Here is a 144,179-nt window from a genome sequence, read left to right as displayed (position 1 = left end):
TGTTTCAGGGTCAGACTGATTTTCCACATGGAAGTTGAAGTTCCCCAAGACCATAAAATCTTTTTTCAGTACACATGTTTCCAGTACTTGAGTGGTTTTATGTGCAAACAGTGCTTTAGTTCCCAGTGGGTGATAGATCATCAGGCCATTAAGTGATTGGATTTTTGAAACCTCAATATTAAAGATTACCGGCTCTGTGCCTTTCATGCTAACTGGGGTGAAGACTGCTTGCAAATGTTCTCTGTAAAATATTGCACATCCCCCACCCCTTTTAACAGATCTATCAAGAAGAAATACAGTGTAGCCAACAGGTGTAGGGCCAATGATTTCAGGGCCCGAGAGGTCATCTGTCCATGTTTCGGTAACAAATAACAGATCTAAATGCTGATTAGAGATCAGGTCTGAAACCTCCATGTGGTGTTTCACTAATAATGTAGTATTGATAAGAGCTCAAAGCAGCGCTGAGACATCGGGTTGAGGATTTGCAAATAGTGCCCTCCACCAGTGAACTCACCTTTTGGAACATTTTACTACAAGTAGCACAGACAGTAGATATTGATTCTGACAGGTCTAAATGACTCGATGGAGGACATATAGCTGACTCATTTGCAGTGTGGAGATTTAGTAAAACTCTGCGTGTATATTTCAGGGAGATCTGGGCAGAAACAGCCAGGGGGGCCAGCACTGGGCGCGGTCCAGGAGTGGACGACCGCAGATGGGCTTGCCTTTGGCTTACCGGCACCATTATGTGGTTTTATCCCGGAAGGAAGTAGTGTGGGAAAACAACTATACCACCTCCCAAAATGATGTCTCTAACAGGAAGGATGGAAAGAGTAAAAACTGTTATCTATCCCTGCACTCAAACAGCATGCGAGTGCTGTGGTGAACTACGGAGGAGTAAAGGCAGGCTGCTTTCTCCAGCAGTCAGCAGTACTGGTAGGCGAAAGATCCCTACATTTACTATTGAATCCCACTTAGGACCCTAAAAACAGCAGCAATAAGTTAAAATATGTTAAAAAAGATCATAAAAAGAAATGCACCTAGTACACAGCTTCTATCCGCGCGCACAGGGATCATTACCCACAATATGGTGCCTAGCCAGGGCAGTCTGGTATGCAGACCTAGAATCCCCTCTAACCGATGAAATGTGGGTGTGTTGGTGCGGTCAAATGGGCAAACGCTAAATGGACAGCAGGCTAAGTCTAATGCATTTCAGTTATATTCACAGACTATATCTATCTCTGTAAGCTCTACACAAATGGGGACATAGACTCAATTTGAAATGCCAGCATTGTTGGGCTGAAGCAGCTGGTTTCCTGCATTTTCCTAAGGGAATGTTGTCAAATCGAGCTCTTCTGGGTAAATGTGACAGAATCAATACAAAAGGATACTTTCCAGTACAAATGTTGTGCGCAGTTGCACTACTGGAATTGGTGCAAAAAAGTCATAACACCTTAGGGCTGGATTATGAGTTTGACTGTTTGGGAGCAGACCTCCATGCCGGCAGCCCACTACCGCACTGCCAAACCCGTGGTTGCACCGCCTGCCAGGTTTTGAGTTTCCTCGTATCTGGTGGGCTGTTTTTGGCAGTCCCACAGTGGTGCCTCTGAAAATGGCCACAACAATGGGAGTTCCTACATGGGATAGACTGTAAAGTCCATGTAATGCAGGATCTGGGGTTCATGTACACACGGGGGGCACATGTTGTGTCCCCCGGCATGCATCCCCATGAGCATGAGTAATAGGGGGTCCTTGTGTGCCCCCATTGTTTTCTGACCGCCAGGGTTCGATGGATAGTGAAACTCGTTATATGAATGGCAGTGCAGCAGAAGCACCACTAGCATATTACTGCCCCTGACTGCAAAGCCACTGCCAGGGAACAGTGGTTCTCTGGTGGCTGCAGAGGTGCAATGGTGGGCTTACCTCCAAAGCTGTAATTGGGAAGTTGGACCGCTGGTGCGCAGCTGGCGGGACCATCACCGCCGCACCCCCGCAAGTCTGGCGGTCCTCGGACTGCCAGACTCACAATTTGGCCCTAACTGTATGTTCACAGCCTAGGCACTTCTACAAGTGAAACAACTAGTGCCCCAACATTCGTGCTGCAGACGAGCACCGACTCCCAGACTGTAGAAAAAAGGCCTTACATACTGTAGTGAGTAAGTGAAATTCTACAACAAACTACCCCCTGTAGCCTCTAGGCCACAGGACTGCTCTAAAACTACCTATTGCTATCCGCAGTAATAATCTTGGCAAATTATTGTAATGATCCGAATAGTAAAATGACGTGGTAAGATAATTAGGGAGCAGGGACATCGATTAAGATCACTCTACTGTTGTACCATTCTTTTATGTTTGTGTCTAAACTGAAAACCCTCAATAAAAAAAATGCTATTAATAGAGGCTCAAAGTGCCAGCACGATAATGATGCTGCGGGTACATTCACTTGTGGTCTGTATATGTATCCTGGCAGAATCAGAATTATAAATTATTTGTAAATGGTCCGTGCTGTTAGAAAGGACTGTTCATATAGGATACTATTAGAGGCATATCACCAATCATAACAGTTTGTTGTTTGACCCAGCCCACTGTATGCAACCTCACATCTCCCCCTGTGTTACCATGTAGCACCTTGAAGTTGTGCAGTTGTCTGTGAGTTTTATAGAGCATTTGGTAAAGTCCATCTGGGCACTACACACGCATGCAGGGCACTTTTCTAATGATATGGTGTGCTGCTTTCTGTTTATTTGTAACTCTGCAACACTACAGTTTTATTTATAATTCTATGTCATGGGTATGCAGACCAGACATAATTTTTTATATGAGAGCAAGTACAATATGTCATTTTAATAAAGTGGAATTCCAGCTGTGTGATTATAGACCTTATGTGCTGCTTGAAGAAAGATTGCCTTGATCTGTGACCTCCCATATGGAGTTACAAAATGATATCTGGCTCATGTGAAAGGCACTGCCAGTCACCAATTTCATGAAACCAATCACTTTATATTGTATGGCACACATTAGATTAATTCAAATGTTTGTGGGTTTTGAGTTTCTCAACTTGGTGATTACATTATGATCTCTCATATGTGTTGTTAGATGAAATTACATTTCTTCAATCACTCTGTCTTGGGACAGATTGAGATCAGATGAAGGCATGCATTTCAAAGTGCAGCTTTCCTGCATATCATATCTTCCTGTATGATGATTACAGCCACAGTTATGACTCTGATGTGGTAGATAGAATGTGGCCTTATGTGCCCATGTGATTTTTCCAGATGTGATTCTCTTTGTTTTTTTTTATTTTGCTTTATATGATACTCATAATGAGGTGTCAATTGTGATTCACTTTATTGGGTACTGTATTACACCTTTGTTGGTGAGAGTGCACAGAACCTGATATGATTTAGGATGAAATGATATAGAAAACATTTTGCATTTGTAATTTGTTTGATGCTTCTTTTGACGTTTGTGTAGGCAGGCTATGCCTTCATGTTTTTTTTTACTTGGGATACATCTCTTGTTAAATGATTAGTTTAAATACTGTTGGGTGTGCTATGAAGAATCCCGATTAGTTTAAATACTGGTGGGTGTGCTATGAAGAATCTCATGTATGTGCAGTGATCGTGAAAGTTTTTGGTTTACATATGCACATTTAGTAGCTTCTGGTTTTTTTTAATTGCAGGTTGGTGTTATTTCTAGACAACCATTTTCAGTCTTTTGATAATTTTCTCTTTCACTTCAATCTGAGCACATGATTTGGAGATTGAAAGGAGGATTTGCTATTGTCTTCCTTCAATGATTTTATTAGGAGGCCTCCTGAGTTATGCTTAGGTATTCTCAGAAACTGTGGGGCTCATTTATGAGCCCCTGCGTCACTTTTGTGCCACAGGTGCGTCACTTGTTGTGACGCACCAGTGGCGTAAAACATGAGCCATGTTGCGCCATATTTACGAAGTGATGCATCTAGGTAGATGCGTCACTTCATAAACCCCTGCGCTACATTATACCTGCGCCAGGTATAATGTATGCAGGGTGGGCGTACCCCCGCAAGAAAGGGTCGTAGTAGTGGCGCAGCGAAATCTATGAGATTGCGCTGCGCCACTTCTAGGACGCCAATGCGTCAAAACCTTACGCCTGCCTCATGGCAGGCGTAAGGGTGATGCAGGCCCTTTCACATGGGGCTTGCCCCATGTTAAAGGAACATTGCTGGAGTTGCGTCAGGCTTCCGACACAACTCCATCAATGCACCACTTTTTGCGCCGACAGATACGTCAGTTATACTGACGTATCTGTCCTTCCTTGCGACATGATGCTTCTTATTATAAATATGACACATCATTGGTGTCGCAAGGAGGCCGCACTGAGAAGTGACGCATCCCTGCTTTCACGCAGCGATGCGTCACTTCTCATAAATGAGGCCCTGTATTCTTACTTCTGCCGAAGGACCGCCAAACAATTGAACATGTCAATATTGGTAAATGGCTTTAAAAGTACGTTCATTTACATTTCCCCCCTAAAATCCTTGCATTTAAAGTTGCTCGGTAAGTACAAAAATATGTTGTTAGTCCTGTTATATTTGAATAAGGTATTTTGTTTCTAATCCGACACATCATATTACAATTCATCAAATCACACCAGTGGCGAAATCAACCTGACCACAAAAAAATGCATATTTCGGTAACGTTTTGCAAATTAAAATGAATATACTGAGGAAATCAACCTTGCCAGTCTGAATACTGACTCTAGCGGGTTCATAATGCAAGCTAATGAGGAAAGGTATCTGGAAATAATTCATGCTATAGTGCAGTAAAGATTCAACCTCGTTAGTGTGCAATCACACTCTAAACAACTGCTAAAAACGGCAAGCAAGCCTTCCTGCGTCCTGTGTGTGGCTAGTGTCCAGTCCAATGTTGCCACAATCCCGCAATACTTCAAAATGCGCATCTTGAGAATAAAGTTATCTCCAGATTTTTGTTGTGTGCCTCTGCCTTTTGCTTCTGCCACTAATCCCCAGATTTCGGCAGTGTAGAACTTCTTCTGAGAAAACTACTAAACGATTGAAGTAGAAAATGTGCAGTGAGCTCAAGAGCAAACAATAGCAAACAATAAAAGCTGACTCTCCACTTCTTAGAAAGTAAGAGGAACCCATGATTGGGTTTCAGTCAGCCCTTCATAGCACGTGGGCCCAGGAGCCACCGTATCTCCTGCACTGATACCTGTTTCGCCCATGAACTAAGTTAAATATCTCATCAGTCCGAAAATAGGCTTTGTGGGGAAGCTGATTTACATCTTTGAATAACACCTGAGATCTTGCCTTTGGAGCTGTTTTTTGAAACTCTGTTGATTGCTAATGGAGTCTCAAACACTGAAATCTCCTGTTCAGGTTTAAAAGATAGTTTTATTTAGTAATTAAGTAAATACAAATAAACTAAAAGTACAGACATATACGTTTAGAATTATAATATAATATATGAGATTTACAAAAATCTACTGAAACTTTCTTTTTTCTACAAGGATAATTATAACGTAAGTAGAAAATAGGAAAGTTAGAAAATGAAGAGTAGAGAAAGAGAGGAGCAAACAAACTGTCATACACTATTGAGATTACAATACCAACTGTTTAATAATAATGTGAAAACTAAAGAGTGAAGACAACATGAATAGTCAACAATTAATAAGATGTTATTGAAGAAGTCACAGAGGTTTAGCTACTTCTTCAGTTCGAGGGTTATGTAAACATGTAGTACGTGAAGAGAAATCTAGAAAAGGTGTTACATGTAACCAGTGAAGGTCTCTTTACATAGCTAGAGTAATCTGATGGACATAGGCTCTGTCAAGCCTATGATCACATTAAACTCCATACCACCAGGCCTGAAAAGATATGGTAGTAGAGTCTTTCCATGCCCTGGCATTCTGCAATGAGTAAGTCAATTATGTAAATATTATCAAAATGAGAAGATCATACAACTGAAATACTACCTAGAAAAATACTAGTAAAAGTAAGTGTATCTTGTGTGTGAAATATATAATGTATCTATTGTCAAACTTGTAACTGACATTTTTTAACATAAGGACATTCAAATAGCAGATGTTTAAGTTCAGCTAAAGTATTAGGGCATGACCAACATGAGGAGGGGAGAGTCATCACTGCAGGATGGCCGTGCCGCCTGCTCACCACACCATAAATGACCGTGAAAAGACAGCCAAACTCATAATCATGCCGAATATATTATTAAATAGAAAAAATACTATCTAAAACAATATCTATAGAGCTAGTGAAATCATAACTTAAAACAATAGTGAATTTGGAAGTATCCATTGCCCCTTCTCTGCAGTTGGCAAATAATTTTGGGAAGAAAGAAGGATCCTCATAATCAGTAGTCCTAATATTATAAGTCACTTTAAACAAATGTGGTGGAATAGACCAAATTAAGAGAATGAAGAGCTAGTCTCAATTCCAGAAACTGTTTCCTTCTCTCTGCTGTGGCCTTAGCATATTCTTGCGCAAAAAATAAAATGGAACCAGACCATGAAATGCGGCCCTTAGCTCTAACTACTTTGATGACTTTAAGAAGGCCCAAATATTACAAAAAGTAAAGCATTACTCTTCTAGGTTTCTGTGAGGTTGAGGCTGACAGATGAGAGTGTCCTAATTTGTGAGATCATTGAATGTTTAGTAGAGGGGAGGTTGGTAAGTACAAAACCTTAGGAAGAAAGGTCTGGAAAAAAGCTATAGGATCAGAACCTTCCATTTCCTCAGCCAGAGCATAAAGGCGTAGATTATTCCTCTTATTATGATTTACCATATCTTCGGCATGTTTCTTTAAAGATACAGTTTCAGATTGCAGTGAGTGAACTGTTTGTGCAGTTTCTTGAAGTATATCAAGCCTATGCTCAATCTGAGTGACCCTATCATTCATAAGTGACCACTTTTCATCCAAATCTTGTAATTTCCTATGGGTATCCTCCATGTATGGTTTAAGTGCTTTAATTTCTTCCAATAAGGGTTCCATTGACACTACAGAAGTAGACTTAATTTGAGAGGGAGGGTCTTTTTTTACTTGTTTGTTGAGGTAGTAGCTGTTGTAGGAAATTTAGAAGGTATTTTTGGGGCTCCAGGCAGACTAGGTTTTCGCCATGGAGGAACAAGAGCTCTGACAAGTTTCTCCAGCATCTTCCATTTACTCCAAAACAGAAAAAAGGGTTGGATAAAACCACTTGGGTAAATGACTTGTTTATAGTGGATTTAGTCAGACTGCACTGAAGATTCCTTGTCCTGTGCATATGGCAGTGAGACAATGAGACCGTCTTAGATGCATTGATCAGAAAAAAATGGCAGGCTCACACAAAATTAAAATTATGTAAAAAAAAGTCTCTGCTCCATAATGATCTATCAAAGTAGCACTCTAACAGGCAGGAAAAATATGAAACATAGAGCAATGAAAATAACAACAGTACATTTGCGGAAAAAAGAAGCAAGACAATATATAGAACTGACTTATCAACACCTCTGCAGCCTACTTGTAAAAAATACCCTTTTAGAGTATTTTCGAAATATAAATAGCCAAGGGGCAAGAGGAAGATGAATAGAGCTACTGGCAAGGCCTCTTATGAAACAAGCATGAAAGTAGCCAGTTAGCGGTAGCACCCGCAATGTGAAGAGAGTCACTCTGTCATAGACACACAAAATGGCGAGCGCGACTCACCACTCAGTGCGCCTGCCGCATATTGGAAATCAAGCAAAAAGTAGGCAAGAAACAATCTGCTGGCCAAACCTCTCGCAGCTACAGGTGTTCCCATGACAGAGTATGTTGAACCACTATGGAAGGGGTTAGTATAACGGAAATATGGTTTATTTCCTTGCCACATCGTCACAGAGCCTTTAAGAAGGTGGCCATCCCAGTTGGTGCCAAGCCATTCCCCCACAAAAAATCTTCTGTTAAATTTTGATTTGATTTGCAAATGGCAGTTCCTATTAAAATAAGGATTACTAGTATTGAAAACATGTGTAAAGGGGTGGTTGTCCATGCCACTTGTTCAAATGCATGTGCCCATGAGATGGGGCCTATTTATCTGCCAAAGGCTGTCATCTGTGTACAGGCTGCACTGTGGAAGATGGTATAAAGATTATGGGCCAGGTATACAAACAATTGAGGTAGTAAAAGTCGTCACAAATTGTGCACTAGCGTTTGCTGAATCTATTGTGTTTTTGCAAACCGACTGTACTAATAGGTCGGTTTGCAATAACCCAATTCGTAGTTGGTCGCAATTCAACCTAACTCACGAGTAATAATGAGGTAAGTCACAAATTGCGAATCACTGTGAATCGCTGTCATTACAAGGATTTTGGCCTGTTGATGTGTGTAGACCACCTTGTCGGTAATTGCCTTTAAATAAAGCAATAATTTTTTTTAATGCAGCCTATTTTCCTTAAAATAAATGAAAAGCTAACTAACATTTTCAAGACTAGGCAGTCCATGGGACCCCTTTCTAGCTTTAAAAATGTTTTTTTAAACTGAAAGAGGTCCGCTTTTTGGGTCGTTGACATAATTTTGATCACAAAAATATTGTAATACAAATATATTGTGGCAAAAATATTGATTACAAAAATATTGATCCCCATACTTACGAAGGTAAGTATGTAAAAATGTAAAAATAAATTTCACACTAACATCATTAAAAAACATACAAAAATGTTTTATATATATATATATACATCTCTCTCTTTCTCTCTCTAAATATATATATATATATAGAGAGAGAGAGAGTTTAAAATAGTAAATCTTTAATATTTAGTATATACCATTAATGTAATGTATATTAAATAAATGGAAGTACTATTTAATATTATATGTTAATATATACTTATATAAATATACAAACATACATATATATATGTTTGTGTGTATGTTTATATATATATATAATATATATAAATATATAATATAACACTATTATTAAAAAATATATATTTTAGTCCCATGCAGTCCAGAAGGAGCGTGTTTGTGTTTGAGATATATATATATATATAAATGCATAAAATGAACAAATCAAATGCTAAATATTAAATAAAATACCAAATTGAAAACATATTTAAAAAAGAGACATTTACTAAAACTATTGTGCCGCCAAGAAATGGATTTTGGTTCTGGTGCCCCAGCAATATCAAAATTATTTTGTTTGGGGACTCCGGTTGTGGTAAAAGGAGCAGATAGCAGCGCCCACTGGAGGGTTAAAATTATGTGGTCTACAGTGCACTACATGACCCAGCATGCCTAAAATCAGCTTAACGAGGCGCCCACCTGGGGAAAGACAATGTCCTTTTAAAAGGCAAGCTTCGTGTTGGTGTACTGTTTTGACCTCAAGTTGCTGGCTCCCCTCTGACGAAGGTCAAGATGTGACCGAAATGCATCAGGAAATGCCACCCTTTAAATGAAATAAAATCCTTTATTACCGGATCGTTCCTTTCTCAGGTAGAGAGGTCTGTTTGATATATATATATATATATATATATATATATATATATATATATATATATATATATATATATATATATCCGGTACTAGTCCAACGATCCGTGTGCTAGGAAAGGACGAGGCGAACCCAAAATTCAGTGCTTTCAAAGTTTTATTTCGTGCCCTGCACCGCCGCCATTACGCGTTTCAGCCCTCTAGGGGCCTTGGTCACATGATACATCACATGGTTCTTACTACACCATTTAAAGTGACAAGTGCGCGGGAAGGACAGGCAAACACTTCCGTGTCTAAATCATAGAAACTGAAGACATTTCAGCACAATGCTGCGTAACGCGCTTTCAGATTTTCAAATACAAATTGTAACTTCCAATTTGATACAACGCTGTGTGCAAAGTAACGCTATGTGCAAAATAACGCAAGTTTTTGGTCTAAATACCAGACACTCATAACTAATAAATACATAAATAAATATACTTATTACAAGTCTTACAAGGTTAAATAGGGTTAAAACAAGGTTGTATAAACACTCACATTTTATAAAAGTCCTAAGACACGTTATAAAGTGGGTTAAAACCATCTGTAGGTGAACCTTTGAAAATGAGTAACAGAGATTGAAAGGGGAACATTTTGGGTACAATACCCTACTCCCATATTGATATTATTGAATCATAACAATATCAAAATCAGATATATCCAATTTCATGTTATACTGATCGTACTGGTACCCAGTTAACACCTTGTTCAAATAGTTAGAAACTTTCTAAACAATTAACCAAAACTGCCCCTGTGGGCTCTTGCACTTAGCGAGTACTAAAAGCACCTAAAGTTTGCCATCCGCCCGATGTCACCCTTGAATCGTGTCAATAACCTATTGTGCAAAATTGTGCTTAAATAGAATAAAATATATATAAAAAGAATTAAGTGGTTTCATAGGTTAAAAAAGAGCTAGCAGCTTAAATGTTTGAGGATAGCAGAATTGAATATCAAATAATTAAAAAAATCATAAGTGAGTAAAAAAATCCTCACTAGAATTCAATCCATTTGGAATCTTGCTATCTAACTCAAGTATGAATCTGGTTTCCAGTTTTCTTAACAGAGAATCACGGTTCCCACCTCTTCTTAGGGGAGGAACTGAGTCAATTAGGAAGTATCGTAGCTCACTAGATCTGTACTTCATCAAAGTGGCGTGCTACTGGATGTGTGGGATCACCATGATTAATAGCTCGGATGTGCCGTAAAATTATTTTGTGTACCTGCAGTCTTGTACTACCCAAGTAGCGTAGTCCACATGGGCACTCAAGCACATAAATGACAAACTCTGTTTTACAGGTGAGTTTCTTATCAATTTTCGTGATCCTGTCATTCAATGGAGTAGTATATTCTGTTTTGTTCACTCCATGTTTGCATGCTTTGCAACTAGCACATTTGAAAAAACCTTTGCTAGTCGCTAACCACGTCGTGTTTTCAGTCAGCTCCGGGCTACTCTTAACTAGGGAATCACTCATGGAGCGTGCCATTCTGAAGGTCAAATTAGGTGACCGAGAAAGTGTGTCGCCCAGGACCAAATCACTTTTAACCAACGCCCAATTTTTAGTAATAATCCTCCTTATAGTGTGTTGTTGTTGGCTGTAAGTTAGGATTAATCTGGGTGGTTGTGAGGTCCCGGATTCAGTGGTAGGAATGATAGACGATTTAATGGCCAATGCCTGTGTTCTACCCTGATTGTTGGCTTTGGACATGGCTGTGTCTATCATTCTAGTGGTATATCCCCGTCTGAGAAATCTAGCTCGGCATTCAGACTGTGCCCTCAAGCAGTCTGAATCAATGGTGCACACTCTTCTGATACGCAACATCTCCCCAAAGGGAATACTGTGGATCAGGTGAGCAGGGTGGTGACTTGAAGCATGTAAGAGAGAATTACCAGCAGTCGCCTTCCTATGGAGTCTAGAATGCAAATGGTTGTCAAGGATAAAAAGTTCAACATCCAAGAAACAAATGCTGTCACAACTGATTTGACCTGAAAATTTCAGATTCAAGTTATTCTAATTGATGTCATCATCATAGGTTTCACACAGGTTATAGTTAGGTGGACATTTCCCTCGTAAAAAAACAATGAAATTCCCCCGTTATAGTTATTTCAGATAACTATAACTCGCGCGCCCGCAATCCACTGCTCATGACGTCACATATTACATCACTCATGACATGGTCAGTGGCATCACTCATGACATCACTGATGACATCATCCTTGTGATAGAGTGGCGGTCGCGCGAGTTATAGTTATCTGAACTAACTATAACGGGGGAATTTCATTGGTTTTTTATGAGGGAAATGTCCACCTAACTATAACCTGTGTGAAACCTATGGTTTTTTAAGTGAATTTGCAAGGTTTTTTAAATGCTAATTCCTAACTATAACGTGTGTGAAACCTATGGTTTTTTAAGTGAATTTGTATGGTTTTTTAAATGCTAAGCTATTCATTTTTTTTAAATTTTTTTTTAAGGTTTTTTTCCGTGCGCGGTCGCCAGTAGGTAGATATAGTTAGGACCTATTTTCCATAGGAAATCCGCAACATTCTATTTGGAATAACTTTGGCGCCGATTGACGAAGCTCCGGTCCGCTCATATCCTGAAAATTTCACAGTGATTCGTCAAGAGGGGGCTGAGAAAAAAGGGGGGTCCCAAAATGTGTTTTTCCCATGCATTTTCCCATAGGACCTTTAGCCACAGCTACAGCCCGAACTGCTGAACGGAATTACACCAAATTAGGCAAAGAGGTAGTCCTCAGTTCAGACTCGTGCCTTTTGCTTAAATGGTGTAAATCCGTTCAGTAGTTCCTGAGAAAATTACAGTTAAAAGTACATATATATCTATGGCCTCGGAGGATCCGCGCACCCTCCCGATCACAAGCTGAATTTTAATTGTCTGCCAACACTCTGAATCAGGACGTGTTGGCAGCCATCTTGTGACAAGAAACCCCCCAAAAAAGGCGCAAAACGCGAAAAGGGGGCAGGATAGAAACACCCTGACCCCCTAGGCCTGCTCAGGGGGTCCCACAAGGACCCCCAAGGCCTAAAATTATTATTATTTTTTCTTTAAAATGGGTGGGGGCTCTCAGGCCCCCCCAGCCCTGGGGACCACCACACCCGGGGCTTGTTTAAAATGGGAGGGGGCTCCCAGGCCCCCCCAGCCTCCAGGGCCGGCTCCTGCAGTGTCCCGGGGTGCCCACCCCCGGGACACTGCTGTTTGCAATGGCAGGGCGGGAGCCTCGCGCCTCCCACCCTGCCATCGCAAACTGCTTTGCTTCATTGAAGTGAGAGCAGGGAAACCTGCTCTCGCTTCAATGAAGGAAAGCAGATTCCTTTTCCACATGGAAAGCAGCATGTTAGCTGCTCCCCATGTGGAAAAGCAATGCCGGCTCCCGCAGGAGGCGGGGAGCCGGTTGAGACCATGGGGGGATTGGGACCCCCCCGGTCCCCAACGAGGTGGCCAGGCCCCCGGGAGATGGGGTCCCCGGGGCCATAAGTGGCCCGGGAGGGGGGCCACGCGGCCCCCCTCCCCATTAATGAAAACATAAAAAAATTTAAAAAATCAATGGCCGGCCCCGGGGGGACCCCATCCCCCGCCGGCTTTAAGTGGCCAGAGGAGGGGGGCTAAGCAGCCCCCCTCCATAAAAAGATTTAAAATGTTGGCCATGCTCCGGGGGATGGGGTCCCCGGGGCCAGTACATTAGAAAAAGAAGGGGGGCTACACAGCGCGTTTGCAGAGGGGGAACTCATTCCCTTTGAATACTGGGGGTCCCTGGGGGCCAACTAGCCCACCAGGAACCTCCAGTATGCGCCAGGGGGCTGCGTTGCAGAGAGGTGTAATGAGGCCATGCCCCTTTTTACACCTCTCTGCAACGCAGCTCTGTGGTGCTTATTGGAGGTACCTGGTAGCCTAGTTGGTGACCTCAGGATTCAAGGGGACTTAATCCCCCAACTGAAAAAAATGCGCCACGGGGCGCGTTTGCACAGTGGTGAAGGTAGGGGGCGGTCCTGGGGTGATATGTGTGCAAACACGCCCTGTGGAGTGTTTTAAGTTGTGGAATTCATTCCTCTTCAATCCAGAGGTCCCCTAGGGGTCAACTAGCCCACCAGGTACCTACACTAAGCGCCACGGAGCTGTGTTGCAGAGTGTTGTAAAAAGGGGAGTGGCCTCTGAACACCTCACTGCAACGCAGCTCCCTGGTGCATACTGGAGTTACCGTGTGGGCTAGTTGGCTGCCAGGGGACCTCAGGATTCCAGGGGACTTAAACCCCCAACTTAAAACATGCCACGGGGTGCGTTTGCACAGTGGTGAAGGTAGGGGGCGGGGCCTGATGTGATATGTGTGCAAACAAGACCTGTGGCGCGTTTTAAGTTGGGGAATTAATTCCTCTTCAATCCAGAGGTCCCCTAGGGGCCAACTAGCCCACCAGGTAACTCCAGTAAGCGCCACGGAGCTGCGTTGCAGAATGTTGTAAAAAGGGGCATGGCCTCTGAACACCTCTCTGCAATGCAGCCCCCTGGCCCATACTGGAGGTACCTGGTGGGCTAGTTGGCCCCCAGAGGACCACAGGATTGAAGAGGAATTAATTCCCCAACTTAAAACGCCCACAGGACGTGTTTCCACATGTCACCTCAGGCCCCGCCCCCTTCCTTCACCATTGTACAAATATTCCTCTAAAACCAGCACTGACCCTGAAAAGTAATTCTAAGCGTACTTACTGTGTGGTTTTCTGCAGAAAATTTTCAAACTGTCCATTTTTGAAACGTGCAAATATTCCTCAACAATCAGCCGAACTACGAATTCCGATTTACTTACCTGTTATCAGGGTAGAGAACCCAGTGATGTATCTTTTAGCCCAGCACTGACCCTGAAAAGTAATTCTAAACGTACTTACCAGTAACTTGTATTTCCTTCCATAGGAATCCATTGTGTGGTTTTCAGCAGAAAAGTTTCGAAGTGTCTATTTTCACAAACTAAAAATATTCCTAAAAAATCATCTGTATGACTTAAACACATTCTTTCAACTGTTTATAGGAGATTCCCCAGTGCTGGATCCAGGATCCACCACTTAGTAAGAAAAAGTAACGATAACACTACTTACCTGCTAAGTGAATTTTCTGCCATAGGATAACATTGGTGATTCTATGTGAAAATGTTTTTAAAATACAATAATATTCCTTAAAAATCACCACTGTAACCAAAACGCTTTTACTCAACTGTTTATAGGAAATGTCCAAGGACTGAATCTAGGATCAAGTCCTGTGGTTAGACAAGTAATCCATAAAGTAACTAATTGCATTTGACTAGAAATTCACATTGAGCTCAATGTTGCATTGTGTTTGAAATTGTGTTGCCCATTGCAACAACTGTAACTACTTTACTTAAAATGTCTATTGCCTATTTGCAAAGTATTTAAACTAAAGTAATTCATTCTGAGAAAGTATATTTTGTATTGTAATGTATAATGTAATTAAAAAATATATATCTTGCAATAAATAGTTTAAAAAAATGTAGAAAATCAGAATTAAAAAATCAGTATAACAATTAATACATTAAAACTTATCATTTACAAAAGCTTTGAAATTCACTGAAAAAACCATAGGTTTCAGGCCTGATATAGTTAGGAATTAGCATTTAAATAACCTTTGAAATTCACTGAAAAAACCATAGGTTACAGGCCTGATATAGTTAGGAATTAGCATTTAAAAAACTTTAGAAATTCACTGAAAAAACAATTGGTTTTAGGGGTGTTATAGTTAGCTGGACATTTCACTCGAACAAAACCATTGAAATTCCTCTGATATAGTTAGTTGTACTAACTACATCTCGCGCGCCCGCATTCCACTGCTGATGATGTCACATATTACATCATTCATGACATGGTCAGTGACATCACTGATGACCTCTCAAATGACATCACTGATGACATCACTGATGACATCATCCACATGACAATCAGATACACCTTATCAAACACTAGGATAACCTTTCATCACTCCCTGTAAAATACAGAGTGCCAGATTTAAAATCATTGACACACCAATACAAGTTTTTAAAACACCCACTCAGTGATTCCTAGATCTATACACACATCTAATCACTTACCTATAGATTCACTCATACATGCTGTCAATGATCAATAGAACTTTATCAAATATACTTATACACCTATATCAACATTACACACCAGCACACATCCTAATCACTTATGAAGTCATCCTACTCACTTATGCAAACAATGGATCATACTTACTTTTACTTAGCTATACACTTATAAAAACACCACTTCATCTATTCATATAGATAATAACTCATACTTAGTGTGTTATAAAAACACTATTACAAGTATACAGTTATCCATACAGTCACTCATACAATCACTGAGTCTTATGTATACTTATTTATATACAACAGGTGACACATGCACTGGCTTTTACTTTTATAGTTTGTTGGACATGTACCATTGAGACATATATTGGCTCATCACCACACCCATAAAGATATTCACTCACCCAAACAACTGTTATAACATGTAGTTTTAATTTCACATACCTACTGAATCAACTACTCACACATCTTTGGGCTGTCACACACCCCCGCCGAACCACACACACATTCACTCTCCCATACAAATACTCAGTTAACTAATCTATAACTAATACACGTAGCTAGTAACCAACTGGTGCAGCAGTTTACACAACAGCTGACAAAGTGATACAGATATTGACACAGATTAGTCACTATCCAATATATTTAGTGAGACACTAAAAATTAGTCAAGTAAACAGTCAATCACACTGCTACTAAATCCTCCATCCAGATATTTCTATTTATATATCCACTCATTCTTCAATGCAAATTACTATATATATGTAATACATATTTAAATAGCGAACCAAACCACATTCACTGGATGATGTCATCAGTGATGTCATTTAAGATGTCATCAGTGATGTAACTGACCATGTCATGAATGATGTAATATGTGACATCATTAGCAGTGGATTGCGGGTGTGCGAGATGTAGTTAGTACAACTAACTATATCGGAGGAATTTCAATGGTTTTGTTCGATTAGAATGTCCAGCTAACTATAACACCCCTAAAACCTAATTTTTTTCAGTGAATATATATATATATATATATATATATATATATATATATATATATATATATATATATATATATTCACTGAAAAAACCATAGGTTTCAGGCACGTTATAGTTAGGAATTAGCATTTAAAAAACCTTAGAAATTCACTGAAAAAAACATAGGTTTCAGGGGCGTTATAGTTAGCTTGACTTTTCACTCGTACAAAACCATTGAAATTCCCCCGTTATAATTAGTTCAGCTAACTATAACTCGCGCACATTCAAAAATAGAAACTAAAATTTTCAAAACAATGGACATACCAATATCAGTTACAACAACCTATTCAGTAATTCTAAGATCCACATACACATCCACTCATTCACCAACAGTCCTATACAATCACTCATACATGTACTCACTCATCATATGTACTCATACACCTATACATCCTGTTACACAACGCCACTCATCCATAGAGTTACTCACACACATAGTCACTCATGCTAATAAAGAATCAAACATCCATTTACTTGCATATATAGTTATACACACACCACCACGCTTACTTCTACAGAAACGTACACATACTTAGTCTTTTAAACAATCACTTATAGAAATACATACTTATTCATACAGGAACTCTTTCAATCTCTCACTCTCACATATACTCACTTATATACACCAATAGTCACATATACTAGTTTAAAACATATGAAGTTACTCATAAAGACACTATTGAGATAGTCATTCACTCACTAACACAGACTCATCCACCCATACAGTCCTGCACACATGCTGTCTTCAACACATACAAACAGTGAGTCATTCATTCATGCACTTATGCACTACGTAATACCCCCCACCGAACCATACAGACACTCAGACACTCATACTGATACTCAAAAAACCAACTAATAACCTATATAGACACTCATGTAGCTACTCACCAACCCATGCAGCCACTTATACACAAAGTGAGAGACTGATACAGATATTTACATATTTAAACATTACTCACTAAGCCATGTATTCACTAAGATACACTTAATCAGTCAGTTATACAATCAATTTTTCAAAAACAAATCATCCATTTAGACACTTATATACCCATTTATTCTTCCATCGACCTTGAGATATACATATATAAAACATATGTCATTTTCAGAAAAACACACATTCACTGGATGATGTCATCAGTGATGTCATCAGTGATGTCATTTGAGATGTCATCAGTGATGTCATGAGTGATGTCACTGACCATGTCAGGAGTGATGTAATATGTGACGTCATCAGCAGTGCATTGCGGGCGCGCGAGTTACAGTTAGCTGAACTAATTATAACAGGGGAATTTCAATGGTTTTGTACGAGTGAAAAGTCCAGCTAACTATAACGCCCCTGAAACCTATGTTTTTTTCAGTGAATTTCAAAGGTTTTTTAAATGCTAATTTCTAACTATGGCTACAGAGATAGGACATGTGAAGAAAGAAGAAAAAACGCACAGAAAGAAAAAAAAGAAATGCAGAAAGAAGCAACAGAAGTCCTCAAAGACGAAGAAAAGTGCAGGAAGAAGGATAACGTGCAAAAAGAACAAACAGAAGAACAGAAAGAAGCCTTGTTGCAAAATCATCCTGTACCCTCAACTTTTTCAGACGGATACTGGTGGTAACTGAGTCTGACTAACCAGTCCTAGAGCCAGTGCTATGTTAAAAGATACTCAGAATATAGTGAAAACACCTACATACACTAGGGAACACTATGCGTTGGGGTCCCCCTGTGATCAGCAAGACCTCCTCTGTAAGCCCCTAGTATATAATAGGGCAGGTGATTAAAACTACCTCTTAAAACGTGCCACAGGGCGTGTTTGCACACGTCACCTCACTTCTCCACTGTGTAAACACACCCTGTGGCCGTTTTAAGTTGGGAGATTAAGTCCCCTTGAATCCTGTGGGTCCCTAGGGTCCAACTAGACCACTAGGTACCTCCAGTAAGCGCCACAGTGCTGCGTTGCAGAGAGATGTAAAAAGGGGCATGGCCTAGACCACCTCTCTGTAACGCAGCGCAGTGGCGCTTACTGGAAGCACCTGGTGGGCTAGATGGCCCCCAGGGTCCCTCAGGATTGAAGGGGGATTATTTCCCCAACTTAAAACGCGCCACAGGGCTTGTTTGCACACGTTAACTCAGGCCCCGTCCCTTCCCTTCAACACTGAGTAAACACGCCCTGTGGCCGTTTTTAGTTGGGAGATTAAGTTCATTTGAATCCTGAGTGTCCCTAGGGTCCAACTAGCCCACTAGGTACCTCCAGTAAGCGCAACAGAACTGCATTGCAGAGAGGTGTAAAAAGAGGCACGGCCTGGACCACCTCTCTGCAACGCAGCTCAGTGGCGCTTACTGGAAGCACCTGGTGGGCTAGTTAGCCCCCAGGGGCCCTCAGAATTGAAAGGGAATTATTTCCCCAACTTAAAACGTGCCACAGGGCGTGTTTGCACATGTCACCTCAGGCCTTGTCCCCTCCCTTCACCACTGTGTAAACACGCCCTGTTGCCGTTCTAAGTTGAGAGATTAAGTCCCCTTGAATCCTAAGGGTCCCTAGGGTCAAACTAACCCACTAGGTACCTCCAATAAGCGCCACAGAGCTGCGTTGCATAGAGGTGTAAAAAGGGGCGTGGCCTCAGAACACCTGTCTGCAACGCAGCTCCCTGGCGCATACTGGAGATACCTGTTGGGCTCGTTGGTCCTCAGGAACCCTCAGTATTGAAGGGGAATTAATTCCGCAACTTACAACTGGCCAGGGGGTGCGTTTGCAGAGTGCTGCTAGGAGGGGGCGTGGCCTCCGGCGTGATGCCAGTCTTTTATTTATTTTATTTTCTTAAGAAGGAGGGCTGTGTGGCCCCCCTTCTTTTTCTAATTTATTGGCCCTGGGGACCCCATCCCCCAGGGCCTGCACCCTAATTTTTTTGTTTAAAAAAAAAAAAAAGTGGCCCTCCCAAGGCCTTAATCGGCCCCGGCGACCCCAACCCCCGGGTCATGGCCTTTTTATTTTTTTTATTCTTTAGGAGGGGGCTGTGTTGCCCCCCTCCTCAGGCCAATTATGGCCCCGGGGACCCCATCCCCCGTGGCCGGCCTTTGTTTTTTAATATTTTAAAAATATATATATTTATAGAAACACTTAGGACATGCTGGACAAACCGTATGTACCTATCACCATGACGATTTGCGTGATAATCATTAAAAGGCAACTATGCATAGAATGAATTCACATGGAATGTTTTTACACCGCTAGTGAAGCTCTGACGTGTCTGACGCCCTACCGTGCCTAATCCCGGCGCCCCCGCCGGTGGGTACTCTCCAAGTAGACACCCTTGTCGTTTATATATACAAACATGGGTAGCTATTGATGGGCACATTTAATATACACGCACACCAAGCCATTCAAAGGGGATTCAACAAAAATTCGACCAAACTATGCAAGAAACCCCCCTCATGGTTAATAAAACACACATCCACCGCCGGATGTGCAAAACTTTTAATTTTACTCTCTGGAAAGGAGACGACCTCACTTGAGAGTCACAGCATGCTCCTGGCTGAGCCCAATGCTGTGTTACACCCACCAGTGCCCGCCGAGTGCCTCACACCTCTGTGTTGTATTCCACCAGCTAGTGCGTATGCTATGACACTCTCTAGCCCATGTCCACTGTAACACCACCCCGTGAATATGTCGTGCCACACTTGCCTTCGCACGGGTTATATTGCCCCATCTAACGTGTCTTCCTCGATGCCTATGTTATAACGCACAGCGCTATGCCATACATATTACAATCTGGGATCCATATCTTTGTCACAGTGCATATGCAACGTTACACTCCCAAGCACATATTTTATATTACAACTTTAGAGACTAGTTAGGTTACACAACACTGCCCTGTGAATATTACACTCCAAGGCGCATGTCGCATAGCACGAGCTAGTGCCTGTGCTATCTCGCGCTCTCCAATTAATCTGTCACTGCGCACAATGTATTGCATATTATATTTCACGCCCGGTTCATCTTATATCACACTTTTTGGTGCATAGTTTATACCATATACTATATCTGGTTTTCATTTTCAATCGTGCTCTCAGGACTATGTTCTATATAACACTGCGTCCACCTACCCTTTTCACGGACATTACATTTTGCGATGGGGGGTGGAGGGTCAGGGGGTGTTTCTCCCAAGTGATCCCGGAGTCACAGTCACAAACGTCCTCTTCTTCCTGAATAAAAGTGAGATTATGCTGCATACTTGTTCATATTTTAATTCGTTCGCACAGACATACATTTTAAAAACAATAAAGTTCCTAATACCCACCTTCCCTGAATAGTTAGCTTGCTGCCTCATCCACCTCCTCCCTATCCTCTGTTGTCTGAATCCATGGACTAGCCTCCTCCCTCCTGCCATGCATGGTCTGATGTGCTGCCACTGCCCTCCATTTAGCATGATGTACCAGTCCACTCCTCCTGCCCTCCATTGTCCAATTCTATGGCCCATCATTTACCTCCTGCTTAGCCTCTGTGCTTAGCTTGCTGCCCCTATTCTCCTTTCCCCTGCCCTCCGATGTCTTTGTGCATGCCCCTGCTCCATCCTTTTTGCCCACCATGTTCCATGGACCTGCCACTCCTATCTACTCTGAGTGTTCTGTTGAGCTGCCACTTCCCTCCCACCTGCCTAGCATTGTCAGATGACTGTAACCTGTCCCTGCCACCTCCACCCTGCCTGTCCAAATGCCATGCCCCTATCCCCTTCCTCCTGTCCTCCATGGTCCATTTTACTGCCACACCCTTCTGCCCTCCCTGGTCTGTTGTGCTGCAACTGCTCCTCCTGCCTGCCCGTGCGGTCTGTTGTGAGGCCCCTTCCCCTGAACTCTCTTGTCTGTGTCCAGGTCCTGACCCTCCCTTCTATCCTCCATGGTCCTTTGTGCATGCCCCTGCACCCTCCTTCTTGACCATCATAGCCATTGTGCTGCCACTAACCCTCCAGCTTGCCATGAATGGTCTTCTGTGCTACCATGGCCCCTCCCACCTTCCCTGTGTGGTCAGCTAGCTGCCCCTGACCCCCTCCCACCTTCCCTCCATGGTCTGTGTGTATGACATCATAGTCTCATTGTTGCTCTCCATGATGTGTCTTGTTTCTAGTGCCCATCCTGCCTGACCTCCATGGTCATCTTGCTGCTCCTGCCCTGCCCCCTTGCCACCAGTCCTCTGTTTCCATGTGCCGACCCCTATTCCCTACCTCCTGGCTTGCCTGTTCCATTGTAATGCCCCTGGTTCGTCCCTCCCGCCCTTTATGGTCTGTTATGCTGCAGCTTTCTCTCCTGTCTGTCCATTATGGTCAGCTAGCTACCATTGCCTCTTTCCCCTCTGTTCTCTGTTGTCCATGTGCATGGTCCTGTCCCCTCCCTATTGCTATCAATGGATTGTTTTGCTGCACTCCCTGATGCCTGCCCTGTAGGGTCAGTTTGGTGCACCTCTCCATGTCCCTCCTGTCCTCTGTTATCCGAGTCCATGTCCCTACCCCAATTCCTCCTGCCTACCATGATCCAATGTACCATACTTGCAAACATTTTGAACTTGGTAAGAGGGAGATTTTGAAAAAAAACTGGGGTATTGATTTTCCCCTTTGAGTTACATTAAAAAAGAGGAGATTGTAGACAGATCAAGTAAAGCCCATTTGAGCTTTAAAAACATTGGACGTTTCCTGGCTGAAACGGGTCTGTTGGCATGTATGGTTGTACTACCACTGCCTCTTCCTTCTGCCCACAATGGTCTATTATATAGCCTCTCTTGCCAGTCCTGTATTGTTGGTTTGTTGCCCCTGCCCCCCTTTCCACTGCCCTCCATAGTCTGTTGTGCTGCCACTGCCCTTCCTGCCTGCCCAGTGTGGTCAAATTGTTGCCTCTGCACTCTCCTACCTGCCTTCAAATTTCAGAGTCCGTGCCCCTGGCCTCTGCCTCTCAACAGTATCCCAATGAACAACTAGATTGCTAACATTCTATATTTATCTTGATGTAATCAAAACTGTAATACCTAGAGTATTTCCTTTAGAAATTACATATATGAGAGGGTCTTATTTGCATCAAAATTATGGTTAGTGCTCTAAAAAACTAAAATGAGGACATATTTTCTGAGTTTTCAAATAGCGACAAAGAACTTTTAAATTTTTTGTAATCTTTATTTTTTTTTATCCAGTTGACCACTTGATAAAATGTTGCACCTAGGGGAGAGGATGTGGTGTTACTTCCAGAGCTGCAGACTTTGCAACTGGGGAACCAGGTTGGAGTTTCTGCTTCAGCTCAACATTCTGTGATTCTGGTCAAATCACTTAATCTCCCCATGTCTACAACCAAAATGAATTTGATCTTGTGTGATGTAACCAATGCTCATGTAAAGCACTCCAATACCTGACAAGTCTGCACTATATAAAACTGCAAATACACAGAAAATAAGTGTTTTGCACACATCTGTCATTGGGCTACATGTGGGCTACATCTGGATGATATTTGTGCTGCATTTGGGCTCTTTTGTCTCTGGTGGCCATCTTGGGAGATTTATTTGTTATGAAGTTTCCTAATTTTCTCATTTACTGCAGTCTCCTCAGTAGGAAATGCTTTCAGTTTTTTACTTTGATTCCATCAAGAAGGTATTCAGATATGTCACACATTTGCCATAAATTCTGAATGTTAGCACTCCAGTTGCTCATTAGATCACTGTAGTAAAGCTACTGCTCACCACGGAAGTCTGCTGCTGGTATTAAAAGTGTATGTTTCAGTCTGCACGTCAGAATATTTTTATGAAATAGAAGAGAATTTGAGAAGTCAAAATGTGCCCTAATTTTTCTTTCTGCAGAACTATTCATAATTTCTATGGGAAAATGAACCCCCTCATTTTGTTCCATTGTAAATTAAATGTTTTAAGTGTTACCACTTTATTCCAATCAAGATGGCTTCAGGTGTGCCATACTTTTGTCATAAGTAAGACTGTTAGCGCCCTAGTTGTTCGTTAGAACACTCTGGGACATTCTGTCATTGGGCTATACTTGGGCTACATCTGGGTGATATTTGGGCTACATTTGGGCTCTTTTGTCTCTGGTGGCCATTTTGGGAGACTTATTTGTTATGATGTTTCCTAATTTCCTCAGTAGGAAAAACTTTCAGTTTTTTACTTTGATTCCATCAAGAAGGCATTCAGATGTGTCACACATTTGCCATAAATTCAGAATGTTAGCACTCTAGTTGCTTATTAGATCTAGATCACTGTAGTAAAGCTACTGCTCACCAGGGAAGTCTGCTGCTGGTATTGAAAGTGCATGTTTCAGTCTGCATGTCAGAATTTCTTTATGAAATAGAAGAGGGTTTGAGAAGTCACTCAAAATGTGCCCTAATTTTTCTTTCTGCAGCACTAATCATACTTTCTATGGCAAAATGAACCCCCAAATTAAATGTTTTAAGAGTTACCACTTTATTACAACCAAGATGGCTTCGGGTGTGCCATACTTTTGTCATAAGTAGGACTGTTAGCGCTCTAGTTGTTCTTTAGAACACTCTGGCAAGCTGCAGTAGAACACAAAGGAATCAACTGACAGTCTCTGCCATTGTTGGATGTACATGTTTTACTGAGAATGTCAGACTTCATTCTCCCATTACTGAGAAAGATAATGTGAATTTACAGAAAATATGCTCTCAGTTTAGCTTATAGATCACCTTCCAAACCTCTGTGGGAAAAGCATGAGAAAATAGTTTGGTGGTCTCGTCTCCCCTTGGCAGCACGGCTTTGTGCCTGGGCGGGGCACTACGGACCATACTCGTCGAGCTATTGCTCTATTTGATGCTCATGCTGCTAGGGGGGGGGGATGGCCATGATTCTCCTTGACGCAGAAAAAGCTTTTGATCGTGTAGTCTGGGACTATCTCTGGGGTATCCTTGCTAGAAGGGGATTCGGCCCAAAAGTCATTAAAGCCCTTAGAGCCATGTATAAAGATCCGGTTGCCAGGGTGTCGGTAATGGGAGAGAGCTCCGAGAAGATTAAGATTAAGAGAGGTACGCGGCAGGGCTGTCCTTGCTCCCCGATACTCTTCTCGCTATATATAGATCCCCTGATCCATAGAATTATGGTTGGCCCAAGAATCAGCCCAGTGATCGTCAACGGGTATAGTAATAAATTGCTGGCCTATGCTGATGATTTGGCAATTCTCACGACCCACCCACAACAGGCGATGTCCGCACTTGTTGAGTTGGCAAAAGATTTCGGCAGTAGGTCTGGGTATCTGTTAAACGAGGGGAAGACTCAGATCATCTGCACTAAGAATATCACCAAGTCAGACAACAGATACGTCGATTCAGCAGTCTACCTAGGGGTAAGGATTAATGCTGCAGTGGACAAGATCAACACTGAAAATTACTGTCCCCTTATTGACTCGATTGAAGTAGAGCTAAAAAGACTCGACGTTCTACATCTCTCTTTGGTTGGTAGGGTAAACGTCCTCAAAATGTCAATCTTTCCAAGGGTCCTTTATTTGTTCCGTGCCATCCCCCTCTTGTTGGAGGAAAAACTTCTAAAAAATCTGGAAGTAATTTTTAACAGGCTCATTTGGCAATTTGGGAAAATTAGGCGCTCTATGATGCTTATGTCACTCCCGCATGAAAGAGGGGGTATGGCCCTTCCAAATCTACGATTATACCATTTCTCATCCCTTTTGGCTCAAATGTCAATACTGTTGCAACAAGATGTAAGATCAACAGTGGCCCAGGGAGACAGTCGGGACCCCCCAACCATTTTTGAGCTTCTACTGGGGAAGAAGGCCGTAGGGTTACTTTTGAGGGAAGTGGACCGCAGATATTACAAGAAGGCTAGGTTTAAGATTATGGGAGGGGTTTGGGGGACGTGGACAGCTATTCAAAAGTTGTTGGAGATTCCCAAGTTTAATGCGTATTTGCTTTTATGGAATTCTAACCTGTTTCCATATTTCGGCATGGACATGAATTGCTTATTTTGGAAAGAACAAGGAATCAGGACTATAGGGGATGTTCTGGAGGGAGAGGCGGTTATTGCGTTCGCAGCAATTCAGCTTAAATATGGGATCCCGCCTACTCACTGGCTCTTGTATTGCCAGCTAGCTCAATCACTGAGGGCGATTAGACCAAGAATTACGGCACCAAATCGCTTCCCCCTGTTGGACTACTTAGGGAACGGGGGAAACAAAATTAAATACATCTACAATCACCTCATGGTTGGTATTCAGGATGATCTGGAGAAAACAGAACATGCATTGACAGTTAAATTAGATGATCCGGATGTGGATCTTGATCTAGCTCTTATATTAAATAAGAAATTATTGCGTTCATCTAACTTACGGGCCCAGCATTATAAAACATTGTTTAATTTGTATTTTACTCCGGCGAAGTTGTATGCGTGGGGAATGATGGAGAATGATAAATGCCCTAGGTGCCAGACCGGCCCTGCAGATTTAATACATATGTTTTATCATTGCGACAAGTTATCCACGATACTTAGGGAAATCTCAAATTTTCTGGCGGGGGTGTTAAAATGTAGAATTGTTCTATCTCCTACTCAGGTGTTAGTAGGTGTAGACAGGAAAGTTGATCTTTGCAGTAATGCGGAAGCCTTGGTCTTTATTTCGGCCGCTGTGCTGCGTATTCTCATTTCTGCAGGATGGAAAGATCCTTCCCCCCCCTCTTTCCAATTGTGGATGGCAAGGTTGCTCGGGATACATAACATTGAGTCATGTTTATATGAACTAAAAAGCAAAAAAGTAAGGGAAATGGGTAGGAATATATGGGCACCACTTGCTAGCTGGAGAAGCTCCAATGCATAGTCCCTGCAGCTGTTATTTTCTGATTATGTACTATGTAATCTCATTGCTATGTTTATATCAACGCTGGTTTTTGCATTGTTTGTTTGTATTATGGTTTAATTCATTTTGTGTTTTACTCATGATTTTACAGGACGGATAAGATTATGTATGTGTATAAACCTATATACGACACCAGTAAACCCTCAATAAAAAAATAATAATTAAAAAAAAGAGAAAAAAAAAAAAAAGAGAAAATAGTTTTCTCTCAAACATGATTCATGATATCACAGCAGAAGGCTTTTTCACATGGTAAAATCACCTTAGAACACACCACAATTCCTAAAATGAGTATGGTACCATCAACAAATGATTTATAATGTAACTAAAGTCTTAAAACCTTCTATTAACTGCAAGGCTTTTTAATGAGGTGCTATCATGTATATTGGTCCCAAGATGGCTGCCAACACTTCTTGGATGAAGTGCTGACAGCCAATCAGATCTCATGATGAGATTTGTGGTTAGGCTCCGCCCAGATATATATATGATTTTGCTTTTGATTTTCTCAGGAACTACTGAACGGATTTACACCATATATGCAAAAGGCACATGCCTGACCTGAGGACTACCTCTTTGCCAAATTTCAAGTAATTCTGTTCAGCTGTTCGGGCTGTACCTTCGACTAAAGGTCCTATGGGAAAATGCATGGGGAAAACAAGTTTTGGGACCCCCCTTTTTTCTCAGCCCCTGCTGGACGAATCACCCCGAGACTTTCAGGGTAGGAGCTGAGCGGATAAGATAGATAAGATAAGTCAACCGGCGCCGAAGTTATTCAAAATAGAATTTTCAGATTTCCTATGGGAACTCGGTCCGAACTATAACTATCTACTGGCGACGGCCAGTAGATAATATATATATATATATATATAGTATTTTTTATAGTTTTAGTAAATTTCTCTCTATTATAAATATTTATTTAATTTGGTAATGTAAATGGTAAATTTTACAATTGCTACGCCAGTCTTAATTAATAATATATTATTCAATAATTATTCTTTATTTATAATGAATTAACCTCCCAACCTACACCCCACTTCAACAATATAAATTACTATTAGCAATTAAATTAAAAGCATATAAATCACTTACAATGACAAACTATATTTCAAAATATTGTACATTATATAAACAGAAATAACACTCAAAATGTATACATGAATTAATACATAAAGATGATTACAATTTTATAGTTTTACAAAAATATTATTGAAAACAATATTAAAAGTAATGATATTATTGAAAATATTACTCACTGAAAAATCGATATTCTTAACAACAATATTTCTGTATCACAAAATATTTCTGCAACTTGATATTTCTAATCTGATATTTTGTCCATATACCCCCTTCCTTTTTGTGAATGCCTTACCACTACCTATTAGGAGCTGGTAAAACATGAATGTCTTGCAAACAAATATAATTCATAAGACATTAATACATGACATTTCAATTTGGGATTTGGAAGAGATGCCCTAAGCACACCCCTTCCAAATACTGAATTCTCACATACCTAAATGTGTTTTTGCAATTTCATATGACCCAAATCTGCAAATCGGACTCTTTTTTATCACAAAAAGCCTTTGCTCTTCAGGCCCTACATTGTATATGGTTCATTAAGGTCTTATGATTTGATTAGGAATCCTATCATAAATGTATTCACTATGCTTGAATGAAATGCAAAATTAGCAGTGTTTATACCATTTTTACATTTTTAGTAAAGTGTGCCTAAAATGTGATTTTTGATTGGCCAAAAGATAGAAAGCCATTAACTTGTCTTTTCCTACAAAGGTCTGCATCACAAAGAAGTAAACACAGTAAGATTTACAGTATGTGCTTTTGTTTATGCATTTTTGGAAATTGGGCATGCTTCTCAGAGCCAGCCTTAATAGAATTCATACTTTTAGCTACACTGCTGGGTCAAATCTATTACTCTGCTGTCCAGCTACTAGTTTGAAGCTCCCCATGGAAACATGGACCCATCCCATAGTTTAGCTTTCTCCTGACAGAGGTGATATATCCTAATTCTAATCCTAATGCTAATTCTAATAGGAAGAGGAACGTTACAGAAACGTATGTCGATCAGAAACGGACCAGGCGAGCATGTCATGTCATGTTAGCATGCAAATGACACATTTTCTTCATATATTGGTAAAATAGACCACTTCATTTATTGTTTGACTTTTTGGTCAGCTATTTTATGGTTAAAGAAATGAATGCTGACAAACATTTGTACTGAAACCATAAAAACACCCAGTAAGGTAAACAACATAAAATGCTGAAATCAGAGTGAACTTTCACTGTGTAGATGTTACAGTCAAAGTGTGAAATCCCGCATTCTAAGGTAATGTATAGAATGCCTGAAAATGCCTGAAAATCGAACGTCAAAGTATGAAATGATTGATATTTTATACATTGCCTAGGCATTGTATACTTTGCCGGATTGTCTGCCGGCAAAGTATATAATACGCCTAATCCCGCCAGTTTATTCCCGCCTGGCAATGTGTGAAATCTGGCATTCTATAGAATGGCTAGGTAATGTATAGAATGCCTGAAAATCGAACGTCAAAGTATGAAATTATTGATATTTTATACATTGCCTAGGCATATATAAAGTATATAATAGACCTAATCCCAGAGACAGCACAAGTTATCAGCAAGCGAGGGGCAGAGACAGCATAAGTTATCAGCAAGCGAGGGGCAGAGACAGCACAAGTTGCCAGCAAGCGAGAAGCAGAGACAGCACAAGTTGCCAGCAAGCGAGGGGCAGAGACAGCACAAGCAACCAGACAAAGAGCAGGTGGCAGCCGTGCGATGGTGTGCGGAGCTGCCTGCCTGCAAGCAGGGTCAGAGGTCGTGTATAGCATCCGGCTTAGGTTCCACAGACGCTCTGCCGTCATCCTTTCCCGTGGTTCTTGTATCACCATGTCGGAAGGGAGTGTAGTGCCAAGACAGGAATCACGCCATGCTGACATGCAACGACTGTTCTGCGATGAATTATAAGTAAGAGCCAATGCTGCTAAAAACTGTGTTTTCCTAACCGAAACCAGTTACCAAAAGTTAGTGGACGATGTGGAAAAGGCTAAGACGACCATTAAGAAGGAACCACAGGACTATTGGCTGGTGAAACACTTTGACGTAATGATGGTCGAGAATATGACTAAGTTGATCTATCCTGTTAAAGAAGGTACGAGTGCTATTCAGTTTTACGCCGCAGACTCCGAGTTATTTGACGAACTTCATAAGGCCCATTTGGCAATTGGTCATGGAGAACGGGACAGGATGTTGAAAGAACTTTCACCCAAGTATAAGAATATTACCCGTCATGATATTGAGCTGTACATTCACCTTTGTGAGCCTTGCCAGAAGAAGCAAAAAGGTGTTAAAAAAGGTGTTGTGGTCAAGCGAATGGTTTTTTCTGAATTCAACTCCCGTTGTCAGGTCGATCTCATCAATTTTCAGTCCCATCCTGACAGAGAGTACAAGTTTATAATGGTGTACCAAGATCATCTCACTAAGTTTGTAGTTCTCAGGGCTCTGAAATCAAAGAGAGCGGAAGAAGTAGCCTACGAGCTTGTCGACATATTTACGTTGCTTGGTGCTCCAACGATTCTACAGTCCGATAACGGCAGGGAATTTGCAAACAATGTGGTAAGCAGCCTAAAGGAGTATTGGCCCACCTTGAAGATCGTCCATGGTAAGCCGCACCACTCACAAAGTCAGGGGAGCGTCGAAAGAGCTAATCAGGACATTGAAAATATGCTGTGTGCTTTGATGCAAGATGAAAAAACTAGCTGCTGGAGTGAGGGATTGTGGTTCGTCCAACTTATGAAGAACAGAGCTTTTCATTCTGGGATTAAGAGGTCACCATATGAAGCTCTGTTCGGCTGCAAAGCTAGAGTAGGTCTCTCAACGTCGTCCCTGCCTGACGACGTTTTAGAAGACGTAGAGACTGAGGAAGAGCTCGAAAAAATAATAGAGAGCGTACAAACAACACAACATCAGGAAGAAAGACAAGATGAATCAATGCAAGAGGCACAACTTACTGCAGAAGACATAGCTGCGAATGCAATCCATGATGGAGGAAACCAAAACAGTGATGAAGCCATGGTTATCGAAGAGCCTTCCATTTCCGTGGTTACCGAAAATCCTTCTTCTTCCGCTATCCGTTGCGTCTGCTTAAAAGAAACCAGCGGTGCTCATACATGTTGAAAGTGTGGCCGAAACGTTCATGATATCTGTGGACATTCTCCTAAAGACGATGACGGCGACGAAGTAGAAGGTTATGGGGTTAGCATTTTGTGCAATGTTTGCTTCAATTTTGAGAAAGCTATCCAAAGTAAAATGGAATCAAAATCGAACCTTGAGATTCAGGCCAAAAAAATTAAAAGGGATTCTGAAAAAAAAATTCCTCCTGTGCCTTTGGATGCAACTGTGCGAGTTCCGATTCCCGACGTCGACAAAGGGCGGGGTGACTCACGCAATCTCTTGGCAGTTGTTATGAACGTGACGGAAGATGGCTTTTACCGACTTGTAACTGCACAAGGAATCTTGAAGCAACTCTACGCCAGATCACAATTCACCGTATGTCCAAAGAACTTCATGAGAATTGCGGACGTTCCTGACCACGAAATACCTCTCCGATCTGCAGCTACTTCTCAGTCCACAGGAAGCAGCCAAGGATTCGTCATATGTATGTGCAAGACGAAATGCCAAAATATGAGGTGCCTTTTTGTGAAAAAGAAAATTAAGTGCAATTCAAAATGTCACTCTAGCCTTCCCTGCTGCAACAAGTAGGTCATGCCAGTTCTGCTTTGTGTTTCACCGGTAACAATATTCTGTTTGCATTCTTCTTTAAGTTGTGAAATGTATGTACAAGATCAAAGTGCCAAAATAGAAGGTGTTTTTGTGCTGCAACAAGTTGGTCATGCCAGTTCTGCTTTGTGTTTTACCGGTAAGAATATTCTGTTCGCATTCTGTAGATCATGCCAGTTCTGCTTTGTGTTTCACCGGTAACAATATTCTGTTTTCATTCTTCTTTAAGTCGTGAAATGTATGTACAAGATCAAAGTGCCAAAATATAAGGTGTTTTTGTGCTGCAACAAGTAGATCATGCCAGTTCTGCTTTGTGTTTTACTGGTAAAAATATTCTGTTCGCATTCTTCTTTAAGTCGTGAAATGTATGTACAAGATCAAAGTGCAAAAATATAAGGTGTTTTTGTGTGAAGAATAAAAGTGAGCACAATTCCACGTGTTACTCCGGCCTTTCTAAGAGTAACAAGTACTTCAATCTCAGTTCTGCTTTCATTGTTTTCCGGTAAGAATATCCTGTGCTTTATTTCGTAGTTTTGTTCTTTCAGCTTCAAATGTGTATTAATTAATAAAGGCTTCTCATCTTGTGCCCTTTTAAAACTTTGCGTAAATGGTACTGGTCATTCTGTATAATGCCTAGGAATATCATCTTGTGCCCTTTTAACACTTTGCGTAAATGGTTCTGGTCATTCTGTATAATGCCTAGGAATTGTATAGAATGCCTAGGAAAAGTATGTAACATTTTCACCAAAAACTTATATTTCATAGTTTGCCGAAAACCATCAGGCATTCTATACATTACCTAGGCATTCTATACAATACCGGGATTTCACACTTTGACTGTAACATAGATATGAGTATTAACTGTACTCTCACTGATAGGCATGTTATAAAATGCAGTGCATTATCCCCACATCCAATCATATCAATCGGCCTAGAAGACCCATAAATATATTGAAATCCTTTGCTTACCTGAGTAATTAAACAACTTTTGAAATTATGTAAATGCTGCAGGCGGATAGAAGGTCTGCTGGGTGTTTGGCGGGCTTGGGGCTTTTAAAGAAAAGACTGGGAAAGACGGGGAAATCCTTTTCACATCGAAGTTTTTAACTGACTCGCTGCTTTAAATAACGTGTACTTGCTTATTTGCACATTTGTTTTGGGCTTGGGGAACTGAAAGATTGAGAATCTCGTTTTTAAATTTTAGCTCTGTTGAAACGCTGCTTTTTAATTTGTATTATTGCTTACTTGCACATTCACCGCGTTTCCGTTCCGTCACGGCTGTAGTGCCACTTGTACGGAGAAACGCTGCAGGCCACACTCCCCACACACTAATTCCACCCCCACTTCCGGCTGGCTGTCGGGCTGGTGGCGGGAGACGGAAAGCACTTAAACAAGATGCTCCCCCGTGCGCGCAGCGGGCGTGCCAAAGGTAGGCCCGTCTGCGCCCGTCCGTGGCCGACCGGGGCCAGGGGCCAGACCCGCTGCCAGTTCTGACCCCAGAATTCAATATAATTCCCAACAGCTATATGCACTTTGCCCGTTGATAGGTGTAGATTGTAGGCATAGTATTAAGGTGGGAAATAATAGCGCGGCATGTTGTCACTGCTCTTTTTCTGTCAGCAATCAGCTGAAGCCCAGGGACTCTGGCCAGGTATTGAGCCTCTCGCTGATTAACAGTAGATCATTGAGGATGCACAGAGTAGATATCCACGACCACCTGTTAGATAGTCAGGTGGACGTGCTATTCCTCACAGCTCCGGAAATTCTTGAAGCCCTCCCCAACGGCTATGGTATAACCAAGGTGGACAGACCCACCGGTAAGGGAGGGGGGATTGTGATAATTCATAAACGCTCCATACAGTGCACCCTTGAGCCTATGGATATCTTGGAAAGTGAAGCTGGTTTCTTCTCCATTATGGCACCCAATAATTATATCATAAAGGGGCTCTTGGTTTATAGACCCCCAGGATCATCCACACGGTTCGACCCTAGTTTGATAGAGTGTCTTATCCAACCAGCACTTAGGTATGAGAAATTACTGCTACTAGGGGATATGAATCTCCACTTTGATGATGCTTCCAATGTGGCGGCTCAAGAGATCTGCCAAGAATTGGCAGCATTACAGATGATATTAAAATCTGAGCTCCCCACTCATCAGTTGGGCCACCTATTAGACCCCATTTTTGCGAGTTGGGGGGCACTAGAAATAGAGCCACTGCTGCCGGTTTTATGGTCAGACCATTTCCTGATTCCTTTCAAAATTAGGATGCCTGTAACAAAGGTACAGGAAAAGGTGGAAAGTAAGGAGAAACGTAGGAGGTGGGCGGGCTTCTCTTCAGAAAATTTCAACATGGCTCTTCTACAGGGTGGGCCTCCGGGCGGTTTGGATATTGAGTCAGCCTGTGATGCCTTAGATAGACGCATCACGGAGGTTCTCGACAGTAATGTACCCTGGTCCACCAAGGTATCAGGGAGACAAAAAAAATCTGCCCCCTGGTTTGGGGTGGAACTTAGAATGGCTAAGGCATCTTGTAAGCGCCTCGAAAGATGGTGGAGAAGAGACTTCTCGGCTATCGGTAGGAGTGAATATAAAGCCTGTCTTAAGGAATATCATGCCCTAATTAGAAAGACACGGGCATCATATTATAGGGGGGGACAGAGACAGCGGAGAACTCGGTCAAGGAGTTGTTCAATGTCTTTAATGAGATATCCTCCTTGTCTACTATTGCTGCACCTATGATAGGCTCAGTGGAGTCCAGCAATCAAGTGGCAGACTTCTTCTGAGAGAAGGTAGAAAAGATTTACTCCACCTTCCTGGTTTCGGCTCGGGATGGGCGCATGGATGCTGTTGTATCCACTAATATAATGGGGACAGAATGCCTTGATACTTTTACTGTTCCATCCCATTTCACCTTAAATAGGATAGCCGCCAACATTAAGTCTGGTTCTCCCAGAGACCCTGCATCGCCCAAGGTGCTGAGAGGGAGTATTGAGACTCTCGAGCCCTATATAAGACATCTTTTAGAGCTCTCCTTTACCTCAGGCATCGTCCCCAAAAAATGAAAGGAGGCTGTTATTCTTCCTTTGAAGAAGAAACCCAATGTCAGCATGGATCAGTTGGACAATCTCCGTACTATCTCGCTACTACCCTACTTTACGAAAATCGCTGAGAAGGTAGCCAATATCCAATTGACGGCTCATATCAGTAAGCATAATCTTCTCCACCCGACCCAATCAGGCTTTCGAGCCTCTTATTCGACTGAATCAGCCATGCTTCTGTCTACTGGGACCATCCGGAAATATGTGGATGAGGGACAAACGGTGGCTTTAATTCTTTTAGACTTGAGTGCTGCATTCGACACTGTGGCCCATCACACGTTGTTACAGTATCTCAGAAAGGGAGGGGTGGTTGGCAAAGCCTGGGAATGGATGGAATCTTTTCTGCAAGACCGCAGCTTCCAGGTAGCACAGGGACCCCACAGATAGAAACATATCAAGTTGAAATAGGGGGTCCCACAGGGGTCTACCCTCAGTCCGACCCGATTCAATCTCTATGTCACACCGGTGGCAGAGATTACGGAAACATTTGGGGTCAAGGTCGTGTTTTATGCTGATGACACGCAACTGGTTGTGTCTCTTACTCAACCAGATGAGATGGCAGCCAGTCATTTTACAACATGTCTGCAGGAGCTGGCATCCTGGAGGTCTAGTAATTGCCTCAAATTGAATGGAAACAAAACGGAGGTGCTGGTCATAGGCAAGGCACCATCAGTGTGGACGTCGGCATGGTGGCCTCAGACACTGGGCCCCACACCTACGCCTAGCGCACAGGTTAGGAATTTAGGGGTGTGGCTTGATAATAAGCTCTCGTTTGAACACCAAACAAGATGAGTGGCAGGCACCTGCTTTGGAGTCCTGCGGGGACTCAGGAAGACGCTGGACCTGCTACCTACCACAGCCAGGAAAACCATGGTCCATGCCTTGGTGACATCAAGGCTGAACTATGGAAATGTCCTCTACTTGGGAGCTAATTCTAAGTGCATTCAGAGACTACAACGCATCCAAAATGCGGCAGCTCGCCTGGTTTTGATGCTGCCCAAGAGAGCCCTTTCCAAGAGGGCTTTGGCCACCCTGCATTGGCTTCTGATTAAGGAGGGAATTCTTTTCAAAGCGCTCTGTGTGAGCCATCGGATTTTACAGAGGAAGGGGCCCACCTGCCTCCTATGCCCAAACCCGTCAATTAAGGTCTAGCGGGAAGGGGCAGGTCAGCATACCTACCATCAGGAGAGCTAGGATGGGCTGGCGCTCCTTTCGCTTTGTGGTGGCACAACAATGGAACAAACTCCAGTGGGGGCTCAGGACGGAGGCCTCAGAGATGACTTTCCGTAAGGAGCTGAAAACCTATCTTTTCCCCTCAGAATAGTGTAGCAGAGAGCTCACACGGGTAGGGTTAGTATTTCCACAAGGGTGTCTTAGGCCTTTTCCACAGCGCGGGGACACACTAGCCTAGTGTAACCATGCACTTTATAAATTTGCTTAAAATAAATAAATAACCAGCAAAAAATGAAAATGATGGATGCAAATGCTGTCAAAGTCAAAGGCTGTTTACTAAATACATTCATTGGGCTTTGTCACTTTCTGGCATCGCTGGCACTGTGCAAATCCTATGCCTAAAACCTTTCCTAGCAAAACAGACATTTGAGGTAGCAGATTCAGATGGTTGCTGGTGTTGTAGGGCAACCATCATTTACAGTGCAGTTGTAACCACGCAGTGTCTTTACCACACAGCCTTACCACACATATTCCTTTATCAAGCATGCCTTTACCATGCATTTTAAGTATACTTAAGGCAAACAGATGTGTGTGAGGTGTGTATATATATTTTCACTGAAAAAATCCAAAGATTACAGGGGGTTTATAGTTAGGAAATAGAATAAAAATAGAATTTAAAAAATCCTTAGAAATTCACTGGAAAAATCTAAAAAATCTAAAGTTTCAGGCACATCATAGTTAGGAGATAGAATTTTAAATAAACTAAGAAATTCACACACAAAATCAAAGGTTACAGGGACATTATAGTTAGTACATATAATTAAAGAATCCTTAGCGATATATTAAAAAAGACAATGGTTAGGGACGTTACAGTTAGGCTCAGATTTAACTTGTACAAAATCAGTGAAATTCATCAATTATAGTTATCTGAGCAAACTATACCTTATGCCCCTACAATGCACTGCTTTTGACCTCACATATTATAGCACTCAGGACATGGTCAATGACACCTCTGATGACATCACTGATGATATCTCAAATGACATCACTGATGATGTCATCCAGTGTGTGTGAGTATTTTTTTAAATGTTTCTGAGTGTTAAAAAATATATACCAAGGTACCACCAAAGGTAAATTAGTATGCTTCATGTACTACTGAGTGATACTATTTCAAACATATATTGTGTGACTGTATCCATGTGTGAGTAGTAGTGTGAGTGGCTGTATGGGTATATGAGTGGGTGTGTGAGTGCCTGTATTGGTGAATAAGTTGGTATGTGAGTAGCTGTATGGTTGAAGAAGTAGGTGTGTGTGTAGCTGTATGGATGAATTATTGGGTGTGTGAGTAACTGTATGGGTGAGGGAGTGGCTGTCAGTGGCTGTACTTATGAGTGAGTGAGTGTCTGACTGGCTGTGTAGGTAGCTCTATGAGTGGGTGTCTGAGTGGCAGAATCAGTGACTTAGTGGCTGTATGGGTAGGTAACTGGGTGTGTAAGTGGCTATATGAGTGAGTGAGTGGGTGTATGACTGGCTACATGGGTGAGTGTTTGGCTTTTTGAAATGGGTGTTTGGGAAGAACAACGTCACCAAATTTCAAAATTGAAATTCCAAATCATAGAAGAGTTACCTAAAACTTTCGACGGAGACAATTCGAAATACCTCCTACAGAGAGCAACCTATTGGATTAAGAAATTACAGACCATGACACCATTGGGTCTCAACGACAAATTTGAGATGGCTTGTTTTCTTTAAAAAAAACCCCTGTTCTAACTTACTTGTACGCGAATCTAAATAAATCCACTGGGCCCCACACGCTGATTAAAAATAACATCTTACATGTACATCCCTAGAGGCACTCTTTTGAGTTCATTTCGATATCTTAGATCAGATTAAATATTCTATAGCAGTGAATTCTTATGCATCGTTTTATTGTTATAACATGCATGTTTGAATAGAACAGTACATCCTGATAATCCTGCAGATATTGTATGTACCAACAAGACTGTGTTTAGACATTGTAATGTCTTTTGCTACTTTTCACTAATTCCACTTTAACACGCATGATTGCACATCTCTTTAGCTAACTCTTCAACAAACAAGTGACACGTATTGTCACACGAATTTCAAAGCACGACTACCAGACCTGCTAGTCTTTCATTTTCTGCGTTACTTTTGTTTCATTTATTTATTATTTTCTTATAATATTCTACGTCGGTAGTTGTTGTACCATTATTCTTCACTGTTATAAACATTTATTCGTCATCTTGGAGTCTTGGTTATCCCTCAGGTTTATTATATAGTCATTAGGCAACGAGTACCTACGATTAGTCCCGTTTCTACGTTCACAACGCAATCATCCGGGTATCCCGGTACACGTATGCTCAATCTTGATACTCGTACTGAGTCCTTTTTCAGTTTCTCTGCCCATATTTCTGACTTTCTGCTTACGTCAGTCATATGAAATAGCGTTAACTTGAACCGCATACGCTTCATTTCTGGGAGATCACCTACAAGCCAAGACTGCACCCGTTACGGGTAAGCGTAAACCAACGTTATCATTCTCATTTCTGCTTTCATATCCTTATTGCATGATAGTTGTACTAGCGCGATTTTGTTTTTTTAATTCCACAGAAACTATACACTTCGTTCCCCATACAACCCTTCTTTGATCCACGATCAACATACTTCAACTTTAGGCTGTGAGCACAGTATTTCAGTTTCATTACGTTCGTCAGCCTCTTTTTCACATGCAGCTATAATCCCGGTTCCTATGTATTTTTACAGACGTGCATTCCAGCGAGCTTCTCTCGGACAGTCTCTATGTGCATTACGCACATTTAGCAGGTACTTCATTTTGACCCCAATTACGTGGCCCGTTTTGTTACAGTGTTCTCACATCTCCATGGATTAGAATTTGGTTGTCCTTTGATTTTCACAGAGGACATCATGCTTTGGAACTGTTCTCCATAAGTGTGTTAAATAAATAATTTTTTTCGAAAACGTCACATGGTGAAGGGTGCACGAAGCATGTACATTTCACACAAGTGTTTTTCCAGCATTAACAAATACCATAGGTGCATTCATGTGAAAACAGTCTCCTTCTCTCTTTTTCTTGAAGAAAACCCCTGACGAAGGGACTCTAAGTCCCGAAATGCATTGGGTACAAGTACCGTAACTACTATACGGCACTTTAAGATTTTTGCAATGTGAATGAGTTACTATCATTGTACAATTAAGTTTTTGTATTGAAAATTTCTTTTACAAGATACATATGTTTGAACCTGTGTATAATATCATGTGCTAAAATTATAATAAATTGAACTGTATGTTTGAACTACCATAAGCAGTGCTGGTTGCAGTCCAAGTCACCTTCACGGGACAAGGCCACTTTTTGGTTAAGTGAGTTGCGACATAAGTGGTTGTACTGAAGAGTGATGTTTGCATGAGTGTCTGCATGGGTGAGTGTATGGCTGTGTTCAGACATTGTATGCATGAGTGAATAGCTGTGAAAGTGGTTGCACGGTTGAATAACTGGGGGTGAGTAGCTGTACAGGTGAGTATGTGGCTGTTTGAGTTGTTATATGGGTGAGTGAGTGGTTGTGTGAGCAGCTGTATGGGTGAGTGAGTGGCTGTATGAGTGTCTGCATAGGGGACTGAGTGGGTATGGGAGTGGCTCTATGGTTGAGTGAGTGGGTGTGTGAGTGGTTGTATGGGTCCATGAATCTGTATGTGAGGGGTTCTGTGGGTGTGTGAGCAGGCATAGGAGAAGTTGTTTGGGGTCGTGAGTGGGTATGTGAGTTCTCTGGATAATGTCATCAGTGATGTCATTTGAGATATCATCAATGATTTCATCAGTGATTGTCACTGACCATGTCATTAGTGATGTAATATGTGAGGTCATAAGCAGTCCAGAGTGGGGGCATCAGTTACATATGCTCAAGCAACTATAACTCCTGATTTTCACTGGTTTTGCATGAGTGAAATCTGAGCCTAACTGTAGCATCCTGGTAACTTGTGTTTTTTTCAAATGAGTTGCTAAGGTAATCCAATAGAGGGGTCTCATCAGAGAGGCCAGTCACACTCTACTATTCTACTATGCACACTTATTATCCAAAAAAGAGGTCTCAGCAAAGAGGCTAGTCCCTCCCCACACACGCTACTACACATGAGTCATCTGAGAGTGGGGTCTGAAAGGAGAGTTTAGTCCCTCTCTGCACCCTACCAAGCACACCCATCATTTGAGAGTGAGGTGTGAAAGGTAAGACCAGTTTCCCCTCACTCACTACTACGCACACCCGTCACTTGAAAGATAGGTCTCAAAGTAAAGACCAGTCCATCCACACACCCATTATGTAGATACATCATCTGAAAGAGAGGTTTTATAGGAGAGGCTGTTGCTCCCCATACACCCTACTATGCACACTCTTCATCTGAGAGTGTTGTGTAGATTCCACTTTCCAGTAGGAAATGCACATTTGTTGGGCAACATAAACTTTGGGTTGGTGTCAGACTGATTCTGAGCACCCCCACAGGATATGTTGTCCTAGAGGCCAGCTAGCGCACAGTGCCACCATATGAACCCCTAAACCTAGACAGGTAGCAAAACATTTTGGCAACCACAGAACAAGACAATGCTAATCCCTATTAGGAATCATGGTAACCCTTTTGCTCAGTCACTTGTGCTCTCTTTCTCTCAGAAGAATATGCAAGGAGTACACAGAGGGTCATTTTTCAATATTTATTGAACAATCATGATTTTTGTATAGAATATCTATGCTGTAATGCTCAACAGGCAGATAAGAGTAATCAGCAGTATAAAGACAGAGAACAGAATGAACAGTTCCACCATCTTGCTACCTAATGTATATAAGTGAGCACTAGGCATTCCCCACCCTAAGTATCTAGAGTGTGTGTCGGTTCTGCCAAGAATCCCCTATTGGATGATCCATCCACATTATATGAAGCGAAACAATGTAGGCCCCTGTCTTGGTTACAAGTTGGACATAGGGATCAGAAAGCACCAGGGCTGACATTCCAGCGTGTCGTCACTCTACAATTAAACAAGTGCTCCTCTGCATAAACCTGAAAAAACGTGTTTATTTATGGCAGAAAGCATCCTTGCTCCAAACCGACACTTTAGTCAGGCCAACATTGTTTATGATCTACAGATAGCTGCTTCGCCGATTTGATGGACAATCACATTTGTACAGTATGTTCAGACCTTGTAAGGGATGTTCAAGGTGTCGTGATAGTGTTCTTACGAAGTCAAATTTATAAGCAATGTAGTTTCAGATATACTAATCCTACATTGTCACACGTGCAAATGTGTGTTAAAAGTCATCATGTGAAAGAGAAGGCACCTTAGGAAAATGTGTGCATGCAAATTGGCAGCATTTCTCATTGGGCATAACTGAGACACATGACAAGAGAGATCTAAAAGGGGAGCCAGTCACTCCCCAATAACACTACTACATACCTATAATCTGGGAGAGAGGTCTTGAAGGAAAGACCAGTCCATCCGCAAACCCTACTACAAACACCCATGAGCTGAGAGGGAGGTCTTGAAAGGAGAAGCCAGTCCCTCCTCACTCAACTACTAGGTACACCAGTCATTTAAGAGAGAGGTCTCAAAGGAGAAGTCTATCACTTCCTAAACACTGCACTATGCACACCCGTTATCTGAGAGAGAGGTCTCAAAAGAGAGGGCTGTTCCTCCCGACTCATTAATATGCATACTGGTAATCTGAGAGAGAGGTCTTAAAGGAGAGTCCAGTCTAACCACACACTCCACTATGCACACCCATCATCTGAGAGAAAGGTGTGAAAGGAAAGGCCAGTCCATCCACACACCCTACTTTGCACAACCCTCATGTGAGAGAGGGGTCTAGAAAGGGGCTGGCAGTCCCTCCCCATTCACTACTATGCACATCCATCTTTTGAGAGGGAGCTCTTAAAGAAGAGGGCTGTCACTTCCCATACACAGTACTACGCACATCTGAGAGAGGGGTCTCAAAGTAGAGGCTGGTCATTCCACAAAAACTACCATGGACACCTGTCATGTGAGAAAGAGTTATCAAAGGAAAGGACAGTTACTTCCGATACACCCTACTATGCACACTAATCATCTGAGAGAGCAGTTCTAAAGGAGAGGGCAGTCCATCAACACGCCCTACTATACACACCCTTAATTTGAGAGTTATTTGAGAGAGAGGTGTGAAGGGAGTGGCCAGTCCATCCACACACCCTACTACGCACACTCATCCTCTGAGAAAGAGGTCTCAAACGAGAGGCCAGTTGCTCTCCATACACCATACTACTCACACCCCTCATGTTATTTAGAGGTCTCAAAGAAGAGGGCAGTACATCCAGATACTCTACTATGCGCATCTGTCATCTGAGCAAAAAGTCTCAAAAGGAGAGGGCATTTCCTCCTCAAATCCTAGTATGCACTCTCATTATGAAAGAGAGGGTTGTTATTGGGGAGGTTAGTCCTTTCCATTTACTATTACTACCCGACAATACTGTTATGATCTCGTGAGAGCCCAACAAGAGTAGAACGCAAGCTTCAGGAACTGAAGATTGTTGCATGATGCTTGTTCGATCACACACCACTCTCACAAGACCCAGAGAGAAATTTACTGGCCTGCCACAAGGTGTTATTTGATCCTGCAAGAGTCTTGCGAGATCATATGGAGATAAGTAGAAAAAAGGACCACTGTCAACCAATAGTTAAAATTCCTATTACATGATTGAAGAAATTATGTGATTTGATTCCCTGCAGAACCAGAGATAGCTGAGATTATCCTTGGTGCTTTAGAGGAGAGGGAAGCCTCTTTGAGTTGTACTCAGTAGATGTGAGTCAATTTGAAATTGAAAGGGATTGACATCTTTATCTACATTTAAGAAACAGCTCTATCTTCAGGTATTTAATAATATATTTTATGAACTTTGTTGGTAGATACAATCAGTCTACTGAGTGAAAAGCTGTTTGTAGAGGTGTAGATTTCTAAATATAGCTTTTGATAAGTAGACATTAGAATGTAGCGAGATATAAGCAAAAACTGCACTTTCTGTTAAGAAATCAACTGTTCAATCTGTATGTGGTTGTAAGTAATGCAGGAATGGTTTCTCAAATTATAAAAGAAAGAATCAGCAATCTGTTGATACTGGCCCTAGTGTTTTATGAACAATACTGTACACAAATAATATCCCTATGAGATGTTAGAGTGAAGATATTGATTTTAAATATGTGATTGTGGGTGAAAGATGGAGAAAAGTAAAGAGAATAGAGTTATTAATCACTGTTATCAATTATTGACCAGTATGTAAGTTTTAATTTTCTTTTCTTTTTTGGCTTTTTGTAGGAGGAAAATGGAATACACAGATTGTAAAAAAGAAAAGTACAATGCCAAAAAATATATGAAGGAGCAAAAGAAAAGTTGTTCGCTTTTCAAGAACCAGTAAAAAATAACTGTGTACAAAATTGGGAAAAAAATATTAATTAGAGAAGTGAGTATACTCTTATTGCATAGAGGCTCATTTGTTATCCTGCACAACCTTGTCCTGTGCAGGTCTACTTGTCTCTAATTAAAAAAATATCTGCTAACACAAGCAGTAAAAAAGAGCCTTATTAAGTGAAGCAAGATTATTGTGTAGTTCAGCAGTAAATACCTCAGCAGACCCAGTGTATCCAGGTTGAGAAGATGTGGAAGCACATGAAGAGCTTTCCAGTTCAACATAACAAGCTAACTCTCTTCCAGTTATCCTTTGGGAACTTTTAAAGAAAACTGTATGCATGAAAATCTTTGCTGATGTTTTTTTATCATCTGTCCCTAGATCAAAAAACTGTTATGCCAAATATTCTTTGGTAGGCTGGAGAGGCTGAGGTGCTGCAAATACACCAGGCTGCTCATCATAATCTGATGAAGACATTATGAATTATTGAAGTTCATTGTTAGTTTAACAGTTGTGGAAAAAATTCATGAGTATAGTTATTTTTTTATGTTGTTAAATTATGTGGCTGTAATAAAACATTTAAAGTTCCTACTGATTTGGTTATGTAATAGTTGTTAGAGAATTTGACATTATAACAATATTGTATTGTTGACTAAAACTGCCAGTTCCATTTTCAGGGATTCTAGAGGTGATTCTGGATATGTTTGTATTTATATGGCACTATGCATATATTTTATGCTACAGAGAGTTGGTAATGGAGAAGTGATGTATTTGAATACATCTGTATTTAACTTGTTATTCAACAGTGAGGTCTCAGGCGAGAAATCAGTTCTTGTCCACATTGTCATATGAAGACCTCTCAAACAAGAAAGACATTGGCACAAGGCCAATGTATCTTCATGCTGTAAATTGTTCTGCTATCAGCTGTTGCAGAAGTGAGACTGGAGTGTGGAATTCTTTTGCACATGTAACTATATGTGTTGTGACACTTGAGAGAAGATTCAGATGAGGGGTCTACACCCTACTACACATGCCTGTCCTCATGGAGAGGTGTTTGAGTGAGAGCTGAGTGTGTCCTCACATTCAGATATGCACACCAGTTGTCCAAAAGACCATTCTCAGCAGAGATGCTTCTTCATTTCATACCCTACTATGGACATTCATCACCAGGTGTGGCAGGCGATGTGAATCCCACTTTTGCAAATCCTCCATCGTGAGATGCTAGGAAAACAACCTATCAGGGCTAGGGTAGTGCCCCTACTCACAGGAAGTGGTCATTTAGAGGGGTAGGTACCCTATAGGTAGGTTTACATTGGCTACTACCTGCCCCTCATTAACACCCCTACATTTAATATTTAGGTTGCATCCTTGGACCCTAAACTTTAGATTTAATAGACCCAAAGAAGAAAAGGACAAAAAGAGCTGCTGACCCAAATACTGAATCCCTGCTGCAGAAACATTGGTGACAAATACTGCCTGCTGCCTTAAGAACTCAACAATCATCGTGTGCTGTCTCGTTCTGCAACTGTGAGGTTTCCCAGAACCCCAGAGCCCCTCCAGTCATTGACAATTGACAAAGAATCTCCCTAGTAGTAGAGGCTCTGCTCCTATGCAATAGCAGGCACTGAACCGCAGACTGCTGTTTTACCGCCTTGCTGCTCCCTGGTGACTCTGGTGCAACACCCAGACCAACATGATACACCAGCTCCAAATTGTAAGATTTGCCCCCCCACCAAGTTGAAGGACAACAGGACATACCAGAGCCATGCTACAGCAACACCCTGGGTATTGGACCCCCTGCAGCATTCACTGAGAAAAAGAGTCCCCTCTGGACTTCAACTGCCCAGGAAGCAAGCACCCATTGAGGTACTTCGAGACCCCTGTTACCCACTTCGTGAGTGGCTGAGCTGTAACTTCTACAGTTTGCCTCCTCTCAACTGGGAGGACTCCTCGAAACATGACACCCAGCTGACCTATCTACATTACACCCAGGCTGTTCGGCCTGGGTACTGATGAACCCACTGTGCTCCCATGGTCCCAAGGGCCCGGTGACTAGCTCCCTCGATTGGGACTCCCTGGACTTGCCTTAACATACCTTTGTGAGGTGCGTTTTCAGGTGGTCCCCTTCTTCGTAGCACACCAGCTACCAACAACCTCAGCACCCTGCTACCGGCCTAATGTGAGATCTTCCTGAGAATCCGCTTGTGGAACATTGCACCTGGTCTTGCTAGTTAGTGAAATCCAAGAGGTGAACCTGAAAAGTCCACTCTACAATTTCATTTGCATTTGTGTCTTTTTCCCCATTTACTTTAATGGTGCGTAACTGTGCACAAGAGTGGTTTAATAAACTCTAAAAATTCATAACTTTAAAAAGACTTAATGCAGAATAAATTGTGATGGTCTAAAAAATTATGTAAAAATCAATATTATTTTTATAAATTGGTCTCAGAATTATTCTTGAGTGTGTGTCTCATTTGTTGCCTCTCTGAGTATAGCAAATATTTAGCCCTACCCTCTGATAAGCCTAACTGCTCACCCACACTACCACAAATTTAGCATTAGTATTATCTACTTTTGCCTCTGTAAACCAATCTGGGTCTCACTGGACTCTCCGCACTGTCAAAATTGTTTTATTGCACTATATAGAGAGACAGCATCCTACACACCCACTCACAGATTAACTCAACCACGGACACTCACTTACAGACATAGTCAGACACTCATGCAACCACTTACAGCATCACTCATACTCTCTCTTACCCACTCTCCCCGATCTACTCACAGATTCATGCACTAACTCACAGACCCTCTGAGAGATTCACACACCCGCACAAAGACCCACTCAGACACTCATATATCCACTTACAGCCCCACTCATACTCTCTCACACCCACTTACAAACCTAGTCAGACACTCATATACCCACTGAAACACTCATGCACTCACTCACACACTCAGTGTCAAGGGGTAGTGGTTACAGTTAGGAAATACAATTATAAAACACCTTACAAATACACTTAAAAAAATAAAGGTTACAGAGACATTATAGTTAGAAAATAGAATTAAAAGAAAGTAGAAATTCAAAAAAAAAACAAAGGTTACAGGGCTTTATGGTTAGGAATTAGCATTAAAAAAACCTTCGAAATTCACTGAAAAAAACAAAGGTTACAGGGACGTCATAGTTAGGCTCAGATCTCACTTACACAAAGCCAGTTAAATTCAGCATTTATAGTTGCCAGAGCTAACTATAACATATACCCCTGCGATATACTGCTTATGGTCTCACATATTGCATCATTCATGACATAATCAGTAATATTACAGATGACATCACTAATGACATCTCAAATGCCAACACTGATGACATCATCCAGTGATTGTAAGTCTATCTCGTATTAAAATGTTTTTGAGTGTCAAACACATATATTAAGGTACGACAAAAGTTAAATTAGTGTACATTGTGTACGGATGTATGACGTTACAACGCATGCTATTACAACGCATACCATTACAACGCATTTTTTACAACGCAAATACTACTACAACGCATTACTTTACAACGAACACTTTTACAACGCAAAACCTATTAAAATACTTAAAAGTGCTGTTACAACGAAATCTATTACAACGCATACCATTACAACGCAAATTATTTTTTTTTTATTTAAAAGTACAATAAAATCTGGCACGGGATGCAGGGAAATTAGGGGTTTTAGGGTGGGGAAGTGTATTAAAATGTGGAGAAAAACTGTACGTAAATCTACTGAAATGCATTACCAAATTAATACTCAAGTATTAAAATTAATACTCGAGTATTAAAATTAATACTCAAAATCCCTCCTAAAATTCCGTATTCACACATTTCAAAGTTTTATACAAACAATGAAAGATTTAACACCAATACATACACATTTTTATCATGATTACATCGGAAAGTAATTAAACAGAGAAAAACAGAACACACATACACATAGGCGCCATTTTATCCATTTCACTTGTAAAACTTATCCTACAACACTTTCTATGAAAACAATACCAAAAGACATGTTCCAAAATGGATGCCAAAACGGAGCAAATGAATGAAAACAATACATTTTTAAATGCTTTTTTAAATTATCATTTTCCACAGTAAAATAAAGTATAAAAAAAAACACAACAAACGCAGTTTTAAAAAAAATTAATTGTGACACAGAGTAAAACTTATAAATACCAGGAAGACACCATTTTGCAATCAGTTGATTATCAACTACCAGAGAGACCAGACGTCAAAACCTGACCCTCTGTCACCTCCACTGCGACCTCCTCAGAGAGAGCACTGAATTCGTTCGGAAAAGCATTATTAGTTTGCAACTACTAGTAAGTCAGGAAAATATTTTTACACCTTGCTTTAGCGTAAAATATGTTTGCTTTCCATACAAAATATGTTTTTAAAATTTTTATATTAACTTTTAAAATGTACTGTTTCTAATTTGTTATCACTAAAAATATATTCCAACTTAAAACAACTACTTTCTTTTCCAAAAACAGAAACTTGCTATATTTTGAAAATCAAGAATTGGTATACCTAATTTTGCATCACCTCCACGTAATCGACTCACCTTTACTATTGTGAAGGTAAATGTTATTTAATTGTAATTATTTTTCATTAAAAATATATTTTTAGCATTAGCTAAAGTGTTGTATGGTAAAGGTGATTTTTTAATTTTTTTACTCATTCACACTACATCGTAAACAAAATTATACCATGGTGCAGGGGTAACAATTACTAATATGACTTCAGTTAGGTACTACATTTGAAAAAGCGTTTCATGTTACTGGGGTAACTATTAGTATTCTAAGTCCCAGAATGTTCAGCAGTAGAATAATTGAGTGATAGTGTAGGTGTATCCATTATTACTCTTATTTAAAAATGCATTCAATGTGTATTATGTTTTGCTTTACCAATTGTTACTCATACTCATTTGTCAAATATCATATTTTCCAAAAATTGGTTATTTTGTTTTAACCAACGTTGGCTAAGTAACATTAATTTATAAAACTTTTTTTTATTTCCAGAGTAAATCGGTTACATGTTTGAGGATTAATTAAATTTAAAAAATAACTTTATCCAGCAGCCAGCATTTCCAAAAAGGCACGAGAACAAACAACAACTGTAAAAGGTATTTTAAATTTTCAGTGTTATAATTTCCACAATGTAATAATCATTCCTTTTGCTATTGTTACTCAAGTGCAGAAATAGGGTAACTGATGGATAGTGTAGGGGTACAATTAACTTTTCTAACTCCAGGAAGGTGCAGCAGTAGGGAAAGTGTTGGATGGTGTAGGGGTACATTTTTCTATTCTAACTCCTGGAAGGTGCAGTAGTTAGGAAAGTGTTATGTAGTATTAGTTATATTCTATGTCATATTTTAAAAAAGGTAATCAGAATTTGCATTTTTCAACAACGTTAATTTATTTTATTTTCTCTTTTTTTTTCCAAAGACAATTGTTTGTTTCTTTGCTGAAAGATTCAGTCCATCACATACGTGACAACTCCAGCCAACAGGCCAATTCCACTTAAGAAGCCTCACCAAGAAAAGCAATTTTAAAAAAACAAGGTATAGTTATACAGCATTGTTTTTAAACCATCAATATGTTAGACTAACCATTTAATTTTTAATGTAAATATAATCCCAAAATAATTAAAAAAAGAGTTGCAGTTTGAAGAATTTTTTTTCATAACTCCAGGTTGGTGCAGCGGTAGGGAAAGTGTTGGATGGTGTAGGGGTGCAATTTACTATTCTAACTCCAGGAAGGTGCAGCAGTAGGGAAAGTGTTTGATGGTGTAGAGGTAATATTTACTATTCAAACTCCAGGAAGGTGCAGCAGTAGGGAAAGTGTTGGATGGTGTTGGGGTCCAATTTTCTATTCCAACTCCAGGAAGGTGCAGCAGTAGGGAAAGTGTTGGATGGTGTAGGGGTCCAATTTTCTATTCTAACTCCAGGAAGGTGCAGCAGTAGGGAAAGTGTTATGTACTATAAGTTATATTGAATATCATTTTTGCAAACAGATATTTTAAATTCGCATTTCTCTACAACGTTCAGTTTTCTCATTTTATCCTTTTAACACTTTTGCAGACATTTTTTTTTTTTTTACTGATCCAACCAACACATAAGTGTCTACTCCAGCCTGCAGGCCATTTCCACTTCAGAAGCCTCACCAAGGAAACCAATTCCAAAAAAACAAGGTATTTTTATACAACATTATATTTAAACCATCAATTAGTTTAACAAACAATTTTCTTTTTTTTTTTAAATATTCCCAAAATGTGTAACATAAAGTTTTCAGATTGAAGAATTTTTTTTTCTTAATCCTGGAAGGTGCAGCAGTAGGGAAAATGTTGGATGGTGTAGGGGTGCAATTTACTATTCCAACTCCAGGAAGGTGCAGCAGTAGGGAAAGTGTTGGATGGTGTAGGGGTTTAATTTACTATTCCTACTCCAGGAAGGTGCAGCAGTAGGGAAAGTGTTGGATGGTGTAGGGGTGCAATTTACTATTCCAACTCCAGGAAGGTGCAGCAGTAGGGAAAGTGTTGGATGGTGTATGGGTGCACTTTACTATTCCAACTCCAGGAAGGTGCAGCAGTAGGGAAAGTGTTGGATGGTGTAGGGGTTTAATTTACTATTCCTACTCCAGGAAGGTGCAGCAGTAGGGAAAGTGTTGGATGGTGTAGAGGTGCAATTTACTATTCCAACTCCAGGAAGGTGCAGCAGTAGGGAAAGTGTTGGATGGTATATGGGTGCAATTTACTATTCCAACTCCAGGAAGGTGCAGCAGTAGGGAAAGTGTTGTATGGTGTAGGGGTGCAATTTACTATTCCAACTCCAGGAAGGTGCAGCAGTAGGGAAAGTGTTGGATGGTGTAGGGGTGCAATTTACTATTCCAACTCCAGGAAGGTGCAGCAGTAGGGAAAGTGTTGGATGGTGTATGGGTACAATTTACTATTCCAACTCCAGGAAGGTGCAGCAGTAGGGAAAGTGTTGGATGGTGTAGGGGTGCAATTTACTATTCCAACTCCAGGAAGGTGCAGCAGTAGGGAAAGTGTTGGATGGTGTAGGGGTGCAATTTACTATTCCAACTCCTGGAAGGTGCAGCAGTAGGGAAAGTGTTGGATGGTGTAGGGGTGCAATTTACTATTCCAACTCCAGGAAGGTGCAGCAGTAGGGAAAGTGTTGGATGGTGTAGGGGTGCAATTTTCTATTCCAACTCCAGGAAGGTGCAACAGTAGGGAAAGTGTTGGATGGTGTAGGGGTGCAATTTACTATTCCAACTCCAGGAAGGTGCAGCAGTAGGGAAAGTGTTGGATGGTGTAGGGGTGCAATTTACTATTCCAACTCCAGGAAGGTGCAGCAGTAGGGAAAGTGTTGGATGGTGTAGGGGTGCAATTTTCTATTCCAACTCCAGGAAGGTGCAACAGTAGGGAAAGTGTTGGATGGTGTAGGGGTGCAATTTACTATTCCAACTCCAGGAAGGTGCAGCAGTAGGGTAAGTGTTGGATGGTGTAGGGGTACAATTTACTATTCCAACTCCAGGAAGGTGCAGCAGTAGGGAAAGTGTTGGATGGTGTAGGGGTGCAATTTACTATTCCAACTCCAGGAAGATGCAGCAGTAGGGAATGTGTTGGATGGTGTATGGGTGCAATTTACTATTCCAACTCCAGGAAGGTGCAGCAGTAGGGAAAGTGTTGGATGGTGTAGGGGTTTAATTTACTATTCCTACTCCAGGAGGGTGCAGCAGTAGGGAAAGTGTTGGATGGTGTAGGGGTGCAATTTACTATTCCAACTCCAGGAAGGTGCAGCAGTAGGGAAAGTGTTGGATGGTGTAGGGGTGCAATTTTCTATTCCAACTCCAGGAAGGTGCAACAGTAGGGAAAGTGTTGGATGGTGTAGGGGTGCAATTTTCTATTCCAACTCCAGGAAGGTGCAACAGTAGGGAAAGTGTGGGAAGGTGTAAGTGTTACATTTTAGGTATTTCATTTACTTTTTCAGGCTAATTTGTTTTTCTTCTCTTCTCTTTTCAGATAATGTCTAGTCTTGAAGCTGCGAAGTACATTAAATCCAGGAAGGGAAAAAATGTATTAAACCATGGAGGATACATATATAGTAAGGAAAGAATAAGTTTAACTAGAAATCATTGGAGGTGTGTGCAATACTACACTACCCATTGCAGTGGCAGAGCGGTTACTGTTGATAATTTAGTTGTGAAAACCACAGAACATAACCACTCTGCCTCTGCAATGGAGGTAGAAATTAGAGAAACAGTGAACGAAATGAAAGCTATTGCAAGCACCTCCAATGATTCTACAGGATCAATTTTAAGAGAGGTTGCACAGCATGTCCCCAGTCATGTTGCTAGTAACATGCCTATAATTCCTAATTTGAGAAGAATTATTCAAAGACAAAAGCAGGCAAGTAACATTCAATTATCTACACCACATTCTTTCTCTGACATTAGAATTCCACATGATCTTTCTATTTCTTTTTCTGATGAACCTTTCCTTCTGCATGACAACGAAAACCCTCTGAAACGAATTCTCATTTTTAGTACCCCACGTAACCTTGCTAAGTTAGAAAGTAGTGAAATTTGGATGATGGATGGGACGTTTAAAAGTACACCCCATCCTTTCACTCAAATTTACACTATACATGCCAAAATTAACAATAGTGTAATTCCATTAGTATATAGTTTGCTACCTGATAAGACTTCTGCAACATACACTGAACTTTTATCAGTGATTAAAAGTAAAACATCTCAAAGTCCTAGGAAAATAATTATTGATTTTGAATTGAGCATGATCAATGTGATCACTAAAACGTACACGGATACCCAAATTCAGGGATGTTTTTTTCATTTTTCCCAGGCATTTTGGCGTAAATTACAAAAAACATCCCTAGTTGCAGAATATTCTCGTGATAGCAAACTACAATTTGAACTAAAAAAATTAACAGCACTTTGTTTTGTTGCTCCCGATAGTGTGGACGAGTACTACACTGCAATTATAGAATCTGTTTATTATACAAGTAACGAAGAAAAATTGGCACCCATTCTAAATTATTTCGAGGACACATGGATTGGACACCTAAGCAGATCGGGTCGCAGGAGGAAGCCACGATTCCATGTGGAGTGGTGGAACTGCTACACGAGTTGTTTAGAGGGAGAAGCAAAAACAAACAATGCCATTGAGGGATGGCATAACTCCTTCAACCACACAATTGGCAAACCTCATCCAAACTTCTACTCTTTTTTGGAAACTTTGAAGAAGGAGCAAAGTTTTCAAGAAATGAGAATAGCCCAAACACTTGCAGGTAGTCTAAACCCACGAGTAACTGTCAAAACAAGGGAAATGTCTGAGAGACTATTGGCTATTGTACAACAATTTTCGTTGTGTGTGGCTATAGACTACCTGGAAAATCTTTCTAACATTCTTTCTTTCTAAAATTAGTTTTTTACTTACTTTCTTGCTTTGCTTCAAATTTAAAAAAAATTCTAATTACAATTGGCATACAATGTTTTTTCTAAAAAAGTTTTCAAACAAACAAGTCGGGTCCTTTTTTTTTTTATTCAAATCTTCATTTCTAGCAAAACTAACAATGTCATCAAATGTACTGTTCCATAGTATTGGACCAATTTTTCAACAACCGAACGCCATTAGTTTAATTACAGAAAACTTCTTTTTTTATTTCCAACCTAAAAAATCCCCAAAACTCAAACCAATCTAAATTGTACATGTCAAGCCATAATCCAAAAATGCACATTGCTGCATAAACACCAATTTGTATTCAATCATTCATTCCCAAAATTTACGAATACGCTATTTTTTTTCACTTAGAAATGAAGAACAAAATCACTTTATTGAGTTCCGAAGTTAAGAAATCAACTTTGTGGACAGTAACTTTAAATTTTTTAACAGTTACATACATTTTTTAAATACACCATTAACTTTTCGCGACCCGACATAGGCATACATTAATGACATAAATGTGGACATGTTTAAAAACATTTAAAACATCAATTAGTTTTTCCGCAACCTCTCCTTATTCTTTCCTTACTATATATGTATCACTATTAAAGGTTTAATCTATAATTTAAAGTGAAAATATTTCCTACCTGGATGCAGATCAGCTTCCTGCTGCTTCCTCCTCCGATGCTCTTCAAAATGGCGCATTACGTCGACGCTCACGTCATTACGTCATCGCGTGCTTCAATATTTATAACGGACTACTTTATTTAACTAATCTGTAAATAAATGTTTAAAAATGTAATTAAAATATTTATATGTTTTCTAAAAAATTTTCCTTGTTTTGCAAAAATCAATAAAAATATGGTTTATTTTTTAAGTTTGTTTCAATAAAGAAATATTTGTAAAACATTATTTGTTTACTGTTATTATTTTATAAATTGTAATTTATTCTTTGAAAATGTAACTTTTTAAATGTAAATTTACTAAATGTGTTCCTTACCTCGACTCTATTTTCTTTTTCCTTCAAAACTTGCTCTTTCTTCTCTTTCTGATCCTTATTTTCTTGTTCCGCGGGTTGTATATTCTGAAGCTGCCAAAATAAATGAAGGACAAATAAGCTCATAGACTTCAATGCAAAAGCGTGGGAATTTTTTTTTAAAGTAAGTTCTTTTTTTCCTGCTCTATTTTCTTTAGGTATTATTATTTCTGAAATGCATTTCTAATTACTCTTTTAATATTAAAAATATTTTTACTTTTTTATCTTTTTTTTAACATTTCTCTAATTTTTTATTATAATACTCCAAAAGTACTCTTCCTTTTTTTTACAAACATTACACTTTATATAAGAAGATTAAAAATACTCTAGTATTAATTTTTCTTAATACTAATTTTTAATTTTTAATTTTTTTGTTATTAATTTTAAATAATTGGTCTAGTATTAATATTTAATAATATTCCTTATTTATCTTTTAATTACAAATTTTATTTAAATTTAAATTACTCAATTATTAATTTCTCATAATACAATTATTTTATTAATAATATTATTTTTTTTTAAATTAACTTAAAAAATACTCTGTAATTTTTTAAAAATACTCAAGTATAATTCTTTCATATGTCTAATTTTTAAATAATTTTTTAAAAATATTAATTAAGAAAGCTCAAGTAAAAATAATTATTAATACATCTTTTTTTAAATTATTAACATATTATATTTAAAATAAAAATACTCAATTATTAATTTGTCAAAAGACAAAGCATTTAATTTTTTAAACTATATTTATTTAATTAAACTTTAATAATACTCTTTAATAATACTCTTTCATATTCGAAAAATACTCTTTTTTAAATCTTATATTTTTAAATTTAAATTTAAATATACTCTTTGTATTTAGAAAAATACTCAAGTATTAATTTCACTTAAAAAATACTCTTTTATATTAGAAAAATACTCAAGTATTAATCTTTTGTTAAACTACTCACATTTTTAAATTTTTATTTTTTTAAAAAAACATTAAATTATACATTATATATTTATTTAAGTAAAAATACCAAAATTAAAAAATGCGTTGTAATAGTATATGCGTTGTAAAAGTACTTACCATATAACATCATGCGTTGTAAATGCATGCGTTGTAAATGCATGCGTTGTAAAGGCTTTTTCAAAGAATGCGTTGTAATGGTATATGCGTTGTAAAAGTACTTACCATATAATAGCATGCGTTGTAAAAGCTTTTGCGTTGTAAAAAATGCGTTGTAATAGCATAGCGTTGTAAAAGTTGCGTTGTAAAGGTAGTTTCCCATTGTGTACTACTAACGAGTGATACTATTTATTACATATATTATGTGAGTAGCTGTGTCTATGTGTGTGAGTGAGTGTCTGAGTGGCTTTAGGGGTATGTGAGTGGGTAGGTGAGTGGTTGTATGGGTGTATAAGCTGGTATGTGAGTACCTGCGTGGGTGAAATGAGTGGATGTGTGAGTCACTGTATGGGTGACTGAGTGACTGGGTATGTATGTGGCTATATACATGAGAGAGTGGCTGTTTTAGTGGTTGTTCAGTTAAGTGAGTTGGTGTGTAAGTACCTGGGTGTGACTATAATGGAAAGTGAGTTTCTGTGTGAGTGGCAGTATTGGTAAATAAGCAGGTGTGTGAATGTTGGCTTGGTTATGTGAATGGGTATATAAGTGGTTGTGTGGGTGAGTGAATGGGCATTTGAGTGATTTTATAGGTGAGTAAGTGAGTGGGTGTGTGAGTAGCTATGTGGGTGAATGAGTTGGTGTGAGTGGCTATATGGGTGAGTAAGTGGCTGTGTGAGTAGGTGTGTGGTAAGTGAGTGGCAGTGAGAGTGGCTGTATGGGTATGTGAGTGGTTCAATAGATGAGTTAGTGGGTATGTAACTAGTTGCATAGGTGTGTGAGTGGGTATATGAGTAGTTGGGTGGGTGTGTTAGTGGATATGTGAATTAATCTGTGGGTGATGTCATTTGGGATGACATCAGTGATGGCATCAGTGATGACACTGACCATGCCATATGTGAGGTCAAAATCAGTATATTGCAGAGGCATAAAGTACAGTTAGCTCAGGTAACCATAACTGCTGCATTTCATAGATTTTGTATGAGTGAAATCTGAGGCTAACTATAACATCCCTGCAATATTTCAGTTTTTCAGAGAGTTTTGTAAGGTTTATCTTATTCTATTTCCTAACTATAACTTCCCTGCCCTTTGTTTTTGTCACTGAATTTATACGTTTTTTTAAACCTATTTCCTAACATAATATCCCTGTAACTTTTCTTTTTCTGTGAATTTCTACAGTTTTTTAAATTTCATTTCCTAACTATAACAAACCCTGTAACCTTTGGAATTGTTAGTGAATTTCTAAAGTTTAAAAAAATATTTCCTAATTGTAACCTTTGAGAATGGATATGTGAGTTGCTGTATAGGTCAATGAGTGGATGTTTCAGTGGCTGTATGGGTCTGTGAGTGGTGGTATGAGTGGCATTATGGATCAGTGAGTGGATGTGTGAGTGGTTTAGTAGGTATTTGAGTGACGCCAAAGAGTCAGTGAGTGGGTGTGTGAGTGACTGTTTACATCTGTGAGTAGATGTGATAGTGGTAGAATGGGTGTGTGAGTGGGTGTCAAAGTGTCTTCATGGGTGTATCAGTAGGTGTGTGAGTGACTATGCCAGAACAGAACCTTGCCTGTTCCTTTATCCAAGAAGAGTCTACAGCTTTGCACAAAATGTCTACTCAAATGGAGTACTTTCTACTGGTTAATTAGTAAGCCCAACTCATTGGGTAAATATCTATTTGCATATTCTACACTTTGCCTGCTTCCTTTGAAAATACTTTATTCAACAGAGTACATTGTAAAAATATATGACATACAAATAATTGATAAAAGGAAGCATAAAACTATAAATTCAGTTATCACCTTCCAGAGTGAAAAACTCCAGCTAAAAACCATGATACGTAAAAGCAGACTTTAATATTAGATGAAAACTGCAAATAGGGCAATGCTGGCAGAACTTGTTTAAAATCCATTTTTACAAGAAGTGGGTGAATATACTTGTATAGTAAGGGTGCATATTTATGAGAGATAAGAACTATCAGGCACATGCATCAAACCTTTTTGCGATCGCAAACGGTGCGAATCGCAAAAATTGGCCGTTTGCGATCGCAAAAGTCAGTGTAGAAATGCATCAACTGAATATTTGCGAAAAACCAATTTTTCGCAAATATAAGGAATCGCAAAACATTCTGCGAATCAAATAGCGAATCGGTATTAGCGTCTCCCAAATAGGGAATCGCAAACAAAGAATCGCTAAATGGATGCATGAAAAATCGCAAATAGCGATTCCCATGAAAATCGCAATTTTGCGATCGCTAAATAAGAAGGATCACAACCAGGTGGTAATCATGAGTGCAAATCACAGACAGGTGAAAACCAACTGAAACCCATTTAAACACAGCCAGAATGAGCCAGCACTGTTCACAATGGCAGGGATTTACCTGATGGCGAGGAGGATGAGGCTGCAGGCTGCCGCACAGAGACGGAGGCGAATAAATGAGCGCATCTTCAGAGCCCGCATAACTTTGCTAGGCCAGCAAGAGGATGAGATATACGACAAGTATAGGCTCAATGCAGCAATGATCCATGACCTAATCAATGAATTGGACCCCATAATGCAACGACAGACACGTAGGACCAATGCCATCCCAACGCATGTGCAGGTCCTATGTTGCCTACACCTCCTGGCTTCAGGCAGTTTTCAGGGGGTCATTGCTGTAGCGGGAGGTGTGTCACAAAGCGCACTTTCACTAATATTGAAAGCATTCCTTGATGCCATGATGGCCGTGATCGGGTCTCACATCAAGTTCCCTACCACCGCGCTTGACCTTGCAAAAACCAAACAGGAGTTCTACCAGATAGCTCGTTTCCCACATGTTTTGGGTTGTATTGATTGCACCCACGTGGCAATATGTCCCCCTGCAACACAGGAATATTTATATAGAAATAGGAAATGTTACCATTCCCTCAATATTCAGGTTGTTTGCAATGCCAAAAACATTATCACTGACATTGTTGCGCAATTTCCAGGGAGTGCACATGACTCTTATATCTTCAGGCAAAGTGGCATACACACCCGTCTAGTCAGGGGAGAATTTGGAGAGGGACATCTGCTTGGTAAATATGTGTAATAGTTTATCACTGTCATTGTACGTATGTCAATGTGAAGCTGCCACTGACTCCATTACATGTAGGTGACAGCGCATACGCCTTGCGTAATTACCTTATGACGCCTTACCTCAATCCCACAACTGCCAATCAACAGAGGTACAATGCAGCACATATTTCGACAAGGAACATCATAGAGCGCACATTTGGGCTGCTGAAGAGCCGATTCAGATGTCTACATAAGACCGGTGGAGCACTGAAGTAAAACCCTGAACAATGCTGCAAGATAGTAGCAGCATGTGCCATGCTGCACAATATAGCGACAAGGGGAGGAATGGACATCGAGGTGTCTGACAGCGAATCGGAGGATGGGAACCAGCAAGTGCCACACCACCATGCAGCACAAGGGGCAAGCGCAGCAGAAGGGCGTAGGAGAAGATTTGACATCACACAAAATTATTTCTGAGGTGAGTAACGATGACACAGAAACTGAATATTGCTATCAAAGTATTCTTTAATTAAATAAAAATGTCATGAGTGTTCAAGCACATTTGTAATCTGACCAGTGCAATGGACATAAGTGGTTTGCAAATGTAAATTTACTTGTCAGTCTGTGAAAAGTCAAATCCAAGTAAATGGTTACGTCACCATAGTTGAATGTACTTGTACATGCCAGTCTAGCGCTTTTTCCCACGAACACCCAGACGCCTGTCAGACCCAGCATTGTCATCCGTAATGTTGGAAGCGGCGGGGGTACTGCTGCGTGTGTTGCGTCTTCCTGCAGTGCGGACTGGAACTGCCAAACTACTTAGGCTTGAGCCACCCTCACTACCCTCTTCGGGCGTGGAATTGTTGGCCGCAATTGTGGAAGCATTAAGCAAATCAACTGCATTGGTGACCTGGTCCAGTGCTTTAGCCACATCCCCGCTCCAATGGCACATTTCAGTTTGCATGGTCACAGACCTACGTGCCAGCAGTGCAGTTGTCGTGGCCAACCTATTGTTTGATTTAGCAAACATTTTCAGGTGCAGCATTAGTTGACGATGCTGTCTCTTCTGGGATACATTTCCCTCATGCATCACCTTGCTCAGTTGCTGCACACTTTCAGACAGTACTGCTATGTTGCTAGCCATCTTGCCAATTTGCAATTGTACTAATCGTGTGTTTTTTGTCTGCAGGCGCTGCATACGGAGCATCTGTCCCTCAAGACCACCCCAGACATCACTTGGTTGCTCCTCCTGCTGTGTCCTGAGTGCTCTTCCTCTCCTACGCCGGACTCTGTGATTGGTTCTGGGGACCTGTGGTTGTGGTTGTGGGATGGAAGTTGTCTGGCCATGGCTGGCACCTGGTGTTGCATCAGCCTCATCATCACACTCCATGGTGACTAGGGATGGAACAGTAGCCCTGCGTGACTTTGTTGGACGTGAGGGATTTATTTGCACCACGGGTGTGTCCATCTGTTCACCTGCGCTGGTGTCCTGCATGTCTGGGGAATCGCTATCCACATCTTCTACACGTTGAGCATCTGTGAGGTGAAACAGTGCAACACTGCATTATTTCATGTCTGTTATATAAATTTCACAGTAATAAATTTTTGCCTTTGTAAATGATTTTATACTCTATTAAGCTTTTTTGGGTTGTTACTCAGAGATTTGACATTGTAACTGCTTGACCTGACTACATCTCCCATAATGCCCCTCACCTACTGAATACATTGTGTAGTGGATGTTCAAAGTCTGCACTTGGGCTGTACTGTGGTCATGTTCTACCTTTACATTTTAAAAAATAAGGTAACATATATTCATCTTACCTTCAGATGTGTTTGCTGCTCCGGACGTGTCCAGCTGGGTCACACCAACAACAGCTTCTGGCTGGATGGTGGATTCAACCAAGTCCTCCATGGGAGTGTTCCCAGTGTCTGTTGGTGTTCCCCCTCCTGTCTTCTTTGCCTCCTTGAGCCAGTCAGCTATGCGCACCTTAGCCCGACTGCGCAAGTCGTACCATCGTTGTTTGAGTTCTTCAATGGTGCGATGTGTCACCCCAATGGCATTGACCCTGTTTTGGATCCGGAGCCAGATTTTCCTTTTCTCCTGCTCTGCCACTTTCAATGATGCCTTTCCAAACAGCTTATCATGGCTGTGGACTACTCCCTCAATGAGGGTGTCAATTTCTTTTTCAGCACATTTAATTTTGCGTTTCCTGCCTGTTTGGCTCTCCTCTGCTGTTTGTGAGGCTTCCATTTGTTAGAAAAAGTTGTTCTACTGTCTCTGTCACACTCCTGTTCAGCTCCCAGAGCCAGCTCCCTCCTCTCCCTGAGACTGTGCACTGGAAATGAGGCTGGTGCTGCTCACTTCCTGGTTGTGATGTCATCAGGATGCATCAAAAAGCGACTTCGGTATTTGCGATTTTGCTAATTGCGAAATCGCTAATAGCGAGTTCGCAAATGCCGAAATCGCAATTTAATTAGCGATTTTTAGCGAATCGCAATTTTCTCGCATTTTTTTTGGTGCATCGTGTTTTGCGAGTCTTTATTTGCGAATCCTTAAAAATCGCAAATAAGGACTCGCAAATTCTCATTTTGATGCATGTGCCTGTATGTGCAAGGCATCAATTGCACTGACCATATCACATAAGCAAATTGGCAGTTCAGAAGATTTATGCCAGTCTTCTAAAAATTGAGGGAACACATTCAGGTGAAAATAGGTTAACAAAAGTCTGTGCACATTTGTCATAACTAAAGTCAAATGCATTTCTGTATCACTCATAGATTTAACTATCACATAGTGGGACCCACATGTATTTGTCAACATGCTGTTATTTCTTGATACATTTGTTGTCAAAATGCCTCCTGGACCCAACATCTGCTCTGGTAAATTGCTCAGGATTAGAGAATTAATGTGAATAGCCCAAATCGCATAAGGAGCTTTGAACAAAAATTAGGGAATATTATGAATATAGTCTAATGTCAAGCAATCTTTCACAATTGATCTATTTAGATCCAGTTCGGTTTTTAACCATACTTTCATCCATAATAGTGCAGGGCGAATTTTAATCGGATTCAAAATAACCTCTGCCTCAAGGTCCGAATGTACTATCTCCAAAGGGACACTCTGAGGCAACCTCAGGAGCCTTTTAAAGAATTTGTTTTCTGCTACCTGGATAGGATGGCAAGACTTATAACTAAGCCTGGGCGAAGCACTACGCTACGCTCGCGTAGTTTGCGAAGTTCGCGCTACTTCGCACTACGCGAACTGCACGTAGCACAGTGCAAACACGCGTAGCGTAGTGTTGCGTAGTGCTGCGGTCATTTTTGCTTGCTCGCGGTCCTCAACGTCAAGTTGGCGACCGCGAGCAAGCAAAATGACATCCCGGCGAGGCTTTTTCCTAGTTCGCGATCAGCAACATCAAGTTGGCGATCGCGAGTATGGAAAATAAACCTCCCGGCGAGATTCCCAACGCGAGGAGGTCAGGTTTCTCATTGCGAGGGGTCGCGTATGCTCGCGACCGCTCGCGATGAGAAACTACCAGTTCGCACTGTGCAAGATGCCATTTTCAATGATTGCACAGTGCCGGTTGCTTGTCCGCACTGTGCAATCATTGAAAACAACATCTTGCACAGTGCGAACATGTTACTACGCAGTTCGCGAAGTGCTACGCGTAGCTCGCGTAGTGCGAACTTCACTTTGCGTAGCTTCGCGAAGTGCTACTTCGCGAACTACGCCCACCCCTACTTATAACCCCAAACTTCTGATCCAAATGACACTGATGGAACACACTTTGCTCTGTACAAATCGAATAAGGATTTTACTTGAACATGGCCCATTCATCTTGCAAATGCCTCAAAACTATGGGTGCCCCTATTAAAAAGTTCTCTTGAATAGGCATTAATGTGCCCAATTCAATTTACTGTCTAGCCAAAATACTAAGATAACAATTTGATTTTATGTTTTCAGTGAGCTGGCCGTCAATCATTATAGTCTTGGTTTTAACATGTTTAGGACCTATCACTAATGAAAAACCATAAAAAACAATCTAATGAGAGCTGCAGGCCATTTGCTGAACATGCCATGAGTGATACAGCTGCTTAATGGACCACAAGGAAATGTCCCCAGCGACCTTGTGTGCAATTTGGCAACGTGATTTTTTCTTGTGTCTTCATCCAGAGATCTGTGATAACATGAATCCTTCTATAGAGAAGACAACAATACTACAAAACGGTAAATCTCAAGTTAACAACTTCCTCTTAACTATATGAAGTAAGTACTTCTTTGTGTGAGGGAGATGTCCTCACCCTCCTCAACATAAAGGACACGTCACCAAAATCTGAAGGAAAAACGCTGGGGGCCTCTTGTTAAGTTGTCCATCATCCTGTGAAAAGGCGGTAAGACATTTGAATGCTACTAAGGTGGGCATAGCTATACAGGCAAACCTTCCAAGTGATTTGCACATTTGCATACTCCTAGTAATGCAAGCGAAAACCATGGATTCTGCTTTCACCAGGAGAGGCCAAGAAAGAACACACTTGTTACAGTCACTACAGATTGCCTCCACTAGATCAATAATGCATTCACCTTCACCAAGGATTTTCAATAATTTTTTAACTGTGTAGCTACCAAGAAAACACGCTTGTTTTGCTTCCACCAAGCTCAGGAAGTTAGGAACATTTCTCCTTTACAGAAATGGAGCTTCAACTGGGGAGCCTGCTACATTTATATTTATAAGGGCTTCTAGTTGAGTTTAATTTCTGTGAAATGAGCATCAGGGCCAAAACGGAACCTCACCTGCCATTTATCCAGCAAGAGTCCACAGTTTTGCACTAAATGGTTACCCAACCGGAGTAGTGTCTACAGGTTAATTGATAAGTGTTACCTAGTTGGGTAAATGTCTACTATGCATTTCACACTACAGCTACATAATGGACCACAAGCAAACGTCTCCACCTTGTGGGTGTTTCAGCACTGTGATGGCCCCTTGTGCCTTTTCATCCAGAAATCTTTAATTACATGAATCTTACTATATAGAAGACAACTGGACTACAAAGAGGTTGTGCATTTCGGCAATGTGATTGCTCCTCAGGCATCTTAATCCAGAAATCTGTGATTATGTGAATCCTCCTATATAGGAGACAACAAGACTAATGATCTAGAAATCTGTTATTACATGAATCCCTCTATATCGGAGACAATGAGACTACAAAGAGGCAGTGTCTTACTGCAATGTGATTGGTCTTTGTGCCTCTTCATACAGAAATCTGTAATTCCATGAATCCTCCTATTTAGGAGACATTGAGACTACAAAGAAGCCATGCATTTCGTCAATGTGAATGCTTCTCTTGCCTCTTCATCCAGAAATCTGTCATTACATGAATCCTCCTATATAGGAGACAACAATACTACAAAGAAAGTGTGCGTTTCGGCAATGTGATTGCTCGCCATGCCTCTTCATCCAGAAAACTGTGATTACATGAATCCTTCCATATCGAAGACAATGACAGTACAAAGAGGCTGCAGAGGGAGCCCCAATGCCCCTGCAGCCCCAATCAACTGCTCTCCTCCAGCAAGAGCCAACATTACTCCCACTCCCACACACAGGGAGCAGCCAAAAAATCAGCTTTCTGCATGTGGGACAGCCCTTTCATTTGTTTCCTTACCTCCTTGACAGAGAGTAAGGAAACAGATGAAAACTCAGCTCCCAATCAGCTGGAGCAGTTTGCTCCTGCCCCCTGTGAGTGGAGTTACTGTTTGCTCTTGCTGGGTGGAAGCTATCAAAGCTCTATCCAAGTGAAAGCAAACTTCTATCTTCTGAGTGAGGGCTCCTCTGGAGACAGCAGGAGCCGGATTTGGCAGATAGCAGTCACAAGGGACATTAGTGGCTCAAGAAGGGTGGCTGTGCGTCTCCCTCCTGTGTTCCTTACGGCCAGCCCAAGGTAGGTGGTGGTCCCCGGGAACAGAAACGGCCCAAAATTAAATTGTGTATGCCCCAGAAGATTATGGTCCCTGGGGTACTCCATAAATATAGAGAGTGGTCTGCCTGGCCCCCCTCTAAAACTTGGAATGTGGTCCTGGGTAGGTGGTGGTACCCGGGGCTCAGAATGGTCTTTAGGAAGGGGACTGAATGCACCCCTGCCCATTATTTATAATTTAAATATGTGCCTGAGAACTGGCCCACCTCGGGGGCTACTTTTTCAAGAAGCACAGGAGACAGCACTTCTTTTATTTTTACATTTTGCTGCAAATTAATGAATCCATTTGGCCCTGGAAGAGGCCCTAGGGGACCCCCACTTCCAAGGCTAGGGGGTCAGTATATGCCTACTATGCCCCCTTTTCTTTATTTGTACAGTTGTTTTTTTGGGAATGGCTGAGGATGAGTCCCAAGATGGCGGAAGTGTTGGCAGCCGATCAGATCTCTGCACAAGATTGTCACTATTCACGGAGGCTTCATGCCTCCAGATATATACATTTGGATTTTCTTTTATATCTCCAAAACTACTGATTGTATTCATACCAAAACACATAAAGGGCTCTTTCTCATACAAGATCTACCTTTCAAATTTGGTGTAATTCCTTCCAGCAGTTCAGGCTGTAGTCGTACTAAATACCCCTGTGGGAATTAACATGGGAAAACACACTTTTTTGCCCCCTTCTTTCAACCCCAGCGTGCCAAATCTCCCTAAAACTTTCCATTGAGAGTTAGTTTTTTTGGGGGGAAAAAGTTCATGAAGATTCGTCAAATGGCACCAAAGTTATAGGTAAGTCACCAAACTCTTTTCCTATGGAAACTGGGTCCTAACTATAACTACCCACTGGCGAGCGCCAGTAGGTAATATATCTTTACAAAAAAGGGGGGTCCCAAAACATAAAATCCCCATGCCTTTTCCATAGACTTCTTTAAGACAAGTTATAGCAAAAGCTGCAGAACGGAATTACATCAAATTCGCAGGAGCGTGAAATCAAAAATGGAGTTCTGTGATTGGTGGAGAGGCCCATTTTCCTTTGAGCCTTGCCGCTCTTGTACAAGTGAGATGCTTCTGTGGGTCCCGTGAGCACCTTGATTAGCTTGCTGTTGAAATTTTAGAAAAGAAATGCCCGCCAATACTGTTTGATGTGGAAAATTGAAGGTGCTGCAGAAATGAAGTAAAAAAAACGTTTTTGACATATTAAGGGTAAGAAATAGTATATTTTGGCAGATGGATTTGCAAGAGTCTCAGAGCACCAATTAAAAAATAGAGCATTATGATTGACACAGGGAATTTTCATTTCCTTGGGCCATCACGCTCCGACGAGTCAGACTTCAGCGAGAGCAATCGCTCTGATTGGCTGCCAGCAACATGAGAAAAAAGTTGCTGACAGCCATTACATGTCTTGGGACTTAGTCCCCTGTCCTGTAGTTCTAAAACAAAATATATATGGGGGCAGGTTAGGGATACTCTGACTGCCTAGGCCACATGGGAGGACCCAGAGAAACCACCCAGAACAGAATGGAATGAAATAGAAAACATTTAATCGATCCTGTGAGTTTCTCGATGGATCCAAAAAAAAAAAATAGTGGCCGGGCTGCATTTATTTAGTATGATCCCCAGGGAGCCTACTCCCAAGGCTTTTTTTAGAAAGGGGAGGGGAACTGGTTGGCACTCCTTCCTGAGCCTTCATAGGCCCTGGGAGTCCACCCCAGGACCAATCTTATTATTTACACACAGACCACTCCCCGTGCCTCAAGAGACACTGGATTTTTATGGGGAGGAAGGCCATGCAGCCCCCCTCAGCAAGCCAGAAAAGGCCACAGGGAACCCACTCTCGTGGCTTATTACTTTAAGGAAGGGGTGTCATGTGGCCCCCTTCCTGAGCCATTCATGGCCCCAGGGAGCCCATCCCTAGGGCTGGCTCAGCAGCTATGTCCCAGGGGAGTCCAGCCCTGGGACATAGCGGTTTCCCTGTCCTCAGCGGTGTGGGCATGGTAACTTGTGCTTGCTTTAGCTTGGCGGGAGCATTTTTAAACCTCTTGCCGAGCCGTAGCAAACACCAAGTCCTCTCCCAGTGGGTGTGGGCCTGCCCTGCAATCAACTGCTTTTGGATTGGAATTGGACAGGAGCTAATCTGGGTCGCACAGTAGAACTAACTCCTACTCCTATTGTGGCATTACTGGGATTGTTGGAAGAAGACAGGGGACAGCAATTGGAAAAAACATTTTTGGAAGTGACCGCACTGGTAGCCAAGAGAGACATCTCCTGCAAGAGGAAGCTATCAGATCCCCCTTCGTTGACGGAATGGAGAAAATGGGTGGACTGGTATGCTCATTTGGAACAACCAATCTGCAAGGCGATGCCCGCAGAAGCACGACAAGCTCTGTAGCAAGTGGTTGGAATTCAACGGACTGACGTGGGGGACCGTAGTACTATGTGATTGCTGATTAAATACTTCTTACTATATTATACCTTGAAGTGATATAAAATGACTGTGTAATGTTCAGTTTGAAAATGAATACAATTTGGTTAATAATAAAAAATGCTACCGCTTCCTGGAAGCGGAATTGAGATCCGTTTGACTGTCCACAGTGCTGTTAGCAGGTAAATAGATCTAAATATTGCTCCCGCCCGCCTGCAGGAATTGGCATTAAAAGCTTCTCCTTATGAGCGGGAGCAATGCTGGCTCCTGCTGGATGTAGGGAGCTGGCTTGGGCTGCGGGAGGAGTGATATTATGGTGGGTGGCCCACGTGGGCACCAGGACACCCACTTTTTACTGCTCTGAGCCCTATGGTATGGGGATCCCAAAATCAGCCTGGGTAGAGGCTGTGTGCCAACACATCCCCTCATATGAACCCCGCGCTGTGCACGGGCATGCAGCCCCCCCACCCCCATCCAATTTCAAGCTCAGAGACTCCATCCCCCGGACCATGATGTGATTTTTATGGGGGATGGGGGCTGAGTGCCTGTGCGCAGCATGGGGTTCATATGAGGGGATGTGTTGGCTGCAGAACCAGCCCGCATGCTCGCTGCGGGCTACATTTTTGTTTGGTAATTGACTATTACTTTTCATTAAAAAAAAATCCAAGCAATTCACTGAAATAGACAAAGGTTAAAGTAAAGTGATAGTTAGGTGTAATTAAAGGATCTGGGGCCTCATGTAGGTAGCCTAAAACCGGTCGGTAACAGCCGATTTTCGGTAATTATACCGTTACCGACCGGTATTTAGGCATTTGCTATGTAGGGGGATCATTTCTGTATTCGGTAATTTACCGAATCGGTAAAATTACCGAATCGGTAATTTTACCGATTCGGTAAATTCCGAATACAGATATGAGATGTAGGGGGAGTGTGTGGGTGTTGTCTGGAGTCGGTATTTACCACCAACTAATAGTTGGTGGTAAATTAAGAATGGATGTGTAAAAGCATTTTAAAGCGCTTAGAAGTGTGCAATGTGGCAGACATACATGCCCTTAGGGCATGTATGTGTGCCACATGTGCACACATGCAGGAATCAGGGGTGCAACAGGGTGTCAATGTGACACCCTGCCACCCTTGATTGTGTTCCCCCCATTACCGAATCGGTATTTACCGATTCGGTAATGAGGCATACCTTCCCATTGATTCAATCAATGGGAAGGTATGCCTCATTACCGAATCGGTAAATACCGATTCGGTAATTACCGAATTACTACGAATCGGTAATTTTTACCGCAGGAATACCTACATAGCATTTACCACTTCATAAATACCGAATCGGTATGATTCGGTATTTATGAAGTGGTAAATGCCAGCCCACCTACATAAGGCCCCTGATGTTTTGAAAGAAAACTGACCAGAAATTTACTGAAAAAAACAAAGGTAAAAGTAACGCTATAGTTAGGCGAAACTGTCAGTGACGACATTAACATTTTACACACAAAGAAGCACCAAATTTCACCATTTATAGATAGTGCTAACTATCACTTGTGCCCCTGCCATGCACTGCTTATGACCTCACATATGACAATTCTCATGGCATGTTCTATGACATCATTTATGACATCAATGATGACATCTCAAATGACATAAATGATGGCTTCATCCAAGCCTTGTTTTCTGTCATATTGCTGTGTAAATTACTATGGCATTGGTGCTCTGACAGTAAGTACAACATAGTGTCAGAGAAGAGTAGGCATCATTACAACCAACACAGAAACAACTCCCTTAGGTGAAGAAAACAAACGTTAACTGCCCAGGGGCACAAATCTCACTGTAGACGAGAGAATCTATTTTCAAAATAGAGGTGAGAGATGCCCGCCATGTGCATGACCATGCCCCTACTCCAAATAGATGGGGCAACAGCCTTTCTTCCCCCGGGGGGGGGGGCACAAAACATAAAAGAAACCAGGAATATTTTTTCAATAAAAATATGGGGGTGGGGTCCGCCCAGCCTAGGCATAGCTATGCCTACACCTTATGTATATGATGAAAGAGTCTTTCTGCCCCTGGGGCAGATAGGCGAAAAAACCCTGATCTGCCCCCATGGGAGCAGAAAGCCCACTAGAAGCCAGAGTTAGTTTTTTTCAATATAGTGTTGGCGGTTGCCCAGCATGGGCATGGCCTTGCCCCTACTACAAGTAAATAGAGTAACAGTCTTTCTGCCCCCAGGGGGGCAGATGGGTGTAATCACCCTTATTTACCCCCTGGGCTGAACAAAGTCTACTGATGCCAGGGAATGTATTTGTTTTAAATATTGGGGTGAGGGCTGCCCACCATGAGCATGACCATACCCATGCACAGCATGTTCATGGCTATGCCCCCACCCTTAGAAAATGCAGCAACAGTCTGTTACCCCATATCTACCCCCAGGGAGGCAGAAAGCTCACTAGATGTCAGGATTGTTTTGTATCCTACACGACATATCAGCAGTCTTTGATACAGTGGACCATGGGCTGCTGATGCATCAATTGGGCAGGTAGGGAGTGACAGGTTCAGCCTGGAAGCTCCAGCATTCCTTTCTCAAAGATTCGGTTTTATTTGGCAAATTTGTTTCTGACAACTACTCTTTACCCTGTGCTGTCCCTCAGGGGTCTTCGCTTAGTCCAGCACTATTTAATATTTACGTCACTCCTCTGGCAAAGGTATTTTGGTTTTACCCTGACATCCTATGCAGATGACACCCAATTTATCATCACGTTTTACTCAGATGAGTTGGGAACTGCATCAAATTTCCAGGAATGCATGCAGGCAGTCAACTGCTGGATGCCTTTAAATTGTCTGAAACTGAATTCAAGTAAGACAGAGATTCTGACCTTTGGTCCACCGACACCTTTCTGGTCTACTGCTTGGTTGTCCTCTGATGTAGGCACCCTTGCCACACTGGTGAGGGTGGTTAGAAATCTTGGCATCCTTATAATTGACAAACTGTCCTATCTCGATTAGGTAAATAAATATAGTCACATCTGCTGCTTTCTATACCCTATGACTTATCAAGAAGATCTTACCATTTGCTCCTGCCACCATACAGGAAACAGTGGTGACTTTGCTGGTAATTTCGAAGATCCAATACTGCAACAGACTCTATCTGAATGTCCACCAATATGTTCTAAATAAACTTCAGACTCTTCAAAACACTACAGCACGGTTGCTCTTAAATGTCCATAAGTATCAATTTGTTTCCAAATCCCTTGGGAAGCCTCACTGGCTGTATGTAAGGCAGAAGGTGCAATTTAAGGCACTCTGTATTGTATATAAAGCTTTGTATCACCAGCGCCACCACTTTCTAAAAAAGAGCTTGACCTGGTACACATCTGTCAGATCATTACGCTTGGCATCTGCGTTACGGGTGGTGGTGCCCAGAATTCCACTTGGGGTGGCAGAGGCTTTGTACACAATGCTGCTAAGCTGTGGAATGACCTCCCTCTCTTTATCAAGGGTCTGCCAAACCTCTTGGAGTTTAGGAATTCTCTGAACACGTGGCTGTTCTCTACCATTTTGCTTTCTAGATCCTTCTCTGCAGCTCCGTTAGTACCAAGATGTCTTCAGGCATTTGTGTACTCTACAAGATTGACTAACATAACATAATAACATATATAGGGGTGATACTGCTCTCTGTTAATGTGGCCATGCCCTTACCTCAACTAAATGAGGTAACAGTCTTTATGCCAACCTTGGTGGACAGGGAGCCCACTAGACACTAGGGACTGAATTCATGGAATTATTTAGAGGGAAAATGGCCACATTTGGACATGGGTCCATGCTCCCTTAACCCCTGGGCCAAAAAGACATTCTGCCCCTCATGCTGTTGGATAGAGTATTCATCCCAAACTGCCACCCCCATCCAGAGACCTCACTAGACATCAGGGCTTTCAAAATGATGGGCTCGCTTACCCTGGCATTGGGCAGTACCCCTGCCTATTTGGACAATAGTATCTTTCTGCTCCCCTGGAGGCAGAAAGGAAGCTTGTCCCATTTGGTGAGAATGCCCCAAATTTGCCTCTGAGGGGTAGAAAATCCACCTGCCACCAGTAATTTTGCCTTTTGTGCAAAACAAAGTTGTGCCGGTGTTGCACTCTGACATTGGCCACACCTTACAGGGGAAGGCAGGAGGTGTGCCCTCAATTTGCTATGAAAGGCAGAAAGCCCACTGATTGGTGGAAATATTTATGACTTCATAAGATAATAATGGGTTGGGTGTGGCCGATCCAAACATTAGGCTCCACCCTCACCCCTAAAACCTTAGCAATCTTTCCGCTCCCCTGCGGACTAAAGCATTCCATTGCAATGGCAAGCAAGAGAATACTTGATTTTTTGGGGGTTTGTTTTTACATATGTGTCATGACATCATGGCTAACTTCTAATATCACCCCACTTCCAATGGTGTAGGCTGCTATATGGAAAAAGAGACCCAGACAGTTCTGAAAACTGGACATCCACTGGAGTCCAGGGTGGTGTGCTTCATATGGATAACACAACAAGTTTGTACCCACAATGCTCTGCAAGCCTCAAACTTTGACTAAAGACATGAAGCATCCTCACACTTCTGGGAGAAAAACTTCTGGAATCTGCGAGGAACCACACATGTTCTACCACAAAGCATTCCACCAAGTCTTCTGATAAAAATGGCACCTTACTTGTGTTCTTGGCCCAAGAGACTTTGACACAAAAGACCATAAAGTGCTACATAGAGATGTCAGCAATAGGGGTAGTTGCTGGATTTTGGGGCCATGCTCAGCCACCACCTATGGAAATCAACTAACCACAGCCATTTTTGAAAACAAAACAACCAAGGTATTGTTCCTTGGGTGAATCCCACAAGGTTTTCTTACCCATAGTGCCCTGCAAACCTTTACCTTTGCCTGAAATCATGCATTTTCCTTAAACTTCTATGATGGAAAATTCTGGAATTTAAAGGAATCCACCAAATTCCTACCACCCAGAATTGCCTCTCTTGTGTCGATAAAAATGTGGTGCCACTTGTGTAGTTGGGGACCTACCCATACAATTGAGGAACCATTTGTATTGGGAGACTTAGGGAAATGCTGGATAGAAGGAAGTTTGTGGCTCCCCAAAGATTCCAGAACTATCCATCACAGAACCACAGGGACTGGCCAGTCAGACCTGCAGGAGGAATTGCCATCATCCACAAGGACACCATCAGGCTCACCACCTCCGATGACCCCCCTCACCTGACATGGAATACCTCAACTTACACCTCTAACCCAGCACCTACTCAACAGTTAGAGGTACCCTTGCCTACAGACCACCACCAGGACACCAACCCGCCTTCTGCAACTCCATGCCTGAAATCATTGTCTGCTTGCCTTGGAATCCAGACATTACCTCTTGCTTGGTGACCTCAACTTTCACCTTGAAGACCCCCCATACATCAACTCGGCCACCCTGCTAGACTCCATGGACAACCTGGGCCTCAAACAGATTGTCACCAACCTCACACCCACTACCAGCCACACCAATGACCCCATCTTCACGTCAGTTACACAATCTGATTCAGCCACACAACCAAGCTTACCTTGATGGACCAGAGCAACGTCACTTCGCCATTGCTGTCAGCCAACAAGCCACCATCACCCCACCACCCGCCGCAGCTAGAACACCATTACCAAATCCCAACAACCATCAACACCACCACTCTCCATAAATCCGATGACATCGATCAAGCAGCTGCCCACCTATCTGAATGGATCACCAATAGCGCCAACACCATTACACCCATCAAAACCCTGAGCAATAGAAGAATCAAAAAGCACGCCAACTGGTTCACCCCCAAAATCAAATCAGAAAAATGCAAATGCAGACTTCTAGAGAGATGCTGGTGCACCAGTAAAACACCAGGGAGCTGCACAGCCTTCAAGGCAGCCCTCAAATCCTACCACTAGGCCATCAGGGAAGCAAAGAAAGGCACACTTGCCACCCGCCTCCAGTTCCCTCCCTGCACCAAAGAACTATTTCACATTATCAGAGATTTCTCCTCCCCAGATGCCATCAAAAACACCATTTAGCATCATCAATCCCTCTGTAACTCACTTGCTGACTTCTTCCACACCAAGAATGGCAACATCTATAAAAACTTCGCACCCCAACTGCCACAGCTGGACCTTCCCGTACCTCCCACCATTTTCTCGCCATACTTCCTGACTGACTGGACACCTCTCTACACCGAAACCACAATATCCCATTGTGTACTCCATCCATTCCAGAGCCCTGACTGACCCCTGCCCCCACCACACCTTCAACCTCGGACACAAAAAAACTGTCCCCCACTCACCAACATCAATTTCAGCATTCAGATCCGCTACCTTACCGGCAACCTGGAAGCATACTGAAGTCAAAACACTGCTGAAGAAACCCACAGTGAACCCAGCCGACCTCAAAAACTACTGTCCCCTCTCACTCCTCCCGTTCCCAGCCAAGGTAAAGGAGAAAGCCATCAACCGCCATCTCACCGATAACCTGTTCGGCCCCTCCCAAATCCGGTTTCCACTCAAACCACAGCACTAAAACGCCCGTATAGCCGCCACAGATGGCATCAAAGCAATCCTTGACTGTGGTGAGTCAGCAGCCCTGATCCTCCTCGACCTGTCAGTGGTCCTCAACACAGTCTCCCACCTGCTCCTCATACAAATACTCTATCACATCGGCATCTACGTCAACACCCTCAAGCTACTATCACAGAACGCACTCAGAGAATCCGACTGCTGCCATACATCTCCAACCCAAGAGCATCATCTGTGGGGTACCCCAGAGCTCCTCACTCAGCCCCATACTGTTCAACATCTACGTGACTCCGCTGGCACCCATTGCTCATAGGCACAGCCTCAACATCATCTTCTACACCGATGACACCCAGCTCATACTCTCCCTCCACTAAGACATGAACACCACTAGAGCAAACTTCCAGAACACCATGACTGCTGTCACCAAATGGATGAGAGCCAACTGCCTCAAATTCAAAACTGACAAAACTGAAGTTCTCCTCTTCAGAAGACTTCCCTCACTGTGGGATGACTCCATGTGGCCCTCCATCCTCAGACCAGCACCCACCCCCAAAACCTATGCCCACAACTTCAGTAGCATCCTCGACAATGAGCTTTCCATGAGACAACAGGTTAACTCGTCACCTCCACCTGCTTCAACACCCTCAGAATGCCCCATTAAGTCTTCAAATAGACCACAACCAACCCCAGAAGAACTGTCACACAAGCCTTCATCACCAGTCAACTTGACTATGGGATTGCCCTCTAACCTCCTCCTAAAGCACCTCCGAACTGTCCAGAATGGAGCAGCAATAATCATCTTGGACCTGCCCAGATGATCCCACATCACCCCTCACCTCTGTAGCCTGCACTGGCTCCCCATCAAGAAGAGATGCCAATTCCATCTGTTCATGCACGCCTGCAAAGTCCTCCACAACATCGGACCAAAATACCTGGACAACTACCTGACCATCAAACAGCCTACCAGACAACAGCAGTCTGCCTCCCTGCCTCGCCACTATCCCTTGCTTCCATTGTATTCAAACAGGAGGATGCTCATTCTCCCACCTTGCTGTCAAGGCCTAGAAGGACTTCCCCATCCACCTCTGTACCTCTACCCCCCTTACCGAATTTAGGAGTGGCCTCAAGACCTGGCTGTTTGAGTATCCCCACCCCACACAGTACCTGGATACCCCGCTGGGCCATTAGTGTGCTTTACAAAAAATGATTGATTAATTGATGTGAGAAAGATGTGTTATTTTCAGCCACAGTTTGAGGTTTGTTTGGGATACCAGGTAGAAAATCATGCTGAGAGCCACGCAAAGCAAACCGCTCTGGGTTCACCCAGTGGTTTAGTTCAAAGAAATGTGTACGTTTTATAGGTTTCCTTAAGTGCTGGCTGATCTAGGGCCCAAAATCCCCAGGTACCCTCTTCCCAATAAAAAGCGTCAGTTTTGAGTAGAAAAATGTATAAGTAAAGAATCACTGGTTTCTAAAGATATATACATGGTGGTTTGCCACTGTTTCACCCGACTTTTAACAACTATATTTCTTAACTATTTTTCTCAACTACTTTTTATTCACAATCTTTTCTCAATCACACTGTACATTTCAAACACTAATCAGTATGGATAAATTACAAACTTTCGGCTTCACAGATGAAGACTTTGCCTCACTAGTGGGAGAATCATCTTGAGGAGGCAACATAACCAATACTGCTACAGTAGGTTTTGAGGATATACAGAAATTAACAGCTCTGAGGAGAAAAATCAAAAGAATAGATCTGCATTGGCATTTTATGCTTGAGTATTTAAAAGCTGTGGTAATTCCACAAGGGCTCCGAGTAAAGAACATACCGGGCCTATTTGTACAAATACGGAAATTTCTTGAACGCTGGTCTCTAAAAGCCAACAGATGTTCACGAGATTCCATGATCTTAATAGTTGAGACAGCCAAGGAGGTAGTTCAAACCCTTCTGAATGAAGTACAAGAGCTAGAGACAAAGATCAAGGATAGCCAGGCTGTAGAAGAGGCAAAAAAGAAATTGGAGGAGATAGAAAAAGATATAACCTCTTATAATGACTATTTACTTAAGAGAAAAACAGAAACACTTAAAAAAGATGTCAGGTTTGCCAGCCAGGAAAAAATATATCTGTATCTAGCAGATCATTTTTACCAACAAGAATCTAACTATACAAAACAACACAACCCCACATACAATAGACCACCAAGAAAGATCATTACCTTTTCTGACACCTCCGATTCGGAGGGAGAAGGATATACCAACAACTATGAGCAGGGCTCAAGTAGGAATTTTAGGGGAGATCGTCCTCTTTTTTTAGCCAGGCGAGGGTACCAAAGGAATCGATGGCGCACTGGATATCAACCCAGGTTCTGTGGCAATTATCAACAACCTCAGAACCAGTGCCAGGCAGGGCAGAATCAATATCAGAACGAGAATCAATATCTGGTAACTAGACACTGCCAATACTGGGGAGACTAGACCAAATACCGATATTTAATCTCAGTCACCATACGACAGATGTATTCACTGAATCTCTCCTTACAAAAGGCTTCTTTGTTCCCCACACCAGAGCTAATAGATTTGAAATCTTCCAAGACTTTGTGACCTTCTTTAGGAAGATCAGGCTTCGCGCCTACTTTGATGATCATAGCGACCAAACTTTAAGTACTCACAACAAATCAGGACTTGCCCCGACTTCCCCCTTTCTCCCCACATTAGAGCAAATGGGTCCCGAGATAGCAGTTTTTGAACATGTTGTGTGCAACAAAATGAAAGCAGCCATGAAATACTTCCCTGCACCTCCTTACAACATATCTCGTGAAGAACACACTACAGGATCTGATCCGAAACAGAGAATTCACGGTCAAAAGCTGTGATAAATGGGGCGGGATGGGTTTGTTGGATACCGACCAATATGTTCTCAAAATGCAAGACATGCTTAAAAATAGGGAACATTATATACCGATTAAGATTGATCCCACCAAGCGAGCCCAAAAGCGAATCCTTGGGATAACCACAAAGTCTATGACAGAGAACCAAATCTGTGAGAAAGAATGGGAATTTCTCAATATAGAAAAACCCAAAATGGCTGCTATTTATGGAATTTCAAAGATCCACAAAGATAGTATGGACCCACCGTACAGACCCATAGTCACCACCATTGGGCCTGTAACGGAGCCTCCATCGAAATAAGTGGACGCTATATTAAGACCTCATATCCATAAAACACAGTCCTATATGGAGTTTGGGCCGGGTCTGCCACAGTGGAACACATCATGGTGGCTGTCAGGGGCGGGTACCTGTCCGACTCCAGCAGGAAAAGTTAGAAATCTGGGTTTCCTTTTTGACAATAAACTCAATCTGGGAGCCCAGGTTAACAGCCTTGTATCCTCATGCTACTATCTTTTGAAAACTCTGAGAAAGGTGCTCCCTTTTATACCACTATGATGGTGGCCCTGTTTCTTTCGAAGCTGGACTATTCCAATGCCCTATTTTTGGGGATTGATAAGTGTCAGTTGATGAAGCTGCAGTCGCTACAGAATGCAGCGGCTAGGCTGCTGCTGGGTCTTAACAGAGGACAACCAACCTCAGCAGCATTGAGATCTCTGCACTGGTTACCCATCAAACAACGTGTGGAATTTAAGGCGCTCACTTATGTGCACAAGGCAATATATGGTGGCGCTTCAGAAGATCTAGAGAACTTTTTTATACCTTATGTCCCTGAACGCTCCCTTAGATCAGCTACGCAGGGTCTTGTTAGAGTCCCAAAAATCAAAAAGTCACGCTGGGGTGGTCGGTCGATAACATATTGTGCGGCTAGACTGTGGAACAACCTACCTCTAACCATAAGACTGCAACCCGACCTCCAGGCCTTCAGGAAAGGATTAAAAACTCACCTTTTCGACACCATATGAGTGACTCTCCGATGCTCCCTACTATCACTCCTTAGCGCCAAGACGCCTCGGCATTCGAGCGCTTTACAAACCTATAAACATAAACATATATCCGTGACACCTGTGATTTCATCAACAAAGTGGAACATCTACCTTTCAATGCCAACACACACACCATGGTAACCATGGATATTGAAGCTCTTTATAGCAAAATCCCCCAAACAGGTGCGATTGAAGCTGTTTCCTGGTTCATGGAAGTGTGGCACACAGATTGACCCAGGATATTTATTCTAGAATGTTTACAAATTGTTTTACAGGAGAATACTTTCGAATTCAATGAGTCCTTATATAAGCAAACCAAGGGCATAAGCATGGGGGCGTCCTGTGCCCCCACGGTTGCTAATATATATATGGCCAACTTTGAATTCAGATTTAACTACAATGAGATTGCCCCCTTCAGTGAATCCATTAGTAGTTGGACTAGATTCATAGATGACGTCTTTTTTATCTTGACAGCTGAGATGGAACAACTTACTGAATTCATTGCTTGGTTAAATTTATGCGATGATGACCTGTTTTTGACGGCCAACTTCAGTAAGATTAGTGTAGAATTCTTGGATATAACCATAAAGCATAATGCACAACACCTAGAAGTGGATTTGTACACAAACCCCACTGCCCGCAATACACTATTACATTTTAATAGATATCATCCGAAATCCCCCAAAACAAGCATTCAATTTTTGCATTTCCTGCGTCTCCGCAGGAACTGCACCAATCTTGAGGATTTTAACACACAGGCTACAATAATGAGGGAAAAATGTATCATCAGGGGATATCCAAGACGTCTAGTACAAGACTCTTACAAGAGAGCTTGTTACCATGACAGACAACACCTTCTTACCAAACACAATGCCAAATACAATTCCAACTTGGTATTTGCCACTCGTCATTCCACAATGTATGAAAAAATTGGTCATATTGTCACCTCCAACTGGCATATCCTAAATGCAACGAGAGACCAAAAAAAATTCAATACCAAAGCCTCCATTTGCATATAGAAAGAACAAAACCTTAAAGACCTCATAGTACGTTCTCGGATGACGAATATACTGAAAAGTGCCATTCAAACATCTATACTGGGCAATAAACATCCGATTGGGAATTACAAATGCATGTCATGCATTACATGACAATTTGCAATAGAAACCCAAAACCAATATTTGAATAGCACAAATTTCTCTCGAAAAACTTTGACTAACTGTAAGACAACCAACATTGTATATTTAATCTCATGTCCCTGTAACCAGGGATATGTGGGGGAAGCCTCACGTTCTATGACTACCAGACTTACAGAACACAGGTCAGCCATCCGAACAAAGAAAATCAATGCCCCATTATTAAAACACTTAATGGAGGCACATCATACCACCCAAGACAGAAGATGGCTGATCCTGGAGAAAATACGCATCAATGCAGGAAGATAAGCACAGACATTCGTAACACAGAGAGGTCTATTAGATATTTATTCTGGACACCTACAAAAATGGGATGAACAATGAAATCCCATGAGATCAAGCTATCAAATACAACAACAGCTAATTCTCTGTTACCATTCAGCTTGTGTTGATAAAAATTTCGGTCGTCCAGGATAACTATACATAATCGGTAAGGTGTTACATCTGTTATAATTTTACCTTAAAGTCGTGAGATATGTCATCCCTTGTGAAATCCATTAGAGCTGCAAAAGAAACGTATTATCTGATATTTAAATATACAATATTATTTAAGGGTGCATCACTTTATCGATGTAAATAGGAATATTCTGCTTTTCAGACCCTTATGGCATACCGCCTTCCTAGTCAAGGCAGCATTGGCATTCTCTTCCACGGCGTGTTGTTTCATCATCACGACAAGATGGTTGTTATAATAGCCATATATATTTAAAGATCGAACAATATTAACACAAGACCTTCTATACATGTCAGCAAATCAGAAGTTTGGGCCCGGTGGTATTATAAATAGGTCCATCGAGCACACTAATTATCATAGGATCAAATTTATATACATACGATAGAGTTCATACCAATTCAAAACCTGCCAGCCAATCAGAACTCTTGGTCACGTGCTAGTATACATACGTCCATAGTGCACACCAATGATCAACGGACTAAATTCATACATTTATAAAATGTAAAACTTTCCTTTCAAATAATTGTTTTTTCAAGATTCATTACTGTTTTCTTTGCCTAGATATTATTAGTTTCGCATAATAGGCAAATCTATGGATTCATATACTGAGGATTAAAACCCTGTTAAGATGGCCACCATTATAACTGATAATGCCTGGGGCTTTGTTAGCGGTCCTTTATAACTCCACACTTAAACATATCCAATAAGGGCTCATAGCTTGTTTAAAAAAAATCACAGCCTAGAACCCACAATTCATGAACGCTACCACAAACGGGACTACGTAGCCGGGCGTTATACGCGATACCGGTGAGCTTCCCTGCTGCTACGAACGGGACTCCGTAACCGGTTGAAAATTTGATACTGGCAAAAGGACCGGTACTAATCGCATATTGTAAGCGCCGACCTCAATGGGCAGAGAAAGGAGCACCCATAATCTGATGGTTATAGAACTTAAACACATCAGGTAAGCTACCATCTGCACATAAGTAGCGAGAGCTGTATTCATTTAGACAATGCATAACCATCGTTAATAATTATCATACAAGAGCCTAATTCTGATGTGCTTATTCAGATAATACATAGGTACTTTTCTAAGCATAGTATGGGCACTGAACTTGACGCGCTTATTCAGAAAATACATAGCTACTTTTCTAAGCATAATATAGGCACTGAACTTGACGTCACAAGCAGTCTATATAAATTCCCCCTTTAGACTTAGAGCACTAGCATTAAATAGCTCCTATTGATTTCTCTTTGTAGATAATACTACATTGCATCCTTTATTTTCGACTGGAGCACTTGAAAACCATCGACATTGGTAAGCAACTGTCAGCTCCGTTGACCCTTAACATCAAAGAAAATAACATGTACTAGTATCTTACTAGTATTTTGTCTCTTGTTAGGTTTTGTAGACCATACATATTGTTATGTTCAAGGGGAACACCCCCCCTGCTCACGGAGAGGGTGGTCTAGGCTGTGACCCGGAAGAGGTCAAGTAAATAAATGGGGGCTGGACCGGATGATCCGGGTCAGTGCACCGAAGTACAACTACGGTGTAGGTGTGTGTTCTTTTCCCTCCCCGAGTCCGAAGAGTTTGCTGCCCGCCTACCACACTTCTTGTACTCGCTGGGCCCCCCCAGCACATAACAACTGGCGACGAGGGGGTGTTGATGACCTCCCGATCCACGCGGGCTGAATCCTCGCTGCCTGCTTCCCCGGGGCCCGGGTGTGCTCCCGAGCGCCGGAGCGCTGCCTGACCCGCTCTGGTGGCGGCTGCCTCCCGGAGCGCTGATCTTCGCACGTGCGTGCGCCTCCGCGGCCTGTGCCTGCCGCCTCCCTGTTTCTGCTCATCGTCCTAGGCCCGCATCGGGGCCGATGTCGTCGCGGTGACGACGCACGCGCACGTGCCTGGCGCCGCGCATACAGCGCTTGTGGGAGCGCTATCTTCGACCGGCCTGCTGCCTGGCTGCCTCCTCGCAGGAGATCGAGTCCCAGTGGTGCTGCTTGGACGAAAGAAGGACGCCACCTGCAGCCTGTTTTCCTGGTCAGTTCCTGTGTGTGTGCCCTGTGCAGTGACCTGCTGGCTGTGGTGGAGGCATTGGTGTACCTTATGGGCTGCTGGGTCACGGCGGGGTGTTCCTGACTGCTGCGTCTCGCCCAGGGGGCCTATCCTGCGGCCTCTGATTGCCACGTGGGGCGTGCCTTCCTACGCTGACCGCCCGGACCCTGAGGCCTGGCTGTTTGAGTGGCTGTTGGCCGCAATTTCCCCACTGCCGGTGCCGGAGGTGAGGGGTTTGGTTTCTTCTTGACTGCGTCCACCCCTATAGCACGTGCTCTGTCACGCCCAGGTCCGCCTGCGCCTGCTGTATCGGACCTCCCGCCTAGCCGGTGTGAGGATGACGACGGTGCCCCCGATTGAAGCGTTCATAGTGGACGGCCCGCCATCCGCCCAGGTGGCTAAGTGGAAAGAGTGGCTGGAGCGCCTGGAGAACTATTATGCCGCAGTCGGCCTCAATCCCGAACGACATCGGCCCATGCTACTGCATCTGGGTGGTTCTGCCATTCACCGGCTGGCCAAATCCGTGGTGGAAGCCGGCCCTCCCCACACCTATGCCACGCTCAAGGCAGCTCTGACCACGCATTTTGAACCCCTAGCAAATCCAGATTACGAACGTTTTCTCCTACGTCAAGCTCGGCAACAACCGGAGGAATCCGTTGACACCTTCTATGCTCGGTTGAAGGAGCTGGCAAGTACCTGTACCCTCCCGGACACAGATGACGAGCTGCGGGCGCAGTTTATCCAGGGCTGTTCGTCCGTCAAGCTGAGAGAAAGGGTCCTCGAAACGCCTGGAATCTCCATGGCCGACATTCTCACCATGGGCCGGTCCAAGGAATTGTCCAAAGTGCGCGCCGCACATATGGAGACCGCACTTCAACGTCAAGTGAAGACGGAGCCAGTGAACGCGGTGGTGGCGACGACCTCGAAGAAAGCAACTTCAAAGAAATCGGAGCAAAGCAAACCACCACCCTCGTCTCGTTCCTGCTACATGTGTGGGGGACCGTACCCACACCAAGGTCCATGCCCTGCACAGGGGAAAAGGTGTTCGGCGTGTCGTCGTCTGAACCATCTAGCCAAAGTGTGCCGCTCGGCGGGACGTCAACAGCAACAAAGTCGGCAGATCAATGCGGTGGAGGCCCCTCAACAGGAGGTTGAGGAAGATGATATGGACGACGATGAGGACGAAGGCACGGTCCATGTAATTCACGCCCTGCAACCTGATGGATGCCCGAGAAGGAGGGCCCCAAAGTGTAACGTCAAGATTGCAGGACATCTGACGCCGGTGCTGATTGACACAGGTGCGTCCATAAACATAATGGCCCAGTCCATGCTGAGATCCTTCCCGATACAGCCTGTCCTAAAGCCCACGTCCATACAGGTGTTTGCCTATGGCTCCGGCACACCACTCACGGTGCTAGGCGTCTTCACCACCGACATCGCCCATGAGGCTCACTCCGTTCGCACAAAAGTGTACGTCACCAAGGAAGGTGCGGGAATGCTGCTGGGCTGTCGTACGGCGGAACATTTGCAACTGGTGGTGTTTGCCTTCGCTGTGCACCTGGAGGATGTTGAGTCACTGGTGGACGAGTTTCGAAACCTGTTTGACGGAATCGGATGTTTAAAGAACCACCTGGTACGGCTGCACATAGACCAATCAGTACAACCTGTTGCTCTCAAGCATCGGAGAGTAGCGTTTCATCTGCGGCCGAAGGTCGAGGAAGAACTAAGAAAGTTGGAGGCCGCTGACATCATTGAGAGAGTGGAAGGACCGACACCATGGGTCTCCCCCATTGTGATAGCCCGAAAACCGAAGCAACCAGGTGAAGTCAGAATATGCGTGGACATGCGTTTGCCGAATCATGCCATCAAGCGGGAACGCCATCTGACACCCACGGTCGACGACATCGTTGCGGAGGTCAGCGGATCACACTGGTTCTCGAAGATGGACCTCCGGGCAGGTTACCATCAACTCCTGCTGGATCCCGAGTCAAGGGCCATAACCACTTTCTCCACCCATGTGGGACTGCGCCGCTACAAGCGCCTCAGCTTCGGGGTGTCCAGCGCGGCGGAAGTGTTTCAGGACACCATCAGAAGTGTATTGGCTGGCCTCAGTGGGGTCATAAACGTCAGCGATGACATCCTGGTACATGCACCGACTCTGGAGGAACACATGAACCGTCTACGATGCGTATTCCGGAGACTCCAGGACAGTGGCCTTACGTTACATCGTGAAAAGTGCGAATTCCTAAAAAAAGAAATAGCGTTTTTTGGATATCACTTCTCACAACAAGGAGTGTCGCCCGACCCCGCGAAAGTCCGTGACATCCAGACGGCACCTGCCCCGACCACAGTCACCGGAGTGAGAAGCTTTCTGGGCATGGTCACCTACTGTGGTCGGTTCATCCGGAACCTCACGAACCTAACGGCACCCCTACGGGACCTCACGAAGAACGCCGCCACATGGGAATGGGGTCCCGCTCAAGAGGATGCTTTTCAGGCCACCAAACACGCTTTGTCCACCGAAACAACCTTGGCGTATTTTGACCCCGCCCGGGAGTCTGAACTATCGGTGGATGCCAGCCCCATTGGTTTGGGTGCCGTATTGTCCCAGAAGCAACTGGACGGTGAGTGGGCCCCGGTAGCCTACGCGAGCCGGGCTCTGACGGAAACAGAGCAAAGGTACTCACACATCGAAAAAGAGGCGATTGCGATACATTGGGGGTGTCGCCACTTCCACCTCTATCTATATGGACAGCCGTTCATGGTTCACACTGACCACAAACCGCTAATTCCTCTCTTCATGGGCGTGTCGTCGAAACCACCTCCAAGAATTGAAAAGTGGATCCTGCAGCTGCAAGAGTATCAATTCAACGTAATCTACCGCCCCGGGACACAAAACCCAGCAGACTTCCTATCCAGACATGCCCGGCCGGTTACCCGAGAAGAGGAGTCTGAAGCTCAGGAGACGGAGGAGTACGTCAGGCTGGTGGTGGAACGCTCTCGGCCTCTGCCCATCAGGCTAGAAGACATCCTGGAGGCGACCAAACGAGATGACTGCTGGGAGATGGTGATATCAGCGATTGGATCAGGAAGGTGGCATTCCCTGCTGGAGAACCTGACACACCGTACAGTTGATGCACAAGTGGCGTTGAAAGCTCTTCACAACGTCCGGTCCGATTTGGCTGTGTCCCCCGAGGGATGTCTGATGAGAGGTACGCGCCTGGTTATCCCCAGGTCACTACAGCAGCGAGTGGTGGATTTAGCTCACATCGCGCACCAAGGGGTGGTTAAGACAAAATCACGCCTGAGGAACAAGGTGTGGTTCCCGGATTTGGACAGTGTGGTGGAGAGGACTGTCCGGTCCTGTGCGCTCTGCCAAGCGGTGGGCCCCGCTGATCCGCCGGCCCCAATCCTGACGGAAGACATACCTCCTCACCCGTGGCACCGGGTGAGTGCTGATTTTGGGAGCCTACCGGATGGCCGCCACATGCTTGTCGTCATTGATGACTTTTCAAAATACCCCGAGGTTGAGATACTGGACTCCATCACTGCGAACAACGCCATACCTCGGTTCGAGAAAATCATGGCCAGCCATGGGCTAATCAAGGAGCTACGCACAGACAATGGTCCGCCATTCGCCAGCCACGAATTCTCTGAATACCTCCGGTCAAGAGGTGTCCGACATGTGAAAATCACACCCCGGTGGCCACAGGCTAATGGTGAAGCGGAGCGTTTCATGCGCACCCTAAACAAAGTACTCCGGATAGCAATATCTCGAGAACAGAACATGGAATGTGCCCTGTACAATTTCGTGAAAGAATACAGACTAACACCTCACTCGACCACCATGGCCAGCCCTGGGTCTTTGTGTAATCAACGGGTGCTGAATGATGTGTTTCCTCAGGTGACACCATCCTCGCCTGCATATCGTCAAGTATCCAAACGCCTCCGACAGAGGCGGGCTAAGAATGACCGAATGTCCCAGAGGCGCCATGCCAGAAGCAGAGCGTTGGTGGCCGGTGATTTGGTGTTGGTGAAGAATCGACATCCCCGAGGGAAGTTCTCCCTTCCTTTTGAACCCGAGCCCTGGGTGATCCAGACAGTAAAGGGCACGATGGTCACGGCCCAGAGGGGTCGCGAGACAGTCACCAGGAACGTCTCCCAGTTCAAAAAGTACCAGTGCCCGGCACAACCAAGTGAAGTGGTGCCAGAGTCTGAGGATGGCGAACCAATGGGTGACGTTGTCAACGAGGAGAATGTCTCACCTGAGTTAGCCCCCCCAATGCCCGAGGCAGCTGTGGAACATTCGCCAGGGGCAGTTGGAGCTGAAGGCAGTAGAGATGGGAGCGAAGGTCGAGGTGGACACAGATATCATCTACGAGCCAATCCGGCGGTGTCGTCTCGACTGAAAGGTTTTGTGATGGACTGAGGAAAAGAAATGCAGTGTTTTTCTTCTTCTCATTTTTCTCTCTCTCTCTCTCTCTCTCTCTCTCTCTCTCTCTCTCTCTCTCTCTCTCTCTCTCTCTCTCTCTCTCTCTCTCTCTCTCTCACTCTCTCTATCTCTCGTCTTCCATACTGGAAGGTTTTTCTCCACCCGGTGTTGGTGTTTGTTTTTGTTTGCCATAATAAAGGAGGAATGTTATGTTCAAGGGGAACACCCCCCCTGCTCACGGAGAGGGTGGTCTAGGCTGTGACCCGGAAGAGGTCAAGTAAATAAATGGGGGCTGGACCGGATGATCCGGGTCAGTGCACCGAAGTACAACTACGGTGTAGGTGTGTGTTCTTTTCCCTCCCCGAGTCCGGAGAGTTTGCTGCCCGCCTACCACACTTCTTGTACTCGCTGGGCCCCCCCAGCACATAACACATATAACGCAAAGTATTTGTCCACCCTCTTCAAAATCATACTTGCAAGTTCAAATTATAAGCTAACACAGTTTCCATGGCATTATACCATTCATCACTTGGGAGATAAAGGTCTCTATACTTCGTTTTATTCTCGACCCTTTTTTTCTTTCTTTCTCTTCATTTTTCATTTTATAGTCTGCATGCAGTATCTACAATACACCACAGGCACAATTGTGGAACCATGAGTCAGATCTTTTTGGCGCATTATGTAAAGCTATTTTCTTTCTTCACGTAGGGTGGAATACGGAATATATTAAACAGTCATTCTCCATTTATATCTTTAGTGGCACACCGTGGTTTTAATTGTACAGTTAAAAGTAATTACATGAAATAGGACCTGTATTTAGTAATTCAGATGCATTTCTGTATATTTTTAGGATTTACACCAAACATGGCTTCCTGATGAGGGCTCAAAGCTGAAATGCGCATAGGATACGACTGATCTTAGCCATGACTATATTGAATGTTTTCCTCGATTGAAACAGAGTCCATATTCTCATTGGTGAAACCATATTCTTACTGAATTGTTTTATCTTCCAGACTAGGTTACAATCTGAATCATGTTTAACATTAACCACTAATTAACCACTAGTGATCTGTAATGAAAATATTGGACAATACATGTTACGAATTCTTGTATCAAATTACATTGCCAGATAAATAGTGGATGAATGTGAAAGAGAGTTTGGATAAGATTTGGTTATAATCATTATAGAACAACACCAATGGAATGAAGTGATATGCACTGTGTCCATTTCTTGCTTTGAGACCACCAAAATGCTTCGACAGAACATGTAAACATGACCCACAGTACATGGATAATTGCAATATGTCACTGAAAATATTCATTCTTACCCAGTGATACTTGAAGTGGGAGTGTACTTGCTTATGTGAAACCAATTGGAGTGCCTTATAAATGTTCCTCCTTTGTTGACATTGTGTATCATAGTTGTCTTTTATGTTGTTGTTGTTGTCATACCTGTACACTGATTGTGCCACGTTACAAGATTTTTAATGTATGACTTTAATTTTTATATTATTTAAGACACCTACGTGTTTTTTAAACTTATTTGGTATCAAATCAGTTTGAGTGATGTGATGTACTGTAATTGAGTATATTTTCAAATGTATTCATCAAGGGGAACTTTTAGTGATTTCCAGTTTTCAGAACTGTTTTCCCTTGGTCTGAGGGGCATTGTTTAAAAGTTGACACCTTTGTGTACAACTGTTGGTAGGAGAGTGATGTTAAAAGATATCTCATCCAGGAATGGGCACCCTGAAAACAATATGTTTTAGTGAAGAACAATTTAACAAAATTATTAATTGTACCAGCCATATTTTCAGGAAATATTATCTTCTATGACAGCAAGAAGTGCGATAAACTTATGTTTCTAAAAAAGAAATTAAAGAGAACAAAGATAGATGCGGTCTTCCAAATGTAAGCCGGCGTGTAAAAAAGAAGGCATTTTGAAAATTACCCTATAATTCATATGCTAGTACCGGTACCTAAAACTTCAGTCATGTACAAATAACCACTGATCCTAAACTCCTTATCTTATGCCTTTTTCAGAAATACATGTTTCCTTGATAACCATTGTTTCACTTTACACATTTCTGAAATGTGTGAATTGGTCCATACTCAGTACAAAATGAAAAATCATTGCATGATGCACCTCAGTTGTTGGCTCTAGGTAGCTTGGGTTCTTGGAGAACTTGCAAACCATTTATAACCTCACACCCAAAAGGGCCTAGACGATGTAATGGTATTATGTTGCTTTTGTAAATCGGCCATTGTGACAAAACGTTACAGATGAAAACATTGCCACAAATGGGTGTTATTTCCTGCTCACTTTCAATATTTCTTTTTTTCAACAGTTAATTTCTTTTGGGAAGCCTTGAGGGATCTACACATATGACCACTTGCTGAATTTGGAATGTTGTATACTTTTCGGAAAGTTATAGCTTACCTTGATCCCAATAGGTTTTATGTTGGTTTCCACCACAAACTGGAAAAAGGTTGAAAGCACCAAAAATAGGAATACTGGGCTACCGCTATGAAAAAGGCCGGGAGTGTGGTAAAAAAAATCAGGATTTTTATTCAGCTCTGCCTGCTCCTATAGCGCAGCATACTATTCCCTGATGCAATTTGTAAGGAAAATCTGGTATTTTTATCCAGACAACTTTTGTTTGTTTTTTCACCCAAAAATTGCCTAATTTGTCACCCTCCTTCAGGGGAATCCACAAACTGTGGATATTTTTTGAAGTTACGGGAATTTGGAAAAAAGGACACAAATTAGGTGTGGATACCTTATGTGGAACAAAGAGTATTGAACCCTAATCGCAAACTTCCCCAAATAGCCAAAAAAATGCTCAGTACTGGGAGGAGAAAAGTCCCAGCAGTTAAGAGGTTACGTTTTAGTACACATGGGGGTCACCTATTGCTTTTTTGTTTAGGAAGCTGCACTCACCAAATAGTTTCACAATCCCCAGTGTTCCTTTTTAATTCAGTCTCCACTTTTATATAAGATACCCAAACTAGTGAGTCTGTTAAATACCTCTTCAAATTGTTGCTCCCTGAACAAGGACTGCACCAATAAAGATTTTAAGTCTGATAAAAACTTATGACCTTATTTGGAGTTTGAAAGATGATATATTCCCTCAAAACTTGATAGATATCCTGTCTTCTGTAGTATGAACGCAATACATAATAAAACAGATGTTTTAGAGAAGACAGGACATATGCTAAATTTAAGATGGAATATCCTACTTGCCAAACTTTAAATAATGCCCTTAGTTCCTTGCATGCTTCAGTTTAGGATGTTTTGGTACAGGAGCAACATTTTGTAAATAATTGTCTTCAACCATCTATAACGCTTAGAATTGCGCTTTATTCTGTACAAGAATGGGCATTGTCCAAGGAAATGTCCACTTGTTTGTAATGGTCTAGATGCAGGCCACGCAACTTGGCAGGATTCAAGGCAAAACTGTAAAACATGCTATAACTACCCCGGACCTCTAAATTATTTGCTTGAGATGACTGCCGAACTTCTTGGTCTTTTGTGTTGCAGTCTCAGCTGCTATCTGGGAAACAGTAATTTCTGTCTTAAAAGAAAGAAAGCCAAAGGCAAGACACACTTGCAATGTAAGAATACTGAAGGTAAAAAAAAATATTCTGTACATAAAAATAGGAGCTGGGTTTGATCTAAACTACAATAATGTGTAACTGACTAACGAATTTGTGAAATTAAAGTGATAGCTATTTAATTTACTATTGTCTACTCGTCATCCTATTTTGAAATGTGACAGTCAAACTTCAGACTAAAAGAGTAAAGAAATGAAAACTGAAAACTATTCCGAGCTCACCTATGTTCAAATAAAACCTACTCAATCATCGTCCCCCCATATGCAAATATGTTACCACTGATATGGGTGTCATGTGGGACAGATCAAGGTTTTCTATGTCTCAATCTTTTGGTGTAATCATTAAATAACCCCTGCCACTAAGGATCATTGTTTATCAACAAGATGTAAAAAGGAGCAATCATCTACATTAGCACATAGCAAACCATCATTAAAGACTTTTAGTGCAGTTAATAAAGGGAATTGTGTGTGATTTAAAGGGTTTTATTTTCAATTCTTTAGCTTTTCAAGATGTATTCAAAGAGTTTTCATCCTTTAAGTATCATCATTAAATTTAATAAATCCATAATTGACGTTTCAATAAAAGAAAAACTACAGTGTTAGTCAACATTACATTTACTATTGTAATAATACAGCTTGCGTGTTCCATAAAGGAAGCTCCCTTATCTAAATTAAATTGGAGTAAGGTAGAATAAGGTGTCAGTTTAGATACCCAATAAAGAATTCTGAGGATAGAACCGACGGATAAGCATAAAGCCTTTGAGTATCAAGCTGGAAAGTATTCTCAGCTAAACAGCAGCAAACACCAGACAATAGGCTAAATAGCCTCCCATGAAGTGAGGTATAGTCCCAATAACTCTACGATGAGTCTCCAGCAAAAGTTAGAGTGCTAAACTATCTGTAAGAAAGAAGCTCAAAGGAAAAAGCCATCTCCTGCTCTCAGCGTTACAACAAACAAATGATGGACGGAATTCTGACAATGCAGACATTCTCCCCCAGTCAAGAGATCTGGGTTAAATCCATCGTTCTTTTGCCCACTACGCCACCCCAGTTTAGACATGGCCATATGCAAATCAGTCTTGACCCTGTGCCTCATGGGAACAGTCCAGCCCGAATTGCCAAGCCATGTCTTCCCTGGACCGGAATCAAGCATCCTAGGACCGGTTTCTGGCTATCAGCCGTCATCAGCCAGGATAGCTTGACTCCAGTGGCGTAGTGAGCACGGGTCCCACGTCTGGGAATACCCATCCCACTTAGGGCGAAAAGCGTTACAACAAACAAATGATGGACGGAATGCTGACAATGCAGACATTCTCCCCCAGTCAAGAGATCTGGGTTAAATCCATTGTTCTTTTGCCCACTACGCCACCCCAGTTTAGACATGGCCATATGCAAATCAGTCTTGACCCTGTGCCTCATGGGAACAGTCCAGCCCGAACTGCCAAGCCATGTCTTCCCTGGACCGGAATCAAGCATCCTAGGACCGGTTTCTGGCTATCAGCCGTCATCAGCCAGGATAGCTTGACTCCAGTGGCGTAGTGAGCACGGGTCCCACGTCTGGGAATACCCATCCCACTTAGGGCGAAAAGCGTTACAACAAACAAATGATGGACGGAATGCTGACAATGCAGACATTCTCCCCCAGTCAAGAGATCTGGGTTAAATCCATCGTTCTTTTGCCCACTACGCCACCTCAATTTAGACATGGACATATGCAAATCAGTCTTGACCCTGTGCCTCATGAGAACAGTCCAGCCCGAACTGCCAAGCCATGTCTTCCCTGGACCGGAATCAAGCATCCTAGGACCGGTTTCTGGCTATCAGCCGTCATCAGCCAGGATAGCTTGACTCCAGTGGCGTAGTGAGCACGGGTCCCACGTCTGGGAATACCCATCCCACTTAGGGCGAAAAGCGTTACAACAAACAAATGATGGACGGAATGCTGACAATGCAGACATTCTCCCCCAGTCAAGAGATCTGGGTTAAATCCATCGTTCTTTTGCCCACTACGCCACCCCAGTTTAGACATGGCTATATGCAAATCAGTCTTGACCCTGTGCCTCATGGGAACAGTCCAGCCCGAACTGCCAAGCCATGTCTTCCCTGGACCGGAATCAAGCATCCTAGGACCGGTTTCTGGCTATCAGCCGTCATCAGCCAGGATAGCTTGACTCCAGTGGCGTAGTGAGCACGGGTCCCACGTCTGGGAATACCCATCCCACTTAGGACGAAAAGCGTTACAACAAACAAATGATGGACGGAATGCTGACAATGCAGACATTCTCCCCCAGTCAAGAGATCTGGGTTAAATCCATCGTTCTTTTGCCCACTACGCCACCCCAGTTTAGACATGGCCATATGCAAATCAGTCTTGACCCTGTGCCTCATGGGAACAGTCCAGCCCGAACTGCCAAGCCATGTCAGAACACGCACTAACATAAACATAAAATATTTTAGATGGCAACATATTTTCTTTCGTCCTCTGCTTCATCCAATAGGATTTTAGTGAACGCCTGAGAATAGGTAATCCTCCAATCTTTTCACATCTGTACAATGATCTTTTGATGTCAGTCCTTGAAAAGATACATTGTCTACACTTGGCAGTCCATGCAGTTCTTCTCATGAGTGATCCTTCCTGTTGCCTCCTCTTCTCCCAGTGAGAATCTCACTATCAGTTGTTTGATACAAAACACATGCCTATTCGCTTACAGAAGGCTTCTGGAAAGGTACAACTTCTGCAGCAAAAAAGAAAGCATAAGGGCTTATTTACAAGCCCCTTTCGCCACTGGTGCATCACTTTTTTGTATGCGAATAAGTGACGCAATTGTGGCGCAAGTGTATTGTTTTAAGCCCCATGGTGTGCAAATGAGCTCAATCAAACAGGCCTTTCAAAGAAACTTCCATTAATATGGCATCAGAAGTTAGGCTAAGTTAAATCAACACATACTTATTTTATTTGTAAGCTTATGACTTCTAAGCATGATTACCTACTACAAAATTTGTGTTTAGTGCATTTGCTATTTAACATAGACTTTCACATTCTTGATAAAAAACATTTTTGCTTGCAAATCAAATTCGCTTCTGCATGTGTCACTGTTTTATCCTTTGAAAGAAGAAGAATGTGAGTGTTTTTATGTACTAAAGATTGCACAGGAAGTATTATGCCACATATTGTCTACTATTTACGAGGTACAAATTATTACCCTTTTCATAAGTACTTTAATTTGCCTTGGAAACACCTTTTAAGAGACAGAGGATAACACCTATCTATACTTTTCGGTTTAGAAAGAGGAGTGCTAAAAAAAGAACGGCCATCTCAGTACATTTTCAGAATAGTTCCAGACATGGTAAAGAAAACGTAAATAAGTGTTAATTAAAACACAACTTGAGAAATATGTAAAGTCGACTTGCATGCCCAAACATGACAGTGCTATGTAGGTAGACTTGCTCTTCAAAGGCTGCCTTTCATGAAGCGTGAAAAAAGTCATCTGATTACACTGTCAATTATGAATGGAGTGTATCATTGTAATGTGTTGCAAATTGAAAGGTAGAAAAGTGCTGGACTACCTTTGTGGTTCACAGCTTAATGCTGGAATATATATAGTGCTTACTTTTCTCTGCATTCCTGAACCCCAGAGTCTTCACCCCTTGGTAATCTTTCCTGTGTCTTGTAAGATCCCACAGCCCACCCATATTCCTCGTTTTCACACTTAGACACACTCTTAATCCCAAAAACATAACCAAATATGAGCACCACTTGATAACTCTGTATGAACTTTATAAAAAAGTTAAGACATTCATCCACTATGCAACATAACACAGACCCACCCCAAAACCTCTGACACCAATATCCTTCATTTAAACCATTCTCATAAATGCCTTCTTCACCTCAGGCATGCAGAAGACAAAGCAAACCTCTTAAACATCAACAACCGAGTGTGGTGTTTCCCAAACTGTGGGTCATAAGCCGATTTTTGGTGGGTTTTGAAAACTCAAGCACTAAGTAATGATGCCTTGAAATTCTAGATTTAACTTGTCACATTCGCTGTGCTTAAAAGACAGAGGTCAAATGACAGGTTGTGTCTTCTGAAAAATTGCTGCTTGTTTTTAACATGAAGATTGGTGGTTACAAATTCCTCACATTTTCCAGTCAGAGAAAGAAAAGTCAATTGGATCAGGTGGGAATCTTGCTTGGTACAGAGAGTGCAAAAGGAAAGGCTGTAGAATGTAATCGTTCATAGCATACAACAAAAAGTAAATACCTGTTTATGAACTGTACATATTCAGCTTCAGCAGTTAGGAAAGCAAAAATCATGCACATTGGTTTGTAATTCTGAAGTTTGATGGAAACAAAGATTTTAATATGGATAAAAAACAAACCAAGACTCTACATGGATGATAGATATTCACTGAAACCTGATTTCAACAAGTTATTATTTGTGTGCAATATTAATTAGGTACGTCTGTGCACTTTAGTGGCCATTTCAATGTAATGGGTGCTGTCTGTAAACGACAGTGTGCTGCCACACAATGTTTTAGTTAGAATATAGAATTATCAGCCTCATGTCTATTGAAGCTAGGTTGGCCACAAAAGGTTGCTGTCCTATAAATTGGATCGAAGTTCATAACATTTTGGGAAGAACTAACATAGAGGCATTATTCATAAAATGAAATGTGATTCACACTTACCTCAAATGTCATTTTCTATGCAGTGTCTGAGGCAGGACTTTTTTGCCAGCGATGCTCCTCAAAGGCTATTAATGTCGGTGGTAGATGTTGAACTTTCAACCTTGTGAGACATAAAGGGACGCCCTCTAAGGTCAAGGTTGTTGAATTTGAAAAGTTATGGTACATAAATACTCACTACAAATTGCACTAAGCAAGCAGAATCCATGAGCAGAATTCTTTCATTTTTATTTGGTAGGGTTGTACCCAAAAATGTTTTTGGAAAAATAGGGCATCATTTTTACATTCTACAGCACAATCATAACATACTTCCAAAGGTTTATTGTTCGAAAATGTTCATGCTGTACTTTTAAATCTTTGAGCTTTTTGTCAGGGACGCGATAATTAGTTTCCAAAGAACATTTGTTTTAAAGTTAAGACACAATTGTGTATTTCTTTCAACATAATTCCACAATCAATTTGTCTAAAATGTCACAGCATGACAGTGAGTTAAAACATAAACATAGAATATCTAATTTTTCAAAGTCTATCATTTTTCAGACACTTTTTCACCTTTTTCAGTACTACATATCTTCATTCCACCACTGGAAATTCTTCTTGCTAAATCTTTACTATAGTCATAAGCTTTTGCAAATGGTTGTGATCAATTGTTACATATTTCCACTGTATTCCTCACATGAACCTTGTTGTATCCTTACTTCTTTTTTTCAAGGGATGATCACTAAATTTCGTTTTCTCCATTCAAGCATCTCTGGCCTCTTTATTATGTTAAAACACCATATTGATTACCTGCTAGGAGCATACTCTCACAGACATTTTTCCTGTTGACTCTGTGTTCTCTCACAACTTGCATGCATCTGTCAGATCTGGCTTTTCTCTTGATCCTTGTCCACCTCATATTCATTCTATAGCTTCTGAAATTAGCAATCTATCAGTACCCTCTGCCAGAGTCTCAGCATCTTGGAAACCTGCCTTTAATGGTTCCTCTTCTCAAGAAACCTACAACTGATCCCTCCATCCTCAGTAACCATGGTCCTAGTTACCTTTCACCCCCGTCCTTAAAAGTACTGGCAAACGCATAAATAAACAATAATCTTAGTACTTAGAATCTACTCCCTGCTGGTCTAAACTCCATTTGTATTCCGACCATCCCACATCACTCAATCCCTTCACTGATGTTATCTAATGATCTTAGACTAATCCTAGAAAGATAGCCCAGCAAGACTGGTCTTACTGGACCTTTCAGCTGCATTTGATACTGTTTCTCATTCATTTGTTATTTCTAGTCGTTTTAAGTGTCTGCAAGCAAGCTTTCAACTGATTGTGTTCTTTATTCTTTTAATGGTCTAAATCTGACTCTGTTAATCTTTTTGTTCACCCACGTTTCCTATCACTTTTGGAGTTTCCCGGGCTTATCCTTATGCCTGAAAATATTGAATACCTATAGTTCTTCTGTTGGTTTAGTTTGTTCCTTCTGCTTTAAAATTATCTCTTACAAGGATTGTACCCAAACATTGTTTCCCTTTCCCCAAACTCTTCTGCCTCTCAGGGCACATTTTGGGCATGTATGCCATCAGTTGCTAAATGAATGAATACCAACTATTTAAAACTGAATAGAGACAAAACCAAAATTATTTTATTTGCAAATTATCTCCCCCTCCAGCCTTCTTCAAGATGGGCTTCTGAACTGAACTGCAATTTGCTTCTCTTGTCTCAAAATGCTAAAAAAATGATTCTTTCCTCCGCTTAGTGACAAGGAAGCCTGTTCTAATGTGTCAGTCGCACTTTATAAACTGTGTAACGTAACATAAGATACTTCTGAACACTTTTTTTCATGCTGTTAGTTATATTTTGCTGAAACATTCAATTAATTTAAAGAGATCGATATTACCCGCTCTACTTTAAAAAAAAATGAGTTTATGCAAGAGCTGAAATAATCATACATATGTTTAATTAAAAATAAAATCTATATTGATGAAAAATATGAGCACAAGCTTGAAATACTTCAACATCTTGATTCCAGATAACAATTGTAAACTGGTCCATGATGGTACTTTAACTCAAATAGCAGGGAACTACAGAAATAGATTGTCTCTTTCTTCACTTTCTAATAATATGATTCCGATTGTGTCCTAGATTGTACCATCCAGGGCTATTGAGCTGGTGTGTTGGGCAAACATTGTACTGCATCGTATTTAGGTTTTTTGGGGCCCCAGATTCATCTTAGGTTTGAAAAGTGGGCTGGTTTATCTAAGGATCGTTGTATTTTTGGGCAGATACTCCCAGGGCCCCGTTGTATATTCTCTCTGAGGCCCACCTTCCCTCCAATTATTGGCTTTTAGCTATGATAATTCATCCGATCAACATATTTGCCTCTATGATGATAACCACTTTACAAGAATGAGCCAAAGTTAAAAAAGGGTTTGTTCCTTTATGCAAAGGGATGTAAGATCTCCACTGTGCTAGAGGTATTAAGTCTCCTTTTACACGATTGATCAATTGCTTGCATAGCTTAAGCTAGAACGGTTGGGTCAAGTCAAGTCAAGTCAAGTCAAAAAGCTTTTATTCGGTTAGTATAAATACAACCATATAAGCTGAACACACATAATAATATACAATAAAAATGTATGACATATATTTGACTTAATACAAACTAATGACAGATCACTGAACCGGGACCAGTATCTTGCACGGAGTGATAAAGTACCATACATAAATACACATCAGTAAAATAAAATAAAATCCGACAGATGTCGCTAATAAGTAAATAGATGTTGCAAGGTAAACTTAGAATCAGACGGAATTATAAACTCCACTTGCTAATAAAGTAATATGTGTGTAGTACAAAATTTAGGCATACATATTTACATTAGTATATTGTTACTCAGGAACAAGAATTCCGTAATTTAGGAATCATTCCATGCCAAAAATAAAGTGGCGTATGCCTAAGTATAAAATCCATGACATGATAGAAGACACCCCCATGCCATAGTAAAACTAATGCACTAGTTCAAACGTAACAGGATAACCTTACACTAGTTATTACAACTATGTGTAAGATAGCATGTGAAAACATAAGGCTATCTAGAGCACCACCATATAATCATAGTAACTTATACACATCTACATGATAGCCATTATAGAACGCATTTCTCATAATCATAAAATTATGGATTTCCTGGCAGCTCTACACTTCAAAATAAAAGATGCAACATAGAAGCAGACATCTGGGCTTTGAAGTGAACATAATAAGTTCATAGCGTCTGCTGTTAAATGGATATTATATTTTAAAAGGATAGGTTTCAAATAAAACTTCCTTAAGAAAACGTAAAACTTGCAGAATAGCAGGAAATGGCAACAGCTTTGTTTAGAGACTTTATCACATGGGCAGTTTGAATTGGAACCTGCCCCTATTACAGGGAAGGATACTAGATGATGTACAATGCCTAGTCTTAAACGTACAAAAACAAATCGGTGCGATTTATTAGTCACATCCACCAAGTACGACTGAAGCCCACTCTTAAGACTAAGCTGCCTATAAAATACAGAAGTTTTTTGGGTCCGAAGTTGTTGACTTCTTTCTTCCATCTTATACAATATAAAGGTGTCTTTAATTTCCTTCTTTGAAAGAGGTATTATATACTCTGATGAATATTAATTCCAAACAAAGTATTATACCAAGAAATAATGTAATTTAACCACGGAATACGATGACATAGATCTAACTTGAGGCAGTCTTTAATTACAGACTGTGTGAACGCAGTTTCCTTTTTATGCCATATTGCACGCCATAGTAATAGGGGGTACTGCAGCCAAATCAGAAATATATTTGAGGCCAGTTTCCTGGTGAATCAAGTCTGTGGAAGCTGCAGCCGGGACACATAGCAGTCGTTTAAGGAAACTGTTTTCATTTATCTGGAGTTGGGCAGTAGAGGAATAACCCCATAATCCAGCTCCATATAGAGCTGAAGAAACACATCTCGCATTATATATGGTGACCATGTCCTTTATTCTATGGTCCCCTATTTTCGTTGCAAAACGAAAAATACCATTAGAATTCCTATTTACTTTATGTCCAATATTTACTTGCTCGTTAGTCCATTTGCCGTTGCCATCAAAATTAATACCTAAATAGCAAAATGTCTTAACAGCTTGGATCTTTGAACCTTCTAGGAAAAAGGAACATGGTGACTTCAATTGTTTACCGCATGTCATTGTGAAAGTCTTAGTTTTATTAATCAGCAATTTCCTGCGATTTATAAAATGAGTAAATGCGTCGATGAGACATTGTAGTCCCAAAGGGGTGCGGGAAATTAGGACAGCGTCGTCCGCGTATAACAATACTGAAACGACCATATTGTCAATTTTGGGGGCATCGGCTGGGATGTTGTTTAAAATAGATGCAATTTGATTAATAAAAAGAGAGAATAAAAAGGGTGCCATAACATATCCTTGCCTTATGCCTCTACGCACTGTAAAGAAGGGAGTTCGCTCGCCAGTGGGCCCGTAGCGTACACTGCAAGAAAGTTTTTCGTATAACCTTGCTAGAAAAAATACAATCTCCTCCGGTGCTCCAAGGTCGAGCAGTACTGACCAAAGGAGCGAGTGGTCCACTAAATCAAATGCGCTGCTCAAGTCAGCGAAGCATAAAAACAAATTACCTCCTTTCACTGTAGTATATTTATTGATAAGCAAATCCAGATTAAGGCATTGCTCGATAGTCCCAATGCCTTTCCTAAACCCATATTGAACTGGGGTCAGTACATTTGAATCGGCAGCCCAATCTTCCAGTCTTTTTAAAAGTACCCTACTTAGTACTTTAATTGAAGAATCTAACAATGAAATAGGATGGTAATTACATGCTTCAGATCGTGATCCCTTCTTATATAGAGGGACAATCAATGATTCAGCCCATGATTTTGGAAAATTCCCCTCAGATGCAGCATTAAAAATTCTTGTCAGGATTGGTGCCCAGAGATCTATTTCGTCTTTATATAAATCGATCGGGACACCATCCGGACCTGGTGCCTTGCCCCCTTTACTGTTTACCATCCCTTCTCGCACCTCATCAACGTCAATCATTAATGGCATAAGTGGCCAAATGGAATCATTTGATAAAAACTGATCTAAGAAAACCTTATCTGGGTTAAAAATATTAGAAAAATGTTCTATCCACTCCGTGCAATTAACATAGGACGTCAGCTCAGGGATATGATCATCCTTTAAAAAGGGACTATTTATAATTTCCCAAAAAAGTTTTACATTTTTAGTGTCACTTGCAAAGCCTAGCTTATCCCAGGCATCTATTCTCATTGCCTTTTTGTGGGCAAGGACAGCTTGTTTATAGGCATATCGCAATTTGCGGACTAAGATTTGGTCACGAGGCTTGGACCTTAGAACTGACTTTAGATTAGTTAATATCTCCGTACATTCGGAGTTGAACCACTTCTTACCGACGTGTTTTGGACCTTTGGATTTCCAAGTTAATATATCACTTACCACCTTATTAATATTAGAGAATTCCATACATAATTTACCAGGGGTAACCTCATCCCTTAGACAGTAATTAATACTGTCTTACAGCTACTAACCACCGCCGATTGGATCTTATATGGGTCTACACCATCCCATTTAATTCTCATACCATTCGGCCTGATAGGGAGGATATCTGTAATTGTATAATCATTATTAGTCAGTTTGTTACCCCATGCCAACAGGTCTATGGAAATACTGTTGTGGTCACTAACCACCTGTTCGGTTATCCAAAGGTCCACATATGGACTATTCCTAGTTAGTAAGATGTGATCAATATTACTATTTACTTCTCGACCAGTGAATGATGGACATTTGATATGGCCCTTTCTCTCGGTGCAATCCAATAGCTAAAGATCGAGTTTGGCCATTAAAGCATTAAGGGTCATGCCGTAATCACAGTGTGGGAAATGTAACATATCATCCTTAGTCCCTGCGGTGGTTGAGTAAAACTTCATATAACCACAAGAGTTAATAAATGTGGTGGGACAAGCTTGGATATTAAAATCACCTACCCACACAACAACAGTCAGCTTAAGTGAAATATTTAATACCTTGTCCAACTCTTTTTCCAGTGAAACTAAACAAGCTCCCCTGTCCCTGCGAAAATTATTATTGTAAAAATTAATTAATACCAAATCCTTTCCAACAGGGAATGATAGGCGCAGGACTTGACTATGGGTATCAATGGAAGAATATGAAATAATTTTACATCCAATCAATTTAGTTGAGATGAGCAACAATAATCCACCCTTGGCTCTACCCATTGAGGAGGGTATCGCATTAACACAATATGAAGTATAACCTTCCACAGCGACATAATCTGTGCTCCATGTTTCTTGGAAGCAAATTATGTCACTTCCGCGGTTAATGAAATCTAGCCAAAAGGGAGTACCTAATTTATTTCCAAGACCTGCGATGTTCCAGGTTGTTAATGAATACCCTTCTTGAATCTTGGCGATTTTGTCATAATGCCTATTTATAGGTACTTCTATATTCGTGATAGGCTCTCTGGGTATGCTAGCTGTTAAGATGTCAGGCACGCTAGAGTCATTTATAACCGGTAACCCGTTCATCATAGTAAGATCCTGACGGTTAATAATGACTTCACTTTGCCTTATGATTATGTTAGGGTTCACCGTAATCCCCTTATCAATATTTCCCGCTATATTACCTAATAAAGTTCCATGTCAATCATTATCCTCCATTTGTGTCAGACATTGAAACCTGTTATAAAGTGGTAAGGGGGAAAACACAGAGCTAGCAGCTGGTTCCATAGGCAGCCACTTGTTCCTAGCGCAAGGAACCCTATGACCAGAAACTGAGTTAATAAACGCAGGGAATTTGTAGAAATAGGCAAGTGGCAAGAGGGTAGTATTGTATTCCCAACTGGAAGGCGGGGGGGCTCTAGATAAAACTTTATGAACCCAAAATGGTGATCCAAAATTAATTATAACGCAGTCCCCTTCAAAACCTTTAGATGTAGGACCTATCCAACCCACTCTTTGAGTAAGCAAGATCTTGTCTGCATCTAAGATTGAAAACCCACAATTTTTACTTAACCAATAAAGGGTTTTATTTTTAAGAGAGGCATTTGTTTCAAGTTGCCCTTTCCGTAATCTGGGGACATTACACAAAACTGCGACATATGCTCCACATTCAGGTGGCAAATTCATAACAGAAGGAACATTATTGCTTGTAAAATCTTCGGGTTGACGTGTGCCCCTTAAATGATCTGTCGTTGGGCCACCTTGCTTCTCGGTGCCTTCCATAGGGATGGCAACTTTTTCCGATGAAGCTATACCATTCCCTTCATTGTTTCCCCCAACAGTTAAATTACTACTGTTATTATTGGTGCTATGAGGTAAAGTACTTGGAGCTAAATGGTGTGTAACTGGACCACTTGATTTGTCCTTAGCACCCACAGTCATGTGTGAATCAGATCTAGATGCAGCTTTATTTAGAGTGGGTTCCGTTTGCGGGGCAACTAGTAAAGATTGGGTAGTCTTAATTAAGTGGGGAATTTGTGTTATATGTTGTTCAATAGAATCCATCCGTACTTCTAAGTCACAAATTTTCTCCAAAATAGGCCCTATGTGTGTCGATAATAAAATTTCCATTTTCTCCCAAAAGCCATCCTTACCAACCACATGTACGGTATCATCACACTGAGCATCAGGAACATTTGACTGAACTACAGGTAATTCCCCATTACGAACAAAAAGGTTACCTGCCTTTTTATAATAATTCCTACAGGTTTTACCCCTATGTTTATATACAGACTGATTTTTCTCGATATGCTTTAACTTGCTTTTGGCCTTTTGCCCTCTGGTTCTGACCGGTGAAATAACAACATGAGTCGTGGCCAACTGTGGAACATTAGGCGGCAGATTAGTAATATTACCATCTAAATCAATAATGTCATTGGATGGTTGAAATTCTGTGCTTGAGTCCTGTCCCAGAAGAACAGGTGTGGTTGAAAGTCTGCTTACCCTGGACGACAAATCAGATTGTACAATATGAGTCACTGTTGAAGGCTCAGAGATTTTATGAGGGCCTGGTAATCCAATATAGGAGGTCAACAACATGGAATCGCAAGAATTAGCCATAGTAGTAGATGAATCAACCGGCAGTACAGGAAGGGCACAGCCAATAGGGAGTGAGAGGCGTCTTTCTGTGTTCTCTATTGCTGATGCAACAACCCCGATGGTTTTCTGAAGCATGCGGTCTATGGCTGTGGAGTGGAGTATTAGTAGATGTATGCTGTCTAGTATTAGGCCGAGTGGGTCCACTAGTAGGCACAGTTTTCCCCATCCTCCTAGTAAACTCGGAGGTCACAAACACAATCGCAACTAGTTAATTTCCACACAGTCTTACCTATGATGCAAGTCCATGTATTCGGAAGACCATAAGGGGTGGCCCAGCCCAGCCTCTCCCTGCCCCGGACGGCCACAGACGGTCCCGCCCTTGTCCCGGGCTTCTCCCGGCGCTACCCGCGCGCGGTCCCGCGTTGCGGGAGCGGCGGCGGTACTTTAAGCGCCTCCTGGCGCGCAGCTGTAGATCAGGTGGTGTGTGCCCGCTAGACCTCCTGGGACATGTAGTCCTGTCTCCCCACTGCGGCCGCGAAAGTTGGAAATGCGGCGGCGGGAGACCAGGACCACTTCAGGGCGCTGGGCAGCAGGAACAACCAGCAGGGTCCAAGGTCCACGGGTCCTCAAAGGCAAGTGAAGACGAGTTGCCCAACAAGCAAATTACAAAAAAGAAACCCGCTCTGCCGGAGCGGCGGCGGTACTTTAAGCGCCTCCTGGCGCGCAGCTGTAGATCAGGTGGTGTGTGCCCGCTAGACCTCCTGGGACATGTAGTCCTGTCTCCCCACTGCGGCCGCGAAAGTTGGAAATGCGGCGGCGGGAGACCAGGACCACTTCAGGGCGCAGGGCAGCAGGAACAACCAGCAGGGTCCAAGGTCCACGGGTCCTCAAAGGCAAGTGAAGACGAGTTGCCCAACAAGCAAATTACAAAAAGGAAACCCGCTCTGCCGGAGCGGCGGCGGTACTTTAAGTGCCTCCTGGCGCGCAGCTGTAGATCAGGTGGTGTGTGCCCGCTAGACCTCCTGGGACATGTAGTCCTGTCTCCCCACTGCGGCCGCGAAAGTTGGAAATGCGGCGGCGGGAGACCAGGACCACTTCAGGGCGCAGGGCAGCAGGAACAACCAGCAGGGTCCAAGGTCCACGGGTCCTCAAAGGCAAGTGAAGACGAGTTGCCCAACAAGCAAATTACAAAAAAGAAACCGGTTGGGTCATTCCTGAGATTTATTGAGAAAAGTTAAGTCATTCTACTTGTAAATATGGTCTACTGTGAAAAAGAATTGTTTAAAATGATATTGTTCCCTCAGAGAGAGCTTTAAGCCTTACCTTACCCTCTGTGCAGACCAAAGTACAGAAAGACAGATACAATTTCCAATGCGTTTGTACAGATATATATCTTTTACTCAATCACGTCAAATTAATAAACACAACCACAAACAACAAAACTAACTGTGCTCCAAAGTGCGGAGCAGTGACAAAGGTGATCTCTGATGCTCAAGTGTCATATTAGGATATACAGAAAAAGCACTGTTGTCTGATTTTATTCATTTGACATATGTGAGTAAAGCACATCAATCTGTACAAAGACATTGGGAATTGCATTCTTTTTCTGCATTTTGGTTTGCCAGGAGGCCTTAGGCTTAAAGCTCTCTCCGAGGGAATCATTGTTTCTGTTCTGTACATTTTACACCCACATTCCCTGGAGCACAGTGTTGTCCCATATTTGTTTTCAAAAGTATATGTGAGACATCACTACTAACAAGAGCCTGAAACAGAGCTGTCTCCTCGCCCCGGGAAATTTATCAGGTCCATTTCAGACTTACGTGATGTCTCTCGTGAAAGTCACGGATCTCAAACCCAGAATTGGTAAACTTTATGTCCTAGCTATGCATTACCCTGATGATGTATGACTTCCTTTAGCCACATGTCAATTTGCTTGCAATACAGTTTCCACAGAATTATTGAATAGTGTTACTCCACGTCATAATGAGTACATTATGATAAATTTGAAATCTTGCAGTCACTCCTAAACATGATTGGGATTCACATGTTACAAACTTGAGCCATGTCTGAGTATTTTTAGAAAGGTATTATTATAGATACTAAAATCTTCTGGAAAACCATTCTTCATGCAAAACCAATTATGATCAAATGTATTATGAGGGGACTAGACTAAGAAGATATACTAAATATCTGGATAATTAATTTTTTCTGTCACTAAGTGTAGCTGACAAATGCACATATTTCAATACATTATATATGGACCTGCTTGAGGGTTGCTTAAGGATATGAATGAGTCGGATCACTGTACAATATTGAAAGAAAATGTATAATTTTGCAGGCAATAATACCAGAAATGTTAATATATTTCATTAAATCCGATATTGTCCAGATTTTGATGTACCTAGTTCCAGAAATTGGACATGGGCATAGTGGTTAACTGCTGTTACGATAAAATGACTACAGTGAGATGGCGCTCAGTGGCTAATGAAGGAGAGAACAACATCTAATATCAAGGTTAAGCAATAACAAACGATAACATTTTTCAATGGTCTAGAGCTCATGGCCACACCATATCTAGAATAAAAATCTCCTACCTGACATGTTTGAGATGTGGTTTGTCCTCTTGTAAAAAAGTTCTTAAAGTTGTGATTCCATGCCTTTTAATATGGTTACTTTTTAATAATCTCTATCATCTAAATAAATTGTTTTGAAAGTGTACATAGTATTTTTTGTAATCAAGCGCACTATATAATGAATTGGAATCATCTAAACAAATATTCATCTCAAGCATATGTTATAACTTATACAACAATCTCATCACAATTGTTAACATCTCTCCTATGGAATGTCAACACACTGGTGCTAGCATACTACTTTGGTATTCATCCTGGAATGCAAAGGTGTGCTAAGGTTGATCTATGAAAAGGTTTGTGTAGGGAAGGATAGCACTTGCTGAAACCAATAGGTAACATCAAATAGTATAGACCTTAAGGCATCAGTGTCCCATTGCAATGTTCTGTTTTATTCTGAACACAAAATTGAATTTGATTGTGGGTGTGCAACACTCACCCACACAATACTACATGTAGTCACTTATCATATTACGAAGCTAGCTGAACCCTGGATGCGTATTGAGCCTGAATCACAAATGTCACTTTATAGGTAAGGTGTATACTAAGTACTCTTAGTACAAAATGCAATGTAGAAACCTATAACTGGAAATTTTCACCTACACGGCTCCTATCTTTCAATGGGAATATCCTCACCTATGTAAGTTTACTATTTAGTAATAAATGTAAGAGGGACCAGAAGGAGCGGCTAGAAAATGGGAACTACTTACCATTAAATGTGAGCGGATTAGGGAGGAGTAAGGAGGACTTTAAGGAGTGAAAGACACTCAGCCAAAAAAAGTGCAAGCCCACTGATATTCACAACCTGCCCATCTAAAATTACTATAACCAATGTTAACCCACAACTATAGTACATGTACCCCAGCTAAAACTTGGAGTACATAAAACACCAAACAGGGGCCAAACACTAGTACTTGAACACCATCACAAAAAATATAAAATAAAAAAATAATGGAGGCAGGAGCTCAAAATAGAACCCTATAAAATATCAAGCAAAAACAAATTAAGTTATTTTGACTTTTCAAAACTGAGTATAAATTTTATCTAACGTTTACAATTATATTTAAATAAAAAAATTATTATTTTGTGAATACGATTTTAAAAACATTTTAGAATTTCAAAATAAATGTAACTGATTTTAAAAAAATCAATTCATTTTCATTGATTTTATATGTAACTGTTTATAATGTGTATTACATGATATTTCATTCAAAATTAAGTTAAACATTAGGCCTGGGCTAAAAATCCGTTCCGCTCGCGGAAATTGCGATAATTTGACATTTTCGCGTTCCGCGGAGAGCGCGAAAATTTCAAAATTTCCGCAATCTGCATGTTTTGCTTGCTCGCACTGTAAAATAATACATTCTTGAGTGCGCGCGATCGCCTTACCTGAATCCCCGCGTTCACCGACAAGTTTTCCCGATACGGTCACGTTTTCCACGAGATGTTGGATTGTTGGTAGCAATTTGCGCTGTCTCGCGACAGTTCACGCCCGCAGTAACATCATTCGTCGCGCGATCATGTCTTTCTTCTCGCGATCATGCACCGCGAGACAAGTGAAAACAAGACGGCCGCACCCGCGAGCAACCGCATGGGTAAGTTGGCGAGCCGCGACCACGCAGAACATACCGCGAACGAGCGGGAAAAAAACTTCCTCATCTTCGCGATATTTCCGCGTGTTTGCAGAGATTTTTAACATTTTCGCGATAATCTGCGAAAGTGAATTTCGCAAATTCCGCCCACCCCTATTAAACATGCTAAATCATTTGCTTTTGTTCACCATTTAAAATAAATATAGAAAAATAATCTACATTATGCTTTTAACATAAATGTGTTTTGTAAATTTTTAAAAGGTTTTTAATTATTTACTGTATTTCTAACATAGAGATATCTCCACCTTGGTGTGAAAAATTACTAGTAGTAGCTTAGGGCCAAATTACGAGTATGCCGGTACTGGGACCACCGTACCTGTGCCATTGTGTTGGGCCTCCTGCCTGATTACGAAGGTCGTGGTGGGACTGCCACAAGACCTCTGCCAGGATCCGGTATCCCAAAGTAGTGTCGGTGGGGAAAGTAGGCTGGAATTGTGGTTGTGCCGGCATCACCGATCAGATTATGACCTGCCTTTCCACCAAGCATTCATGGCAGGGAGCCGGCTATGAAAATCTTGGCAGAAAGGCTTCTGAAGGGGCCACCAGCCAATTCTGTGAATGTGGTGTGTGCACAGGCACATAATGTGCCCCCCACCCAAAATGTCACGGTAGTGCATGTGCGATGTGGTATGCATGACATGGTGCATGCCACACAGTGCATGGGCGTGCTTTAGACTATATCACAGCAGCGGTATGTTGTTTAGGCTCTCCTACGATCCAAAAATTCCTGCCACCCTGACACCACTGCCACTGCCTCACCAGCTCTGGATTACTGTTGTAATCCGGCAGGCAGGAATGCTGATGGCTTGGCAGTCTTCCTGAGACCGCTGCAGTGGTGGTCCTGCAGAAAGACCACCAAAGTCATAAACTTGGCTCGAGGGAGACAAGTAAGTCTGCACTTTGTAGTAACTTTTCACCCTGAAATGGTGATTATCCAATAGTAGTACATTTACTGGAAAGGCCCTCATTTTGAGTTAAGTGCTTGCAAAGGGATCGGAATTATGAGTTGTGCGATAATCATCACACCTACGCAGTTTTCCACTCATAAACTCCAGTGGGTCAAACCTGTTGAAATTTATTGGGGGGGAAAGGCCTGAAAAAAATGCAAAACATGTAGAACTAGGTGTTAAAAACCGATTCCACAAGTTATGCCTCATTTTCTTGTTGAAAGCTCTGAATAGGAGGTATTTACCACATGTAGTAAATACCTCACCCCATTCAGACAAACTTGTGATGTGAACCACAATATAAGAGTAAATGTAGGTTTACTAATGTGTGTGTATGTTTATGTTTGTGTTCATGTGTATGAATAGGCCCAATTGTGCACAAATCGTGACACATCAAAAAACTTTATCATGGTCTTGTAGAAGTACTCCCGGCTCCCTTTACAGCATTCTTACTAGATTCACTAGGAATGAGGCACGTTTTTATGGTACTACTTTCAATCGATATGTAGGGAATTCATTCTGGGAATTTCAGGAAGGGGTGAGAATCCCACAGAGCATACCTTCTTTTGCACTTATGCAGTTAAAGAAATGTAGAGGTAAGAGATACAGTGTCACTGGATGTGTGCCAATATACCAAACTGTTTTCATTCTTTTTCTTCAGGTTAGTATATGTTGCATCTGAATAGGACTAGCTAAGGAAATCTGATGTGTTAGAATGATCTGAACGTTCTTTTCTGGTTATACTATAGCCTTATAGCCAGCCGTAGCGGGCTATACAGGCTATTAAAGGCCTGCTTCAGTGGCTCGGGCCTTTAACAAGGGAGCTGGACTTTAATAGCCAGCATAGCCCAGCCACGAAGGGATATAAGGGGCAGAGGGCAGAATGTTCCAACAAATAAAACAAAGGCTTCAGGAGCCCAAGGGGATTTAAATGCCCTCGGTCTCCGAATGGCCTTTGTTCAAACAACATTGGAATATTGCTCTGTGGGACTTTACCGGCCTGTAGAAGCACAGAGCACCCAATTTTATTCAATGCAGTGCTCCATATACCAATGTTCTAATAGGACAATATATCATGTAACCCCCTGCAGGATTTTGCATTTTGCAACATTCTCATGCCCCAGGTTTGGTCAGATCAGTCTCATTTCATGTACTTTAGTTTCCTCTCAAGCAAATAGTATTTTTCCCCACACAGCCAATTTAGAATCAATTAACTGGGTGTGTCCCAAACATTTTTCTGAAGCCTTGTCAAATATTCAATTGGGCATCCCTTCCTTGACCTCAACTAATGTTGGGGATTATGCAGAGTTTACTTACTTCAATTAACTCTGATTTATACATAAAACTTCTGGCTTCTGCTTCCCATCCTCAAAGTCTTTGCCCTTCTGCCCTGTGTTACAGTTCTGTTCTGCAAAATACCACTCTGAAACGTAAAAGGATTGGAGAGTAAATTGAGTTTTTACCGCTAACGACAGGCTAATAGCCACTATCAAGGTTGATTAAAAACATTTGTTCTGCTAAGGACAATCATTAAGCTGAATGGATCCTTAGTGCTCTTAATGCCACAAAGGAAGTTTTCTAAATAATCAACTCTTGGGCAACCTCAATCTGTGTGTCTCTTACCACCAAACAATCCCAGTCACTCTGCAATAGATTGTCTGACTTTTTCACAGATGATATGTAATTCCTTAATTTATACCATCCAGGTTCATTAAGTAGATATGTGCCTTCTTCCTAATCTATTTCTGTCCATCCCCAATTATGCATTTTTAAATTATTATCCCTCCATGACTTGGTAGAGCTGGCATCTTCAATCTCTTCTGCTTCTTCTTCGGACCTTTGTTCCCCTTTCATTATGAGTAGTGGGTCCACACCAATTCTGCAGGCTCTTTCAGACTGTAATAAATCTATCTCACAGACAACTGCTCCAAAAGCTTGGAATCAGGCACTGGTGATGTGCCATTTGAAACCAACAATGCTTGGCTGTCCATTTTGAGTAATTTTCAGCCTATTTTCTTGCGTCCATTTCTAGCTAAAGTTCTGGACAGGGCTATTAGCAAGCAGTTGACTAATAATATCTTATAGGCTGCAAAAACGGGCTTTAGAGGATCTTAGTGTAACAAATCCACGTTGTCCCGAGTCTTGATGATCTTCAGTTCCTAGCAGAACTAGGCCACTCTTTTTTTTTTGGAACTACTATATTTGTCCAAGGCATCTCCCATAAACACATGCTTCTTCACCTCAAGGAAGTTAGGCTCTGGATCTGACACTTACTTACAAGTTTACTTTAGTCCTTCGCACATAGAACTTAAAACTCTCACTCATGGAGTACCATAGGGGGTCTTCATTGTCTTGCCATTTTTTATCTACATGGGTGCCCTCTGAACCAGCTCATGCGTTCAATTGGCTTTACATTTATGAACTATGTTAATGACACGCATGTCCTAATCTCTCTAGGCTACAATACCCATAATATCTCACTCAGCTTTCACACCTGCATGCCAGCTGCTACTGAATGCATGGGTGGCAAATTTCTTAAGCTTATTTATGAAAAGACTGAAAACCTTTTAGTTTCTTGTCATAATTTACCAAAGTATTATCTGAGGGTTTGTGGCCCATTCAGTCGAGTCCTTCTTCGGTACCTGTCACTTCCATGTCAAATCTTAGCTTTCATTTTTATTAGATTATTACTCTGTGCAAGTTACATTCCAACGTGGCCCTCCCTGAATGGTCACCCCAAACCTTTTGCCTACTATCTGAAATTCGGTTTTGTTGGCCATAGGACTCTGTGTACTGTGCCACTGCTAGCCAGTACTAAAGTGCTCTTTAAACAAACTAAAATTAGCTTACACTTGATTGGCACATTTTCTTTTCTTTACGTCCCTAGTAAAGTGGTACAACATGTACATATAGGTCACCCCTAAGGTAGGGTGCACTGTATTTAAAATGTTGGACATATACTTTTAAGTTTTACATGTCCTGGTAGCAAAAAACCTCCCAAATTAGTTATGAGCTACTGTGAGGCCTACCTTTCTCATGGGTTAACATTTACAATTAATAAGTGATAATATTTGTTTGGAAGCAAGTAGAACTGTCATGTTTGTTCTCTTAAGAATTGCAATCTTAAATCCTCTTTCATGATACAGTTGGATGTTAAGTCACAATTCAGATAATGCCACTCCTAGAAAGTTGAAATTTTCTTGTCATAACCATTTGGTGCCTACAGCCGGTGTCCTGGGTCATATGACCGTGAATATTTGGCTGTTGGCCTTTATGTAATCTTCCCAGACTTCAATATGAAGGGGGACTAGTTGGAAGAGAGCAGGGTAAGCAGGTCTATGACCAGCTGGTTGACACATTTTATTCTGAGCAACCTGTTGTGTTATGGCCTACATGGTGTTTGCAGTCTGCTGTCAATGAAGATAATGTGGCCGTTTAAAAATCTGTCCTTAAATTCCATCCTGAGACTACTTTTTGAGCCATATATAATGTCTGTAAACAACAGCTGTTGACAAGACTCAAAAGATTGGCCATGCAATCAGTTACATGCACATGTCAGTGACTATTCAGGACAATGTCAGTAAGGACTCTATTGTCTCAGGAGATTAAATGTCTGTGCATGTTTAAGACCTCCTTGGACAGTTTGACAATGAGGGCCTGATTCACAAAGGGCCTCTGCTCTTGGTGCATAAGTGACACAGTTGTGGGGGGATTTTCTGTAGTGAGTGTGTAATTGCTACAATGTGTCATCTCACTGCAGTGACCCCGCTCCAAGTGCAGACAATCCACCATGACTGGCGGGGGCTCTTCCTTGAGGGCAGAGGCCCTTTTTGAATCAGGACTCTTGTATGTGTGCATGCTGCAACTCATATGGCAGTGTGGCCATATGTCTTTCCTATGTACACCATGGTTCAAGTGGACCTCTGTGATGACATGGATAGTCCACGCTCATAGCTGCCATGTTTAGCAGCTCCATGTGAGAAGTGCCACTCCAGGTCTGTATGTAAAATATGTGAAAACTGAGGCTTGTGTACCTGTTTCACTGTAGAATAAAAATTACAATGGGGCTCATTTACTTTTTGTGACATTCTGGTGACGCACAGGCCTTAGCCATATCTACAAGGCAATGTAAAGCCCCCCTGCATGGCTTTTAATCGCCTTGTAGATGTGGAGTGAGGGAGTAAAATGAAGGCCGCTGCTTGCCTCATGCTACGATGGGGAGGCATACCATGGGCGTTACGGTGGGTGTTCCTACGTAACATCCATCACATTTGACAGATTCCCAGATATACAAGTTGTGAAACCTGGGAATGCATCAAAAACCTATGCCTCCCCAGGGGAGGTGGAGAGGAGGAGCAACAAGCAGAAATAACATTATTTCTCATTGTTTTTTCCTCTTTCTATGTTGCTGCATTGAGAGTCGCTTTCTGCATAAAAAAAATCATCCCCACAATGCAGACACCCTTGCACCAGGGTGCCCGCGTTGCCACATCGTTGCCAATTGAGCATCAGTGGAGGGAAAGAGGACAGGAATGCACCATATCAGAAAGATACTGTGCATTCCTACCCATTTCTTTTGTTGTAGGGCAGAGCAGCAGGACGTCTTGCGGCACTGCCCTACGGCAAAATATTGTAAATGAGGCCCTAAATGTCCCAATTTCAATGTGAGTATTTGGCCTGGATCTGCATATCATGAATGGACATGGGAAACCTGGTAGGGCTGTGTGTTTAGTAATTATCTCCCTCATAACTTCGACTCACATCTACTGGCCCCATTTAAAAATGGTTCGCCATTTTGTATTGTGTGTAAAGCAGAATGTAACACACACACTCTGCTAATGTACCCCTTTGATCATATGTTACTGACTCATGTTAACTTAACATGTCCCTTGCGAGATACATGACATAGAGCAGCTGCCACATGGTGAGCTGGTAATATTGTATTAACACACACACCCTGCTCTTATGGTGCATCTAGGCCCATCGCAGGTAAAAAGACAAACAACCTTATTGCACGCAACAAATCAATCCCACAACTCATTGTGCGCTGCACCACTCATCAGTTCCTCTGGCCCACATAATGTAGAGGGTCCTATCATGCAATCCTTCAGTTAGCATGTTCATATCAGTATCACAATGTGTGGGTGCCCTCTGCTCCAGTACGTCATCCAAGTTGGCAGAGGTGGGTGCAACAGTGTAGCAGGATGGCAGAGGATCTTGCTTGGAGATGAGGACATCTCAGAACGACCATACATGGCTACCTGCAGTTCCCTTTATTGAACGGGTTAGGAGTGCTGCTCTCTACTGATGAAGGACAAAATCCAGAAACACATGAATGGGCATGATTCAAAAAGGGTCCCCACACTCGGAATACTCATACTGGTTATTCTGCCCTGAGTGCAAATACTCCCCAACGACTGAGGGGCTTCCACCATGAGTGTGGAGACCCTTTGTGATTCAGGTCCTATATGTCTAGAGATAAACAGCTCTACCAGCCCCAAATTTGGTTAAACACTACAGTGAACTTAGATGGAAATGCATTTATTGAACTGCATGTACCAAGATGCAAAGGGGCAGACTGTGTTAGGATGTGATGTAGTGTGTTCCCAAACCCATTTCCCTTCCCAAAATAAAGTATCTGGCCTTTTAAAACAATTTTATTGCACTTTCTGCTTATAATCCGTTGTTTTTGATACATTTTTGGAGTCTCCGCCACAAGTGCGTACACTCAAGTACATGGAATGGAGACTCCACATATGGAGCAGAGACTCCACATACAGAGCAGAGACTATGAAGTTGGAGTCAGGTATTAGAATCGCCAGGGAAGCCTACAAAACCTTGATTAAGGAGGCTAGGCGAGAGTGGGAGGCCTCAAGGTGGGAAAGTATCAAAGCAGCTCTGGAAGCTAACGACTTTAGGTCCTTTTGGAACCTTGTCCAAGTGGGGTCGGCTAAGGGATGTCGGCCATTACACCTAGCCTTAGTGAAGAGGTCTGGCTGGACCATTTTAAACCTCTTTATTCTCTTAGTAACCCTGCATCTCGAGTAGATCCAGTGATTCCAACAAGCATATGTGCACCAGTACACTTGGAGGCCCTGTGCCTTGCCTGTCCACCCTGCTCTCTCCTTGAAGTCCAGGCGGCCCTTAAAAGTTTGTCTCTAGGGAAAGCCCCAGGCCTTGATAGGATCCCGGGTGATCTATATCTTAGTGAACAAAAGGTCTGGGCTCCCTATATTTGGGTTTATTTTAACACCATTCTTCAGGGCTTGGAGATCCCTTCCACTTGGCTGGGAGCTGAAATTAATCCAATCCACAAAAAAGCTTCCCCTCTCGACCCGGCCAACTACCGTCCCATCAGTTTGATTGACGTTCTCCAGAAATTATTTGCCCCCCTTCTTTTGTCTAAGCTGCAGACCTGGATGGACGAACATCACATCCTAACCTCCCTTCAAGCGGGCTTCCGTGCAAAAGTATCCACCATAGACCAACTATTTAGATTAGAGTTGGTCTACTGGAAGACGGTCACTATTGGGGCAGGTAGTTTGTACTTGATTTTTGTGGACCTTCGGTCTGCATTTGACCTGGTCCAAGGGATAAACTCTGGGCAATCCTGTTGGAGATGGGCGTTCCGGCCTATCTGTGCCATCTATTTAAACGCATGCACCAAGGTACATATGCAAGGGTGAGATTTGGGAGGTGTGGGGAACTGTCAGCTCTGGTCCCGGTGGAAAAGGGAGTAAGGCAGGGGTGCGTTCTGGCCCTCTCGCTCTTCCTAAACGGGTTGATAGACTATCTATATGGAGCAAGAGATCTGGATTCTCCAAGTTTAGCCGGGCGGAAGATACCTGCCCTAATGTTCGCTGATGATACCCTTTTACTGTCAAAATCAACTACAGGTATCCAGCGCACATTAGAGGCTTTTTGCTCCTTTTGTAGACTGAGGAACTTGGAGATTAATCTCTCTAAAACGAAGTTCATGGCCTATAACACCAACTTAGCCAATTGTCCCCTCTCCCACCTGGATGGAACTGCTCTGGACCGAGTAATCACCTTCGATTACCTGGGGATTACATTAAATGATCGGATGGATTGGGGATCCCATATGGTTAAGGCTAACTTGAAGCTGGCACAATCAACTGGTGGTATCTGAAAGGTTTTTAATGACACCTCTTCTAAACTGTTGAGTCTGCCTATGGAAATCTATAAAACCCAGGCGAGAGGGGGAGCACTTTACGGTGCAGAGTTATGGGGTCACGTTAGTGTTGCCCCCCTATCTCGCAATGAGAATAGTTTTATCAGGCGTTTACTGAGACTCCCTATGAGTACGCCCCTGACACCCCTTCGGTTGGACTTGGGCTTGGCTCCTATTCAGGAGTTGGTTTCAAATCGCCCCCTCCTGTACTGGAGACGCTTATGGACGACCCCCGAGCTCTCCAGCTACAGGGAGGATCTAGGGGATCTTATGTCCGGGGGGAGCAAGGGGAAAATTCAATGGCTAAATCACATTATGCAACTTTGTCATGTTCTAGGTAGGGGGGATATGTGGTCGTCCCCTGAGGAGACCTGTGCCCTGTACTCCAAAAAATCTTTGAGCACGGCCCTTAAGCGCTACCGCATGGAATACATAATAACAAATTCTTCCACGGGTAGGCTGACTGACACCTTTTTGAATATCAAAGTCCACCCTTTTTTGAGAAATTCTTGGATGATATCCAGCCTCCCTTGGCCAAGAAATTATATACACAGTTTAGATATGGTTCATTGCCTTTTAGGGACGTAACATATAAGTGGACAAATGCATTACATCCCACGAGTTCCTGCCCAGGTTGTGCGTGTAGTAGAGAGACAGATTTGCATGTCCTGCTCTTTTGCCCCTTTTATGGCAAGGCAAGAGCCAAATGGATCATTCGACTTTGCAAATCCAGGGGGCTTAAGGACTACAGGGAGGCATTTTGATTTCTCAAATATGATACCACCCCTCTAATAGTGTTTGCGACTGCTAGATTTCTTTTGTCTATGCGGTACTCGAGGTGTAAAAAATTTAAATCTGAAAGTCCACAAACTATTGTTTCTGCAGTAGCTCAAACACTGTAACTTATGTTGTCTATATATTTTATAGTTTGGGATTGCCCATTAGGAGCGCTGTGCTTACTCAATGTATCTAATGAAATTTTATGATCCTTTTTCGTCTTCGATATTATTTTTTTATGTCTTAGGACTACAAAGTATGATTCTTTTTAATATATATGTCTTCAGCTCTAATTGTGCTCTTTTTTTTACTGCAAAATTGTTCTTATGTCTTTTTATGTTTTTTTACCGATATTAAAAGCTTTTGACTGACTGACTGACTATAAAGTTGGGCCGGAACCCAACAACATCATACAGGCCTAACAGAGACCCTGAACAACAGCTGAACAATGCAGTGCCAACGGATGTTGCATGACATTGCAGCTACTGCAGTGCAGTGCAGTGGGTGTTTACCACCAGCAGGCCAACATGTGTAAGATGTTCTAAGAGGGCCTGTGGCACTGGGCCCAGATTAAGGCCCATGGACTACTGGGCCTGTCCTCCCAGTCACACATACATAGGCCCGCTCAAGCTCACTGTACCAGAGGGCCCTGAGAAGAGGCTGGCCGACCCACCATGCTCAGCTGGAGGAGCATGAGCTGCAGAGACCTGGTGAGCGCTTGAACTGCTTTATGTGTTTGGTGGTATGATGTTAGTGGTGAAAGAGATTTCTGATGGATACATCTGCCAGTGGATTCCTCACCTTGTGAATATCCCCTGCGCCAGCAACATTCGGAGACTTTTGTAGCAGTCCACGCCGATGAGGTCGAAGACGACGTCACAGAGGCACGGCTCCACTCGCGACTCCGCTGGCGTCACCGGCTCCATAAGAAGACCTCCTCGGCGTGATCACGTCAGTTCCCGTTTTTCCGCGCCGACGACGCCAACGGATTTCGGGAATCGTTACTGGTAGCTTTACCTGTTACTTTGTGTTTATTCCGAAGTTTCTCTGTCTTTCTTCGAGAATGTCGGCAAGGAAGTCTGGTTTCAAGCCTTGCCGTGAATGTGGCAAACACATGTCCATCACTGACCCGCATGACGACTGCGTTTGGTGTTTGTCATCGGACCACGATGTTGAAGGATGTTCGTGTTGCAGGAAGATGAGCTCGAAGGCTCTTAAGGAAAGAGAGGCAAAGCTCTTTATCGCCCGGATGAAGAAAAAGGAGAAAAGAGGTAGAAGAAGATCCAGGTCGAGGTCGAGGTCGAGGTCGGCTTCCAAGTCGACTTCGGGACATGCTTCAAAGAGCAAGAAGCATAAGAAGAAGAGGAGGCATTCGTCTCATCATAAGGCCTCGACGTCGAAGTCTAAATCACCTGCTCGGCGTCGTAGGGAGTCAGTGTCTCCTTCTCCTGTCCCGGCTTCGCCTCTTGCTCCTTCTTCTCCTGTGTCTTCTCTGGCTCCGGCTGAATCGCCGGTGCCGGCGTCCTCTCCGGCGCCGATGGCTTATCCAGATCCTGCAGGTCCTTCGGCTCCGTCTCCGGCCCAGGATGAGGATGATCAGGCTCCGGGTGAGTCTGTGATGCCGCAAGTTCCACCGTCGGCGCCGGCTGGCCCGAGTCCGGTGTTACCTGACCAGTATCCGGCTTTCCCTAATCCAGGTCAGGACCCCTCGCATTATCTCAATGCGATGTACGGGGTGTTTTCTCGGGCCATGTATACCTCTGGTGCACCTATGGGTCCGATGGCTTTTAATCTGGGAGTGCCGCAGGTTTATCCTCAAGCACGGTTTATGCCTTTCTTCCCAGCGACGCCGTCTTGGCAGATGCCGGCGCCGAGAACATCGACGCCGATTCCCTCTTCACCGGCGCCGGCTCGACCTCGTTCGATGCCGGCTGCTCCAGCTGATCCGCGTTCGACGCCTCTGCCGGCGCCGTCGGATTCGATCACGGCGCCGCCGACGCCGCAGGTGCGGATCCGTTCCAGAAGGGAGGCGCAGAGAGTGCTGGAGGAGAGGCGCTATCTTATGGACGAGGCTGAAGAGGGGTAATTGGTCGAATCCGATGAGGTGTTTGACGAGTTGAAGGAGGCAAGTGGGTTGGATTTGTCTCCGGAGTGGGAGATCACTCCTCCATCGGATGAACCTTCTAAAGACGCGGCACCTTATCATGCTGTAATCAGAAAGGCTGCAGAGTTGTTGGACCTTCAATTGCCATCTGTTGAATTCAAGTCTAATATCTTGACTGAGGTGTTGCACTCTCCAACTGCGGTGTCAGAGCCGCTGTTGCCTTTTAATGAAGCAATATTGGAGCCTGTGTTGGATGTGTGGCGCAAGCCTTTTTCGGCTCCTGCGGTGTCCAAGGTGGTTGCAAGGAGATATAGGGTGGCTCCAGGGGATCCTGAGTTTTTGTCATCACACCCTTCACCTGAAAGCCTGGTCGTTCAGGCTGCTTGTTCTGGACATTCAAAAGGTGCGTTTCCTCAAGTCCCAGGGGACAGAGAGGCCAAGAAGGTAGACCAATCGGCCAAGAAGGTCTTTTCATCAGCCAGTATGGCATTAAAATCTTCTAATGCGACTTGCTTATTGGGGCGCTATATCCATGCGCTTATGGATTCAGCTAAAAAGTTGGCACCGAAGCTGTCAGAGGAGGATAGAGCAGGCTTCCATGAAGTACTATCGGATGCCCAGGCGGCTGCTCGCCAGGTTATTCAGAGTGGCCTGGATACAGCAGACTCAGTTGCCAGGGTCATGGGGTCTTCAGTCGTCACCAGGAGGGGTGCGTGGCTTAAGTCCTCCGAATTCTCTTCTGATGTCCAGTCAACCTTGTTGGACTTACCTTTTGATGGGTCTGGTCTGTTCGGGAAGAAGGCTGATGCTGCTCTCGAGCGCTTCAAAGAGAGTAAGGCTACGGCTAGGTCGTTGGGCCTCCAATCCCAGCCGAGAGGTACTTTCAAGAGGTACAGAGGTTTTGGTAGGGCGAGTTTTCGTTCTTATAGACCAGCCAGCAGCAGCAGCAGCAGCAGCAGCAGCAGCAGCAGCAGCAAAGTTCCAAGGGATATAGAGGAAGACTTAGAGGTCGCTCACGTGGCCGTCAACTCTCCTCCTCCTCTTCCTCTTCCTCAGCCCCTCCCACCACCGCAAAACAGCCCTAGATTCGGCATTCCGGATCATGCTGGTCCTGTGGGGGGCCGGCTTACCCATTTTCTACAGGATTGGGAATCTGTAACTTCAGATCTCTGGGTTCTGGATCTTGTAGAAAATGGGTACGCCCTTCCCTTTCGGGAATTCCCTCCAAATTACCCTCCTTGCCAAGGGGTTTGCTCGGAGGACCACCGTCTTCTCCTACAGGAGGAAGTCCTGAAGTTGTTTCAGAAAGGTGCGATAGAGGTGGTTCCGGAGCAGGAGAGGGGTCAGGGATGCTACTCCCGGTATTTTCTGATCCCGAAGAAGGACGGCAGATTGCGTCCGATATTGGACCTCAGAATCCTGAATTTTTACCTGAAACAGGAGAAGTTCAAGATGCTCACCCTTGCGCAGGTTCTTCAGGCGCTGAATCAGGAGGATTGGATGGCGTCGCTCGACTTGCAGGATGCGTATTTTCACATCCCCATTCTGAAGTCGCACAGGAAGTATCTCCGGTTCACGGTAGGGTCGCAGCATTATCAGTTTGTGGTCCTCCCGTTTGGTCTTACTTCGTCACCTCGAGTCTTCACAAAGGTGATGGCAGTGGTGGCAGCCCATCTCAGAAGATCGGGAATTTCGGTTTTCCCTTATTTGGACGACTGGCTGATCAAGGCGGAGTCGTCGGAGAAGGTGCTGTACCATCTGCGGGATACAACTCAGCTGTTGTTCAGATTGGGTTTTTTGATCAATGTGCCCAAGTCTCACCTGGTGCCCTCTCAGCGCAACCTGTTCATAGGTGCGGTACTGGACACTACTGTGTGTCGAGCATTCCCTCCTCCTCAAAGGATTCTCGACATTCAGGAAATGGTTCCTTTGCGGAGCGGTCGTTCCAGTTCTGAAGGTCCTTCGCCTGCTCGGTCTGTTCGCCTCCTGCATCCTGTTGGTCAACCATGCACGCTGGCACATGCGGGCGCTCCAGTGGTGCCTCCGCAAGCAGTGGTATCAGCACAAGGGAGATCTCAGGGAGTCTGTGAGGATCTCCAGAGAAGCTGCAGCGGATCTATCTTGGTGGAGCGTGGAGGGCAATCTGTCCCAAGGAAAGCCCTTCCATCTACCTCCATCGGTGACCACGGTGATAACGGATGCATCCACTCTAGGGTGGGGTGCTCATCTGGGGGATCTGGAGATCAAGGGTCTTTGCTCTCCGGAAGAAAGGTTGTTGCACATCAACCTTCTGGAATTACGGGCGATACGTTTGGCACTCAAGGCCTTCCTTCCTTCCCTTCGCGGTCAGTCGATTCAAGTCCTGACAGACAACACGACCGCGATGTGGTATATAAACAAACAGGGAGGTGTGGGGTCTCTTTGTCTCTGCAGAGAGGCCCTGCGTCTATGGTCCTGGGCTCAGGACCATCGGATTTGTCTGATGGCAAATCATCTGGCCGGAGTTCTGAACGTGCGTGCGGACAGTCTCAGTCGGCAGTTCTCCGCCGACCACGAGTGGAGGCTCCATCCGGAGGTAGTTCGTTACGTCTTTCGGATGTGGGGAACTCCTCGGGTGGACCTGTTCGCCACTCACGAGAATGCTCACTGCCCGTCATTCTGCAGTCTCCAGTATCCTATGCAGGGAGCGTTGGGGGACGCGTTTCAGATAGATTGGAGCTCGCAACTCCTTTACGCGTTTCCTCCCATACCCTTGATTCCTCGGGTTCTGAGGAAGATTCGCCAAGACCGGGCCCAAGTCATATTGATCGCCCCGGATTGGCCAAGAAGGGTGTGGTACACAGATCTTCTCCACCTCTCCTCGTGCCCTCCGCTCCGTCTCCCTCTCAGGGCAGACCTCCTCTCGCAGTCGGAGGGGCAGGTTCTACACCCCCACCTCCAGAGCTTACACCTTCATGCCTGGAGATTGAACGGGGCAACCTGAATTCTTTCTCTCTCCCGCCGGATGTGGTGGACGTTATTTTATCGGCCAGGCGACACTCCACCAAATCAATATACTCCTATAGATGGTCTAAACTCGTTCTCTGGTGCGGAGAGAGGTCAATTGATCCCTTGAAGGCTCGTTTGTCTAATATTTTACAGTTTGCCCTTTCTCTTGCTCAGCAAGGCTTTGCTGTGGCTACTGTAAAAGGATATTTATCTGCTTTGTCGGCTTTCCTATGCCTGCCGGATCAGCCGTCCTTATTTAAATCACCTATTGTGCTTAGGTTTCTCAAGGGCCTTACGAATAAATTTCCTCCTACTCCCTTTATTGTACCTCAGTGGGACTTAAATCTTGTACTGACTTATCTTATGGGTTCTCCCTTCGAGCCCTTACATAAGTGTCCCTTGAGACTGTTGTCTTTTAAGACAGTGTTCCTCATTGCAATCACCTCGGCAAGGAGGGTAAGTGAGCTTCAAGCTCTTAGTTCAAAACCCCCATTTTTGACTGTGCATGCTGAACGAATGGTGCTCCGGACCAGGGCTGCGTTTTTGCCTAAAGTGGTAACTCCCTTCCATCTGGGGCAGTCCATTACCCTTCCTTCCTTTTATCCTCCCCCACACCCTTCCAAGGAGGAGGAGAGACTTCACCGTTTGGACCCTAAGAGGGCGGTGAGCTTTTACCTGGACAGGACTAAGGACTACAGGATTGATGACCAGCTCTTTGTGGGCTTTGCTGGCTGCAGAAAGGGTCGTGCGGTGCACAAGCGCACCCTTTCCAGATGTATTGTGCTATGCATCAAGATCTGCTACTCTCTAGCTGGTAAGGAGCCTCCGGAGGGTTTGAGGGCTCATTCTACTAGAGCAAAGTCTTCCACATCTGCCTTAGCTAGAGGTGTTCCAGTGGAGGACATTGGTAGGGCGGCAACTTGGGCCTCCCTCCACACCTTCACAAAGCATTATTGTTTAGACACCGAGGTGAGGAGGGACGGACATTTTGCGCGATCCGTCCTTCAGGACTTTCTGGTATAGAAGGGTGGACACCCTCCTCCGGGAGTGGGGGACTGCTGTGGAATCTATTCACAAGGTGAGGAATCCACTGGCAGATGTATCCATCAGAAGAACAAGTTACTTACCTTCGGTAACGCTTTTTCTGGTGGATACAGTATCTGCCTGTGGATTCCTCACTGACCCACCCGCCTCCCCGTTGTCCGTCCTTCTATACCAGTGACTTTATGTCTATAATTCTATTGATGGTGTTTCAGATGTGTTTACATCTGTCATCGGCATTGGGTTATTTCTAGTGTTTTGATGTTTCTTCTCCACACTGTGTGTGTTGATATGCATATTGTGTACTGTGTATACTGTTTATGTACATATTGCTGTCAGTCCGTCCGTGTGCCTCGAAGGCACGGAAAAAAGGGGCGGAACTGACGTCATCACGCCGAGGAGGTCTTCTTATGGAGCCGGTGACGTCAGCGGAGTCGCGAGCGGAGCCGTGCCTCTGTGACGTCGTCTTCGACCTCATCGGCGTGGACTGCTACAAAAGTTTCCGAATGTTGCTGGCGGAGGGGATATTCACAAGGTGAGGAATCCACAGGCAGATACTGTATCCACCAGAAAAAGCGTTACCGAAGGTAAGTAACTTGTTCGTTACTTCATCTTTCTGTGTCAATTTTCACCTGATGTGCAAATTGCTTACTGTATTTATGAGGTCTATGTCTCCTTTGAGCAAATTTAAGGCTGATTTATGAGAGCATTCTGGGACTTGTAGTGTAGTAGTAAACCAAACTTTGCAAAATTTAACTCAGAGTTGCATTTTAATCAAGAAATGCATGTACAAAACCATGACTAATACAAGGGACCTCATAACTGTCATATCCAAAGGGGAAGGAGGACTTTCATAATGTCTAATGTTGGTATGTGAGGTGTTTGGGTGTTGGATGTTGTCTCATCCATGCTCTTTGTGTGTATGTCTTTATATATTGAATAACATATGTTGGTATAATGAGGTAAAAGATGACTTTGTGATACTTGTCTTTCTCAAATTGATACCAACATATCTAAGAGGACATAGCCACATTTTCAATGAGCTGCTCTACACCAAAGTGAAAGGGTGGGTAAGCACAGTATTTAAGCAATATGGTGCATTCCTGTCCTTTCTTCCTGTTTTGGTGCCACACCAACATAGGCACCTTTCTACCATAGTGCAAGGGTGTCTTCATTGCAGGCAGGATTTATTTGCGCATGAAGGGTGCTTTCCTCTTTCTATGTGTGCTGCAGAATGCGGCACACATGGAAAGAGGAACAAACAAGGAGAAATGAACATATTTCTCCTTATTACACCTCACCTCTAGAGACTTATGGATGTGGCACTTTCCCAGGTTCACATCACTTCATAAATCTGAGGCAGTGTCAAATTCTAAGGGTGTTGCGTGGGAAAGCCTACCCCAATGCCATGGATCTCCTCCCGGACGCAGAGGAGGGTGACGCAGCAATTTGCTCTGTGCTGCCATACTCATGATTCATGAGGCCACTCAAAGCCATGCAGGATGGCTTTGCGTGGCTTCATAACTCATTATGAGATCCCTGTGTCCTACATGTGCCTTTTTACGTTTTGCTAAAGTGATGCATGGCTCTCATAAATAAGCCACCTGTTTCATAGGTTTTGGCGATCCAGTATCGGTGGCCTCGCCTTTTTGGTAATTTCTTTTTAAACTTGAAATTCCTTGCCGTCTCACCTTCACAATTTTAAACAGCTACTGTCATTTCAGAAAGTCATGAAAACCTATGTGTTTATGGTATCTCATGTGTCTGTTTGCTTCCAGTTTTTAACCTAAGTCCCAGGACATCTTCTACTTAGCAGAGTGGTTTTCAATTCTTTCTAAAAACACATCACATATTGCTCTTGATAATATGGTAACTGGTCTTGAAGAAAAACTAGTTCCTCAAATTAATTGTTAACTGTCTTCAAGTAAGCTGATTTGAATTACATTTAAACGAGCACTGGCAAAGACAATAGGTCTCATCTATGCGAGAGCTATTGCTTTGTCATGTGTTTTAGCCATGTTGTAGCAGCTATACAAGTAACAATGGTGGGATGTGGGTGGATGGGGCAAGCAATGAGAGGATGAGAAGGCAAGGGCAGAGAGGCAATGACAGGTAGTGGGGTGAGGGAGAACTGCTCGATCAACAACACAGGGAGAGCGGGACAGGGCAAGCAATGACAATGGGGAATGCAACAATGGAGCAAGCAATGCTATGGGACAGGGAGAGTAACAGTGTAAGCAAAAATTATAGGGAAACCAGAAACAACAATGGGCCGAACAACAACATAGGGGCTAGCAACAACAAATGGGGAACAAGCAATAATAACAGGGAAAGCAGCGAGATGAAAAATAAGTACCTCAATACGGGAGCAAGCAGGAGAATTACACACATTGGACACAGGAGCATTACATGGGCTATGCTCCAGGAAAGGGACAAAAACTTGAACAGGAAGTAGAAGCAAGGAAATCAGAGTGACCATGAAGCCATCCAATGGAGGGCAATGGTAAGCAATGGGCAGGCCTTGAGCCCCCCTGTGCGCTAATGAAATATTTTGCAAGAGACTTGTGTCTGAGGCGAGACCTAAATGCTTAATATGTAGTTGCAATACAGATTTTGCCCACTTTCACTGCTGGACCTTCAGTTGTTGAACCCGTTGTCTCATCATACTACAAATGTTTATTGTGACCAACACAGAAAGTATGCTTTGACCATCTCTGCTTAGCACTGCTTTACTGATTCAGTTTTTGTAGCGCCCTTGAAACACCCCTCTGAAACACCCCTCTACCCCACCTTCTTGCTTTAGCAAATAAACTTGTGATCAGGCAGGCCCACCTGGGAATAGAGACTGAAGGAAATTGTAAGGGTCACAGGGTTTGCAGATTTGAACACATTGCATATGGGTTTTTCATCTTGTGAAGTTGTTGGAGGTGGAGAACATTTCAGATGTGTGGCTTTAGATGCTGCACGGGGCTGGAAATGATAAGAATACAATTGTATGTAGGGCCTTCTTGGCAGCGGTGGTGGGGGTTGAGGGTGAAAGGTCATCGGGTATTGCAAGTGTGGTGGTAATCAGAAATGCTGCATTGCATAAACGTCCTTTCATGGTGCATCAACCTTTTGATTTGTTCACCTGAATCTGTTTGAAAGTGTTCCATAATCATTCAGAGACATTTGGGACTCCCCTCTGCACATCATGATGATGAGGCCAGCAACCATTGATCCACTGGCCACAAGACTGGAGCTTCCCATATTGAATTGTAAGGCCTCCCTGTCATCTGAAGCCTCCTGCTAATTACAGTGAAGAAACCATCAGAGAGACCCCTCCAGTTACTACTACATCTTGGAATATCATGGCCCTAATATGACCATGTGATGCCACCTGTGGGACATCCAAGTACCCTGACCACACGGGATCAATTTCGAGGGACAGACCCTTGAACGGCCCCATGCTGTCATACCCAGGCTGCAAGGTGCCAGGAACCAAAGGCCTGCCAGTCACACAGGAGAACAGAACACTCCCCTAAGAGCGCAAAACCATTGTCTTAAGCAAAGGGATACCCCAGGGTATCACCTGACAGCAAAAATTCCCTGGCTGCAAATATATGAATATATTTTTTTAAACTATTGTGTTAGTTTGACACCCATCCTTACTGTGTCATTGTACAAATCACTGTGGATGTCCAAGGGCTGTAGTCCAGTCAGTGGCAAATTGTGCAAGTCCTACAGGTTTGTGTCTCCCTGTAGAAAAATGTGCTCAGTAGCTGTAACCAGTAGTACTGCCCAGAGAAGAGCTGCAGACTAAGCCCTTTGTAGACATCGGGGTCTTCTGACCTATAGGATCAAAAAGAGCCCTTCACTCTGTGGACCGCTGCCATCTTGGCCAAGATGTTTGTAAAGTATGTTTTTGGGTCATAACTTGGGCACTGCAAGAGCTAGAGACATTTACTTTGCAACATTGAACACCATTTATTTGACAATACTCCTCTTATCAGCTAAGACCTGATTGCTTGACCACTGGAGGCAAGAGACTTGAGGGAGGGTTGACTAATCACTACAGAGACTCATGCCCTGTAACAGGGTGAGTAGGGAGATCAGGTGATGTCACCTCTGATATCACCTGGTGCCCCAACAAACAGCACAATATGGAGGAAAAGACTGCTGCTTTTTCTGCACATCCCTAAGAATCTGTGTGTCTTTAAGGATCATGCAATATTACCAAACATGAATATGCCCACAAATGCAGCTTCCAGCGGGCTCACTTTATTACTGCATTTTAGGAAGATGTCCTTTGCTACCACTAGCTAAACCTTTGTTGCCAGGCTCTACACCAAGGGGGGACAAAAGCATGCTTTGCCCGTTATAAGGAGCATTACCTGGGACAATGCTTAATTTGTAAAATAATAAGTGCCTGGGCACTGAACAGGAGGCCACTGCTGCTTGCACCACCCATCGCCCCTGTCATTGCTGCCAAAACAGCTGTTACTATCTCTATCACCTGGTAGTGCAACAGTGCTGATTATTCCAGGTCCCCAAAGCTAAAGGAATGGATGGGGAGTAAGGTGTTGGTAATTTTTAATGTGTTTTGTACTCATAAACACCCATTGTTATGCTCATCAAAATTAGATGAATGGAAAAAGAACAATTGAAGGTCAGATGGTTGAACAATGTCAACCATTCACCCCAGTACAGATATCTGGGCCTAAATCCATTGTTGTTTTGCTCCCCATGCCATTCCAGTTTGAAACCTGCCATATGCAAATCAGTCTTGACCTTGTTCCCCATGGGAACAGGCCATCCTGAACTGCCAAGCCAGGTCCTCCCTGGACCGGAAAAAAGCATCCTAGGACCGGTTACGGGGTTTCACCCCTCATCAGCTAGACTAGCCTGACTCCAGTGACATGAAGAGCAAGGGACCCATGTCAGGGTATACCCGTCCCACTCTGGGTAACAAATGCAAAAAGAACAGTTGAGGGACAGAATGTTGAACAATATCAAACATTCAGCCAAGCCTTGCTGATGAGGGGTGTTACCTGACTCCGGTCCCAGGATGCTTGTTTCCAGTCCATTGAAGACCTGGCTTGGTAGTTCGAGCTGGACTGTTCCCATGAGGAAGAGGGTCAGAACTGATTTGCATTTGGCTCGTTCTGAACTGGGGTGACTAAGTGAGCTAAAGAATGATGATGGATTCAACCAAGATCTGTGACTCGGGGTGAGTGTCTGAAAAGTTTCAGCACTCTGTCCATCATCTCCTGGTGTTTGCTTTGTTCGCCCTAAGTTGGTAGGGTAGGGTATGGCCAGACGTGGATCCCTTGCTCACTTTTTTTCACAGGACTCAAGTTAGCCTGGCTGATAAGGGGTGTTACCCCGGAACCTGTCCCAGGATGCTTGTTTCTGGTCAAGGGAAGACCTGGCTTGGCAGTTTGGGCTGGGCTATTCCCATGGGAAACATGGTCATGACTGATTTGCATATGGCTGGGTCTGAACTGGTGTGGCAAAGTGAGCTAATGAATGATGATGGATTCACCCCAGATCTGTGAAGTTTCAGTGCTCCGCCCATCACCTGCTTGTGTTTGCTATGTTTTCCCTAAGTTGGCAGAGTATGGCCAGACGTGAGTCCCTTGTTCACTTTGTCACAAGACTCAAGCTAGCCTGGCTGATGAGGGGTGTTACTCGGGAACCAGTCCCGGAATGCTTGTTTCGGATCCAGGGATGACCTGGCATGCCAGTTCAGGCTGGACTGTACCATGAGGAATAGGGTCAAGACTGATTTGCATATGGGTGGGTCTGAACTGGGGTGGCGAAGTGAGCTAAAGAATGATAGTGGATCCAACCCAGTTCTGTGACAAGAGGTGAGTGTCTGAAAAGTTTTAGCACTCTGTCCATTATCTCCTTGTGTTCATCTAAATTAGAGGAGCAGTGCCACCATATGGCAAACTGTCACAAGTGCAGTGTTGGCAATTAAGTGCCGGTGCTGAGCCCCGGAAACCAATTAAGGGGTGATCAGGAGCACCGGATCCTACCGGCTAAAATTAAGCACTGCCCTGGGGTCAAATTCTGTCATTTGAGCAGGAGACTAGCGGCCCGGAGGCTCTGTTTGGGTCTTCTCCTCACTGTAGCCCCACTCCGAGGTTCCGCTGGTGCCCTCAGGTGAGGTGCAAGCACACTAAAGGACACTGAGCACCCTTGGATAGCCACTGGGACCGAAGGCGAGGATCAGCCAAACTGAGGTACCATGAGAGCTTCAGAAATTACACTGTTTACCAGACAAGAGGTACAGACAAACTAGGGTGCCCTGAAAGTTCAAAGCTCCCACTGGTGACAGAAGGTCCCATCAAACTTAAAGTCCCAGAGAGCCCAGGATGCCCACAAGTTAGCACAGTTTCCTGGCCGCCAATAGTCCTGTTGTAAGTTTTGGCATCCTGTTTTTTCTTACCAAATGTATCATTCTTTATAATGTGACTCAATAGAAATTGTGTTTTATCATTGAAGCGCTTTAGTCTTCACATTTTCAATCTAAACTACTTTTAAAAAAACCTGCTTTCATTGACATGTTTCAAGACTGTTGAAAATGCTGTAAACAAAATTGCTGGTACCGAGGTTTATGTTGTTAAAAATGTTGCATCATTAACAAGAAGTGCCTTCTGTCTGTACCTTTGGGTATATTTCCTTTTAAAGTTTTATTTTTTCAAATCCTCTGTGCCTTGAGTAGAAAGAACTACCTATTCAATGGAGTAATCAGATAGAAAACATAACATTGGTCTACTTGCTCCCCTTGGCTTGCCAAACACCTAAATGGTTTGTCAGCATTAACAATCACCACATGGGCCAAATCAAGGTGATAATAGCTGGGTTACAGTTTGAAAATCGTTGTTTGAAATACACAGTAATCCAAAAACTACTAAAAAATGCTATATCAGTGCACTATCAGATACACATTGGCTAGAGTAAAAAAAAGTATGTGCACTCAGATCCCGGGACTGTCATGCATTTTTTGGGTTAAAGCATACCAGACAGGACAGCTGTCTGGTTTGCTAAAGACATTTTGGGGACATTCAAAAAGCTTCCCTAGCAATGCATTTTGACAGTTGTTTACCATTGGCTTTAAGGTTTGTAACAAACATGTTCTGGCCCTTTTATTTGCTGCCTTTATTTGTTTTAGGCTGTCCAAGTTCAGTTCGTCCCTCCTAAAGAGCAAAGCATTGTCACACTACCTCTCCTTGTATTCTCCTTTCTGTAAACAGGCATGCACATCTTTTTTTTATCTTGTCACATTTGCTGTGCTGCTTTTTCTTCTAAGTAAGCTTGGTGTTTACTTTTCTTACTCCAACTTCAAAGTGAGAGGATGTATGTGACAATCTTGTTGGATACTGCAGGTAGGATTTTTTTTTTCCTAGACCACAACAACATTTAGATGTACTGTACACCACTCCACGCCACTTCAGTCTGTGTCACTGCACTCTACTCCACTCTGCAACACTGCACTCTATGCCACTGCACTCTATGACAATACGCTCTATGCGAATGCATTCAACTCTGTACTACTCCACTCTATACTGCTGCACTCTATGCCAATCAACTGTACATCACTCTATGGGCGTGCCCAGAGATTCATGCGTACTGGAGAGAGGTGTTCGATGCCCTGGCTACGATGATCAATGAACGGGTTGAACCCATGCCGCTATTGGCACTCCTGGGATATGTTAAGCCATTGAAGGCTGCCTATCGCAAGTACGTAGCACTAGCACTGTTGCTGGCAAAACGGCGAGTGGCATGTCGCTGGAGAACGGGGAGAGCGCCGAAATTTAAAGTATGGCTTGATGACTTGATTTACTGTCAGGAACAGCTGGGAACCTACGCGGACTTGCTGCCCGGGGCCTCTAGGCCTGGCGATATTTGGGGGCCACTGACAGGCTATCTACTTGCGCAACCGCAGGGGCGTGCTCCTGAGAAGGGTAGGGTGGGGCATGAGATTGGAGAAGGTGGGGAGGAGGGAGGAGGGGAAAGAAGGGAATGAGCTGATTGACGCTGCGCAGATTCCGCTGTATTGCTGATGTGGATAGATGCAGGGGGAGAATACCGCTGAGATGGTCTGGGGGAAGGCGGGCTGGACCCGGATGGATGCCCTGATGGGCTGAACCTGTAAGATCATAATTGAAAGCCAGCTGTGCCAAATACTAATGAGAACAATGTACTGAGTTCATGCTCCTGATTACGATGCAAGTGTCTGTATTGTTTAAAAAAAAAGTTTATAAATAAAGTTTAAAACAAAAAAAAAACTGTACATCACTCTAATCTGCTCTGCACCACTCTACTCTACGTCACTGCACTCTACCCTGCACCACTCCACTGTTTGCCACATTACTGTACTCTGAATCAATCTATTCAATGCCACTGCACTCTAACCCACCCTGCATCACTCCACTTTATGTAACTGCACTTTACTCCACTCTACTCTAAACCACTGCACTCTTCATCACGGCACTCTATGTCACTGCACTCTATATCACTGCGCTGTATGCCACTGCACTCTCTACATTATTGCACTCTATGCCACTGCACTCTACTCAGCACCACTATAGTCTTACTCTACTGCTCTCTATGCTACTGTAACCTATGCCATTGCACTCTAAGCCAATGCACTCTCTACTCCACTCTTCAATCTCCCACTCTATGACACTCCATGCCACAAATGTTTAGCTATTCTGACCAGCAGCCACTCTGCTGTACAACATGGTTAAAACATATTGGCAAAGCCAATAGCTCTTGCATAGGCGAGACCTATTGGCTTTGGCAATGCTTGTTTAAATGAGACCAGTGCTCTTACATTACAGGGCACTATCCACAGTTCAGGCTCTTAGCAGATCAGCCAGAGGAATCAACCTGAAATGTAAGCGCTGGCCAAATCAGGAATGAATAATGTGCCCTCGCTTAAAGTTTGCCAGTGATTGTACCTGGAAACAGCATCACAGCAGAGAGAGTGCACTGTATACTGTGCAACCGTGATATGTGTGAACCAGCCAATACTGTGCATGCTTCCCAGAACCAGCTTCTCATTGTTCTTCCTAGAAAGTGAGATTACTAATTGGACAGATGGTCTTTTGGCAACTTATGGAGCTCCTCTAGGAACCAAAGCCCCTCTGAAGCACAGCAAGGTGTAGCAAGCACATTGGAGAAGGGGCAAGGCCCTCTAGATGTGCCAGTCTGGCCTGCAAAGTTCCTAACACCCTGGGTACTGAGAGATCACTGGGGGTTCGAGAGGCACTACAGTGTATTTGGGACTCCAGCTGTCAAGAAGAGTGGGGGTGTCAAGGCGGCAAACCCATTTCTTAGAATGGCTATGGAAGCAGGGGCATTTTAATAACTAATTTCTCAGAGATGCCCAGACTCTCCTTCTTGCTTGTATTTATTAAACCTTGAAATTTCACACATGTAAACTAAACAAATGCCCTGACTTTTCTGTGTAGAGACCATGCTCCTTCACTCACAGCTGGCAGTGTTCAGGACCCCTTGCACACATCATCCTTGTGGACTGATTCCTTCCTTGTGAAAACACGATCACAATCGCATCCCTATCCCAAACACTACTTCACTCACATCCCTCTTGCAAACGGAAAAGCCACTACTTGAATCTAGTTTTATTCCTCCTCATCCATGATGTTTGTGGTAAATGCATTTACACAAGGACCTCGAAATTATTCCTACCCACATGAACCACTTCAATGATCTTTACATTTTGGGTGCTGTGTTTTGTTGTGTGATTTGGCCAAGTCCATTTCACCTTCCACTTCACTGTTTAAATTGTTGATTAGTCTTTCTAAACTCACAAAAGTATGAACTTTACACCCCTATTTTATTTTGTTTTCACAGTTTGCACTGGGGTCCCAATGAGATCTGCTAAGTCAATGAACTGGTTTAGGGAGGCTTCCTTTCTAAAGGGTAACTCTAATGTTCTGCGGACTCAGCTTTAATGCAAAGTGATGCTCCTCACAGCAGGATTGTGTCCACCTGGATCACTCACTATGAGACATAAATAGGTGTAACTATCTGCACCTGACCATGAACAGCCACAAAGAGAGTGATCAGGAAAAAGAGATAAAGGCTGGCATTACCTAAAGTACCTTTCCTATTCTGAGCACAGAGTCTGAAGCCCCACCCCTTACCGCAGCTATCCACCAAAGTGCCAGTGCTACAGAAAGTACGATCAGCAGCACCTCCCAGCAAAAGGATCTAATCGAATTTCTATAGGAGTTATGTCCCCTGTGGCCCCACGTTAGTGTCTATTTCTCCTTCCTCCTGCTTCAGAAATATCAGCAATACACTCCAACTGTCATGTGACGCCAATCCTGTTCACAAGAACAGGCTGGGGGTGGTATTGGTAGTGGGGCGGGGTGAGCTTTCAACCAGGAACCCACGGGCCTCCTTTACTGTGCTCCACTTATGCAAACAATGTATATACCAAACTGGCTACTTACACATACACACACAACATACATTTAGGATAATAGTGCTAGGCATCTTTCATATTATCGGGCGTTCTGTTGTGCCATAAAAACAATCGAGATTGAGATTCTGTAAAAAAAAAAAAGGATTAAATCTGACTTCGCAATGTCAAGATGGTGTCAGCCAGTGTGAAATAATTCATTTTTTTATTGAACAAAAATCCCTTTAATGCAAAATAGCTTATAAAGATCATTTAAATGAGACTTTCTAAATTAGGCATCTTCCTGAATAATGCATTGGTGCCACATCTCCTTGGGTAGTGAACAGACCCTGCACTAAGTTTAGGATAATCCTGACTATGTTTTGAAGGGATGCCCTAGGCTTAGCAACGATGGATTTAGGACCAGATCTCTGTACTGTGGTGAATGTATGACATTGTTTCTGTCCATCAACTGTTGTTTTTGCATTTGTCACCCCAAGTGGGACGGGTATGCCCAGAAGTGGGTCCCGTGTGATGAATACAGGCCCCAGCTAGGCCCGCAGGACACAAGGGTTCGCTCTCCTGCAATGGAATCTATAAGGAAGTTGGCACGGAAACTGCAAAGTACAAAGACAAAGTTTATTAACCCTTAAGGGTGGTCCTACAATCCATACAACACCCTTCAGTATTGCATAGAGTAGCACAAAGAACTTGCGTACACGGTCCCCTTTTATACACAACAGAGGGGCTCATAAGTGGGTGGATACAACATGAGGCAAAGAATATTACCTTTTATGGTCATTTCGATACTGAATCAATATATGGGCGGAGCTGACACACTCCTTGAGCCCGCGAAAACATGGTCAAGCAAGGACTAACTGATAACAGATGTGGTCAAGCCTGGGCATGCGCCAGACGGACAAAGGAACTATTTATAGACTGTTACTAGGCAGATTGCAAGAGCAACTAACACGAACATAGGACTCTCCTCGTGTTGAGCACGTGGAGACATGACAATACAAAATGGAGTCCAGACTTTAGTCAACATAACGAAAGAGACTTGGTCATAAAAGGGGAATTCATGTCTTTAGTGAATGCTTAATCACATCGTGGTTTCAATTTACAACACGTGCTCTCCATGCCACTGGAATCAAGCTATCCTGGCTGAAGAGGGGTGAAACCCCGAAACCGGTCCTGGGATGCTTGTTTCCAGTCCAGGGAGGACCTGGCTTGGCAGTTCGGGCTGGACTGTTCCCATGAGGCACAGGGTCAAGAGAGATTTGCATATGGCTGGGTTCAAACTGGAATGGCATGGTGAGGAAATAAATGATAGATTTAGGCCCAGATCTCTGTACTGGGGTGAATGTATGACATTGGTCGGCATTCTGTCCATCAACTGTTGTTTTTGCTAGGCTTAGCACACAGTAGGATCAGGCTCTTAAAGATTAAATGATGTCAGCTCAAGACATGGAACACTGTATGCAATGTTTCTTTCGACAGCGTGCATCCTCAGATTGCTGGCAATCTCAGAAATCCTCCCGCAACAAATCCAAAATCATGCATGAAAAATTGATCTCCACATCCTTCTGCTTGATTCCTTGCCGTTCTTTCTTCAGAGCAACCCACTACTTACCTTCCATCCTCTGCACGCCTTTTATTTATGAGTATAGCCTCCTCTCAGTCTCATGCCTGTCTGCCTCAATATCTCCTAATGTAATTCTGCAAATGAATGACACCTCCTTTCATAGATCACAACCTTGCCTTCTTTACAAACCTATCCCTGCAACATCTCCACCAGCCTATCTATCTCACCAACCATTCACCTAAAGCCACCTAGCCCTCACTAATGATCACACCTAAGTGGGTATAATATAATCTATCACAAAGGAACTGGAGTAAATGCATGTCATTTTTGTTGAGAGCACATGAGTGATCACAATAGTTAACTATAATCACTGGATTATTCACTAATCTTTGGTTCCAGAGTAGTGTGCTACTCGCCGTTCAACACTTCAATGCCTCATCAGGGGTAATATGTGGTATTTAAACGGAACTACGATTACAATGACAATAATATATGTAGTTCAGCATATATATGCAATATTTTAAAATATTTTACTGTTCTGTGTTACGGTTCATTGGGATATTATACTTCAGTCAGAAATCATAAAGTACCTTCATTTCCCATTAACAAATTTATGAGAATCAAGCGTGCAATAAATATTCCTGATCCCTCGCAGCTTTGGGATGAGCTAAAATCATAGACAGGCTTTTTAATTTGTGGATATTTTTACATTATTATGGAGGCAGGGTAAAGCTCACATTTTTCTTCCTTGGTCCTTCTGCCATACACTATGGAAATATCTCTTGTATCAAATTATTTTATTGAGTAACCTGCAAAGTCCCAGCTATTTAAATAAATCACAGCACCACACTGGACTCTTAACAACCGACACCTCTCTCTACTTTTTCTTATTAACTATCTTTATCTCTTCAGGCTTACAGGCTCCATTAGCTGTCAACATCAATTTGCCCGCCAATTCTGACATGCCTGTCTTCTCTTCAACCTGTCTGTACTTGGACAAGGGCTGCCAGTTTCCCTTATTTCCTCAGCTCTTTTCTTTTTTCTATTGCTAAGCTATTTAACGAGCACTTTATTTCACTTTATTTCCCCCAGCATTGTTCTGACCAATAAAGGCTCCCAACTGAGGTTCTTTTTGCCCCAAGCTACTGTTTCCTTCCTGCCTACTGATCCACTCTGACATTTGTGCCACATCTACCATCCCTCATGTCTCCAAAACCTCTAAGCAGCCTTTCTCACAAACACATACCCTGTTGCTCACTGCACACAAATTAAACTATACTGCCAATGGAACCAACTCAATATACATTCTGGCCAATAACTTTCCCAATATTGGGTTAAATATACCCAGACCCACTAAGAAACCATTTTGCTCCTTGCAACTCCACCCGCTTCAATACGCATAGAGGGTAACTGTCCTATGCTCACTACTGCCTTGGCAAACCTATGACATTCCTCTACCATACACCTTCGGCAGCAACTGCTGTCCCATTTCTATCACTATCCCCCTGAGCTCCAAGGGTCCTACAGCGGACTCCCACAGTGGTATCTGCCTCCCAGCTGCCAATATCTGATCCCCTGGCCAAGTTGCAGTGAGTATCCTCGGCCGATCAGTGCTCCTGTATGTCACCTTAACACTAATTAGCTTCGATATAACCACCCTGAAAACTCTAAAATACAGCTGCCCAATACATTCATCTGATGACAACCATTTAAACCAATGGCCAGTGTTCTACCACTCTAGAATTCATTCTTTTGCCTACACCAAGACTTCTAATGCCATTCTTTCTTTTGCTCCAGGCTCCCACACTTGGAGCATCTCAACTTGTACTCCCTCTCCATCAAGCCACCGGATGGCTCGTACTGCATACATTGTTTCCAAACCTAACAAATTTGGTATTGTGAAGTCACGTTTGTTTTCACCAAATTGTTGCGTGCTTCCCTCCAGCTCTGGCTTTGCCACCAGCCTGCCTATACACTCAGTTGTGCATGAGCTCCCATGTCAAATGCACAATGGTCATTGGTGCACACTCCCTGTAAAAGTAGGCCCAGAATTACTAAACCCTTAAATTTTCCCTACGTTGTACAGGGAAATGCAAATCAATGCAAAGTTTATTTAAGATTTACAAAGCGACGAAGGGGTCAATTTACACTGTCTTGCATCACTTTGTGAAGAAATGTAAAGCAAACGCATCTGCTTGCATTCTGCATCACACATTTAAAGAGGATATGGCCTCTTAGGACTGCTTTTGTGCAGGAAAGTATCCCTTCATGTGTAAAAACATCCTGCCCATAATGTAGGCACCCTTGCACCATAGTGCAAGTGTGCCTGAGTTACTTTTAGGCAGCCTCAAGTGCACCAGCACAGATAGAAAGCTGAAGCGCACCATATCTTTGTAGATATGGGTTGCACCATTTTTGCACTATGAAGTGGGGTGCAAGCACAAAGCAATCCTTTAGTGTGATTTATTAAGCCTTGCAAAGTCACATTGCGTAGTCCTGAGATGCTTGATAGATCCAGAGGAACGCAACATTGTGCAAATCATTGTGTTGCATTACTCTGCCCCAGGGGGGCATTCTATTGATGGTGCGTGGGTTTACCCATGCAACACCCATGTATTTTGACACATTCCCAGATTTACCAGAAGAGGTAGACCTCGGAATGCACCAAAACTTCTATGTCTCCCCTGGTGTAGCGTAATGAGCATAAATACATGTATTTCTCCTCCCTTTTTCCTCTTTCTATGTGTGCTGCCTTCTGCAGCACAAATAGAAAGAGGAAAATGCCTTAGGAAATTGTTTTTGTGCAGGAAGGTGCCCCTTCCTGCAAATAAAAACCTGCTTACAACGCAGACCCCCTTGCACCATGGTGCAAGAGTGGCTGCATTTGCGACCGGTAGCACATTGTGCACCAGTGCTGGGCTAAGGCAGGAATGCATCGTATAATGTTAAATACGGTACATGCCTGTCACACAGAGCAGCACCGCAAAGTGGCTTGCTATGCTGTGTCACAAAATGATAAAGATGCCCCATGGTACTTTTCAGCCCTCTCTAATTCATGCAACACAGCACAGCAACTTCGCTTGCTGCCCTGTGTTACCTGAACTTATAGTAAACATTCCCTATAGTTCCTGGAGGGGAATTCACCCTGTAAAATCTGTAGCAACCGTTACCTTGGGGCAGCTGCCTCTGCCTCTATAAATTCTCACTTCAGTCCCCACACCCACTTGCTAAGTATGCTGCAACACCAGTATTTCAACCGCAAGGTGTCTACTTTCAGGAAGGCCATTACCTTCTTTGGGAAAAAGTAGTAAATGCCAAAACGTTTGTCCCTTTGCAATATAAGCCTAAGACAGCAAATAAAAGACAAAAGCAGTTCAAACGCAATTTAGCACCATTTAAACTATGCCATCATTGATATTGCTAAGAGATAATTCCACCAAGGTAAAAAATGCAATGAGGCCTGTAGGCAATATCTTGCTCTAAAGTCAATCCTGGGACTTCCAGATACCCAAAACCTGGTAAATGGCCAGTACCATATTGATGGAAAAAAGACAGCGGTGGGGTGAGAAAGTACTACAATTGGACCGTAGTGTCCACAATAATTGCAGACATGTTTTGTTGGTGATAGTGCACCCCTTTAGACATAACTCCCACTTAGAGTGCCATCTGTCCAGTGTTTTACAGTCTTGCTGATATTTTCATACTGAAAAGGGTAAACTAGTCCTGAAAATGATCAAATCTAGCATTTTCATATTAAAATAAAAACTAAAGTCAATAAATACAAGCTAAAACAAGTTAGACGTCTTTTAGACCTGTATGAACTATTCATCATTGATTTGACCTAACAATTGAGGCTAAAGTGCCAGGTTAAGAGAGTTTTTTTTTGTTTATAAACTGTTACTTAGGTATACAACCTCATAACATGTTCACGTCTACTGTATTTCTCTGACAATGTAGCAATCGTAGCACCCCACACGCATTTTGGAAATCTTCCCTACCTTGTCCTGTTGTACAACTGCCCCAACTCAAGAGGCAGCCTCCCCCTCATTCATTCATCTGCTTGTTTCCCAGGAGCCTGCTCATTCAAAGGCATTCCTGTGGAGCCGCCCCAGTTTAGACTTGCCTTCCCCCTAAGTGCATATGGACACTACTGTGGGGCCACCAGGGATCCCCAACAATGTCTCTTGTGAATGCAGGGGAACTCCCAGAAGAGCTCCTGCTTCGCTGTCCCTAACTTTTTGTAATGTGTGAGGGAATGAAATTCTTTCCGTTTGTGCTTGATGGATGGTCGATTTCAGACTCTAAATATAATGGACATATGTTAGTTATGTCACATGGCGCCCTGCCCATAATTCCCCTGTCCTTGTTCAGGATGTCCCATCCCATCCAAGCAGAGTCCTCCTTCACGGAATGCGAACTAAGGGCCCGATTACGAGTACAGAGGTCCTGGGTGCGCCATGCCCGGGTGCGCAGTCCAACCCTGCCAACTTGACAGTTTGACTACCCGATTACAAGTTGTGCGGTGGGACCACGGCAAGACCGCCACCTCTACCAAGAGCTGAACTCCCACGGCAGACAATTGTGGCGGTGCTGGCATGGGCCCTGCTGTCGTAATTATAACCTGCTGTTCCCCCGATCTTTTCATGGCGGGGACACCACCATAAAAAGGTTGTCGGAAAGTCAAGTTTTGCGGGGTGAATACATGTCTCCAGTGCAAGTTTGCCCTGGAGACATGTTCCTGGTAACGCCTATGTGTGCCTCCATGCCATCTGCATGGTTGTGTGCCCTGTTGCTCCTGCAGACCGTGTTGCAGGGAAACAGTGCACACAACCACCCAGATGCACTTCAGAATGGCCGGTATTGGCTGCGGCTCTTTCCTAGAACCACAGCATGCCGCTGCCACGACTGCACCGCAGCAAGACCGCCAGGCCCACTGTCAGGTTAGAATGCAGCGGTCGGGCTTCTGCCAACTTGGATGCATTCTCCCAACCGCAAACCGCAGCAGGCCGGCGAACTTCCCGCCAGAGTAATAACTGGGCCCTAAAACTGATCAACTCGAGAATAACGAACCAACGGTTTCAGTCACTAGCTGGTGTGTTACAGAACAAGTAAATAAATCGAATTTATCAATTGGAATTTAAACGCAGTTTTTTGTAAACTCTTTCTTAAAATTTCTACATTATAATGCTCGCTGTGCATACAATTAGACCTGTTTTTGTTACTGAATAACATCTTTAACTGGACAAAAACAAGAGCCGTCATATGATCGTTGATTTGCATAATGTTTTGTGCTCTTAGGGAACATTGTACAACTCTGCCAAGAAGGCATATTTAAATTATATCAAATAACACATGCAAATGGTAAGAGATGCATGTACCATCTCCCAATAGCTCCTACTTTACAGTACATGATGTACTTAGCAAATACTTTGTCTAATGTTAGAGAAGTTCCTGTACTGCAGCATATGCCAAATGTGATAACCTATTACTAAAACATGACAAATTGCATTTCTCTGGTAGGCAATATCACTAGCGCCACCAAATTATGACAGGCTTTACTGGATGGCTGCCATCTTAGTTTAGGCAGGCATCGCAGCCAACTGCGGTCCTGCTGTGCAGTTTATTAAACTGTGTGTATTTTGTATCAAGTATTTATATACATGCCAGCATTGCTTTCTCTTTGATATCATTTTATAAAAAAATGAATTATAGATAATGGCAATGTATTATTTAGCTCTAAAATGCATATTTCATTTTTCATATTTTTGAAAGGGGAAGCCTTTCTGACTGCATTTTTAAAGGGCTGACTGCTTTAAGAAAGTCTATGAATAAAGCATGGCCTTGCTTTCATTTGCATATTTATGGCGTCTGGTGTAGATTGTGCTTGCAAAATGCATGCTGGCGCGGTTCCCTTCAGAGCAAAGCCTTGAATGTGTTCCCTCCTGTCTCATAAAACAAAACTTCCCTTACCTGCTGATGAACTATGTCCTTCCTCAACACGCTTGTTGTTATTTCCACCTAATTGTCAGCACAGTGTGTCACGTCATAGCAGCAGACCTGCCACATGACTGCATAAGAAAATTTGTTTTTCCTGACCTGTTTTTCTTAAGGTAATCTTCAAAGTTCCGCTGTCGCCTGCCCTTGATAGGACTGTTTTATTTCACGTACATTCTTATCAACCCTGCATTTCAAAAAGCAAAAGTCGCGTTCCATTCTGTATTTCATGCGGTTAGACCCGCTGAAAATTAAAAACAGGTCAACAGAAAATAGCAAGCAATTTGTTTTAACTATGTGGTAATGTCTGTAGGATTTTGTCCCGATGGTTTTATTTTATGCGTGGCCCTTCTGCAGTTGAGTGGATTACAAAAAATAATATTCCACTATAGTGCGCATACATCACAGATTCCTGATGGGTCAAAATGGTTTAGAATAACTTCAAATATCGCCATGGATTGTATCTCTGGGAGTGGGGTGTTGACAAAAATGGTGCAATATGGAGGACTTCAATTTGCCATGAACCTTCTTTCAAGAAACAACGGACCGTTCCATCTTCCCTTCATGAGATGCTTTCAGTTTTTCTCATTTGGTCACTTTGATTGGAATATGAGCTTGGGCGCACCTTTGCCAGTTAGAACCGGGTCTTTCAATGCTCCGAAATCCTGGGAAACAGCCTCGTTGTGCCTTTGCCAGTATTTGTGAGCACGCATGTTTTTACTGCGAATATGCATTTACAACGCATTCCATTCCTTCCTAGAGGAACAGAAGTGCTCTGGCCTGGAAGACAATTAATGAGGATCCACAGGGAAATGTTGATGGTTTGTAGAGGGGTGGTTGGGCCCCTGTCAATCAAATGGATTCTCAGCTCACTCTGCCTTCCGTGGGTCCCATGTGTGGCCCTGTGAGTACTTGCTAGGGTCATCGGAGATCCCACAAGATAGTGTCACAGGGCCAGATTCACAGAACTAACTTAAGACAAAATCCTAAATTTACTACCATTTTGGTATTCACAGAAGGCACTTACTCATTTTGGTATTCACAGAAGGCACTTAGGCCCACATGCATCACAGCAAAAACCGGTCGCAAACGGGCAGATTCTCAGAATCTGCCCCTTTGCGACCGGTATTTTTGCATTTGGGATGCATCTTCCCAAATGCAAAAATCGCAATTTAAGTACTCTCTAAATTGCGATTCCTTAAATTGCGATTGCATTTAAGGAATCTCAAATTGAGATTCCTTAAATGCAATGCATTAGAGAAAAAAAATTAGCGATTTCGCTAATAGGGGGAGCAAATTACCATGAAGTTGAACTTCATAGTAATTTTCAAAAACTTTGAAAAATGCACTAAAGTGCATTTTTCAAAGTTCCGTTTTACACACACACATGCCCCTGGGGCATGTGTGTGTGCAAGATGTACTCATATGCAGATTTCAGGGGTGCAACAGGGTGTCCTTTTGACACCCTGGCACCCTTGAAATTGCATTCTCAGTTTGCGATTCTCTGATTGAGAATCGCAAATTGAGAATGTCTTCCCATTCATTCCTATGGGCCTCTAGGCCCATAGGAATGAATGGGGAGGTATTCCATAATTGCAAACTCACAATTTGCGAGTCGCAATTAAGGAATATTTAGAAATCGAGATTTCTACATGCATAGCCTTTTGCTATTCCTTATTAGCGAATCCTTATTTTTCGGTAATAAGGAATCGCAAATGGCATTGTTGATGCATGTGCCAGCTACTCATTTCGGTATTCACAGAAGTTAGGAGTCCTAACTTTAGGACTCCTAAATGCCTTCTGTGAATACCGAAAGCCTTAAAATTAGGATTTTTCTCAGTTTAGTAGTAGTATAGTTAGGACTCCTAACTTTAGGACTCCTAAATGCTTTCTGTGAATACCGAAAGTCTTAAAATTAGGATTTTTCCAAATTTAGTAGTAGTAAAGTTAGGACTCCTAACTTTAGGACTCCTAAATGCCTTCTGTGAATACTGAAAGCCTTAAAATTAGGATTTTTCTCAGTTTAGCAGTAGTAATGTTAGAAGTCCTAACTTTAGGACTCCTAAACTGAGAAAAATCCTAATTTTAAGACTTTCGGTATTCACAGAAGGCATTTAGGAGTCCTAAAGTTAGGACTCCTAACTTCTGTGAGTATCGAAGTGAGTAAGTGTCTTCTGTGAATACCAAAATGAGTAAGTGCCTTCTGTGAATGCAAAAATGGTAGTAAGTTTAGGATTTTGTCTTAAATTAGTTCTGTGAATCGGGCCCACAGAATTTATTTCAAATTATGTTAGATTTTGGAGATCCTCCCTACATCATGTAGTAAAATGTGGAAACCTGGCAAAATATGTAGCTCTTGCACAAAGAAAAATATCTGAATAAAGTATATTTCTTAAGAGTCATTTAGGAACGCTGATAATTTGGAAACCTTTATAATTGCTATTGCAATGAACGAACAGCACATAGGAATATTAAAAAGACATACATGGTAGGAAGATAGGCCAACACACAAGTTTGGTAATAAGTGCTCAAAGTGAAACCGCAGTGCAAGTCAACATTTAATGGATGGTGGGTGCACATGAAAAAGTATATGCACTGATCTAGTTAGCAGTGCATTTGTGACCCTGACATTGTACCACTTCAGGGGTATGCTGTCTACAGTTCATGTTTGACAAGCACAGCTAAAGCCACTGACAGTTTGACTCACAGCACAATGTTCCTCTGGACTAAGGAACAGGTAGCAACCTATGGTAACTAAACACACTGGTAATAGGTAAATGTCAATTAATGGGTGGCAGAAACAGAAACAATCTTAATTTCAGCAGTTGAAAACTTGACAGAAAAGAAGGCCTGAAGAAGGCATGCCGAAAAGGCATTTGTGAAGAAACATGGTTGATAATCGATAGCTGATCCCTATGGGATTCCCAGAGGGACATTTTAGGACACAAAAACATATACTGAAAATGCAAATCACAGTATAAAAGAACTAGTCATCACACTCCAACGCTTGAGAGGGCAATCTTTATTCAGACATTTTGTCCTGTGTAAACAGTACTTTTTGATAGGACGTTTAGACTTTTTTTTACTTCTACTGTGTCAATCATCAGGGCAGAGTGTTCATTGACAATGATAATGACCTGGGGATCTTTGTTCTAGGCAGACAACTTTTACACTTCATATTCAGGCAGGAGTTGAAATCCTCAGGGGGCAAGTAGTTAGATGAGAGTGCGAATGTATCCATATTTCGTGCAGTGTACTTCTATTTCCTAGGTTACATACAGAATAGAACAGGATCTCAAAATGTAAATGTCTTGTTGCGTTTTGTTTTTTTCCCTTCGCCTAAAATCATGCACGTGTTTCTCATCTTGTACTAAGTTAGTGGCAGTTCTTCAGGAGGACGTGAACAGGGTGGACAGCAACATTGTTACTCCTGTGTAAACAAAAAGGCACTGATACAATTTCAGGTTTCCACAATTGCATTACATTTCACAATTGCACCACATTTTACAAATATTTACTTACAATAAGCAGAGCGAGATCAAGAGGCTCCTGTAGGTTTGACTGATGTTCCACTTCACCAGACCTGCAGCTTCCCCAACTCATTTCTATGCAGGGGATCAATCTGGTTTCTGACAGAAGAGCCTAAGCTGCCTCTGCCTTCAGAAACATTTAGCCAGCGGCCTATCCATCACAGGGCCTTTCACTTCTGTGCTTCTGAAGGCTTATACTATTTACAGCGAGCATTCAAATGATGCCTTTTCCTGCCCTAATCTGACATGGAAGCATACTAGACTCATGAAAGAAAAGAAGTTCTCCAGCACAAAGGGAGAAGACTAGTGGTGTAAAAAATGTGCTTTTGCATCATCATACAAAATTTCTGCAAAATTATGCTTAATTACCCAACATGCAAATCTATCATTTTGTGCTACATTTTAGTGCAACATGTGTCCTTGTGTCAATTTTTGAAGCAAGTATGAATTTGTTGTTACATAATAGCGCAAAAAGCAAAAGAACCGCGATCAACAGCCGTTGAAGTTCTGTTGTTCCTGTGCATCATCATGTTTACCCTGAATGGATCATTTGCAGTAAATGTTAACCCCCAATGGTGTGTAATTATGCGAACGGAAGAAATGGCATAATTGTGCTAATTTCCTGTAACAAGCATAACATGACATTTCCGAGATTCTGTGAATTATTGCTGCATTATTTAGATTTTAGTCGGGCCTAGAGAAGACTCTGAGCACTAGGGGCATCACTTTCTTGTATTTTAGGAGCAATTACACTCCTTAGATTTTTATTTTTAATATAGATTTTTATTATTAATATTTTTTCATCCTTGGAAGAAAGATAAATAACACCCAGATAGCAACCCCCACTTCTAACCACCCTCCCACCCTACACATTAAAAAGCAGTCTCATATAATTACATCATTGCTCTTTAAAACCAAAAATGGTCATAAAAATAAATACGTGCGCTCTACCTCTTCTGCTCCTCTCCCTTTCTTGTACCCCAATAAGATTAAAGCTGGGGTTAAAGATGTTTTTATTCTCAGTTTATCAATAAAAAATCCAGCAATCTCTTCTTTTACAACTGATAATACTCCGCAAGTAGCGAATATATATACAATATCTGCTCCGTACAGCTGGCATCTCGGGCATCATGATCCTTTACCATCCCACCATTTAATAATCCTACTTGGTGTATAGTAAAGATTAAAACACATTTTATAATATTGCACTTGCAGCTTTGAGGACAGTAATGTCATTCTTGCCAATGAGATAGATTCCAGAAAGTTTATATCCGGTATCTCCAAGAGTGTTCATCTAAGTCATCTTTAATTAATGTATTCAGTAAGCTGTATATAACCCTGATGGGACATTTTTGTCCACTAATCAGTAAATCCACAAGGTCGACTCTTTGAAACCTCACAGGACCACCCCCTTTGCGTATCTAAAAATCCTGTATTTTTAGGTACCTAATCTCTGACCAGTGTTAAAATCGTTTCTAAGATCACCAAATGACATAATCTCCGTAGAAGAAAAAAATATCCCAAAGCACGAGTTCATTACAAAGCCAATCAAATTGTCCCGGATCATCTGTAGCACACCCATAAACAGAGCATAAAGGGAATCTTTTCCCAGAAGATTGAAATTTCACCATGACCCACCTCCCATGATTGTCTATGCACACTTGTTTAAATTGATCAGTTGTATTATAAGATACAATTGGGACTCCACACAGACATGTCCCTTGTATTGTCCCTCCAATTAGCTTAAACCCCAGTGTATTTAACAACTGTCTTTTTGATCCTTCAATATGCGTCTCTTGGGGACAAATAATATCAGCATTTAGCATTTGTATTTCCAAAGCAATTCTGCACCTCTTTTTCCACAGCCACAAATAGTTTTAGTCAAAATTCATAGTTTACCGATTTCTAATCTTAAGTTTTACCATCCAATTATATTTCACCTCCTCTCTGGAGCCACCGCTCCTCCCCAGTCGGAGCCCCTGACACTCCAAACCCAGACAGTCAATCCACAGCCTAGCAGAGGCTCACTGGATGGCTAAACAAGAAAATACCTACTTTCTAAAAGGGCTATTTTCAAACACAGAATGTAAAAATCACCCTCACTAAAAGATGCATTTTAGCATTCTGAGTTCAGGCATACTAAA

Source organism: Triturus cristatus, chromosome 8 (genome assembly GCF_964204655.1).
Source record: "Triturus cristatus chromosome 8, aTriCri1.1, whole genome shotgun sequence".
Lineage (NCBI taxonomy): Eukaryota > Metazoa > Chordata > Amphibia > Caudata > Salamandridae > Triturus > Triturus cristatus.
Note: the sequence above shows the minus strand (reverse complement) of the source record.